The sequence below is a fragment of the Rosa rugosa genome, chromosome 2, assembly GCF_958449725.1.
Source record: "Rosa rugosa chromosome 2, drRosRugo1.1, whole genome shotgun sequence".
Classification (NCBI taxonomy): domain Eukaryota; kingdom Viridiplantae; phylum Streptophyta; class Magnoliopsida; order Rosales; family Rosaceae; genus Rosa; species Rosa rugosa.
The window spans coordinates 30985576-31129754 of NC_084821.1; the positions used below are offsets into that span (position 1 = coordinate 30985576).

The 144179-nt window shown below is 37.8% G+C and overlaps 1 protein-coding gene, 1 long non-coding RNA gene and 1 pseudogene across 2 annotated transcripts in view; all 3 read right to left on the minus strand.

The window, feature by feature from the left end:
- Window positions 1-21755: 21755 nt before the first annotated feature.
- Window positions 21756-23655, minus strand: LOC133734823 (uncharacterized). The gene is made up of 2 exons (XR_009858600.1): window positions 23187-23655; window positions 21756-22373 (listed from the first exon to the last, which is right to left on the minus strand). It is a non-coding gene; the product is annotated as an uncharacterized LOC133734823 (long non-coding RNA).
- A 1280-nt stretch (window positions 23656-24935) lies between these two features.
- LOC133730629 (uncharacterized) lies at window positions 24936-118567 on the minus strand (annotated as a pseudogene).
- Window positions 118568-129771: 11204 nt separating this feature from the next.
- The window catches only part of LOC133730631 (uncharacterized), a 120253-nt gene continuing 105845 nt past the window's right edge, over window positions 129772-144179 (minus strand). Inside the window, exons 5-7 of the mRNA XM_062158183.1 lie at window positions 132456-133135; window positions 129884-130144; window positions 129772-129779 (exon numbers count right to left, since the gene is read on the minus strand). Of these exons, the coding sequence (XP_062014167.1) occupies window positions 129772-129779; window positions 129884-130144; window positions 132456-133135 (949 nt within the window). The remainder of the gene's footprint in view (window positions 129780-129883; window positions 130145-132455; window positions 133136-144179) is intronic.

Consider the following 144179-nt stretch of genomic DNA (forward strand, 5'->3'; position numbering starts at 1 on the left):
ATATATAGGAGCACGGCTAGGGTTCACAAAGCAATCAGAAATTTCCACATAGCTTCCACCAATGAGAATTCGCCAAGTAAGCTTTGTGATGTAGTCCAACCAATCATAGAATGCCAAGTAATCCGTGTGATGTGTTCCAATCAATCAAAATTCTCTAAAATACCTCCCTAATATTTAATTGCCGAATTTCCTTGGAATTATTCTGATTTTCTTCATGAATTTCGGCTAATATTCCTTTAGGGAATTTAGGGATGCACCTAGACACGTTTTCAGCTTTTCTTGGTCTCCACCTTTTTCTCTTTCCTTTTATTTCTCCCTTGAATCTCTCTTGGCGTCATCTCCTTGATTATTTCTGATTTTCACGTTGGCAATCACACCAAATTATTCCTCCAACAATATTTCCTTCCCATAAAAGTCTCCCAAGAAAATCTCTCCTTGAAATCCTCAATCAATCATCTTTAATTCCCATGTTGTCACCTTGTTTTTCTCCTTAAGTATTACACGGCAAATTTAATCCCCAAGGAAAATATATTTTCCTTTTTAAAAACTCTTCCTTGATTTCCTCTTGCTTTGGACGGCAAAACTCTTAAGTCTCCACATTTTTCTCTTGACGTCACAAAACCCTAGTTTACATGGACTTTATCCATTTTTGCCGAAAGTCCATCTTGCTTGATAATTCTTGGGCCTTCTTGCGTCCTCTTCAAGCCTTGATGTCTCCAACGTCATGTCCATCATAATTTCGATCACACATCTCAATGGGCTTCAGAGTTTTGCTTCACACAGTTTCCTCTTTCGAACAGGATTTCCTGGTTGGACCAGGAAAGCTTCATTTCTTCATTTCTGCTCAATTGTGTGGTCCTTTGCATCTCATTTTTGCTCCCCTTGGTGTTCGCAAGCTCCTCTTTCCATTTGTGAGTTCATTTCCACTTTTTAGCTCCGAGGTCCTGAAAATAGAAACTATCAATAAAAATAGAAACTTTCCTAAAATGAAAAATGGCAACTTTCCTAAATTGAAAATGGGAAACTTTCTAAAAATGAAAGATAGAAACTACCGAAAATGGAAACTTACTAAAAATGATAAATAGAAACTACAAAAATAGAAACTTTCTACAAATAGGAACTTTCCCCTTCGAAGAGTGGAAACTTTCCTAAACAGAGTTTTAATAAGGAAATAACGCAAGAAATGTAGGGAAAAGCAAGTAAAACGTCGCATTAAAATGCTCCTATCAAGAGGTCGATAAGGCCAAGGTTGATATTGTGCGTTACTTACCCTCTCCCACTTCTGTGAGAGAGATTCGTTCTTTCCTTGGCCATGCAGGTTTTTATAGGAGGTTTATCAAGGACTTCTCCAAGATTTCGAGACCTCTATGTCAACTACTCCAGAAGGATGTGCCCTTTCACTTTGACAAGGAATGTCAAGATGCTTTTGACAAGCTTAAGGAGTTGTTGACGTCAGCCCCCATCATGCTACCTCCAGATTGGTCCTTGCCCTTTGAGTTGATGTGTGATGCCTCTGACTATGCAGTTGGAGCTGTTTTGGGCCAAAGGAAGGACAAACGACCCTATGCCATCTACTACGCCTCAAGGACTCTGAATGATGCACAAATGAATTATTCCACCACAGAGAAAGAGCTCCTTGCAGTAGTCTTTGCCCTTGAAAAGTTTCGTTCCTACTTACTTGGTACCAAGGTAATTATTTATACTGACCATGCAGCTTTGAAGTACTTGATGACCAAGAAGGAGGCGAAACCTAGGCTTATCAGATGGGTCCTACTCTTACAAGAGTTTGACGTTGACATCAAGGACAAGAAGGGTAGTGAAAACGTGGTAGCTGACCACTTGAGTCGTTTGGTACATGCAGAAGACCCTCTCCCTCTGGTGGAGACGTTTCCAGATGAGCAGCTTTTTGGACTTCAGGTAAGTGAACCATGGTATGCTGATATTGTGAACTATATTGTTTCTAGGAAGATTCTTGATACCATGTCACGTGCTCATAGAGATAGGCTTAAGAAAACTGTTAAGCAATATGTTTGGGATGAACCTTATTTGTGGAAATATTGCTCTGATCAATTGATTAGGAGATGTGTGCCTGAACATGAACATAATGCTATACTTTCTTTTTGCCATTCTAAAGCATGTGGGGGTCACTTTGGGTCTAAAAAGACTGCTTTTAAGGTGTTAGAGTCTGGGTTCTTTTGGCCTACGTTATTTAAGGATGCACATGCATATTGTTTAACTTGTGATAGATGCCAAAGAACCGGAAATCTAAGTTCTAGAGATCAAATGCCATTGTCTAATATCATAACTGTTGAAATTTTTGATGTCTGGGGCATAGATTTCATGGGACCTTTCCCTTCATCTTTTGGGTTTCTATATATCTTACTTGCAGTGGACTATGTTTCCAAATGGGTGGAAGCAAAGGCCACTCGAACTAATGACTCTAAGGTTGTTGCAGATTTTATCAAGTCTAACATCTTTAGCAGGTTTGGAATGCCTAGAGTTCTCATTAGTGATGGTGGATCCCACTTTTGCAATCGGACGATTGAGGCCTTGTTGAAGAAATATGATGTTACACATAAGGTTTCTACACCTTATCACCCCCAAACTAGTGGGCAGGCTGAGGTCTCAAATCGTCAGATCAAGGGGATATTGGAAAAGACTGTGAACCCCAACAGGAAGGATTGGTCCCTACGCTTGGAGGATGCTTTGTGGGCCTACAAAACTGCATACAAGACTCCCATAGGTATGTCCCCATATCGAATTGTTTATGGCAAACCTTGCCATTTACCTGTGGAGTTAGAGCACAAAGCTTGGTGGGCTGTGAAGCAGTTCAATATGGATCTGGATGAAGCTGGGCTTCATAGGAAGCTGCAGTTGCAAGAGTTAGAGGAGATTAGGAATGATGCTTTCGAAAGTGCCAACATTTATAAAGAAAAGACTAAGGCATTCCATGATAAAATGATTCGAAGGAAGACTTTTGTTGTGGGTCAAAAAGTTCTTCTCTTCCATTCTCGTCTCAAACTCTTCCCAGGTAAACTTCGTTCTCGTTGGATTGGACCTTTTGTTATCACTAATGTGTTTTCTCATGGAGCTGTGCAGATAAAGAGTGAACAAACAGGTAACGAGTTCAAAGTGAATGGCCATCGCTTGAAGCCTTACTATGAGGCGTTTGTGGAACACGAAGTGGAGGAAGTACCCCTCCAAAACGTTCCACCTCTTGAGGATTAAATGGAGGTACAAGTCTAGGCTGAAAGACTATAAACATTAAGCGCTGCTTGGGAGGCAACCCAATTCAGAAGTAGCTGTGGAGGAGCCTTCAACGCAGATTTGCTCTTTTTCCTCCCTACTTCTTTATTTTATGCTTTTTGTTTTGTTTTTCTTTGAACCTTATTTTCATAAATTTCATCCTTATATGCTTAAGTGTTTCATTGCATGCTTATGATTGATTACATTGAGGACAATGCAATATTTAAGTGTGGGGGAAGGGATTTATATTGTGAGTCTTTTATTTTTGAGTCATATATTGGAAAATACAAAAAAATCGAAAAATGTCAGAAAATAAAAAAAAAATTTCGTTGTTTTTGTTTTGAGTCTTAGGATGCCCTTTCAACTGTCTAGGATGATTCTATATCTCTGAAATCATGACTAAAAGAGGATCACGAAATTGAGATGACTTAAAATGGTATTCTTTGGTTAATTGAGATATATGAAAAATATGTGTCTTGTAGTGGATATGGATTTCGAAACTTTGGTACAGAATATGAGCATGTTAAGATGAGTTGTGATTCATTAAGCCCATGTGAGATAATTGAGCCATGTCCCTTTTTCTTGGAGTGAATGAAAAATATATTCTTAATTTCTTGGCGATGTTTTGATGATCTCATTATTCTTTCATCTTGATTGACTACTTGCCGTAGATTAAGTTTGATGGACTAGAGAATGCTAGAATTCGCTCTTGTGCTTGTTGAGACGTGATATCAATATATGGCCCTGATTCTAGAAAGGATAGAGGCATCCTAGGAATTACCACCATTGCCAAATGAACCTGTGTCCCTAATTGTGCCCGTCGTGGGACTCCCCTAGATAAACCCCTTTGAGCCTACGTTAAGCCTTTTCTTTCATCACCCTTAAAATCTTTAACCTAAGCCTTAGTATAGCTATAACCCTACCCTTTGTCCTAAGGACTTAGTGGAGCTAAATTGAGACTTTACTTGAAGATTTTTGACGTCAATTTTGAAGAATAAGAAGAGGTGAAGGTTCAAGTGTGGGGGTAAACTTGTCCATGAATGAAAAATGTATGAAAAAGCCGAGAAAAAGAAAAAGGAAAAAATGAAAATATGTAAACGGCTAAGAAAAAGAAAAGAGAATATGTTTATGGACTTTAGTACCCCATACTTAGTGATCTTGGAGTTTGCTTTGAATTGAAGGCCCACTACAGAAAAATTTGGCCTTTGTCCATTTCACTAGAGTCAAGGGAAGTTTACATTGAAGATTGGGCCCAACATGAAGACATTTGGCCCTTTTATGTGACCTATATGGGGAAGTGACGTTTTTGAAATGCCTTGGTGGATTTTTCGAGGACTCTCTACATTTACATAAGCTCTACTAGGTTTTTAGGACACTTTGTTAAATTCCTTACCCTTCGTTTCTTTAAACCTTGAGCCATGGCCCCATTACAACCTTTGAGGGGACCTTCTTGATCCTTAAGATGGGACAGCCTTTGATGTGGAGATGAGTTACAAGAGTTGAACCTATGGCTTGGGTCCATCTGTGCAAGTAGTTGATATCCTTCATGAGATCTTTAAAGAAAATTATACTTGTGCTTTCGTTTCTTGCATTATGTGATATACTTGCTATCTTTCACATATACTTGAGTGTATAAGCTTTTAAGCATTGCCATGATCTGAGAGAAGAAAGAGTGGATATACCTTGTGAGGAATTGAATCAAACTTGTTTGAAGCATGCTTAACAGAAACCATCACCACTGTTCCAACCAAGTCCTACTTGTGTATATGTGCATTATGTGTTTTAATTAACTCTCGAATGCCTAAACATTGATTCTTGGTGAAGTGCTAATCTTGGTGTTGTGAAAGTAAGAGATTGCTGAGACAAAAAGTTAAAGGGCAATAGAGTCTTTGTTTGTTTGAGTCTTTAATTTTCGTTGAGTCTTAGTGTGTGTCTTTGTTTGATTTTGCTAAGGGACTAGCAAAAGCTAAGTGTGGGGGAATTTGATAGGAGCATTTTAATGCGACGTTTTAACTGCATTTCCTTACATTTCTTGCGTCATTTCCTTAGTAAAACTCTGTTTAGGAAAGTTTCCATTCTTTGATTGGGAAAGTTCCTATTTGTAGAAAGTTTCTATTTTTGTAGTTTCTATTTATCATTTTTAGTAAGTTTCCATTTTCAGTAGTTTCTATTTTTCATTTTTAGAAAGTTTCCCATTTTCAGTTTAGGAAAGTTGCCATTTTTCATTTTAGAAAGTTTCTATTTTTCTTACTAGTTTCTATTTTCAGGACCTCCGAGCTAGAAAGTGGAAATGAACTCACAAATGGAAAGAGGAGCTTGCGATCACCAAGGGGAGCAAAGATGAAGAACAATGAGCCACAGAAATGAGCAGAAATGAAGGAAAGAAGTTTTCCTAGTGCAACCAGGAAACCCTGCGAAATGGAGGAGAGCTTACCAATGAAGTTTCCAACGCAACTATGAAAAGAAATGGAAAAAAATAAAGTGTTGTGACGTTGGAAGATGACATGGCATAGAAGTGACGCATGGAGGCCCAAAAACTCTCAAGACTTGTTGGATTTTCGGCTAATTGGATAAAAGCCCACCAAAGCCCATGGAACTAGGGTTTGTGACGCAAACCCTAGCCCTAAAGATGTTTTGCCGTGAATTTGCAAGAGAGAAACAAGGAAGAGGCGTCCAAAAATCAGAAATTAAAAAGAGATTTTCTAGGGAGATTATCTAGGGCTATTTTTATGGAAAGAAAATACTTGGAGATAAACCCTAGAAGCTTTGCCGTGAAAAAGGAAGAGATAAACAAGGGAGGACGTGAAAATCCTAGGGTTTTGGACGGCAAAGATATTCCCTAGAGAGTTTTAAGGAAAGAGAAAAAGGTGGAGACCAAGAAAAGCTCAAATGAAGACTAGATACATTCCTACATTCCCTAAAGAGTTTTGGCCGAATTTAAAGACAGAAAATCAGAAATTATCTCAAGAATTTCGGCAAGAAAATCAAGGGAAATATTCTAGGAAATTATGTGATTGGTTGAGACACCTCATAGGGCTTATGTGGCAAGAAGTCATTGGAGGAAATTATGTGGAAGTGCAAGCAATAGCCGTGAGCTTTTCTAGGGTTTTGGACGGCATGGAGACCTAGGGGCCGTCCCCTATATATTCCTCTCTTCTCTCAACGTCAAGGGTTCCCACTTTTGCGTTTTACAACTTTAGAAAAAATCAGAAAACTCTCTCTAGCATAGCCGTGTTCTTCTCCATCCTCTAGGGCAACCACGAAGTTCAAGCAAGGCCAAGGAAGAAGAGGACAAGCCGTGCACATCATCCATCACCATCCTTGAAGATTGCTTTCGAAATTCAAGAGACCATTCATCCCATCTTCATCACGGTGTAATCCGATTCTCCTTGTAACCTTTGCTTTGTAATTTTCGTTGGTTATGCCCTAGTTGACACATGTGTTTGAACAATTTTCGAATTCTGAAATTTTATGGTTAATTACTAATTTTCAGATTCATGTTTTGCGATTTATGGTTGCTTATGTGTGAGTGTTTGATTAAATTTGCATGATAGAAATCTTTTGTATGTTAATCTTAAAGGGTTCGAAACTTTTAGGGTTTTTATATAATTGGTGCTACGAATTTAAGAACATGAATCAACTTTTTGGTTTTGTGTTCTTGAATCAATAAGTAGTAAAGGTTTTGTACAAAAACCGAATTTAATCAAAGAAGATTGCAATTAGGTGGACTTTTTCATACTAAGTTGCACATTTGAATTGATAGCCTTTCTAGGTGCTTATTGCGTTAAACATGTATGATTGACTAGCATTCTAGGGCTTGAATGCATGTTTGATAGGATTAGTCTTTGTGCTTTCACTTAGATTAATTAGCGTTGAAAGTAAAATATGGGAAAATGTTTGCTTTGAACGTTTCACATGATCAATTCCTCTTGCATGACTATGATGAACAATGATGAACTTGGATTAATTTTAATCATATGTTTCGATTTTGATCTTTGTTCTTGCATTCCATTTATATTTTTATGTTTTAGCATTTTAATTATTTTGTTAACTTAGTTTAATTTTCAGAAAAAACCAAAATCAAAAACCCCCTTTTAATTCGTAAATAATGTGCATATGTGTAAATAATATACTTTGTTTTAATTTTAATTGTTTAATTGTTTGACAATGACAGGTGTACCCTCAATCCCCGGAATAGAACGATCCCTATTTACTTTATACTACTAATGACATTTCAGGGTTAAATTATGCGCTTGCTTTGAGCGTATCAATGCACCTAGATCTAGCATGGCATTCTTAAATTTAGAGTTACCAATAGTACATGGAATAGTAAAGCTTCCAGGATCCTTACACTTTGGAGGAATCTTCCTCTGAATCAAGGCAGAAACGTTCTCACTTACCTTTACCACCTCCTTTTAACGGTTTACTCTCCTAGTAGTGCAAAGCTCCTTAAGGAACTTGGCGTACTTAGGGACTTGTTTGATGGCCTCCAGGAGGGGTAAGTTTACTTGCACCTTCTTGAAAGTTTCCAAGATAGCTTGGTCACTTTCATCCTTCTTTGATTTGGCAAACCTGCGTGGAAAGGGCATGCAAGAAGAAGAAGGGTTAGCAATAACCGAATTTGATAAGTTAGAATTAGTACCTTGAATTTCCGGTTTTGCCTTTAGTGGTGAGGACGCCTTGATTTCTTCCTTGGACGTTGCAGGGTCCTTTTCAATACCCAACTTTGTGGGTTCATGGTCTTCCTCAATCTCTATGCTCACTTGGGCCTTCCTGGGTGGCTTGGGTTGATCCACAAATGGCCTTCCACTCCTTGTAGTCACAACTGATGCATTCTCCACATTACCCTTAGGATTAGGTATTGTGACACTAGGGAGCTTCCCATTCTCATGAATCTTGCTCATGAAGTCCACAACTTGGCCCATCTGCTTCTTGAGTTCTGCAATGTCCTTAGTATGGGTCTGTTGTCCTTGGATCAAAGCCTGAGTGGAGTTTGTCAAGGCTTGTGTAGAGCTAGTCAAGGCTTCCAATGCCTTATCATAATGAGAATTGGAATTCCCAGAGTTCTGTGGAGGAGGAGGCATGTAAGGCCTTTGAAAAGATGATCCTTGAAATGAAGGCCCTTGAGGACGTTGGAAGTTCCCACCAAGAGGATTCTGAGTGTTTTCATTGTTGGTCCACTTGAAGTTGGGATGGTCCCTCCATCTAGGGTTGTAGGTATTGGAATAAGGATCATACTTAGGACGTTGAGGTCCTCCCTGATATCCACCTTGAAATCCTCCAATAGCATTTGCGGATTCCCATCCTCCATTCTCATTGAGTTGAGGGCACTGATCTGTGACATGCCCTTGCATAGAGCATACCCCACAAGCTATTGGTGCACCAATTCCCTTAGAAGTGACGACTTGGTTCATTAGGAGAGTGAGCTTGTTCAGTTGATCCTCAATGGCAGTATTCCTGCCCACTTCATGCACCTTTCGAATGGAGTGCCCTATACCCTCATATTGTTGATTGTTGAGGGCACGATTCTCAATAAGTTCCTTTCCAGCTGCAGGTGACTTGTCCACAAAAGCTCCTCCAGCTGCAGCATCAAGCATTTGCCTCTCTAAGGGTAAGAGTCCCTCATAAAAGCATGTAAGTAGGGTCTCATCCTTCATCTGATGTTGAGGACATTGGGCAAGTAAGGAATTGAACCTCTCATAGTAGGCAGCATAAGACTCATCTGGGGCTTGTTCAATTCCACTGAGCTTCTTCCTGAGTGCGATGACCTTTGAAGCTGGGAAGTATTTTTCCAAGAAGGCCTTCCTCATTCTGTCCCAAGAGGTGATACGTCCAGCAGGAATCTCATATAGCCAATCTTTGGCTCTGTCAGCTAAGGAGAATGGGAATGCCTTCATCTTCAGAATATTTTCATCTGCTCCTTGTGGTTGCATGTTAGAACACACAACCTGGAATGCTCTAAGATGCTTGTGGGCGTCCTCCATAGGAAGCCCATGGAACATAGGGAGTTGATGCAATAGTCCACTCTTCAGTTCAAACTCTGCTTGTCTTCCTGCTGCAGGGGCAGGGTACACAATGCCTATAGGGGGTCCTCCCTCGACTGTTGCTGTGGATAGTTCCCTAATGGATGCCATTCTCTCTTCTTGAACTTCTTCAGGTGGTGGTGAAGGTGGTGGTGTAGAGTTAGACAAAACCACAGGTGAAGGTGAACGTGAAGGAGGAGATGGAGTAGGTGTAGGTGATGTAGATTCCTCAGAAGAATAGATTCTCTTCCCTTGCTCGTTAAACTTGTACTCTTTGAATTGCAAGGAGGAAGGTTTTCTGTACTCAAGTGTAGGAGGATTTTTCAAACGAGCGAGCCTTTCTTCAATCTCTTGTTTGGTAGGGATTTTAGAGGGCTCGGACATTCATGGAATTCCTGAACAACATTAAGATGTACAAAAGTGAGTAACTTACGAAAATAAACAAAATACAAGTTAATATTTTCATCCATAAACGTCACTATTCACAATGCAACAAAAGAGACTTACAAAGTTTGTACAAGTAAGAGAAGTATAAAACTAACCAATTTACACGTGAAGGTTATGTACAAGTATTTTATTTTTGTCATGGAAATGTCATAAACAAAGTTAATAACTCAATTGATTCCAAGTTGTAAGTCGAGCCCAATAGAAACCACTACTATTGGTGAGCTACGATATAGGGATAGTCGCTTAGACATAAGTCACTTTCCTTTGTTTCAGAAGGCCAGATAGCCAGATTAAGAGGTAAGTGAGAGGGAGGACTCATTTGGTGATACTACGGAGGCTACTCCCTCATTGAGGTTTACGCCCCTATCGGCTACTTCCACATTGTGGTTTACGCACAGTCTGTAGTATCTCTGAGATCCAATTTGAACCCATCACCCAGGGTCTCAACCTAAGACACCATCTGTAATGCCCCTTACTCAGCTTGGAAATTACTCATGTGTTAAACTGTTCTCCAAATGTTAATAAAGGCCGCCCTCAACCTCATAAGACCTTAGAAAGGTACGAATGAAGGGTTAAGGCCAATATTAACAAAAGGGCCCTTGTCTACTCATACGATTTTACACACTCACAACAATTAAGTATTTAACGAAATTCATAACTCCATTTTTATTTTCTTTTTCTTTACAAGTATAATTAGACAAAAATATGTACAAAACTATCACACAAAGTACAAAACGTCACTATTCACATCTAATATTTCCGTTTTTTTTTTTTTTTTTTTTCCGTTTTCTTTTCTCTTGTTCTCTTTTATTTTACAATTATTTTCAACATTTAGGTACGGGAACAGGGAATCTCGGAGTGCAATGGGCTGGAACAGCTACCTTTCCAAGATTATGTTTAATCCAATATACCTTAATGTATCACAACATATTCTTACATTTTCGTTTGTGATAAATATTATTGATATCAAATTTAATTCCAAGCGGTAAATCAAGTGGACGTGCGGCCCAAGTATAATCGTCTAGACACTAAGTCCCTCCTACATCCTTTGGGCAACCTTACTGAAATGGCCAGGTAGGGGAGGGCGAACACAAGAGGTAGGATCCATTTTGGCATAGGCTACTCCCACATAGTGGTTTACGCCCATTTGTAAGCACTTCTGAATCCAAAACCCGTTATGAACGTTGTCCCCTTCCTAGACACCATCTCACATAGGCTATACTTACTTGGATATAAAAGGTCCTAAGTGTGAAGACAGTTCAATGAATGTTAATAAAGGCCGCCCTCAACCTTAAGGGACCTGAACTAGGTACCAATAAGGGGTTTAGGCCAATATTAATAAACACGACTTCACCTATTCCTTCTTTAATTTACAACTAACAATTAAACTCGTGTTCAACAATATAAATAACAACCTAAGTAATTAATTAACTAATTTTCGACAATTACAAAATAATTAACAAGTAATTTTTTTTTTTTTTTTTTTTTTTTTTTTCGGTCACAATATATTCACAAAGTGACAAATGATTTTTCAATCCCCGGCAACGGCGCCAAAAATTGATACGCTAAAAGCAAGCGCATAATTTAACCCTGAAATGTCATTAGTAGTATAAAGTAAATAGGGATCGTTCTATTCCGGGGATTGAGGGTACACCTGTCATTGTCAAACAATTAAACAATTAAAATCAAAACAAAGTATAATATTCACACATATTCACATTATTTACGAATTCAAAGGGGGTTTTTGGTTTTGGTTTTCTTTTTCCGAAAATAAATACTAAGTTAAGAAAACAAATAAAACTAAAGTAACTAAATAATTAAAAGGCAAAAACATAAAAACATCAATGGGATGTGAGAACAAGGATCAAAGTCGAAACTCATGATTAAAATTAATTTAAGTTCATCATTGTTCATCATAGTCATGCAAGAGGAGTTGATCATGTGAAACGTTAAAAGCAAACAATTCCCCATATTTTACTTTCAGCGCTAATTAATCTAAGTGAAAGCACATAGACTAATCCTATCAAACATGCATTCAAGCCCTAGAAAGCTAGTCAATCATACATGTTTAACGCAATAAGTACCTAGAAAGGCTATCAACTCAAATGTGCAACTTAGTATGAAAAAGTTGATACGCTTTTTGCAAGCGCATAATTTAACCCTGAAATGTCATTAGTAGCATAGAATAAATAGGGATCGTTCTATTCCGGGGATTGAGGGTACACCTGTCATTGTCAAACAATTAAACAATTAAAATTAAAACAAAGTATAATATTTACACATATGCACATTATTTACGAATAAAAAGGGGGTTTTTGATTTTGGTTTTTCTGAAAATTAAACTAAGTTAACAAAATAATTAAAATGCTAAAACATAAAAATATAAATGGAATGCAAGAACAAAGATCAAAATCGAAACATATGATTAAAATTAATTCAAGTTCATCATTGTTCATCATAGTCATGCAAGAGGAATTGATCATGTGAAACGTTCAAAGCAAACAATTTCCCATATTTTACTTTCAACGCTAATTAATCTAAGTGAAAGCACATAGACTAATCCTATCAAACATGCATTCAAGCCCTAGAAAGCTAGTCAATCATACATGTTTAACGCAATAAGCATCTAGAAAGGCTATCAATTCAAATGTGCAACTTAGTATGAAAAAGTCCACCTAATTGCAATCTTCTTTGATTAAATTCGGTTTTTGTACAAAACCTTTACTACTTATTGATTCAAGAACACAAAACCAAAAAGTTGATTCATGTTCTTAAATTTGTAGCACCAATTATATAAAAACCCTAAAAGTTTCGAACCCTTTAAGATTAACATACAAAAGATTTCTTTCATGCAAATTTAATCAAACACTCACACATAAGCAACCATAATTCGCAAAGTATGAATCTGAAAATTAACTATTAATCATAAAATTTCAGAAAACAATACTTGTTCAAACATATGTGTCAACTAAGGCATAACCAACGAAAATACAAACAAAGTTACAAGGAAGAATCGAATTACACCAAGAGATGGAGATGGTGATGAACGAAAAGGTGATGTGGTCTCTTGAATTTCGAAAGCAATCTTCAAGGTGGAGGATGGATGGTGTTCACGGCTTGTCTTCTTCTTCCTTGGCCTTGCTTGCACTTCGTGGTTGCCTTAGAGGATGGAGAAGAGCACGGCTAGGCTAGAGAGCTTTTCTGAATTTTTCTAAAGTTGTAAAAAACAAAGGAAGGGGAACCTTTGACGTTGAGAAGAGGAGAGATTATATAGGGGACGGCAACTTGGTCTCCAAGGCCGTGTAAAACCCTAGAGAAACTCACGGCAATTCTTGTTAACTCCACATAATTCCTCCCAATAGAATCTTGCCAAGTAAGCCCTATGACGTGTCTCAACCAATCACATAATTTCCTAGAATATTTCCCTTGATTTTCTTGCCGAAATTCTTGAGATAATTTCTGATTTTCTGTTTTTAAATTCGGCCAAAACTCTTTAGGGAATGTAGGAATGTATCTAGACTCCTTTTTGGCCGTTTCTTGGTCTCCACACTTTGGCTTTCCTTAAAACTCTCCCCTAGAATCTCTCTTTGCCGAATTCTCTAGGGTTTCTTCATGTATATCACGGCAATTCCTTCTTTTCCTCTTGGCTTGGACGGCAAAAGATATTCTAGGGTTTATCTCTTGATGTATTTCCATAAAAATAACCCTAGAAAATCTCCCTAGAAAATCTCCTTTTAATTTCTGATTTTTGGACGCCACTTCCTTGTTTCTCTCTTCATCTTGGACGGCAAAACTCCCTAGGGTTTATTCCATGCGTCACAAACCCTAATCCCTTGGGCCTTGGTGGGCCTTGGTCCATTTTGCCGAAAATTCAAAGTGTTCGTGGGCCTCGTTGCTTCATCTTCAAGCCTTCTTCTTTTCCAACGCAAAACACTTCATTTTCTTCATTTCTTTTCATAGTTGCGTTGGAAACTTCATTGGTAAGCTCTCCTCCATTTCGCAGGGTTTCCTGGTTGCACTAGGAAAGCTTGTTTCTTCATTTCTGCTCAAATGTGTGGTTCAATGTTCTTCATTTTTGTTCCCCTTGACGTTCGCAAGCTCCTCTTTCCATTCGTGTGTTCATTTCCACTTTTTAGCTCGGAGGTTCTGAAAATAGAAACTAGTATGAGAAATAGAAACTTTCCTAATTTGAAAAATAGAAACTTACCAAAAATGAAAAATAGAAAGTTACTAAAAATGAAAAATAGAAACTTGCCAGAAATGAGAAATGAAAACTACAAGAATAGAAACTTTCTAGAAATGGAAAATAGAAACTAAGAAAAATGGAAACTTTCTACAAATAGGAACTTTCCCAATCAAAGAATGGAAACTTTCCTAAGCAGAGTTTTACTAAGGAAATGACGCAAGAAATGTAAGGAAGTGCAGTTAAAACGTCGCATTAAAATGCTCCTATCAAATTCCCCCACACTTAGCTTTTGCTAGTCCCTTAGCAAAATCAAACAAAGACACACACTAAGACTCAACGAAAATTAAAGACTCAAACAAACAAAGACTCTATTGCCCTTCAACTATTTGTCTCAGCAATCTCTTACTTTCACAACACCAAGATTAGCACTTCACCAAGAATCAATGTTTAGGCATTCGAGAGTTAATTAAAACATATAATCCACACATACACAAGTAGGACTTGGTTGTAACAATGGTGATGGGTTTAAGCTTAGCATGCTTCAGACAAGTATGATTCAAAACTCACAAGTATATCCCTCTTTCTTCTCTCAGATCATGGCAATGCTTAAAAGCTTATTCACTCAAGTATATGTGAAAGATAAACAAGTGTATCACATATAAAGAAACGAAAGCACATAAATATTCTTTTAAAGATCTCATGAAGGATATCAACTACTTGCACGAATGGACTGCCATAGGTTCAACTCTTGTAACTCATCTCCACATCAAGGGCTGTCCCATCTTAAGGATCAAGAAGGTCCTTTCTCTCAAGGGTTGTAATGGGGCTCAGGCTCAAGGTTTAAAGAAACGAAAGGTAAGGATTTATCAAAGTGTCCTAAAAACCTAGTAGAGCTCATATGAATGTAGAGATCTCGAAATTCCACCAAGGCATTGCAAAAACGTCACTTCCCCATATAGGTCACATAAAAGGGCCAAATGTCTTCATGTTGGGCCCAATCTTCAATGTAAACTTCCCTTGACTCTAGTGAAATGGACAAAGGCCAAATTTTTCTGTAGTGGGCCTTCAATTTAAAGCAGAACTCCAAAATCACTAAGTATAGGGGACTTAATCCATAAACATTTCTTTCTTTTTATTTCTTTTTAGCCGTATATATTTTTTTCTTTCTTTTCATTTTTCACGGCTTTCTCATATTTTTTTCTTTTCATGGACAAGTCTACCCCCACACTTGAACTTTCACCTCTTCTCAATCTTCATCTTTAACACCAAACCCATGTAATATGTCTCAAAAGTTAGCTCTACTAAGTTCTTAGAACAAAGGGTAGAGTTGTAACTATACTAAGCTTCATGGTTAAGGATTTTAAAGTGATGAACGAAAAGGCTTAATGTAGGCTCAAAGGGGCTTATCTAGGGGGGTCCCACGACGGGCACAAATAGGGACACAAGTTTATATGGCAATGGTGGTAATTCCTAGAGAACCTCTATCCCTTCCAGAATCAGGGCCATGTATTGATATTACGTCTCAACAAGCACAAGAGCGAATTCTAGCATCTCTAGTCCATTAAACTTAATCTATGGCAAGCAGTCAATCAAGATGAAAGAATAATGAGATCATCAAAACATCGCCAAGAAATTAAGAATATATTTTCATTTTCACTCCAAGAAAAAGGAACATGGCTCAAATATCTCACATGGGTTTTATGAATCAAAACTCATCCTAACATGCTCATATTCTGTACCAAGGTCACGAGATCCATATCCACTACACATGCATACATTTTTCATATATCTCAATTAACCAAAGAATACCATGTTAAAAATCATCTCAATGTTGTGATCCTCTTTTAGTCATGATTTCAGAGATATAGAATCATCCTAGACAGTTGAAGGGGCATCCTATGACTCAAAACAAAAACAAAAGCAACGAAATGTTTTTTTTTTTTATTTTTCTGACATTTTTCGATTTTTTTGTATTTTTCAATATATATGACTCAAAATAAAAGACAAAAATGTAAATCCCTTCCCCCACACTTAAATATTGCATTGTCCTCAATGTAATCAATTATAAGCATGCAATGAAACACTTAAGCATATAGAGATGGAATTTACGAAAATAAATTTCAAAGACAAACAAAAAGCATAAAATAAAGAAGTAGGGAGGAAAAAGAGCAAATCTGCGTTGAAGGCTCCTCCACAGCTACTTCTGAATTGGGTTGCCTCCCAAGCAGCGCTTAATGTTTATAGTCTTTCAGCCTAGACTTGTACCTCCATTTAATCCTCAAGAGGTGGAACGTTTTGGAGGGGTACTTCCTCCACTTCGTGTTCCACAAACGCCTCATAGTAAGGCTTCAAGCGATGGCCATTCACTTTGAACTCGTTACCTGTTTGTTCACTCTTTATCTGCACAGCTCCATGAGAAAACACATTAGTGATAACAAAAGGTCCAATCCAACGAGAACGAAGTTTACCTGGGAAGAGTTTGAGACGAGAATGGAAGAGAAGAACTTTTTGACCCACAACAAAAGTCTTCCTTCGAATCATTTTATCATGGAATGCCTTAGTCTTTTCTTTATAAATGTTGGCACTTTCGAAAGCATCATTCCTAATCTCCTCTAACTCTTGCAACTGCAGCTTCCTATGAAGCCCAGCTTCATCCAGATCCATATTGAACTGCTTCACAGCCCACCAAGCTTTGTGCTCTAACTCCACAGGTAAATGGCAAGGTTTGCCATAAACAATTCGATATGGGGACATACCTATGGGAGTCTTGTATGCAGTTCTGTAGGCCCACAAAGCATCCTCCAAGCGTAGGGACCAATCCTTCCTGTTGGGGTTCACAGTCTTTTCCAATATCCCCTTGATCTGACGATTTGAGACCTCAGCCTGCCCACTAGTTTGGGGGTGATAAGGTGTAGAAACCTTATGTGTAACATCATATTTCTTCAACAAGGCCTCAATCGTCCGATTGCAAAAATGGGTGATACGCTCAAAGCAAGCGCATAATTTAACCCTGAAAAGATCGTTAGTAGTATAAGCAAATAGGGATCGTTCTATTCCGGGGATTGAGGGTACACCTGTCATTGTCAAACAATTAAACAATTAAAATTAAAATTAAGTATAATATTCACAAATGTATTCACAAAATATAAACATTTTACACGAAAAGGGGGGATTTTGTTTTTGGTTTTTTCGAAAATGAAACTAAGTTAACAAAAACAATTAAAATGCAAAAACATAAAAATACGAATGGAATGAAGGAACAAAGATCAAAACCGAAACTTATGATTAAAATTGATTCAAACCCTAATATTGTTCATCTAAGTCATGAGAAAGGAGTTGATCATGTGAAACATTCGAAAGCAAATGAATTCCCATTTTTTACTTTTCAATGCTAATTAACCTAAGCGAAAGCACCTAGATTAATCCTATCAAACATGCAATCAAACCCTAGAAAGCTAGTCAATCATGTCATGTTTAACGCATTACACATAGAGAAAGGCTATCAACTCAAGTGTACAACTTAGTATGGAAAAGTCCACCTAATTGCAATTCTCTTTAATTAAATTCGATCTTTGTACAAAACCTTTACTACTTTGATTCAAGTTTACACAAAACGAAAAGTCGATTTCATGTTCTTAAACCTAGCACCATTCATATCGAAACCCTAAGTGTTTGCAACCACATAAGATTAAAATACAAAAGTTATCTATAACGCAAATTTAATTAAACAAACCCACATAAGCAACTCTCGAATCACAATATATGAATCTGAAAATTCTCAATTAATCATAAAAATTCCAGAAATAATACTTTGTTCAAACATATATGTCAACTAGTTCATAACCAACGAAATTCAAAGCAAAGGTTACAAAGGAGAATAGGATTACACCGTGGATGAAGATGAGATGGATGATTCACGTTGTGGATTCTTGAAACTCGAAAGCAAGCTTCAAGGATGGCTATGGATGGAAGTGCTCACGGCTTCTCTTCTTCTTCTTTGGCCTTGCTTGAACTCGTGGAGATGACTAAACTTGAAACTAGAGGATGGAAAGGAAAATGGAAAGGAAATGGAGAGACAAAGAAGATGGAATGGATGAAGGAATGTCCTTTCTTCTTTGTTGTAGCCTCTATTTATAGGCTACCAAGCAAAACTATTTGGATTTAAACAAATGATGATATGTTAGGTTTGAGCATTTAAACATTAATGGAATTTATTAGGTTTGAATATTTAAACACTAATGGAATTTGTTAGGTTTGAATATTTAAACACTAATGGAATTTGTTAGGTTTGAGTCACTTTCTACTCATTTTTCCTTCAATTAATTCTCCACCAAGACTTCAGATTTTGCCCGTGACTTCTTCATATGAAATGATCCATCATGAGTGTAGATCATTCTGTAAAATTTTCAGAATTTATCTCCATGTGTTTGGGCCGGAATTTCTGCTGGACTCCTTACAGGTCCAGTTTTCCAGTTTTGCTTCTGCAGAAAATTGGGCTGACTGTTTGAAGGCCTTCCACTTTTTTTTGGCTCTTGCACTCTTCATAAGAAATGTTTCTTAGGATGTCTAGAATGGATCTGGAAGGTTTCAGCTCATTTGAAGTTCATTTGGTCAGGTGGTCGCTCCTTCTTCCTTGCTTGGCTTGGTTTCTCCTAGCCGGAGTAGGAAAATGTGTAAAGTTGACCTTTTTAGTGCATTTCCATTTTTCTCCATCATTTTATGGACCTAACACTTATTTCATCATCATCTACTCCAATGTACCTAAAAATAAAAATTGAATTAAAAATCGATTCGTTAAGGAATTAACTAAGCAAAATGTGAGGAATTAACTATTAAAATACCACATTAAAATGCTCCTATCAAATTCCCCCACACTTAGCTTTTGCTAGTCCCTTAGCAAAATCAAAAACTAACAAACCAAAAAGACTATGACACAAAACAAAGAAACCAACGAAAAAATTGACTAAGTATGGAAACAAAAACACAAAGACTCAAAGAAACCAAAAACGTAAAACACAAAGCAAAACACAAAGAAAAGAAAAAAGAAAAAAGAAAAAAAAAAAAAAAAAAAAAAAAAAAAAAAAAAAAACGTCACACATAAAAGAGTAAATTCAAAGACAAAGACCATGATGTTGACATCACAAAGACCTCTATTGCCCTTTAACATATTGTCTCAGAAATCTCATACTTTCAAGACACCAAGATTAGCACTTAACCAAGAATCACATCATCAAGATATTCAAGAGGTAATTACAAAATATAATCCACATATAAGCATGTAAGACTTGGGAGTAAACAATGGTGGTGAGTGGAGCTCAACATATTTCAAACAAGTCATGATTCAAACCTCACATGGATATATCACTCTTTCTTCTCTAAGATTCAAGGCTCATGCTTAAAAGCTTATAATCACTCAATTATATGTGAGAGAAAATATTTTGAGGCAATCAAATAGCTCACATATATAAGAAACAAAAAGCACTTTGTGAATATAATTTTTTTTTTTTTTTTAAAAGATCTCATGAAAGATATCAACTACTTGCACGAATGGACCCAAGCCATATGTTCAACTCTTGTAACTCATCTCCACATCAAAGGCTGTCCCATCTTAAGGATCAAGAAGGTCTTCTCAAAGGTTGTAATGGGGCTAAGGCTCAAGGTTTTAAGAAATGAAAGGGTAAGGAATTTTAACAAAGTATCCTAAAAACCTAGCAGAGCTCATGTTGATGTAGAGAGACTTCTAGAAATCCACCAAGGCATAACGTCATACTCATGAGGCTTTATAAAAGGGCTTAATGTCTTCATCTTCATTCTAAACTCCCTTTGATTCTAGTGAATTGGACAAAGACCAAATTTTTCGATAGTGGGCCTTCAATTCAAAACAATCTCCAAACTCACCAAGTATGGGGGACTAAAATCCATAAACATTCTTTTTTTTTTATATTTTTTTATTTTTATTTTTTTTTAATTTTTTTATGGACAAGTCTACCCCCACACTTGAATTTTCACCTCTTCTTAATCCTTGTCACCATCATGTAGTAAGTCTCAAAAGATAGCTCCACTAAGTTTTTAGAACAAAGGGTAGGATTATAACTATACTAAGGTTCAGGGGTTAAGGATTTTTAGGGTGATGAAAGAAAAGGCTTAATGTAGGCTCAAAGGGGTTTATCTAAGGGGGTCCCACGACGGGCACAAATAGGGACACAGGCTTATTTGGCAATGGTGGTAGTTCCTAGGTGCCTCTATCCTTTCCAGAATCAGGGCCATGTATTGACAAAACGTCTTAACAAGCACAAGAGCGAATTCTAGCATTCTCTAGTCCATTAAACTTAATCTATGGCATGTAATCAATCAAGATGAAAGAATAATGAGATCAACAGAATCATCGCCAAGAAAATAAGAGTATAATTCATTTTTTTTTCCATTAATCACTCAACAAAGAAAGGGCACATGGCTCAAATTCTCACAAGGGTTATTATGAATCATAACTTATCATCCACATGTTCATATTCTGTACCAAAGTTACGCATGCACCATATCTACTACACATTCATATGCTTTTCATAAATCATAATTAACCAAAGAATATCATCAAATATTATCCCAATCTTGTGATCCTCTTTTAGCCTTAATTTCAGAGATATAAGCTCATCCTAGACAGTTAAAAGGGCATCCTATGACTCAAAAATAAAAACAAAGGACTAAGACTCAATAAATAAAATCAACGAAATTTTTTTAATTTTTGACATTTTTCGATTTTTTTGTATTTTCCAATATATCTGACTCAAAATAAAAGACTCAAATATAAATCCCTTCCCCCACACTTAAATATTGCATTGTCCTCAATGTAATCAATCATAAGCATGCAATGAAACAAATAAGCATAGATAGAAGACATTTATGAAAATAAATCCTAAAATAAAAACAAAAGAGAAAAAAATAAAAAATAAAAAGAGATAGGGAAAGAGAAAGCAAATCTGTGTAGGTAGACTCCTTCACAGCTACTTCTGAATTGGGTTGCCTCCCAAGCAGCGCTTGAGTTTAACGTCTTTCAGCCAGACAGAATAGAAATTAGAAAGTTAGTAACTATAATTAACTAAGAAATACAAAATATACAATTTGGGAGATATTTTTTTTTTTTATTTTTTTTATTATTTATTTATTTTTGTTTTTTTTTTTTGTAAAAAGCTGAATTTAATAAGACTGAATGAATGCATTTTATTTTATTATTTTTTTATTTTTTATTTTTTATTTTTTTTATTTTTTATTTTTTATTATTATTATTATTATTATTTTTTTTTTAAAATATAGGACTCAAAATGAAAGACAAAAATATTTATAGGATTCAAAATGAAAGACAAAAATATAAATCCCTTCCCCCACACTTAAATATTGCATTATCCTCAATGTAATCAATTAAAAGCATGCAATGAAATAAGTAAGCATATAGGGATGGAATTTACGAAAATAACTACTAAAACAAAAAGAAAATGGAGGAGTAAAAGGGGAAGAGAAAGCAAATCTGATTATATTCTGAATTGGGTTGCCTCCCAAGCAGCGCTTGTATTTTACGTCTTGCAGCCAGACGGTACCTACATTAAATAAAGTTAGTAACTTAATATTAACAAAGAAATACAAAAAAAAAAAAATAATAATAAACAAGTAACTATGAATTACAAACTACAAGTATAATTAACAAGTATTTTGTACATAAGACACAAGTTAAGTACACAAGTGAGTATAAAACGTAAAAAGTATTTTTACAAGTATAAAGTGTGAAACAACAAAATAATTTACACGTAAAGAGTATGCACAAGTATTTCTTTTGTTATAAACATTATTGATATCAAATCTAATTCCAAGCGGTAAATCAAGTGGACGTGCGGCCCAAGTATAGTCGTCTAGACACAAAGTCCCTCCTACATCCGTTGGGCAACCTTACTGAAATGGCCAGGTAGGGGAGGGTGAACACGAGAGGAAAAATCCATTTTGGCATGAGCTAAGCCCATTTATAAGCACTTCTGGATTCAAAAACCCGTCATGAACGTTGTCCCCTTCCTAGACACCATCTCACATAGGATATTCTTACTAGGATGTAAAAGGTCCTAAGTGTGTTAGACAGTTCAATGAATGTTAATAAAGGCCGCCCTCAACCTTAAGGGACCTGAACTAGGTACCAATAAGGGGTTTAGGCCAATATTAATAAACACGACTTCACCTATTCCTTCTTTAATTTACAACCTACAATTAAATTCGTATTCAACAATAAAAAAAAAACAACCTAGTTAATTTAAACTAAGTATCAAACAGTTTATATACAACAATTATAAACAAAAACAAGTGATTTTTCAATCCCCGGCAACGGCGCCAAAAATTGATACGCTCAAAGCAAGCGCATAATTTAACCCTGAAAAGATCGTTAGTAGTATAAGCAAATAGGGATCGTTCTATTCCGGGGATTGAGGGTACACCTGTCATTGTCAAACAATTAAACAATTAAAATTAAAATTAAGTATAATATTCACAAATGTATTCACAAAATATAAACATTTTACACGAAAAGGGGGGATTTTGTTTTTGGTTTTTTCGAAAATGAAACTAAGTTAACAAAAACAATTAAAATGCAAAAACATAAAAATACGAATGGAATGAAGGAACAAAGATCAAAACCGAAACTTATGATTAAAATTGATTCAAACCCTAATATTGTTCATCTAAGTCATGAGAAAGGAGTTGATCATGTGAAACATTCGAAAGCAAATGAATTCCCATTTTTTACTTTTCAATGCTAATTAACCTAAGCGAAAGCACCTAGATTAATCCTATCAAACATGCAATCAAACCCTAGAAAGCTAGTCAATCATGTCATGTTTAACGCATTACACATAGAGAAAGGCTATCAACTCAAGTGTACAACTTAGTATGGAAAAGTCCACCTAATTGCAATTCTCTTTAATTAAATTCGATCTTTGTACAAAACCTTTACTACTTTGATTCAAGTTTACACAAAACGAAAAGTCGATTTCATGTTCTTAAACCTAGCACCATTCATATCGAAACCCTAAGTGTTTGCAACCACATAAGATTAAAATACAAAAGTTATCTATAACGCAAATTTAATTAAACAAACCCACATAAGCAACTCTCGAATCACAATATATGAATCTGAAAATTCTCAATTAATCATAAAAATTCCAGAAATAATACTTTGTTCAAACATATATGTCAACTAGTTCATAACCAACGAAATTCAAAGCAAAGGTTACAAAGGAGAATAGGATTACACCGTGGATGAAGATGAGATGGATGATTCACGTTGTGGATTCTTGAAACTCGAAAGCAAGCTTCAAGGATGGCTATGGATGGAAGTGCTCACGGCTTCTCTTCTTCTTCTTTGGCCTTGCTTGAACTCGTGGAGATGACTAAACTTGAAACTAGAGGATGGAAAGGAAAATGGAAAGGAAATGGAGAGACAAAGAAGATGGAATGGATGAAGGAATGTCCTTTCTTCTTTGTTGTAGCCTCTATTTATAGGCTACCAAGCAAAACTATTTGGATTTAAACAAATGATGATATGTTAGGTTTGAGCATTTAAACATTAATGGAATTTATTAGGTTTGAATATTTAAACACTAATGGAATTTGTTAGGTTTGAATATTTAAACACTAATGGAATTTGTTAGGTTTGAGTCACTTTCTACTCATTTTTCCTTCAATTAATTCTCCACCAAGACTTCAGATTTTGCCCGTGACTTCTTCATATGAAATGATCCATCATGAGTGTAGATCATTCTGTAAAATTTTCAGAATTTATCTCCATGTGTTTGGGCCGGAATTTCTGCTGGACTCCTTACAGGTCCAGTTTTCCAGTTTTGCTTCTGCAGAAAATTGGGCTGACTGTTTGAAGGCCTTCCACTTTTTTTTGGCTCTTGCACTCTTCATAAGAAATGTTTCTTAGGATGTCTAGAATGGATCTGGAAGGTTTCAGCTCATTTGAAGTTCATTTGGTCAGGTGGTCGCTCCTTCTTCCTTGCTTGGCTTGGTTTCTCCTAGCCGGAGTAGGAAAATGTGTAAAGTTGACCTTTTTAGTGCATTTCCATTTTTCTCCATCATTTTATGGACCTAACACTTATTTCATCATCATCTACTCCAATGTACCTAAAAATAAAAATTGAATTAAAAATCGATTCGTTAAGGAATTAACTAAGCAAAATGTGAGGAATTAACTATTAAAATACCACATTAAAATGCTCCTATCAATGGGATCCACCATCACTAATGAGAACTCTAGGCATTCCAAACCTGCTAAAGATGTTAGACTTGATAAAATCTGCAACAACCTTAGAGTCATTAGTTCTAGTGGCCTTTGCTTCCACCCATTTGGAAACATAGTCCACTGCAAGTAAGATATATAGAAACCCAAAAGATGAAGGGAAAGGTCCCATGAAATCTATGCCCCAGACATCAAATATTTCAACAGTTATGATATTGGACAATGGCATTTGATCTCTAGAACTTAGATTTCCGGTTCGTTGGCATCTATCACAAGTTAAACAATATGTATGTGCATCCTTAAATAACGTTGGCCAAAAGAACCCAGACTCTAACACCTTAAAAGCAGTCTTTTTAGACCCAAAGTGACCCCCACATGCTTTAGAATGGCAAAACGAAAGTATGGCATTATGTTCATGTTCAGGCACACATCTCCTAATCAGTTGATCAGAGCAAGATTTCCACAAATAAGGTTCATCCCAAACATATTGCTTAACATTTTTCTTAAGCCTATCTCTATGAGCACGTGACATGGTATCAGGAATCTTCCTAGAAACAATATAGTTCACAATATCAGCATACCATGGTTCACTTACCTGAAGTCCAAAAAGCTGCTCATCTGGAAACGTCTCCACCAGAGGGAGAGGGTCTTCTGCATGTACCAAACGACTCAAGTGGTCAGCTACCACGTTTTCACTACCCTTCTTGTCCTTGATGTCAACGTCAAACTCTTGCAAGAGTAGGACCCATCTGATAAGCCTTGGTTTCGCCTCCTTCTTGGTCATCAAGTACTTCAAAGCTGCATGGTCAGTATAAATAATTACCTTGGTACCAAGTAAGTAGGAACGAAACTTTTCAAGGGCAAAAACAACTGCAAGGAGCTCTTTCTCTGTGGTGGAATAATTCATTTGTGCATCATTCAGAGTCCTTGAGGCGTAGTAGATGGCATAGGGTCGTTTGTCCTTCCTTTGCCCCAAAACAGCTCCAACTGCATAGTCAGAGGCATCACACATCAACTCAAAGGGCAAGGACCAATCTGGAGGGAGCATAATGGGGGCTGACGTCAACAACTCCTTAAGCTTGTCAAAAGCATCTTGACACTCTTTGTTAAAGTGGAAGGGCACATCCTTCTGGAGTAGTTGACATAGAGGTCTCGAAATCTTGGAGAAGTCCTTGATAAACCTCCTATAAAAACCTGCATGGCCAAGGAAAGAACGAATCTCTCTCACAGAAGTGGGAGAGGGTAAGTAACGCACAATATCAACCTTGGCCTTATCGACCTCTATTCCCCTAGCAGAGACAATATGTCCTAAAACTATGCCTTGTTTAACCATAAAATGGCATTTCTCCCAATTAAGTACAAGGTTAGTTTCCATGCAACGTTTTAGAATTATTTCCAGATTATTAAGACAATCATCAAAATTCTTTCCAAAAACTGAAAAGTCATCCATGAATACCTCTATGATTTTCTCAATATAATCTGAAAAAATACTTACCATACACCTCTGAAAGGTACCTGGAGCGTTGCAAAGGCCAAAGGGCATGCGTCTATAGCAAACGTCCCAAAGGGGCAAGTGAAGGTTGTCTTCTCTTGATCTTCATTGGCTATGGCAATCTGATTGTAGCCTGAATAGCCATCCAAAAAGCAGTAGTAGTCATGTCCAGCTAGGCGCTCAAGCATCTGATCAATGAATGGAAGAGGAAAGTGATCTTTCCTTGTTGTTGCGTTGAGCTTCCTGTAATCAATGCACACTCTATGACCTGTGACTGTCCTTTGGGGCACCAGTTCGTTCTCAGCATTCTTCACTACAGTTACCCCAGATTTCTTGGGCACAACCTGAACTGGAGAGACCCACTTGGAGTCTGAAATGGGGTAGATCACCCCACAATCTAGGAGTTTGATAACCTCCTTCTTCACAACTTCCATCATTGGAGGGTTGAGACGACGTTGAGCCTCTCTAGTGGGTTTAGACCCCTCCTCAAGAAGTATCCTATGGACGCAAGTTGTAGGGCTAATTCCCTTGATGTCCGCCAATGTCCATCCTATGGCGGTCTTGTGTTGCTTCAGCATCTCCACCAACTTCTCTTCTTGTGTTGCTTCAGCATCTCCACCAACTTCTCTTCTTGTGGGTATGCATTGGATCTGTCAGCTAACTGGATGATAACATTATCAGATTTAAGTTCCCCTAGACCTAGGGTTTCATAAACAGAGTAGGGCATAACATTAACAGATGCACCTAGATCTAGCATGGCATTCTTAAATCTGGAGTTACCAATAGTACATGGAATAGTAAAGCTTCCAGGATCCTTACATTTTGGAGGAATCTTCCTCTGAATCAAGGCAGAAACGTTCTCACTTACCTTTACCACCTCCTTTTCACGGATTACTCTCCTAGTAGTGCAAAGCTCTTTAAGGAACTTGGCATACTTAGGGACTTGCTTGATGGCCTCTAGGAGGGGTAAGTTTACTTGCACCTTCTTGAAAGTTTCCAAGATAGCTTGGTCACTTTCATCCTTCTTTGATTTAGCAAATCTGCGTGGAAAAGGCATGCAAGAAGAAGAAGGGTTAGTAAAAACCGAATTGGATGAGTTAGAATTAATACCTTGAATATCCGGTTTTGCCTTTGGTGGTGAGGACGCCTTGATTTCTTCCTTGGACGTTGCAGGGTCCTTTTCAATTCCCAACTTTGTGGGTTCATGGCCTTCCTCAATCTCTATGCTTACTTGGGCTTTCTTGGGTGGCTTGGGTTGATCCACAAATGGCCTTCCACTCCTTGTAGTCACAACTGATGCATTCTCCACATTACCCTTAGGATTAGGTATTGTGACACTAGGGAGCTTCCCATTCTCATGAATCTTGCTCATGAAATCCACAACTTGGCCCATCTGCTTCTTGAGCTCTGCAATGTCCTTAGTATGGGTCTGTTGTCCTTGGATCAAAGCCTGAGTAGAGTTTGTCAAGGCTTGTGTAGAAGCAGTCAAGGCTTCCAACGTCTTATCATAATGGGAATTGGAATTCCCAGAGTTCTGTTGAGGAGGAGGCATGTAAGGAGCTTGAGGACGTTGAAAAGTAGGCCCTTGAGGACGTTGAAAGTTCCCACCAAGAGGATTCTGAACATTGTCATTGTTGGTCCACTTGAAGTTGGGATGGTCCCTCCATCCTGGGTTATAAGTATTGGAATAAGGGTCATGTCTAGGACGTTGAGGTCCTCCCTGATATCCTCCTTGAAATCCTCCTTGGTATCCTCCAATAGCATTGGCAGATTCCCATCCTCCATTTTCATTGAGTTGAGGGCATTGATCAGTAACATGCCCTTGCATAGAGCATACCCCACAAGCTATTGATGCACTAGGTCCTTTGGAACTTATGACTTGGTTCATGAGCAAGGTGAGCTTATTCAGTTGATCCTCAATGGCATTGTTCCTACCCACTTCATGTACCTTTCGAATGGAGTGCCCTATACCCTCGTATTGTTGACTGTTGAGGGCACGATTCTCAATAAGTTCCTTTCCCTCTGCAGGTGACTTGTCCACAAAAGCTCCTCCAGCTGCAGCATCAAGCATTTGCCTCTCTAAGGGTAAGAGTCCCTCATAGAAGCATGTCAGTAGGGTCTCATCCTTCATCTGATGTTGAGGACATTGAGCAAGTAAGGAGTTGAACCTCTCATAATAGGCAGAATAGGACTCATCTGGAGCTTGTTCAATTCCACTAAGCTTCTTCCTGAGTGTGATGACCTTGGAAGCTGGGAAGTATCGTTCCAAGAAGGCCTTCCTCATAGTGTCCCAAGAGGTGATACGTCCAGCAGGAATCTCATATAGCCAATCTTTGGCTCTGTCGGCTAAGGAAAATGGAAATGCCTTCATCCTTAGAATGTTCTCATCTGCTCCTTGTGGTTGCATGTTAGAACACACAACCTGAAATGCCCTAAGATGCTTGTTGGCGTCCTCCATAGGGAGCCCATGAAACTTAGGGAGTTGGTGCAATAATCCACTCTTCAGCTCAAACTCTGCATTTCTTCCTGCAGCAGGGGCAGGGTACACAATACCTATAGGGGGTCCTCCCTCAACTGTTGCTGTGGATAGTTCCCTAATGGATGCCATTCTCTCTTCTTGAACTTCTTCAGGTGGTGGTGAAGGTGGTGGTGTAGAGTTAGACGAAATCACAGGTGAAGGTGAACGTGAAGGAGGAGATGGGGTAGGTGTAGGTGATGTAGATTCCTCAGAAGGATAGATTCTCTTCCCTTGCTCGTTAAACTTGTACTCTTTGAATTGCAAGGAAGAAGGTCTTCTGTACTCAAGTGTAGGAGGATTTTTCAAACGAGCGAGCCTTTCTTCAATCTCTTGTATGGTAGGGAGTTTAGAAGACTCGGACATTCATGGAATTCCTGAACAACATTAAGATGTACAAAAGTGAGTAACTTACGAAAATAAACAAAATACAAGTTAATATTTTCATACAAAAACGTCACTATTCACAATGCAACAAAAGAGACTTACAAATTTTGTACAAGTAAGAGAAGTAAGAAAACAGACCAATTTACAAATGAAAGTTATGTACGAGTATTTTATTTTTGTCATGGAAATGTCATAAACAAAGTTAATAACTCAATTGATTCCAAGTTGTAAGTCGAGCCCAATAGAAACCACTACTATTGGTGAGCTACGATATAGGGATAGTCGCTTAGACATAAGTCACTTTCCTTTGTTTCAGAAGGCCAGATAGCCAGATTAAGAGGTAAGTGAGAGGGAGGACTCATTTTGGTGATACTACGGAGGCTACTCCCTCATTGAGGTTTACGCCCCTATTGGCTACTTCCACATTGTGGTTTACGCACAGTCTGTAGTATCTCTGAGATCCAATTTGAACCCATCACCCAGGGTCTCAACCTAAGACACCATCTGTAATGCCCCTTACTCAGCTTGGAAATTACTCATGTGTTAAACTGTTCTCCAAGTGCTAATAAAGGCCGCCCTCAACCTCATACGACCTTAGAAAGGTACGAATGAAGGGTTAAGGCCAATATTAACAAAAGGGCCCTTGTCTACTCATACGATTTTACACACTCACAACAATTAAGTAATTAACAAAATTTATAACTCCATTTTATTTTCTTTAATTCTATTTCTTTACAAGTATAATTAGACAAAACACAAAACTTTCACACAAAGTACAAAACGTCACTATTCACATCTAATTAACTTTTTTTTTTTCTTTTTTTTCTTTTTTTTTCTTACAATTATTTTCAACACTTAGGTACGGGAACAGGGAATCTCAGAGTGCAATGGGCTGTAACAGCTTCCTTTCCGAGATTATGTTTAATCCAATATACCTTAAGTGTCACAACAATTTCTTACATTTTTTTTTTTTTTTTTTTTTTTTTCATAAATATTATTGATATCAAATCTAATTCCAAGCGGTAAATCAAGTGGACGTGCGGCCCAAGTATAATCGTCTAGACACTAAGTCCCTCCTACATCCTTTGGGCAACCTTACTGAAATGGCCAGGTAGGGGAGGGCGAACACAAGAGGTAGGATCCATTTTGGCATAGGCTACTCCCTCATTGAGGTTTACGCCCATTTGTAAGCACTTCTGAATCCAGAACCCGTTATGAACGTTGTCCCCTTCCTAGACACCATCTCACATAGGCTATACTTACTTGGATATAAAAGGTCCTAAGTGTGAAGACAGTTCAATGAATGTTAATAAAGGCCGCCCTCAACCTTAAGGGACCTGGACTAGGTACCAATAAGGGGTTTAGGCCAATATTAATAAACACGACTTCACCTATTCCTTCTTTAATTTACAACTAACAATTAAACTCGTGTTCAACAATAAAAATAACAACCTAAGTAATTAATTAACTAATTTTCGACAATTACAAAATAATTAACAAGTAATTTTTTTTTTTTTTTTTTTTTTTTTTTTTTTTTTCGGTCACATTATAAACAAAACACATATATTAACAATATAACAAATGATTTTTCAATCCCCGGCAACGGCGCCAAAAATTGATACGCTTTTTGCAAGCGCATAATTTAACCCTGAAATGTCATTAGTAGCATAGAATAAATAGGGATCGTTCTATTCCGGGGATTGAGGGTACACCTGTCATTGTCAAACAATTAAACAATTAAAATTAAAACAAAGTATAATATTTACACATATGCACATTATTTACGAATAAAATGGGGGTTTTTTATTTTGGTTTTTCTGAAAATTAAACTGAGTTAACAAAATAATTAAAATGCTAAAACATAAAAATATAAATGGAATGCAAGAACAAAGATCAAAATCGAAACATATGATTAAAATTAATTTAAGTTCATCATTGTTCATCATAGTCATGCAAGAGGAATTGATCATGTGAAACGTTCAAAGCAAACAATTTCCCATATTTTACTTTCAACGCTAATTAATCTAAGTGAAAGCACATAGACTAATCCTATCAAACATGCATTCAAGCCCTAGAAAGCTAGTCAATCATACATGTTTAACGCAATAAGCATCTAGAAAGGCTATCAATTCAAATGTGCAACTTAGTATGAAAAAGTCCACCTAATTGCAATCTTCTTTGATTAAATTCGGTTTTTGTACAAAACCTTTACTACTTATTGATTCAAGAACACAAAACCAAAAAGTTGATTCATGTTCTTAAATTTGTAGCACCAATTATATAAAAACCCTAAAAGTTTCGAACCCTTTAAGATTAACATACAAAAGATTTCTTTCATGCAAATTTAATCAAACACTCACACATAAGCAACCATAATTCGCAAAGTATGAATCTGAAAATTAACTATTAATCATAAAATTTCAGAAAACAATACTTGTTCAAACATATGTGTCAACTAAGGCATAACCAACGAAAATACAAACAAAGTTACAAGGAAGAATCGAATTACACCAAGAGATGGAGATGGTGATGAACGAAAAGGTGATGTGGTCTCTTGAATTTCGAAAGCAATCTTCAAGGTGGAGGATGGATGGTGTTCACGGCTTGTCTTCTTCTTCCTTGGCCTTGCTTGCACTTCGTGGTTGCCTTAGAGGATGGAGAAGAGCACGGCTAGGCTAGAGAGCTTTTCTGAATTTTTCTAAAGTTGTAAAAAACAAAGGAAGGGGAACCTTTGACGTTGAGAAGAGGAGAGATTATATAGGGGACGGCAACTTGGTCTCCAAGGCCGTGTAAAACCCTAGAGAAACTCACGGCAATTCTTGTTAACTCCACATAATTCCTCCCAATAGAATCTTGCCAAGTAAGCCCTATGACGTGTCTCAACCAATCACATAATTTCCTAGAATATTTCCCTTGATTTTCTTGCCGAAATTCTTGAGATAATTTCTGATTTTCTGTTTTTAAATTCGGCCAAAACTCTTTAGGGAATGTAGGAATGTATCTAGACTCCTTTTTGGCCGTTTCTTGGTCTCCACACTTTGGCTTTCCTTAAAACTCTCCCCTAGAATCTCTCTTTGCCGAATTCTCTAGGGTTTCTTCATGTATATCACGGCAATTCCTTCTTTTCCTCTTGGCTTGGACGGCAAAAGATATTCTAGGGTTTATCTCTTGATGTATTTCCATAAAAATAACCCTAGAAAATCTCCCTAGAAAATCTCCTTTTAATTTCTGATTTTTGGACGCCACTTCCTTGTTTCTCTCTTCATCTTGGACGGCAAAACTCCCTAGGGTTTATTCCATGCGTCACAAACCCTAATCCCTTGGGCCTTGGTGGGCCTTGGTCCATTTTGCCGAAAATTCAAAGTGTTCGTGGGCCTCGTTGCTTCATCTTCAAGCCTTCTTCTTTTCCAACGCAAAACACTTCATTTTCTTCATTTCTTTTCATAGTTGCGTTGGAAACTTCATTGGTAAGCTCTCCTCCATTTCGCAGGGTTTCCTGGTTGCACTAGGAAAGCTTGTTTCTTCATTTCTGCTCAAATGTGTGGTTCAATGTTCTTCATTTTTGTTCCCCTTGACGTTCGCAAGCTCCTCTTTCCATTCGTGTGTTCATTTCCACTTTTTAGCTCGGAGGTTCTGAAAATAGAAACTAGTATGAGAAATAGAAACTTTCCTAATTTGAAAAATAGAAACTTACCAAAAATGAAAAATAGAAAGTTACTAAAAATGAAAAATAGAAACTTGCCAGAAATGAGAAATGAAAACTACAAGAATAGAAACTTTCTAGAAATGGAAAATAGAAACTAAGAAAAATGGAAACTTTCTACAAATAGGAACTTTCCCAATCAAAGAATGGAAACTTTCCTAAACAGAGTTTTACTAAGGAAATGACGCAAGAAATGTAAGGAAGTGCAGTTAAAACGTCGCATTAAAATGCTCCTATCAAAAGTCCACCTAATTGCAATCTTCTTTGATTAAATTCGGTTTTTGTACAAAACCTTTACTACTTATTGATTTAAGAACACAAAACCAAAAAGTTGATTCATGTTCTTAAATTCGTAGCAACATTCACATAAAAACCCTAAATGTTTCAAACCATTCAAGATTATCATACAAAAGATTTCTATCATGCAAATTTAATCAAACACTCACACAAAAGCAACCATAAATCGCAATATATGAATCTGAAAATTAACAATTAATCATAAAATTTCAGAAATCAACACTTGTTCAAACATATGTGTCAACTAAGGCAAAACCAACGAAAATACAAAGCAAAGTTACAAGGAGAATCGGATTACACCGTGATGAAGGTGAGATGAATGAAGTGATGATGTGGTCTCTTGAATTTCGAAAGCAATCTTCAAGGTGGAGGATGGATGGTATTCACGGCTTATCTTCTTCTTCCTTGGCCTTGCTTGCACTTCGTGGTTGCCCTAGAGGATGGAGAAGAGCACGGCTAGGCTAGAGAGTTTTCTGAATTTTTTTCTCAAGTGTCTAACGTAAAGAATGGGAACCTTTGACGTTGAGAATAAGAGAGACTATATAGGGGACGGCAAACTTGGTCTCCAAGCCGTGCAATTCTCTAGGGTTTCTCACGGCAATGACTTGTTTAATCCACATATCTTCCTCCAATGTAAGCTTGCCACATAAGCCCTATGACATGGTTCAACCAATTACATAATTTTCTAGAATATCTCCCTAAATAAACTTGCCGAAATTCCTTGAGATATTTTCTGATTTTGCACTTCCAATTCGGCCAAACTTCCTTTAGGGTTTCAAGGAATGTATCTAGACTTCTTTTGAGAGATTTTCGAGTTCAACATATATTCTCCTTCCTTTTATCTCTCCCTCAAAAATCTCTACCGAATTTCTCTTTAATATTCTGATTTTCCACGCCTCTTCCTTGTTTCTCTCATTGCTTTGGACGGCAAACCCTTCTAGGGTTTCTTCCATGCGTCACAAACCCTAATGTCATGGGCTTTGGTGGGCCTTGATCCAATTTGCCGAAAATTCAAAGTGTTCTTGGGCTTCGTTGCTTCATCTTCAAGCCTTCTTATTTTCCAACGCAAAACACTTCATTTCTTTCATTTCTTTTCATAGTTGCGTTGGAAACTTCATTGGTAAGCTCTCCTCCATTTCGCAGGGTTTCCTGGTTGCACTAGGAAAGCTTGTTTCTTCATTTCTGCTCAAATGTGTGGACCGTTTTCTCTCATATTTGTTCGTCTTGATGTTCGCAGGCTCCTCTTTCCATTTGTGGTTTCATTTCCACTTTTTAGCTCGGAGGTCCTGAAAATAGAAACTAGTAAGAAAAATAGAAACTTACTAAAAAATGAAAAATAGAAAGTTACTAAAAATGAAAAATAGAAACTTTCCTAAACTGAAAATGGAAACTTGCCAGAAATGAGAAATGAAAACTACAAAAATAGAAACTTTCTAAAAATGGAAACTAGAAACTAAGAAAAATGGAAACTTTCTACAAATAGGAACTTTCCCAATCAAAGAATGGAAACTTTCCTAAACAGAGTTTTACTAAGGAAATGACGCAAGAAATGTAAGGAAATGCAGTTAAAACGTCGCATTAAAATGCTCCTATCAAGAGACCCATTTGGAGTCTGAAATAGGGTAGATCACCCCACAATCAAGGAGTTTGATGACCTCCTTCTTCACAACTTCCATCATAGGAGGGTTGAGACGACGGTGAGCCTCTCTAGTGGGTTTTGTCCCCTCCTCAAGAAGTATTCTATGGACGCAAGTAGTAGGGCTTATTCCCTTGATATCCGCCAATGTCCATCCTATGGCGGTCTTGTGTTGCTTCAACATCTCCACCAATCTCTCCTCTTGAGACGAAGTAAGAGAGGAGGACACAATCACTGGTAACGTCTCCTTGTCCCCTAAATAGACATACTTCAAGTGGTTTTGTAGAGGTTTAAGTTCAAGTTCTGGTGCCTGAACCACTGAAGGTAAAGTCTTATTAGCAGATAACTGAATGGACAAGGGTGAAGTAGACTTACCTACATAGGGTGAAGCCTCAAGGAATGAGACGTTTTCAATGATCTTTCCTTCACAAGTGTCCTTCAATTCCTCCTCTGAGACAATGGCACCACCTTTTGTGTACCCTGCTCCTTGTTCGAGTGTTGTGGCTAGGGTATCCTCATTCATGGCATCAAACATTTTCTGGGCAAGATCATCCAAAATGTCAATAGAATAACAATCATTTATATCAAGAGGATACCTCATGGCTTCAAAAATGTTGAAGCCAATAACGTCACCATCAAACTCCATGGTGAGAGAGCCTGCATACACATCTATCTTCGTCCTAGCTGTCCTTAAGAAAGGACGTCCCAAAAGCAAAGGAGTGGAACTCACAGGGGAGTCCTCCATTTCCAACACATAAAAATCAGCTGGGAAGATAAGATGGTTAACCTGCACAAGCACATCCTCCAACAAACCTCTAGGGTATGCATTGGATCTGTCAGCTAACTGAATGATAACATTATCAGATTTAAGTTCCCCTAGACCTAGGGTTTCATAAACAGAATAGGGCATAACATTAACAGATGCACCTAGATCTAGCATGGCATTCTTAAATCTAGAGTTACCAATAGCACATGGAATAGTAAAGCTTCCAGGATCCTTACACTTTGGAGGAATCTTCCTCTGAATCAAGGCAGAAACGTTCTCACTTACCTTTACCACCTCCTTTTCACGGTTTACTCTCCTAGTAGTGCAAAGCTCCTTAAGGAACTTGGCGTACTTAGGGACTTGTTTGATGGCCTCCAGGAGGGGTAAGTTTACTTGCACCTTCTTGAAAGTTTCCAAGATAGCTTGGTCACTTTCATCCTTCTATGATTTGGCAAACCTGCGTGGAAAGGGCATGCAAGAAGAAGAAGGGTTAGCAATAACCGAATTTGATAAGTTAGAATTAGTACCTTGAATTTCCGGTTTTGCCTTTAGTGGTGAGGACGCCTTGATTTCTTCCTTGGACGTTGCAGGGTCCTTTTCAATACCCAACTTTGTGGGTTCATGGTCTTCCTCAATCTCTATGCTCACTTGGGCCTTCCTGGGTGGCTTGGGTTGATCCACAAATGGCCTTCCACTCCTTGTAGTCACAACTGATGCATTCTCCACATTACCCTTAGGATTAGGTATTGTGACACTAGGGAGCTTCCCATTCTCATGAATCTTGCTCATGAAGTCCACAACTTGGCCCATCTGCTTCTTGAGTTCTGCAATGTCCTTAGTATGGGTCTGTTGTCCTTGGATCAAAGCCTGAGTGGAGTTTGTCAAGGCTTGTGTAGAGCTAGTCAAGGCTTCCAATGCCTTATCATAATGAGAATTGGAATTCCCAGAGTTCTGTGGAGGAGGAGGCATGTAAGGCCTTTGAAAAGATGATCCTTGAAATGAAGGCCCTTGAGGTCGTTGGAAGTTCCCACCAAGAGGATTCTGAGTGTTTTCAATGTTGGTCCACTTGAAGTTGGGATGGTCCCTCCATCCAGGGTTGTAGGTATTGGAATAAGGATCATACTTAGGACGTTGAGGTCCTCCCTGATATCCACCTTGAAATCCTCCAATAGCATTTGCGGATTCCCATCCTCCATTCTCATTGAGTTGAGGGCACTGATCTATAACATGCCCTTGCATAGAGCATACCCCACAAGCTATTGGTGCACCAATTCCCTTAGAAGTGACGACTTGGTTCATTAGGAGAGTGAGCTTGTTCAGTTGATCCTCAATGGCAGTATTCCTGCCCACTTCATGCACCTTTCGAATGGAGTGCCCTATACCCTCATATTGTTGATTGTTGAGGGCACGATTCTCAATAAGTTCCTTTCCAGCTGCAGGTGACTTGTCCACAAAAGCTCCTCCAGCTGCAGCATCAAGCATTTGCCTCTCTAAGGGTAAGAGTCCCTCATAAAAGCATGTAAGTAGGGTCTCATCCTTCATCTGATGTTGAGGACATTGGGCAAGTAAGGAATTGAACCTCTCATAGTAGGCAGCATAAGACTCATCTGGGGCTTGTTCAATTCCACTGAGCTTCTTCCTGAGTGCGATGACCTTTGAAGCTGGGAAGTATTTTTCCAAGAAGGCCTTCCTCATTCTGTCCCAAGAGGTGATACGTCCACCAGGAATCTCATATAGCCAATCTTTGGCTCTGTCAGCTAAGGAGAATGGGAATGCCTTCATCTTCAGAATATTTTCATCTGCTCCTTGTGGTTGCATGTTAGAACACACAACCTGGAATGCTCTAAGATGCTTGTGGGCGTCCTCCATAGGAAGCCCATGGAACATAGGGAGTTGATGCAATAGTCCACTCTTCAGTTCAAACTCTGCTTGTCTTCCTGCTGCAGGGGCAGGGTACACAATGCCTATAGGGGGTCCTCCCTCGACTGTTGCTGTGGATAGTTCCCTAATGGATGCCATTCTCTCTTCTTGAACTTCTTCAGGTGGTGGTGAAGGTGGTGGTGTAGAGTTAGACGAAACCACAGGTGAAGGTGAACGTGAAGGAGGAGATGGAGTAGGTGTAGGTGATGTAGATTCCTCAGAAGAATAGATTCTCTTCCCTTGCTCGTTAAACTTGTACTCTTTGAATTGCAAGGAGGAAGGTTTTCTGTACTCAAGTGTAGGAGGATTTTTCAAACGAGCGAGCCTTTCTTCAATCTCTTGTTTGGTAGGGATTTTAGAGGGCTCGGACATACATGGAATTCCTGAACAACATTAAGATGTACAAAAGTGAGTAACTTACGAAAATAAACAAAATACAAGTTAATATTTTCATACATAAACGTCACTATTCACAATGCAACAAAAGAGACTTACAAAGTTTGTACAAGTAAGAGAAGTATAAAACTAACCAATTTACACGTGAAGGTTATGTACAAGTATTTTATTTTTGTCATGGAAATGTCATAAACAAAGTTAATAACTCAATTGATTCCAAGTTGTAAGTCGAGCCCAATAGAAACCACTACTATTGGTGAGCTACGATATAGGGATAGTCGCTTAGACATAAGTCACTTTCCTTTGTTTCAGAAGGCCAGATAGCCAGATTAAGAGGTAAGTGAGAGGGAGGACTCATTTGGTGATACTACGGAGGCTACTCCCTCATTGAGGTTTACGCCCCTATCGGCTACTGATACGCTAAAAGCAAGCGCATAATTTAACCCTGAAATGTCATTAGTAGCATAGAATAAATAGGGATCGTTCTATTCCGGGGATTGAGGGTACACCTGTCATTGTCAAACAATTAAACAATTAAAATTAAAACAAAGTATAATATTTACACATATGCACATTATTTACGAATTAAAAGGGGGTTTTTGATTTTGGTTTTTCTGAAAATTAAACTGAGTTAACAAAATAATTAAAATGCTAAAACATAAAAATATAAATGGAATGCAAGAACAAAGATCAAAATCGAAACATATGATTAAAATTAATCCAAGTTCATCATTGTTCATCATAGTCATGCAAGAGGAATTGATCATGTGAAACGTTCAAAGCAAACAATTTCCCATATTTTACTTTCAACGCTAATTAATCTAAGTGAAAGCACATAGACTAATCCTATCAAACATGCATTCAAGCCCTAGAAAGCTAGTCAATCATACATGTCTAACGCATTAAGCATCTAGAAAGGCTATCAATTCAAATGTGCAACTTAGTATGAAAAAGTTCACCTAATTGCAATCTTCTTTGATTAAATTCGGTTTTTGTACAAAACCTTTACTACTTATTGATTTAAGAACACAAAACCAAAAAGTTGATTCATGTTCTTAAATTCGTAGCACCAATTATATAAAAACCCTAAAAGTTTCGAACCCTTTAAGATTAACATACAAAAGATTTCTATCATGCAAATTTAATCAAACACTCACACATAAGCAACCATAAATCGCAAAACATGAATCTGAAAATTAACTATTAATCATAAAATTTCAGAAAACAATACTTGTTCAAACATATGTGTCAACTAAGGCATAACCAACGAAAATACAAACAAAGTTACAAGGAAGAATCGAATTACACCAAGAGATGGAGATGGTGATGAACGAAAAGGTGATGTGGTCTCTTGAATTTCGAAAGCAATCTTCAAGGATGGTGATGGATGATGTGCACGGCTTGTCCTCTTCTTCCTTGGCCTTGCTTGCACTTCGTGGTTGCCTTAGAGGATGGAGAAGAGCACGGCTAGGCTAGAGAACTTTTCTGAATTTTTCTAAAGTTGTAAAACACAAAGGAAGGGAACCCTTGACGTTGAGAATGTGTGAGAATATATAGTGGACGCCTCCTTGCTCTCCAAGCCGTGTAAACCTCTTAATATCCCAAGGAATTAATCTGAAAATGCCACATAATTTCCTCCAATAATAGCTTGCCAAATAAGCCCTATGACATGGTTCAACCAATCACAAAACTCCATTTTAATTCCCTAATATTTTGGCCGAAATATATATAGATATATTCTGATTTTGTAGTTCAATTTCGGCCAAACTTCCTTAGAGAAAATAGGGAACGAACCTAGACTCCTTTTTGGCCATTTCTTGGTCTCCACACTTTGGCTTTCCTTAAAACTCTCCCCTAGAATCTCTCTTTGCCGAATTCTCTAGGGTTTCTTCATGAATATCACGGCAATTCCTCCTTTTCCTCTTGGCTTGGACGGAAAAAGATATTCTAGGGTTTATCTCTTGATGTATTTCCATAAAAATAACCCTAGAAAATCTCCCTAGAATATCTCCTTTTAATTTCTGATTTTTGGACGCCAACTCCTTGTTTCTCTCTTCATTTTGGACGGCAAAACTCTCCTAGGGTTTCTTCATGCGACACAAACCCTAATCTCTTGGGCCATGATGGGCCATGATCCATTTTGCCGAAAATTCAAAGTGCTCTTGGGCTTCGTTGCTTCATCTTCAAGCCTTCTTCTTTTCCAACGCAAAACACTTCATTTTCTTCATTTCTTTTCATAGTTGCGTTGGAAACTTCATTGGTAAGCTCTCCTCCATTTCGCAGGGTTTCCTGGTTGCTCTAGGAAAGCTTGTTTCTTCATTTCTGCTCAAATGTGTGGACCGTTTTCTCTCATATTTGTTTGTCTTGATGTTCGCAGGCTCCTCCTTCCATTCGTGCGTTCATTTCCACTTTTTAGCTCGGAGGTCCTGACAATAGAAACTAGTATGAGAAATAGAAACTTTCCTAATTTGAAAAATAGAAACTTACTAAAAATGAAAAATAGAAAGTTACTAAAAATGAAAAATAGAAACTTGCCAGAAATGAGAAATGAAAACTACAAGAATAGAAACTTTCTAAAAATGGAAAATAGAAACTAAGAAAAATGGAAACTTTCTACAAATAGGAACTTTCCCAATCAAAGAATGGAAACTTTCCTAAACAGAGTTTTACTAAGGAAATGACGCAAGAAATGTAAGGAAATGCAGTTAAAACGTCGCATTAAAATGCTCCTATCAAATTCCCCCACACTTAGCTTTTGCTAGTCCCTTAGCAAAATCAAACAAAGACACTCACTAAGACTCAACGAAAATTAAAGACTCAAACAAACAAAGACTCTATTGCCCTTCAACTTTTTGTCTCAGCAATCTCTTACTTTCACCACACCAAGATTAGCACTTCACCAAGAATCAATGTTTAGGCATTCGAGAGTTAATTAAAACATATAATCCACACATACACAAGTAGGACTTGGTTGTAACAATGGTGATGGGTTTAAGCTTAGCATGCTTCCGACAAGTATGATTCAAATCTCACAAGTATATCCCTCTTTCTTCTCTCAGATCATGGCAATGCTTAAAAGCTTATTCACTCAAGTATATGTGAAAGATAAACAAGTGTATCACATATAAAGAAACGAAAGCACATAAATATTCTTTTAAAGATCTCATGAAGGATATCAACTACTTGCACGAATGGACTGCCATAGGTTCAACTCTTGTAACTCATCTCCACATCAAGGGCTGTCCCATCTTAAGGATCAAGAAGGTCCTCTCTCTCAAGGGTTGTAATGGGGCTCAGGCTCAAGGTTTAAAGAAACGAAAGGTAAGGATTTATCAAAGTGTCCTAAAAACCTAGTAGAGCTCATATGAATGTAAAGATCTCGAAATTCCACCAAGGCATTGCAAAAACGTCACTTCCCCATATAGGTCACATAAAAGGGCCAAATGTCTTCATGTTGGGCCCAATCTTCAATGTAAACTTCCATTGACTCTAGTGAAATGGACAAAGGCCAAATTTTTCTGTAGTGGGCCTTCAATTTAAAGCAGAACTCCAAAATCACTAAGTATAGGGGACTTAATCCATAAACATTTCTTTCTTTTTATTTCTTTTTAGCCGTATATATTTTTTTCTTTCTTTTCATTTTTCACGGCTTTCTCATATTTTTTTCGTTTCATGGACAAGTCTACCCCCACACTTGAACTTTCACCTCTTCTCAATCTTCATCTTTAACACCAAACCCATGTAATATGTCTCAAAAGTTAGCTCTACTAAGTTCTTAAAACAAAGGGTAGAGTTGTAACTATACTAAGCTTCATGGTTAAGGATTTTAAAGTGATGAACGAAAAGGCTTAATGTAGGCTCAAAGGGGCTTATTGATGCGGCTAAAATAGCCTCACAATTTAACCCTGCAAAATGTAGTTGTCAGTATAGGATAAGCAGGGATCGTTCAGTCCGGGGATTGTAGGGTACACCTAAACAAAAAGGTCAATTTTAATTAGTAATTAATAAAACAAGTATTAACAAGTATTTATCTACAAATTTACACAATAAAAAGGGGGGATTCAACTTTTGGTTTCTAAGTTCCTACGAAATAAAAGAAAAAGATAAATATATACATGTGATCGACTTCTTCACACTCAAACCAGAATTTCCAAACCATATCAACATGCAATGAATTATTTCAATCTAAACAACCTAAAATCGTGCCAACACTAAATATCAGAAATGAATTCGAAGTACAAGTCTGAAGAGATCGAGTACCACTTTAATTCTTCTTTTGAATCTCCTAAGTTAGGAAAAGTCCGTAACTTAAAATATTTCATATAAAACATCACGTTAATACTGAAGAGCATCCGTCAACATTAAATATGAATCATTAAGTGCAATTAGAATTCTGAATTCAAACATGTATGCATTCATAAGAAGTTACAAACGCACAAACATGTAGCATATAATCTCGACCATTGTACATAGCCTTTACCACTTCAATTTATGCCCTAAAACGATTATGTGAATTAAAACACAAATTTGGCTTTATTAACCTGCAGATTAACATCATTATTCAACCAAAATCATATGCTTAAAGATATAAAAGATGGCACGAAATCAGATTGGAGAGATATCATAAACAACTCAAGAACATAAAGAAATGAATCTGAAAATTACTAACATAAACTCGTTCTCAACAAAAATCCAACTCCAATGACAAAGTTCATAAACGAAATCTGAAATTCAATACTAAAGAGTACGAAAACAGAAATAAGGGCCATGGATTACACTTTTTGATCTTCAAGGAAGCTTGGAGAGCGTCAAGAGAACACAGGGCTTGGCCTTCAAGAACACGAACAGCCTTGGAGAAGTCCTAAAGCTCTTCACGCTGAGAGGCTTTTTCTGAATATTTGGAGAGGGTTTTGGAGAGAAGAGAGCTAGGCTAATGAACTGAATTTTGTGTGTAGAAGTGATGATTTTGGAGTAGAGAATGGCTGCTATTTATAGTGGAATTCTCATCTCTTGTGATGCAATCATGGCTAATCATCTTGAGGTGATTTCTCCTCCAAATTTGCTTGATTTTTCTCCTGATAGAGTCTTGATTTTTCTGATATCTTTTCCCCTTAATGACTCATTGTATATTCCTTGAATAGTGACCAGATACATCCCTTATTCCTCTCCTTTGAATTGCACTGATTTCTTCTTCCAATTTTGCACATAATGAACTCCTACAATCAAGAAAAATCAGAATTTAATTAGAGTTTATAATCAATAAGAAATCAGATAATTAGGAATAAATATTGATTAAAAACAATCCATTTTATCTCCTCGAATTCTTCCTCATTAATCCTTCAATTTTTCTTGATTTAATCACTCAAGAGTTTCTAATGGGATGGACTCTCATTAAAATATAAAAATCAGAAATAGAAAAGTTCAAATGAAGAAAGTTTCCTAAAACAAAATAGGAAATATTTCCTAAAATGAAAGAGGAAAGTTTCTAAAATGACTTGTCCTTAATTTACTCTCATTTATGCTCTTTTTTGCTTGTTTTCTCCATTTCAGTCCTTGAAGTACCTAAAAACATAAACTATGTTATAATTATTAATTTTAAGAGAATAACTTAGCCAAATGAGGGAAAATACATATTTAAAATGTCACACTTTGTGCTCTTATCAAATTCCCCCACACTTAGGTTTTGCTAGTCCCTTAGCAAAATCAAAACGAAAGACTACCAAAATAAACAATTCACAACCAAACTCTACACAAATGACACACAAAGACTATATTGCCCTTAAAATTTGTCTCATAAATCCTTACTCTCATGGCATCAAAATTAGCACTAAATCAAGAATCAATATTTAGATATTAGAGAGTTAATTGAAGCATATAATCCACATATAAATAAGTAGGACTTGGTTGTAACAATGGTGATGGGTGGAGCTCAGCATGTTTCAGACAAGTATGATTCATATCCTCACAAGGTATATCCACTCTTTCTTCACTCAGATCAAGGCAATGCTTAAAAGCTTATAATCACTCAATTATATGTGAGAGAAAATATTTTGAGGCAATCAAATAGCTCACATATATACAAAACAAAAAGCACTTTGTGGATATAATTTTTCAAGATCTCATGAAAGATATTAACTACTTGCACGAATGGACCCAAGCCATAGGTTCAACTCTTATAACTCATCTCCACAGATCAAAGGCTGTCCCATCTTAAGGATCAAAAAGGTCTTATTAAGGGTTGTAATGGGGCTAAAGTTCAAGGTTTTAAGAAACAAAGGTTAAGGAATGTCAAAGTATCCTAAAAACCTAGTAGAGCTCATGTTGATGTAGAAACTTCTAGAAATCCACCAAGGCAAACGTCATGCCCATAGAGGCAAAATAAAAGGCCTAATGTCTTCATGTTGGGCACAAACTTCCTTTGAACTCTAGTGAACTGGACAAAGACCAAATTTTTCTGTAGCGGGGCCTTCAATTCAAAACAATCTCCAAGCTCACCAAGTATGGGGGACTAAAATCCATATGCATATTTTTTCCTAGCCGTGCACATTTTTTCTTTCTTTTTCATTTTCTTTTTCATGGCTTTCACATTTTTTTTTCTTATGGACAAGTCTACCCCCACACTTGAACTTTTACCTCTTCTAAATCTTCATCCTTAATGCCAACTCCATGTAGTAAGTCTCAACAAATAGCTCCACTAAGTTTTTAGAACAAAGGGTAGGATTGTAACTATACTAAGGCTTTGGGGTTAAGGATTTTAAGGGTGATAAAAGAAAAGGCTTAATGTAAGCTCAAAGGGGTTTAACTAGGGGGGTCCCACGACGGGCACAAATATGGACACAAGTTAATTTGGCTATGGTGGTGATTCCTATGGTGCCTCTATCCTTTCCAGAATCAGGGACATGTATTGATAAAAGTTTCAACAAGCACAAGAGTGAATTCTAGCATTCTCTAGTCCATCAAACTTAATCTATGGCAGGCAATCAATCAAATGAAGAATAATGAGATCATCAAAACATCGCCAAGAAAATAAGAATATTTTTTTCATTTATCACTCCAAGAAAAAGGGACATAGGCTCAAATATCTCACATGGGCTTTTATGAATCAAAAACTCATCTTAACATGCTCATATTCTGTACCAAGGTCACGAAATCCATATCCACTACTCATGCATATGCTTTTCATATATCTCAATTAACCAAAGAATATCATTTAACATCATCTCAATATTGTGATCCTCTTTTAGCCATAATTTCAGAGATATTGAATCATCCTAGACAGTTAAGGGCATCCTAAGACTTAAAGTTAAAACAAAAGACTCAGACTAACCAAAAAGGTTTTGGACTAGGGTTATTTCCTTTCTCCTTTCGGTAACTCCTTTGGAACATGACCAGGTGAAGAGGGGACCGATTTTGGCGGAGCTCAGCTCACTTGATTGACAGGGGACGAGACCCTTTGTCAGCACTTCTCGGATCCGAACTAGACCTTAGACATCACATCCCATCAGATGCGCCTACGATGAAGAAAGTATTTCACCCAAAAATCATTTTGACTCAATAAAAGCAACGAATTTTTTTTAATTTTTGACATTTTTCAATTTTTTGTATTTTCAATATATATATGACTCAAGACAAAAGTATAAATCCCTTCCCCCACACTTAAATATTGCATTGTCCTCAATGTAATCAATCATAAGCATGCAATGGAACAATTAAGCATATTGGGATGGAATTTATGAAAATAAATACGAAAACAAAGGAGCAAAAACAAAAATAAAAGACACAAGTACAAGTCAACCTAAACAAGTGAAGGGATAGAAATGTCAAACTCGCGTTGATGGCTCCTCCACAGCTTCGGTTGAAATGGGTTGCCTCCCATGCAGCGCTTAATATTTATAGTCCTTCAGCCTGGACTCTTCTCCTTGCTCACACGTCACACTAGGGTTGAAGGAAAGACCCATCCTTAACTTTCTAAATTACTGTTACATTTACAATTACATACTTAGGTACTGGAACAGAGGACCTCGTTGTGCAATGGGACTATAGAACAGCTACCCTTGACAAGGTCATGTTTAATCCAATATACCTTAAGTATCACACAACAATTTTTTTTTTTTTTTTTGAGTTAATTTTTGTTTATTTTTTATTTTTACACACTTACAACAATTAAGTATTTAATGAAACTCATAACTACCTAAGTATATTAATCCAAGTGAAACACATACAATTTACAACATGCTAAAAAAAAAAACTTCTACAAATTGCACAACAATTATAAAAGACATGCTTAATTTGGTAACACTCATAAAACTTAAACTAAATCACAATTATAGCTTGGCCTAGCAGAAATCGCAATTTGTCACCATTCCACAAATGTAGTACAAATATTTAGCATGCATTCTATATAAACAACAAAATTAATGACACTTTAAGCGTTAGGGATTTTTAACAATCCCCGGCAACGGCGCCAAAAATTGGCTGCGGCCGAAATAGCCTCACAATTTAACCCTGCAAAATGTAGTTGTCAGTATAGGATAAGCAGGGATCGTTCAGTCCGGGGATTGTAGGGTACACCTAAACAAAAAGGTCAATTTTAATTAGTAATTAATAAAACAAGTATTAACAAGTATTTATCTACAAATTTACACAATAAAAAGGGGGGATTCAACTTTTGGTTTCTAAGTTCCTACGAAATAAAAGAAAAAGATAAATATATACATGTGATCGACTTCTTCACACTCAAACCAGAATTTCCAAACCATATCAACATGCAATGAATTATTTCAATCTAAACAACCTAAAATCGTGCCAACACTAAATATCAGAAATGAATTCGAAGTACAAGTCTGAAGAGATCGAGTACCACTTTAATTCTTCTTTTGAATCTCCTAAGTTAGGAAAAGTCCATAACTTAAAATATTTCATATAAAACATCACGTTAATACTGAAGAGCATCCGTCAACATTAAATATGAATCATTAAGTGCAATTAGAATTCTGAATCCAAACATGTATGCATCCATAAGAAGTTACAAACGCACAAACATGTAGCATATAATCTCGACCATTGTACATAGCCTTTACCACTTCAATTTATGCCCTAAAACGATTAGGTGAATCAGAACACAAATTTGGCTTTATTAACCTGCAGATTAACATCATTGTTCAACCAAAATCATATGCTTAAAGATATAACAGGATGGCACAAAATCAGATTATAGAGATATCATAAACAACTCATGAACATAAAGAAATGAATCTGAAAATTACTAACATAAACTCATTCTTAACAAAAATCCAACTCCAATAACAAAGTTCATAATCGAAATCTGAAATTCAATACTAAAGAGTACGAAAACAGAAATAAGGGCCATGGATTACACTTTTTGATCTTCAAGGAAGCTTGGAGAGCGTCAAGAGAACACAGGGCTTGGCCTTCAAGAACACGAACAGCCTTGGAGAAGTCCTAAAGCTCTTCACGCCAAGAGGCTTTTTCTGAATATTTGGAGAGGGTTTTGGAGAGAAGAGAGCTAAGCTAATGAACTGAATTTTGCATGAAGAAGTGATGATTTTGGAGTAGAGAATGGCTGCTATTTATAGTGGAATTCTCATCTCTTGTGATGCAATCATGGCTAATCATCTTGAGGTGATTTCTCCTCCAAATTTGCTTGATTTTTCTCCTGATAGAGTCTTGATTTTTCTGATATCTTTTCCCCTTAATGACTCATTGTATATTCCTTGAATAGTGACCAGATACATCCCTTATTCCTCTCCTTTGAATTGCACTGATTTCTTCTTCCAATTTTGCACATAATGAACTCCTACAATCAAGAAAAATCAGAATTTAATTAGAGTTTATAATCAATAAGAAATCAGATAATTAGGAATAAATATTGATTAAAAACAATCCATTTTATCTCCTCGAATTCTTCCTCATTAATCCTTCAATTTTTCTTGATTTAATCACTCAAGAGTTTCTAATGGGATGGACTCTCATTAAAATATAAAAATCAGAAATAGAAAAGTTCAAATGAAGAAAGTTTCCTAAAACAAAATAGGAAATATTTCCTAAAATGAAAGAGGAAAGTTTCTAAAATGACTTGTCCTTAATTTACTCTCATTTATGCTCTTTTTTGCTTGTTTTCTCCATTTCAGTCCTTGAAGTACCTAAAAACATAAACTATGTTATAATTATTAATTTTAAGAGAATAACTTAGCCAAATGAGGGAAAATACATATTTAAAATGTCACACTTTGTGCTCTTATCACTTATCTAGGGGGGTCCCATGACGGGCACAAATAGGGACACAAGTTTATATGGCAATGGTGGTAATTCCTAGAGAACCTCTATCCCTTCCAGAATCAGGGCCATGTATTGATATTACGTCTCAACAAGCACAAGAGCGAATTCTAGCATCTCTAGTCCATTAAACTTAATCTATGGCAAGCAGTCAATCAAGATGAAAGAATAATGAGATCATCAAAACATCGCCAAGAAATTAAGAATATATTTTCATTTTCACTCCAAGAAAAAGGAACATGGCTCAAATATCTCACATGGGTTTTATGAATCAAAACTCATCCTAACATGCTCATATTCTGTACCAAGGTCACGAGATCCATATCCACTACACATGCATACATTTTTCATATATCTCAATTAACCAAAGAATACCATGTTAAAAATCATCTCAATGTTGTGATCCTCTTTTAGTCATGATTTCAGAGATATAGAATCATCCTAGACAGTTGAAGGGGCATCCTATGACTCAAAACAAAAACAAAAGCAACGAAAATTTTTTTATTTTTCTGACATTTTTCGATTTTTTTGTATTTTCCAATATATATGACTCAAAATAAAAGACAAAAATGTAAATCCCTTCCCCCACACTTAAATATTGCATTGTCCTCAATGTAAGCAATTATAAGCATGCAATGAAACACTTAAGCATATAGAGATGGAATTTACGAAAATAAAGTTCAAAGACAAACAAAAAGCATAAAATAAAGAAGTAGGGAGGAAAAAGAGCAAATCTGCGTTGAAGGCTCCTCCACAGCTACTTCTGAATTGGGTTGCCTCCCAAGCAGCGCTTAATGTTTATAGTCTTTCAGCCTAGACTTGTACCTCCATTTAATCCTCAAGAGGTGGAACATTTTGGAGGGGTACTTCCTCCACTTCGTGTTCCACAAAGGCCTCATAGTAAGGCTTCAAGCGATGGCCATTCACTTTGAACTCGTTACCTGTTTGTTCACTCTTTATCTGCACAGCTCCATGAGAAAACACATTAGTGATAACAAAAGGTCCAATCCAACGAGAACGAAGTTTACCTGGGAAGAGTTTTAGACGAGAATGGAAGAGAAGAACTTTTTGACCCACAACAAAAGTCTTCCTTCGAATCATTTTATCATGGAATGCCTTAGTCTTTTCTTTATAGATGTTGGCACTTTCGAAAGCATCATTCCTAATCTCCTCTAACTCTTGCAACTGCAGCTTCCTATGAAGCCCAGCTTCATCAATATCCATGTTAAACTGCTTCACAGCCCACCAAGCTTTGTGCTCTAACTCCACAGGTAAATGGCAAGGTTTGCCATAGACAATGCGATATGGGGACATACCTATGGGAGTCTTGTATGCAGTTCTGTAGGCCCACAAAGCATCCTCCAAGCGTAGGGACCAATCCTTCCTATTGGGGTTCACAGTCTTTTCCAATATCCCCTTGATCTGACGATTTGAGACCTCAGCCTGCCCACTAGTTTGGGGGTAATAAGGTGTAGAAACCTTATGTGTAACATCATATTTCTTCAACAAGGCCTCAATCGTCCGATTGCAAAAATGGGATCCACCATCACTAATGAGAACTCTAGGCATTCCAAACCTGCTAAAGATGTTAGACTTGATAAAATCTGCAACAACCTTAGAGTCATTAGTTCTAGTGGCCTTTGCTTCCACCCATTTGGAAACATAGTCCACTGCAAGTAAGATATATAGAAACCCAAAAGATGAAGGGAAAGGTCCCATGAAATCTATGCCCCAGACATCAAATATTTCAACAGTTATGATATTGGACAATGGCATTTGATCTCTAGAACTTAGATTTCCGGTTCGTTGGCATCTATCACAAGTTAAACAATATGCATGTGCATCCTTAAATAACGTTGGCCAAAAGAACCCAGATTCTAACACCTTAAAAGCAGTCTTTTTAGACCCAAAGTGACCCCCACATGCTTTAGAATGGCAAAACGAAAGTATGGCATTATGTTCATGTTCAGGCACACATCTCCTAATCAGTTGATCAGAGCAATATTTCCACAAATAAGGTTCATCCCAAACATATTGCTTAACAGTTTTCTTAAGCCTATCTCTATGAGCACGTGACATGGTATCAGGAATCTTCCTAGAAACAATATAGTTCACAATATCAGCATACCATGGTTCACTTACCTGAAGTCCAAAAAGCTGCTCATCTGGAAACGTCTCCACAAGAGGGAGAGGGTCTTCTGCATGTACCAAACGACTCAAGTGGTCAGCTACCACGTTTTCACTACCCTTCTTGTCCTTGATGTCAACGTCAAACTCTTGCAAGAGTAGGACCCATCTGATAAGCCTTGGTTTCGCCTCCTTCTTGGTCATCAAGTACTTCAAAGCTGCATGGTCAGTATAAATAATTACCTTGGTACCAAGTAAGTAGGAACGAAACTTTTCAAGGGCAAAAACAACTGCAAGGAGCTCTTTCTCTGTGGTGGAATAATTCATTTGTGCATCATTCAGAGTCCTTGAGGCGTAGTAGATGGCATAGGGTCGTTTGTCCTTCCTTTGCCCCAAAACAGCTCCAACTGCATAGTCAGAGGCATCACACATCAACTCAAAGGGCAAGGACCAATCTGGAGGTAGCATGATGGGGGCTGACGTCAACAACTCCTTAAGCTTGTCAAAAGCATCTTGACACTCTTTGTCAAAGTGGAAGGGCACATCCTTCTGGAGTAGTTGACATAGAGGTCTCGAAATCTTGGAGAAGTCCTTGATAAACCTCCTATAAAAACCTGCATGCCAAGGAACGAACGAATCTCTCTCACAGAAGTGGGAGAGGGTAAGTAACGCACAATATCAACCTTGGCCTTATCGACCTCTATTCCCCTAGCAGAGACAATATGTCCTAAAACTATGCCTTGTTTAACCATAAAATGGCATTTCTCCCAATTAAGTACAAGGTTAGTTTCCATGCAACGTTTTAGAATTATTTCCAGATTATTAAGACAATCATCAAAATTCTTTCCAAAAACTGAAAAGTCATCCATGAATACCTCTATGATTTTCTCAATATAATCTGAAAAAATACTTACCATACACCTCTGAAAGGTACCTGGAGCGTTGCAAAGGCCAAAGGGCATGCGTCTATAGGCAAACGTCCCAAAGGGGCAAGTGAAGGTTGTCTTCTCTTGATCTTCATTGGCTATGGCAATCTGATTGTAGCCTGAGTAGCCATCCAAGAAGCAGTAGTAGTCATGTCCAGCTAGGCGCTCAAGCATCTGATCAATGAATGGAAGAGGAAAGTGATCTTTCCTCGTTGTTGCGTTGAGCTTCCTGTAATCAATGCACACTCTGTGACCTGTGACTGTCCTTTGGGGCACCAGTTCGTTCTCAGCATTCTTCACCACAGTTACCCCAGATTTCTTGGGCACAACCTGAACTGGAGAGACCCACTTGGAGTCTGAAATGGGGTAGATCACCCCACAATCTAGGAGTTTGATAACCTCCTTCTTCACAACTTCCATCATTGGAGGGTTGAGACGACGTTGAGCCTCTCTAGTGGGTTTAGACCCCTCCTCTAGAAGTATCCTATGGACGCAAGTTGTAGGGCTAATTCCCTTGATGTCCGCCAATGTCCATCCTATGGCGGTCTTGTGTTGCTTCAGCATCTCCACCAACTTCTCTTCTTGTGTTGTCGTAAGTGCAGAGGACACTATCACTGGTAAGGTCTCCTTGTCTCCTAAGTAGACATACTTCAAATGGTCTGGAAGAGGTTTAAGCTCAAGTTCTGGGGCCTGGACCACTGAAGGTAAAGTCTTGTTAGTAGATAACTGAATGGACAAAGGAGAATTAGACTTACCTATATAAGGGGATGCTTCAAGGAAGGAGACGTTTTCAATTATCTTTCCTTCACAAGTGTCCTTCAATTCCTCCTCTGAGATAATGGCTCCACCTTTTGTATACCCTACTCCTCGTTCGAGTGTTGTGGCTAGGGTATCCTCATTCATGGCCTCAAACATTTTCTGAGCAAGGTCATCCAAAATATCAATAGAATAACAATCATTTATATCAAGAGGATACCTCATGGCTTCAAAAATATTGAAGCCAATAACGTCACCATCAAACTCCATGGTGAGAGAGCCTGCATACACATCTATCTTCGTCCTAGCTGTCCTTAAGAAAGGACGTCCCAAAAGCAAAGGAGTGGAACTCACAGGGGAGTCCTCCATTTCTAACACATAAAAATCAGCTGGGAAGATAAGATGGTTAACCTGCACAAGCACATCCTCCAACAAACCTCTAGGGTATGCATTGGATCTGTCAGCTAACTGAATGATAACATTATCAGATTTAAGTTCCCCTAGACCTAGGGTTTCATAAACAGAGTAGGGCATAACATTAACAGATGCACCTAGATCTAGCATGGCATTCTTAAATCTGGAGTTACCAATAGTACATGGAATAGTAAAGCTTCCAGGATCCTTACACTTTGGAGGAATCTTCCTCTGAATCAAGGCAGAAACGTTCTCACTTACCTTTACCACCTCCTTTTCACGGTTCACTCTCCTAGTAGTGCAAAGCTCTTTAAGGAACTTGGCATACTTAGGGACTTGCTTGATGGCCTCTAGGAGGGGTAAGTTTACTTGCACCTTCTTGAAAGTTTCCAAGATAGCTTGGTCACTTTCATCCTTCTTTGATTTAGCAAATCTGCGTGGAAAGGGCATGCAAGAAGAAGAAGGGTTAGTAATAACCGAATTGGATAAAGTAGAATTAATACCTTGAATATCCGGTTTTGCCTTTGGTGGTGAGGACGCCTTGAGTTCTTCCTTGGACGTTGCAGGGTCCTTTTCAATACCCAACTTTGTGGGTTCATGGCCTTCCTCAATCTCTATGCTTACTTGGGCCTTTTTGGGTTGCTTGGGTTGATCCAGAAATGGCCTTCCACTCCTTGTAGTCACAACTGATGCATTCTCCACATTACCCTTAGGATTAGGTATTGTGACACTAGGGAGCTTCCCATTCTCATGAATCTTGCTCATGAAATCCACAACTTGGCCCATCTGCTTCTTGAGTTCTGCAATGTCCTTAGTATGGGTCTGTTGTCCTTGGATCAAAGCCTGAGTAGAGTTTGTCAAGGCTTGTGTAGAAGCAGTCAAGGCTTCCAACGTCTTATCATAATGGGAATTGGAGTTCCCAGAGTTTTGTTGAGGAGGAGGCATGTAAGGAGCTTGAGGACGTTGAAAAGTAGGCCCTTGAGGACGTTGAAAGTTCCCACCAAGAGGATTCTGAACATTGTCATTGTTGGTCCACTTGAAGTTGGGATGGTCCCTCCATCCTGGATTATAAGTATTGGAATAAGGGTCATGTCTAGGACGTTGAGGTCCTCCCTGATATCCTCCTTGAAATCCTCCTTGGTATCCTCCAATAGCATTAGCAGATTCCCATCCTCCATTTTCATTGAGTTGAGGGCATTGATCAGTAACATGCCCTTGCATAGAGCATACCCCACAAGCTATGGATGCACTAGGTCCCTTGGAACTTATGACTTGGTTCATGAGCAAGGTGAGCTTATTCAGTTGATCCTCAATGGCATTGTTCCTACCCACTTCATGTACCTTTCGAATGGAGTGCCCTATACCCTCATATTGTTGACTGTTGAGGGCACGATTCTCAATAAGTTCCTTTCCCTCTGCAGGTGACTTGTCCACAAAAGCTCCTCCAGCTGCAGCATCAAGCATTTGCCTCTCTAAGGGTAAGAGTCCCTCATAGAAGCATGTCAGTAGGGTCTCATCCTTCATCTGATGTTGAGGACACTGAGCAAGTAAGGAGTTGAACCTCTCATAATAGGCAGAATAGGACTCATCTGGAGCTTGTTCAATTCCACTAAGCTTCTTCCTGAGTGTGATGACCTTGGAAGCTGGAAAGTATCTTTCCAAGAAGGCCTTCCTCATAGTGTCCCAAGAGGTAATACGTCCAGCAGGAATCTCATATAGCCAATCTTTGGCTCTGTCGGCTAAGGAAAATGGAAATGCTTTCATCCTTAGAATGTTCTCATCTGCTCCTTGTGGTTGCATGTTAGAACACACAACCTGAAATGCCCTAAGATGCTTGTTGGCGTCCTCCATAGGGAGCCCATGAAACTTAGGGAGTTGGTGCAATAATCCACTCTTCAGCTCAAACTCTGCATTTCTTCCTGCAGCAGGGGCAGGGTACACAATACCTATAGGGGGTCCTCCCTCAACTGTTGCTGTGGATAGTTCCCTAATGGATGCCATTCTCTCTTCTTGAACTTCTTCAGGTGGTGGTGAAGGTGGTGGTGTAGAGTTAGACGAAATCACAGGTGAAGGTGAACGTGAAGGAGGAGATGGGGTAGGTGTAGGTGATGTAGATTCCTCAGAAGGATAGATTCTCTTCCCTTGCTCGTTAAACTTGTACTCTTTGAATTGCAAGGCAGAAGGTCTTCTGTACTCAAGTGTAGGAGGATTTTTCAAACGAGCGAGCCTTTCTTCAATCTCTTGTATGGAAGGGATTTTAGAGGACTCGGACATTCATGGAATTCCTGAACAACATTAAGATGTACAAAAGTGAGTAACTTACGAAAATAAACAAAATACAAGTTAATATTTTCATACAAAAACGTCACTATTCACAATGCAACAAAAGAGACTTCCAAATTTTGTACAAGTAAGAGAAGTAAGAAAACAGACCAATTTACAATTGAAAGTTATGTACAAGTATTTAATTTTTGTCATGGAAATGTCATAAACAAGGTTAATAACTCAATTGATTCCAAGTTGTAAGTCGAGCCCAATAGAAACCACTACTATTGGTGAGCTACGATATAGGGATAGTCGCTTAGACATAAGTCACTTTCCTTTGTTTCAGAAGGCCAGATAGCCAGATTAAGAGGTAAGTGAGAGGGAGGACTCATTTGGTGATACTACGGAGGCTACTCCCTCATTGAGGTTTACGCACAGTCTGCAGTATCTCTGAGATCCAATTTAAACCCATCACCCAGGGTCTCAACCTAAGACACCATCTGCAATGCCCCTTACTCAGCTTGGAAATTACTCATGTGTTAAACTGTTCTCCAAATGTTAATAAAGGCCGCCCTCAACCTCATACGACCTTAGAAAGGTACGAATGAAGGGTTAAGGCCAATGTTAACAAAAGGGCCCTTGTCTACTCATACGATTTTACACACTTACAACAATTAAGTATTTAACAAAATTCATAACTCCATTTTTATTTTCTTTAAGTACAATTCTTTACAAGTATAATTAGACACAAAACACACAAAACTTTCACACAAAGTACAAAACGTCACTATTCACATCTAATTAACTTTTTTTTTTTTTTTTTTTTTTTTTTTTTTTTTGGTTTCTTTTCTCTTTTTTTTTTTTTTTCTTTTTTTTTTTTTTTTTTCTTTTATTTTTAAAATTATTTTCAACACTTAGGTACGGGAACAGGGAATCTCAGAGTGCAATGGGCTGTAACAGCTTCCTTTCCGAGATTATGTTTAATCCAATATACCTTAAGTGTCACAACAATTTCTTACATTTTCTTTTGTCATAAATATTATTGATATCAAATTTAATTCCAAGCGGTAAATCAAGTGGACGTGCGGCCCAAGTATAATCGTCTAGACACTAAGTCCCTCCTACATCCTTTGGGCAACCTTACTGAAATGGCCAGGTAGGGGAGGGCGAACACAAGAGGTAGGATCCATTTTGGCATAGGCTACTCCCTCATTGAGGTTTACGCCCATTTGTAAGCACTTCTGAATCCAAAACCCGTTATGAACGTTGTCCCCTTCCTAGACACCATCTCACATAGGCTATACTTACTTGGATATAAAAGGTCCTAAGTGTGAAGACAGTTCAATGAATGTTAATAAAGGCCGCCCTCTACCTTAAGGGACCTGAACTAGGTACCAATAAGGGGTTTAGGCCAATATTAATAAACACGACTTCACCTATTCCTTCTTTAATTTACAACTAACAATTAAACTCGTGTTCAACAATAAAAATAACAACCTAAGTAATTAATTAACTAATTTTCGACAATTACAAAATAATTAACAAGTAATTTTTTTTTTTTTTTTTCGGTCACAAAATAAACAAAACAAAATATTCACAATATGGCAAATGATTTTTCAATCCCCGGCAACGGCGCCAAAAATTGATACGCTAAAAGCAAGCGCATAATTTAACCCTGAAATGTCATTAGTAGCATAGAATAAATAGGGATCGTTCTATTCCGGGGATTGAGGGTACACCTGTCATTGTCAAACAATTAAACAATTAAAATTAAAACAAAGTATAATATTTACACATATGCACATTATTTACGAATTAAAAGGGGGTTTTTGATTTTGGTTTTTCTGAAAATTAAACTGAGTTAACAAAATAATTAAAATGCTAAAACATAAAAATATAAATGGAATGCAAGAACAAAGATCAAAATCGAAACATATGATTAAAATTAATCCAAGTTCATCATTGTTCATCATAGTCATGCAAGAGGAATTGATCATGTGAAACGTTCAAAGCAAACAATTTCCCATATTTTACTTTCAACGCTAATTAATCTAAGTGAAAGCACATAGACTAATCCTATCAAACATGCATTCAAGCCCTAGAAAGCTAGTCAATCATACATGTCTAACGCATTAAGCATCTAGAAAGGCTATCAATTCAAATGTGCAACTTAGTATGAAAAAGTTCACCTAATTGCAATCTTCTTTGATTAAATTCGGTTTTTGTACAAAACCTTTACTACTTATTGATTTAAGAACACAAAACCAAAAAGTTGATTCATGTTCTTAAATTCGTAGCACCAATTATATAAAAACCCTAAAAGTTTCGAACCCTTTAAGATTAACATACAAAAGATTTCTATCATGCAAATTTAATCAAACACTCACACATAAGCAACCATAAATCGCAAAACATGAATCTGAAAATTAACTATTAATCATAAAATTTCAGAAAACAATACTTGTTCAAACATATGTGTCAACTAAGGCATAACCAACGAAAATACAAACAAAGTTACAAGGAAGAATCGAATTACACCAAGAGATGGAGATGGTGATGAACGAAAAGGTGATGTGGTCTCTTGAATTTCGAAAGCAATCTTCAAGGATGGTGATGGATGATGTGCACGGCTTGTCCTCTTCTTCCTTGGCCTTGCTTGCACTTCGTGGTTGCCTTAGAGGATGGAGAAGAGCACGGCTAGGCTAGAGAGCTTTTCTGAATTTTTCTAAAGTTGTAAAACACAAAGGAAGGGAACCCTTGACGTTGAGAATGTGTGAGAATATATAGTGGACGCCTCCTTGCTCTCCAAGCCGTGTAAACCTCTTAATATCCCAAGGAATTAATCTGAAAATGCCACATAATTTCCTCCAATAATAGCTTGCCAAATAAGCCCTATGACATGGTTCAACCAATCACAAAACTCCATTTTAATTCCCTAATATTTTGGCCGAAATATATATAGATATATTCTGATTTTGTAGTTCAATTTCGGCCAAACTTCCTTAGAGAAAATAGGGAACGAACCTAGACTCCTTTTTGGCCGTTTCTTGGTCTCCACACTTTGGCTTTCCTTAAAACTCTCCCCTAGAATCTCTCTTTGCCGAATTCTCTAGGGTTTCTTCATGAATATCACGGCAATTCCTCCTTTTCCTCTTGGCTTGGACGGAAAAAGATATTCTAGGGTTTATCTCTTGATGTATTTCCATAAAAATAACCCTAGAAAATCTCCCTAGAATATCTCCTTTTAATTTCTGATTTTTGGACGCCAACTCCTTGTTTCTCTCTTCATTTTGGACGGCAAAACTCTCCTAGGGTTTCTTCATGCGTCACAAACCCTAATCTCTTGGGCCATGATGGGCCATGATCCATTTTGCCGAAAATTCAAAGTGCTCTTGGGCTTCGTTGCTTCATCTTCAAGCCTTCTTCTTTTCCAACGCAAAACACTTCATTTTCTTCATTTCTTTTCATAGTTGCGTTGGAAACTTCATTGGTAAGCTCTCCTCCATTTCGCAGGGTTTCCTGGTTGCTTTAGGAAAGCTTGTTTCTTCATTTCTGCTCAAATGTGTGGACCGTTTTCTCTCATATTTGTTTGTCTTGATGTTCGCAGGCTCCTCCTTCCATTCGTGCGTTCATTTCCACTTTTTAGCTCGGAGGTCCTGACAATAGAAACTAGTATGAGAAATAGAAACTTTCCTAATTTGAAAAATAGAAACTTACTAAAAATGAAAAATAGAAAGTTACTAAAAATGAAAAATAGAAACTTGCCAGAAATGAGAAATGAAAACTACAAGAATAGAAACTTTCTAAAAATGGAAAATAGAAACTAAGAAAAATGGAAACTTTCTACAAATAGGAACTTTCCCAATCAAAGAATGGAAACTTTCCTAAACAGAGTTTTACTAAGGAAATGACGCAAGAAATGTAAGGAAATGCAGTTAAAACGTCGCATTAAAATGCTCCTATCAGCTACTTCCACATTGTGGTTTACGCACAGTCTGTAGTATCTCTGAGATCCAATTTGAACCCATCACCCAGGGTCTCAACCTAAGACACCATCTGTAATGCCCCTTACTCAGCTTGGAAATTACTCATGTGTTAAACTGTTCTCCAAATGTTAATAAAGGCCGCCCTCAACCTCATAAGACCTTAGAAAGGTACGAATGAAGGGTTAAGGCCAATATTAACAAAAGGGCCCTTGTCTACTCATACGATTTTACACACTCACAACAATTAAGTATTTAACGAAATTCATAACTCCATTTTTATTTTCTTTTTCTTTACAAGTATAATTAGACAAAAATATGTACAAAACTATCACACAAAGTACAAAACGTCACTATTCACATCTAATATTTCCGTTTTTTTTTTTTTTTTTTTTCTGTTTTCTTTTCTCTTGTTCTCTTTTATTTTACAATTATTTTCAACATTTAGGTACGGGAACAGGGAATCTCGGAGTGCAATGGGCTGGAACAGTTACCTTTCCAAGATTATGTTTAATCCAATATACCTTAATGTATCACAACATATTCTTACATTTTCGTTTGTGATAAATATTATTGATATCAAATTTAATTCCAAGCGGTAAATCAAGTGGACGTGCGGCCCAAGTATAATCGTCTAGACACTAAGTCCCTCCTACATCCTTTGGGCAACCTTACTGAAATGGCCAGGTAGGGGAGGGCGAACACAAGAGGTAGGATCCATTTTGGCATAGGCTACTCCCACATAGTGGTTTACGCCCATTTGTAAGCACTTCTGAATCCAAAACCCGTTATGAACGTTGTCCCCTTCCTAGACACCATCTCACATAGGCTATACTTACTTGGATATAAAAGGTCCTAAGTGTGAAGACAGTTCAATGAATTAACATAAAGGCCGCCCTCAACCTTAAGGGACCTGAACTAGGTACCAATAAGGGGTTTAGGCCAATATTAATAAACACGACTTCACCTATTCCTTCTTTAATTTACAACTAACAATTAAACTCGTGTTCAACAATATAAATAACAACCTAAGTAATTAATTAACTAATTTTCGACAATTACAAAATAATTAACAAGTAATTTTTTTTTTTTTTTTTTTTTTTCGGTCACAATATAAACAACACAATATATTCACAAAGTGACAAATGATTTTTCAATCCCCGGCAACGGCGCCAAAAATTGATATGCTAAAAGCAAGCGCATAATTTAACCCTGAAATGTCATTAGTAGTATAAAGTAAATAGGGATCGTTCTATTCCGGGGATTGAGGGTACACCTGTCATTGTCAAACAATTAAACAATTAAAATCAAAACAAAGTATAATATTCACACATATACACATTATTTACGAATTCAAAGGGGGGTTTTTGGTTTTGGTTTTCTTTTTCCGAAAATAAATACTAAGTTAAGAAAACAAATAAAACTAAAGTAACTAAATAATTAAAAGGCAAAAACATAAAAACATCAATGGGATGTGAGAACAAGGATCAAAGTCGAAACTCATGATTAAAATTAATTTAAGTTCATCATTGTTCATCATAGTCATGCAAGAGGAGTTGATCATGTGAAACGTTAAAAGCAAACAATTCCCCATATTTTACTTTCAGCGCTAATTAATCTAAGTGAAAGCACATAGACTAATCCTATCAAACATGCATTCAAGCCCTAGAAAGCTAGTCAATCATACATGTTTAACGCAATAAGTACCTAGAAAGGCTATCAACTCAAATGTGCAACTTAGTATGAAAACGTCCACCTAATTGCAATCTTCTTTGATTAAATTCGGTTTTTGTACAAAACCTTTACTACTTATTGATTTAAGAACACAAAACCAAAAAGTTGATTCATGTTCTTAAATTCGTAGCAACATTCACATAAAAACCCTAAATGTTTCGAACCATTCAAGATTATCATACAAAAGATTTCTATCATGCAAATTTAATCAAACACTCACACAAAAGCAACCATAAATCGCAATATATGAATCTGAAAATTAACAATTAACCATAAATCCCTCCTTACCTATTTTTATGAAGGACTCACCGCTAATGAGCGTGGTCTGTTAGATGCTGCTGCTGGAGGGTCCTTTATGGATAAGACACCTGCTGATGCCAAGGAGCTACTTACTAATCGTGCACTAAACTATCAACAATATGAGGGGGTGCTTTCCTCTCAACGGAGGGTACATGAGGTGTCCACTAACTCTGCTCTTGAAGACAAGGTCAACAAGATGTCTACTCTGCTGGCTCAAGTCTTAAACGGTAATGGAGGAGGAGCAATGGCTCAAGTGTGTGGGATGTGCTCGACTCAAGGGCACCCCACTGATAAATGTCCCCAGCTTGCCTCTCCAGAAGGATGGGAATCTGTTAACGCCCTAGGGTATCATGTAGGTCAAGGCGGCCCGAGGTACAACCCTTACTCCAATACGTACAATCCTGGGCTCAGAGATCACCCCAACTTTCGTTGGGCCAACAATGATAACACCTTAAGACCACCTCAAGGCCCAGGTCAGAATTCTCAGCGCCCACCAGGTTTGTTTTTGAGGCCTCAGGTACCTCAAACTTTTGGTATTCCCAATTCTGTCCCTCCACCTCCTGTTTCTAATACTTTGAGTGCCCCTAATTATGATGAACTGTTGAAGTCCCTTGCTGCGGGGCAACAACAACTTAACACGGCTACTCAAGCTTTGGATGTAGGACAGGTGACCCATTCAAAGGATATTGCAGAGCTCAAGAATCAAATGGGCCAAGTGGTGGATTTCATGGGTCGGATTGCTGAAACAGGGAAGCTACCAAGCAACACAGTGCCTAACCCAAGGAATGAGCACGCCCAAGCCATCATCACTAGGAGTGGACGTGTACTAGTTGACCCTCCCAGAGCCCACAAGAAGGCCCAAGCGGCCCATAATGAAGAAGAAGACGTTGTGGAGGTGTCTAAGGAGGATGTTAAGAAGGACCCAGCTACATCAAGGGTGGAAGTTAACGTGCCCCAAGCTGAGGCACCCAAAGGTACAATTCCTAACTCTAGTGGTTTAGTTAAGACTAACCCAGTTGTTTCTATACCTTTCCCAAGCAGGTTTGCCAAGACGAAGGAAGATAAATCTGATCAAGAGATCTTGGAAATCTTCAAGAAGGTTCAAGTGAATATGCCCCTGATCGAGTGCATCAAACAAGTGCCTAAATACGCCAAGTTCTTGAAGGAGCTTTGCACCACAAGGAGGCAGACAAGAGAGAAGGAGGTGGTGAAAATGAGCGAGACGGTATCAGCCGTTATCCAGAGGAAACTACCCCCAAAGTTGAAGGACCCAGGGAGTTTTTCTGTTCCCTGTATCATTGGTGACACCAGGTTTGAAAATGTGATGTTAGACTTAGGGGCATCCATAAATGTTATGCCTTATAATTTGTATGTGTCCCTAGGTCTAGGCCCTCTTTAAAGGGATAATGTTGTCATTCAACTTGCTGATAGGTCTAACAAATACCCTCAAGGGTATGTTGAGGATGTTCTTGTGCAGGTAAACCATCTGATATTCCCTGCGGATTTCTACGTATTGGACATGGAGGAATCATCCCTAAATACCACTTCATTACTTTTAGGGCGTCCCTTTATGAGGACTGCTAGAACGAAGATCGATGTGTACAAAGGGACTCTCACCATGGAGTTTGATGGTGATGTTATACGCTTCAACATTCTTGAAGCCATGAGGTACCCTGTTTCTGACTTGAAACCTTGCTTTGCTATTGATGTAGTTGATTCACTCGCGCAGGTTTTCTCTGAAGCAATGGTTGAGGATGAATTGGCTCTGACCCTAGAGGAGGGGGTCGGATATGATGCAAATGGGGAACCTATCCCCAAGGTTGAGTGGGACGTTGAGGAGCCTAGAGTGATCAAGACTGTGGCCTCACTGGAGGCTCAGCCTATAAAGAAGTCAATTTCCTATTTGTCAATTCCAGTTTCTACTAATAAAATGCTACGCTCTATTGTTTAGGCACCCAAGTTGGAATTGAAGGTACTCCCTGAGCATTTGAAGTACGCGTACCTAGGAGAAAAGGAGACCCTCCCAGTGATCATATCGTCAACGCTGGAGGTAGAGCAAGAAAGGAAGTTGGTGGACGTGTTGAAGAAGCACAAGACTGCCATTGGTTGGACTCTAGCAGATATCAAGGGGATCAGCCCAACCACGTGTGTCCATCGGATCCTGTTAGAAGATGGCGCCAAGCCCACAAGAGAAGCCCAAAGGCGTCTACATCCGCCCATGATGAAGGTGGTCCAAGACGAGGTGATCAAGTTGTTAGATTGTGGGGTGATCTACCCCATATCTGATAGTAAGTGGGTCTCTCCAGTGCAAGTGGTGCCCAAGAAGTCTGGGGTGACAGTGGTGAAGAACGAGGATAATGAGCTAGTGCCCCAGAGATTAGTGACTGGTCATAGGGTATGTATCGACTACCGGAAGCTGAATGCCACAACGAGGAAGGATCATATGCCCTTGCCTTTTATTGACCAGATGTTGGAGCGCTTAGCGGGCCATTCCTACTATTGCTTCTTGGACGGATATAGTGGGTACAACCAGATCTGCATAGCCCACGAGGATCAGGAGAAGACGACCTTCACGTGCCCCTTTGGGACTTTTGCTTATAGGCGCATGCCCTTCGGCTTATGCAACGCACCAAGTACTTTCCAAAGATGTATGCTTTCCATTTTCTCAGAATACATTGAAAATATTATTGAAGTCTTTATGGACGACTTTAGTGTCTTCGGTAAAGATTTTGATACTTGTTTAGAGAATCTAGGATTGATACTTGAGAGGTGTGTAGAAACTAACCTTGTGCTGAATTGGGAGAAGTGTCACTTCATGGTGACACAAGGGATAGTGTTAGGACACATAATATCTGCTAGGGGCATTGAGGTAGATAAGGCTAAGGTTGATCTTGTACGTCACTTACCCTCCCCCACAACTGTGAGGGAGGCACGCTCTTTTCTTGGCCATGCAGGATTTTACAGGCGGTTCATCAAAGACTTCTCCAAGGTGGCGAGACCTATATGTGCCCTATTGCAAAAGGACGTGCCCTTTGTGTTCAATGAGGATTGCAAGAAGGCTTTTGAAAAGCTCAAGGAGTTGTTGACCACGGCCCCCATTATCTGTCCTCCGGATTGGAGTCTACCCTTCGAGCTTATGTGTGATGCATCAGACTATGCTGTTGGAGCTGTGTTGGGCCAGAGGAAGGATAAGAAGCCCTATGCTATTTACTATGCTTCTCGGACCCTCAACGACGCCCAGCTCAACTACTCCACCACTGAAAAAGAACTCTTGGCTGTAGTCTTTGCTTTAGATAAGTTTCGTTCTTATTTATTGCACTCTAAAGTAATTGTTTACTCTGACCATGCAGCCTTGAGATATCTGATGATCAAGAAGGAGGCCAAGCCCAGATTGATTAGATGGATCTTGCTGCTGCAGGAGTTTGACCTAGAGATCAAGGACAAGAAGGGAAGCGAGAATGTGGTGGCGGACCATTTGAGCAGGATAGTACACGAGGAGGACGTCCAGCCCCTACAGGAAACTTTCCCAGATGAGCAGCTCTTTGGGATAGAGGTTAGTGTGCCCTGGTATGCGGATATAGTTAACTATTTAGTCACTAGGACATTTCCTGACACACTTTCCAAAGCTAGTAAGGATAAATTGAAGAAAATGGCTAGGCACTTTATTTGGGATGAACCCTATTTATGGAAACATTGTAGTGACCAAGTCATTAGGAGATGTGTCCCAGAGTCTGAGCATAGGTCAATTTTGTCATTTTGCCATAGTGAGGCTTGTGGAGGCCACTTTGGGCCTCGTAGAACGGCCTTGAAGGTCTTAGACTGTGGATTTTATTGGCCCACTATCTTCAAGGATGCAAACTTGTTTTGTATTTCTTGTGATAGATGCCAACAGACTGGTAATCTCGGCCCAAAAGATCAAATGCCCATGAGCCCAATAATAACTGTAGAAATTTTCGATGTTTGGGGCATTGACTTTATGGGCCCATTTCCTTCGTCTAATGGCTGTTTATATATACTATTGGCTGTGGACTATGTATCAAAGTGGGTGGAAGCAAAAGCCACCAGGACTAACGATTCAAAAGTGGTTGCAGGTTTCTTGAAAACTAACATATTTTCCAGGTTTGGTGTGCCACGTGTGCTGATCAGTGATGGAGGTTCTCATTTTTGCAACCGGACAATCGAGGCTTTGCTGAAGAAGTATGGGGTAACCCATAAGGTGTCCACGCCCTACCACCCTCAGACCAGTGGCCAAGCAGAGGTGTCCAACAGGGAGATCAAGAGGATACTTGAAAAGACAGTGGGCCCAACAAGGAAGGATTGGAGCCAGAGATTAGATGATGCATTGTGGGCCTACAGAACAGCCTACAAGACGCCTATTGGGATGTCTCCCTTTAGGTTGGCCTACGGAAAGGCATGCCACCTTCCAGTGGAGCTAGAGCACAAGGCTTGGTGGGCTGTCCAAAAGTTCAACATGGATTATGATGAAGCGGGCCTACATAGGAAGCTACAGCTAAATGAGCTTAAGGAGATAAGGAATGAGGCCTACGATGCTTCATGGATCTACAAGGAGAAGACAAAGGCCTACCATGACAAAATGATCCGCGGAAAAAGCTTCCAAGTGGGCCAGAAAGTTCTGTTATTCCATTCCAGACTTAAGCTATTCCCTGGTAAACTTCGTTCTCGTTGGGTTGGCCCATTTATAGTTACAAATGCTCATGGTGCTGTAGAGATCAAGAGTGAGAAGACGGGGAAGGAGTTCAAGGTAAATGGGCATCGTCTCAAGCCCTACTATGAGTCCTTCGTGGGGCACACATTGGAAGAGATACCCCTCCAGGAGGCACCCCATGACGTGTGAACAAGGAGAAGAGTCCCGGCTGAAGGACTATAAATATTAAGCGCTGCATGGGAGGCAACCCATTTCAACAGAAGCTGTGGAGGAGCCATCAACGAGAGTTTGACATTTCTATCCCTTCACTTGCTTAGGTTGAATTGTACTTGTGTCTTTGTTTGTTTGTTTGTTTATTTTACCCTTCCCATATTTAGGGTCTATATACCATTTTTTTTTTTTTTTTTTTTGCCTACATTGAGGACAATGTAGATTCTAAGTATGGGGTGGGTTTACACCTTTATTTTCAGAATTTTTTCAGTTTAAAAAAAAAAAAAAAAATTATTTTGTTGGTTTTATAGTCTTTTTGTTTGTTTGAGTCTTAGGATGCTCCTAACGTCTAGGATGAACATGTCTCTGAATTCATGGCTGAAGGTTTTCACAATCGAAAAAGGACTTAATTGAATTCTGTGGTTAATCGACGTTGTGATACTTGTATGAAGATTTGAGATAGGATTGTAACTTGGTTCATTAAGCATGCTAGGATTAAGTCTGATTCATTTGACCCTAAGTGAGCTTTTGAGCTAAAATACTTTCTTTTCGAGTGCTTAATTGATAATTCTAGAATTTCGTGGCTGTATTTGCAAAACCTCATCATTCTTTGAAAATCCAATGATCATGTGCCATAGATTTTAATGGACTAGAGAGTACTAGAACTCGGCTGTTGTGACTGTCAAAAGTTGTATGCCATAATATGCACTGATCCTGGATAGGATAGAAGGCATTAGGGTAACCACCATAGCCAAACAAGCATGTGTCCCCAATTGTGCCCGTCGTGGGACTCCTTAAAATGAACCCCTTTGAGCCTACGTTGAAAACCTATGTTTCATCACCCTCACTACCCTACCATGAGCTTAGTACAGGATATCTCTACCCTTGTCTTAGGGACTTAGTAGAGCATGACATAGTGTGTAGGGGTGACGATGAAAGACAAGTGTGGGGTGGGGAAAATCCAAGAAAAAAAACAAAGAGAAAAAAAAATTTGCCATAAAAAAAAAATTGAAAGAAAATGAAAATGAAAAAAAAAGAGAAGAAAAATTGAAAAGAAAACTCTTGGGAAATTGTTGAAGTGTGGTTTTGGACTTTCAAATTTGTAGAAGGCTCAAAGTTGAAAATTATGCCTTTGTCCATTCCCATGTTGGTTAGAGTGAAGGTTTGGCCCAAAACAATGATATTTGGTCTACAAAAATGATGACATAAAGTGGTCCATATATGCTCTGCTAGGTCCTTAGGATTTTTGTATCCTTAATCTTCATTTCGAAAACCCTAGCTTAGCCCCATTACAACCTATTTTAAGTGCTGACTTGATCCTTGAGATGGGCAGTCTTTGGTTAGTGGAGTCAGGTACGCAGTCGAGCTTATGGTTTAGGTCCATTTGTGCACTTAGTCATTTCTTGAGGTCTTTAATAATTCTTCACAAAATGCGTTTATTGATGAAATATGCAAGCTGTTTGTTGCCTTACAATTTGTTCTCTTGCATATACTTGAGTGTGAAGCTTTTAAGCATAGCCATTTCTGAGAGAAAAATCGAGAGTATGCCTTGTGAGTTTGGATTGGACTTGTTCGAAACATGCTATCATTCACTGTATAACTTAAGTTCTCCACATCTTACTTAGTCATATGAGCGTTACATGTTTATTAACCATGGAATTATCTATGCGATTTTGATTAAGTGTTTAACGTGAAAGCCATTAGTTTGGAGTCTCTGAGACAACAGTTAGGGGTAGTAGAGTCATTTACTTGCTTTTTGTCGAGTCTTTGTTTTGTTTTGTATTTCTGTTTTGCTAAGGGACTAGTAAAAGCTAAGTGTGGGGTATTTGATAGGAGCATAAAGTGCGACGATATTATTGAGTATATGCCCCATTTTAGACTTGTTTCTCCCTTAAGTTTCGTGTTTTGAGTCATCGAGTCAGTTTAAGAGTCTTGTACAGTGTTTGGCGTAAAATAGGCGCAAAATGCGAAATTTATGAAAAAAATCCTAACGGGATCAGGATTCCTTACCGTCGACGTTTTTGCGGTCTTTACATTAATTCCCTTTATTTTCTCTTAAAAAAATCTTATATTCTCCACCTTTTTGTAGGAAATTTAAGACGTTTGACCAAGCAATGAAGAAGGGAAATAAAGGAGAAAGACGTTTCAGCTGTTAAAAGACCCCATTATGAGAGGAGTTAAGGCCATAAAGGAGACGTTTTCAGTTGGAAAATTAAAGGAATTATGATGCAATCCCATCCGTCCAATGATGAAGGGTATGATCGACAAAAGCCAACCAATGCTCCCCTATAAATAGGCAACGTCCAGAACAGAATTTCTATCACTTCCCGGCCTATCACTTCCTAGCCAAAAACTATTCCAAGACTCTGCCCAATTCACTCCTTAAACTTCCATCACTCACAAGACCGTGACCACCATCCATCCATCATTCTACGAAGTTCTTAGGCGCTGAGTCAAGGACGCTCCACCACCATAGCAGAGACGAGTTCATCACCTTGTTGCCAAGCCGCTGAGGAAAGCTTCAAAGTGTAACTATGACTCTACTTACAATTTTTATTTCGGTTTTGTGTGTTTGGATTTGCGATTTGTGTAATTGGAGACATGAAATTTTCAGAATATTTTTATTAATATTTTTGAGATTTTCAGTTTATTATTCAGTTAATTTCGAGAATTCTTTGATGATACATGTCACAATCTTGTGCCCTTTTATGTGTTTAGGTAATTTTCAGAGTTAGGTTCATAAGTTTGCATGCAAGAATAATGGTGAGAGTTCTTGTGTGTTTGCTTAATTTGCCAAGGGTAATTGTTATTTGTTAAGGCGCTAAGTTAAACAAGTAGCAATTAGTTCTAAAAAGTGGTAAAAATCATGCTTTAATGATTAAACGATTCTGGAAATTACGTGTTAAATTCTATGTGTAATGGTTAATTTGCACGTGTGAGTTGATTCGAGGGTTAGATAATACTACTACTTAAGAGAACTACGCTGAGTGTTTTCGAAAATTAGTAGTATTAGGCTAGGTAAGGACTTTTCCGATCCAAGCCTACATTAGAACGAATCAGATAAATGGATTGATCCGCTGAGGCTTTTCATTTGGGCTCTTATCTATGCATTCAAGATGGGCACAGTTTTGTAGCATGTTGAAATGAATTTCTGAGTGGTATTGGTCTAGGTTAGGGAAGTCGATCATTGTATATAGTTTTATTTGTTTTGTTTTTATTTTAAGTAGATTAGGAACCAAATCTCAAAACCCCCATTTTATTCTTTTATTTGTTAATTGACCTTTTTGTGTAGGTGTACCCTACAATCCCCGGACTGAACGATCCCTGCTTATCCTATACTGACAACTACATTTTGCAGGGTTAAATTGTGAGGCTATTTTAGCCCCATCACGTGGGACCCCCTTAGATAAGCCCCTTTGAGCCTACATTAAGCCTTTTCGTTCATCACCCTTAAAATCCTTAACCATGAAGCTTAGTATAGTTACAACCCTACCCTTTGTTCTAAGAACTTAGTGGAGCTATCTTTTGAGACATACTACATGGGTTTGGCGTTAAGGATGAAAATTGAGAAGAGGTGAAAGTTCAAGTGTGGGGGTAGACTTGTCCATAAAGAAAAAAATATGTGAAAGCCGTGAAAAATGAAAAGAAAAGAAAAAATGTGTACGGCTTAAAAGAAAGAAAAATGTATGTTTATGGATTTTAGTCCCCCATACTTAGTGATCTTGGAGTTTGTTTTGAATTGAAGGCCCACTACAGAAAAATTTGGCCTTTGTCCATTTCACTAGAGTTCAAGGGAAGTTTACATTGAAAATTTGGCCCAACATGATTACACTTGGCCCTTTTATGAGCCTTTGGGGATACTTGACGTTTTGCCTTGGTGGATTTCGAAAATTGTCTCTCTACATCTACATAAGCTCTGCTAGGTTTTTAGGACACTTTGATAAATCATTACCTTTCATTTCTTTAAACCTTGAGCCTTAGCCCCATTACAACCTTTGAGAAGACCTTCTTGATCCTTAAGATGGGACAGTCCTTGATGTGGAGATGAGTTACAAGAGTTGAACCTATGGCAGTCCATTCGTGCAAGTAGTTGGTATCCTTCATGAGATCTTTTTAAAAAAAAAAATTATATTCACAAAGTGCTTTTTGTTTCTTATATATGTGAGTTATTTGATTGCCTCAAAATACTTTCTCTCACATATAACTGAGTGAGTATAAGCTTTTAAGCATTGCCATGATCAGAGAGAAGAAAGAGTGAATATACCTTGTGAGGATTTGAATCATACTTGTCTGAAACATGCTAAGCTTAACCCCATCACCATTGTTACAACCAAGTCCTACTTGTGTATGTGTGGATTATATGTTTTAATTAACTCTCGAATGCTTAAACATTGATTCTTGGTTGAGTGCTAATCTTAGTGTTGTGAAAGTCTGACACGCTAAAAGCAAGCACATAATTTAACCCTGAAATATCGTTAGTAGTATAAGCAAATAGGGATCGTTCTATTCCGGGGATTGAGGGTACACCTGTCATTGTCAAACAATTAAACAATTAAAATTAAAACAAAGTATAATATTCACTATTTACGAAAAAGGGGGAATATTTTTGATTTTGGTTTTCTGAAAATAAAACTAAGTTAACAAAACAATTTAAATGCAAAAACATAAAAATACGAATGGAATGAGAAAACAAAGATCAAAACCAAAACTATGATTAAAATCGATTCAAGTTCTATATTGTTCATCAAAGTCATGCAAGAGGAGTTGATCATGTAAATTGTTAGAAAGCAAACAATTCCCATATTTTACTTTTCAATGCTAAATTAATCTAAGTGAAAGCACAAAGAATAATCCTATTAAACATGCATTCAAGCCCTAGAAAGCTAGTCAATAATCACATGTTCAACGCAATAAACACCTAGAAAGGCTATCAACTCAAGTGTGCAACTTAGTATGAAAAAGTCCACCTAATTGCAATTCTCTTTGATTAAATCCGATTTTTGCACAAAACCTTTACTACTTTTTGATTCAAGAACACAAAACCAAAAAGTTGATTCATGTTCTTAAATTCGTAGCACCAATCATATAAAAACCCTAAAAGTTTCGAACCAATAAGAATTAACATACAAAAGATATCTATCATGCAAATTTAATCAAACACTCACATAAAAGCAACAATGAATCGCAATATAAGAATCTGAAAATTTCCTTTAATCATAAAAATTTCAGAAATAATAACTTTGTTTAAACATATATGTCAACTAGTTCATAACCAACGAAATTCAAAGCAAAGGTTACAAAGGAGAATCGGATTACACCGTAGATGAAGATGAGATGGATGATCAACGTTGTGGTCTCTTGAAACTCGAAAGCAAGCTTCAAGGTTGGTGATGGATGATGGATACTCACGGCTTCTGTTCTTCTTCTTTGGCCTTGCTTGAACTCGTGGAGATGACTAGAGGATGGAGAAAGGACTTCAAAAGCTCACGGCAAAGAGAAGTATTTTCTGATTTTTTCTAAAGTAAAACGCAAAGGAGGGGGAACCTTTGACGTCTAGAGGAGGTGAGTATATATAGGGAACGGCCAAACTTGGTCTCCAAGCCGTGTAAACCTCATGGAATTAATCTGAAAATTCCACATAATTTCCTCCAATAATATCTTGCCAAATAAGCCCTATGAGGTGGTCCAACCAATCACAAAATTCCATTTAATTCCCTAATAATCTTGGCCGAAATACCATGGATATATTCTGATTTTATACTTTAAATTCGGCCAAAACTCCTTTAGGGAATATAGGAATGTATCTAGACTTCTTTTGAGCTTTTCTTGGTCTCCACCTTTTTCTCTTTCCTTAAAACTCTCTAGAGGATATCACTTTGCCAAAATCTCTAGGGTTTCTTCTTGATATTGCACGGCAATCCCTTCTTTTCCTCTTGGCTTGGACGGCAAGGAGTCTCTGAGGGTTTATCTTTCCATAAAAATTACCCTAGAAAATCTCTTGCCAAAATCTTCTAGGTTCTTCTTGATTCTCACGCCACTTTCTCTCTCCTTCTTTGTATTTTCACGGAAAAAGGCTTCTAGGGTTTAATCCATTGCGTCACAACCCTAATTCCATGGGTTTTCATGGGCCTTGATCCATTTTGCCGAAAATCCACTTCATTCTTGAGAGTTCTTGGGCCTTGTTGCTTCAATTTTAAGCCTTGTAATCTTCCAAAGCCATAACACTTTATTTTTCCATTTCTTTTTCATAGTAACGTTGGAAACTTCATTGGTAAGCTTTCCTCCTTTTCGCAGGGTTTCCTGGTTGAAGCAAGAAAACTTCTTTTCTTCATTTCTGCTCATTTCTGTGGCTCATTGTTCCTCATTTTTGCTCCCCTTGACTTTCGCAAGCTCCTCTTTCCATTTGTGAGTTCATTTCCACTTTTTAGCTCGGAGGTCCTGAAAATAGAAACTAATAAGGAAAATAGAAACTTTCCTAAAATGAAAATTGGCAACTTTCCTAAACTGAAAATGGGAAACTTTCTAAAAATGAAAAATAGAAACTACCGAAAATGGAAACTTACTAAAAATGATAAATAGAAACTACAAAAATAGAAACTTTCTACAAATAGGAACTTTCCCAATCAAAGAATGGAAACTTTCCTAAACAGGGTTTTAATAAGGAAATAACGCAAGAAATGTAGGGAAAAGCAAGTAAAACGTCGCATTAAAATGCTCCTATCAGATTCCCCCACACTTAGCTTTTGCTAGTCCCTTAGCAAAATCACACTAAGATACTAAGACTCAACAAAAATTAAAGACTCTACATAAATAATGACTCTATTGCCCTTCAACTTTTTGACTCAGCAATCTCTTACTTTCACAACACCAAGATTAGCACTCAACCAAGAATTAATGTTTAAGCATTCGAGAGTTAATTAAAACATGTAATCCACACATACACAAGTAGGACTTGGTTGTAACAATGGTGATGGGTTTAAGCTTAGCATGCTTCAGACAAGTATGATTCAAATCTCACAAGTATATCCCTCTTTCTTCTCTCAGATCATGGCAATGCTTAAAAGCTTATTCACTCAAGTATATGTGAAAGATAAACAAGGTATCACATATGTATAGAAACGAAAGCACATAATTTTTCTTTTAAAAGATCTCATGAAGGATACCAACTACTTGCACGAATGGACTGCCATAGGTTCAACTCTTGTAACTCATCTCCACATCAAAGGCTGTCCCATCTTATCAAGAAGGTCTTCTCAAGGGTTATAATGGGGCCAAGGCTCAAGGTTTAAAGAAACGAAAGGTAAGGATTCATCAAAGTGTCCTAAAAACCTAGTAGAGCTCATATGAATGTAGAGATTTCAAAATCTTCCACCAAGGCATTGCAAAAAGGTCACTTCCCCATAGAGGTAACATAAAAGGGCCAAATGTCTTCATGTTGGGCCCAATCTTCAATGTAAACTTCCCTTGAACTCTAGTGAAATGGACAAATGCCAAATTTTTCTGTAGTAGGCCTTCAATTCAAAACAAACTCCAAAATCACTAAGTATGGGGGACTAAAATCCATAAACATATATTTTTCTTTCTTTTCTTTCTTTTTAGCCGTACACATTTTTCTTTTCTTTTCATTTTTTATTTTTCACGGCTTTCACATATTTTTTTCTTTATGGATAAGTCTACCCCCACACTTGAACTTTCACCTCTTCTCAATCTTCATCCTTAGCACCAAACCCATGTAGTATGTCTCAAAAGATAGCTCCACTAAGTTCTTAGAACAAAGGGTAGGGTTGTAACTATACTAAGCTTCATGGTCAAGGATTTTAAGGGTGATGAACGAAAAGGCTTAATGTAGGCTCAAAGGGACTTATCTAAGGGGGTCCCACGACGGGCACAAATAGGGACACAAGTTTATATGGCAATGGTGGTAATTCCTAGGGTGCCTCTATCCCTTCCAGAATCAGGGCCATGTATTGATATAACGTCTCAACAAGCACAAGAGCGAATTCTAGCATTCTCTAGTCCATTAAACTTAATCTATGGCAAGCAATCAATCAAGATGAAAGAATAATGAGATCATCAAAATGATAGGAGCATTTTAATGCGACGTTTTAACTGTTATTTCCCTATATTTTCTGTGTTATTTCCTTAATAAAACTCTGTTTAGGAAAGTTTCCATTCTTGGATTGGGAAAGTTCCTTATTGTAGAAAGTTTCCATTTTTGTAGTTTCTATTTTCCATTTCTAGCAAGTTTCCATTTTATTGAGGAAAGTTTCCATTTCTTGTTTTCAGAAAGTTTTTACTTGTATTAATAGTTCCTATTTTCAGGTTCTTGAAAATAAATGAGCTGAAATAAGCTCATAAATGGAAAGAAGGAGATGGCGTGAAAAATTAAAGAGGAAATCAAGCAAGAGGAAATCAAGGAAGAGTTTTTAAAAAGGAAACTATATTTGCCGTGTAATACTTAAGGAAAAACAAGGTGACAACATGGGAATTAAAGATGACTGATTGAAGATTTCAAGGAGAGATTTTTTCTTGGGAAACTTTTATGGAAAGAAATATTGTTGGAGGAATAATTTGGTGTGATTGCCAATGTGAAAATCAGAAATAATCAAGGAGATTATGCCAAGAGAGATTCAAGGGAGATATTTATGGAAGGAAAATATGTGTGCACCAAGGAAAAGCTAAAAAGGCGTCTAGATTCATCCCTAAATTCCCTAAAGGAATGTTGACCGAAATTCATGAAGGAAATCAGAATAATTTCAAGGAAATTCAGCAATTAAATATTAGGGAGGTATTTTAGAGGATTTTGATTGGTTAGAACACATCACAAGGCTTACTTGGCATTCTATGATTGGTTGGACTACATCACAAAGCTTACTTGGCGAATTCTCATTGGTGGAAGCTATGTGGAAATTTCTGATTGCTTTGTGAACCCTAGCCGTGCTCCTATATATACCCACCTCTTTGACGTTGAAAAGAGTTCCACATCCCTTAGAAAAATTCAGAAAAATTATATTGTTGCCGTGAGCTTCTCTCATTTTCTCTCCATCCTCTAAAGCAAGCCACGGAGTTCAAGCAAGGCCGAAGGGAGAAGAAGGAGCCGTGACTATTCCTCCACCATCCACCATTGAAGACTTGCTTTCAAGCTTCAAGGATCACAACGAAAATCATCCATCCTCATCTTCCATCCACGGTGTAATTCGACCTCTACTTTGTAACCTTTGTTTGAATTTCGTTGGTTTGCTTTAGTTGACATTCATGATTGAACAAAGTTATTAATTTCTGGAATTTTTATGATTAAATGAGAATTTTCAGATTCTATTATTGTAATTCGAGAGTTGCTTATGTGGGTTTGTTTAATTAAATTTGTGTTATAGATAACTTTTGTATTTTAATCTTATGTGGTTGCAAACACTTAGGGTTTCGATATAATTGGTGCTAGGTTTAAGAACATGAAATCGACTTTGCGTTTTGTGTAAACTTGAATCAAAGTAGTAAAGGTTTTGAGCAAAGATCGAATTTAATTAACGAGGATTGCAATTAGGTGGACTTTTCCATACTAAGTTGTACACTTGAGTTGATAGCCTTTCTTTATGTGTAATGCATTAAACATGACATGATTGACTAGCTTTCTAGGGTTTGATTGCATGTTTGATAGGATTAATCTAGGTGCTTTCGCTTAGATTAATTAGCATTGAAAAGTAAAAAATGGGAATTCATTTGCTTTCGAATGTTTCACATGATCAACTCCTTTCTCATGACTTAGATGAACAATATTAGGGTTTGAATCAATTTTAATCATAAATTTCGGTTTTGATCTTTGTTCTCACGTTCCATTTGTATTTTAATCAATTTTAATCATGATTGCATGTTTTGTTAACTTAGTTTTATTTTCGAAAAACCAAAACCAAAAATCCCCCCCTAATTTCGTAAATAATGTTTATACTTGTGAATATCTTTGTGAATATTATACTTTGTTTTAATTTTAATTGTTTAATTGTTTGACAATGACAGGTGTACCCTCAATCCCCGGTTAGAACGATCCCTACTTATTCTATACTAACAACTACATGCAGAGTTAAATTGCGCGCTTGCTTTTAGCGTATCACAAAACATCGCCAAGAAATTAAGAATATATTTTTCATTTTCACTCCAAGAAAAAGGGACATGGCTCAATTATCTCACATGGCTTTATGAATCAAAACTCATCTTAACATGCTCATATTCTGTACCACGGTCACTGATACGTGCAAAGCATCGCCAATTTAAACCCTGAAAAATATCATCATTAGTATAGAGCAAATAGGGTATCGAACAAACCGGGGATTGAGGGTGCTAACATGTGAGAAACAAATTAAAGAATAGAATATACAATTTACGAAGTCAAAGAACAAACATATAAGTTTTTACGAAAATATTACAAGTTTACAAGAACAAGCATGCACAAATTTCGAACAACAAAAGAAAAGAGATAGAAAGCATACATACATTCACACGAATTAGAGAGAAAAGAATGAGAGAACAACAAAAATCACAACTATATATATAGGCATGAACGAAATTAGAGAGAAAACTAAGTTAGAAAAGGTTTTGGAATCCCACTCCTATTTATACACAATTTACAAGTCCATATCAAATAGGGAATCCATATACAACAAGGATTACTAATTATTATCTACTTAGAATTACTTAATCTACAAGAAAACAACATCCCTAAAAAACACCAAGAGAATCCCTAAATTTTAGCAATCCCTAAAAAACACAAAACAAATCCCTAAAAACCACTAAATTAATTCCTAGAAAACACTAACACATATTTACTATTCACGGAGACACTATTCACGAATTTAAAAACATTTTTTATTTATTTAATTATCTAAGTTAACATGCTACCTAAAAACTCTAAGTTAATTTTAATTATTTACAAATATACAAAAACACATAACATAAAGATGGGGGGTTTTAAAGATTTAAACTATAAATTTCGAAAACAAATAAAAGATTAAAAACATTTTATTTACATAGGTGGGAAAAGAAGAATTTTTGGAAAACAATTTATCAAGAACCTTTCAAGAACAACATATTCATGCATCCCTTAATCTTGTTAATTACCATGGAAAGATATCAACCAAGAAACAAAGTTACAAGCGCCCAATGTCCCTTATATGACTTCCCTTTACGCAATTGATCGACGAAGCGCCAAACCAACATATTTCAAATGCAAGTATCACACAATCGAAGCGACTCATAATCTCATGCATTCAAATCATTAAGAGCAAGTGAAAGTTTAGTCAATAAACATGCAAATTCAAGTACTCGAAGCGAATCTTTTCATTACATGCATAATCTGATCTCGACCTTTGTACAAAGCCTTTACAACTATATCGAATTAGGGTCCCGAAGCGTTTTACCTAATTACTAGCTCCAATTACATGCAATCACTCTATGTTTCGAACCAAAGAACAAGAACATGCAAAAGTTATCTATAAAACAAAACCAGATTATCATTCCATATTTCGGCAATTAATCAAGATCAAGAACACATAAACACATCAAACATAGAAAAGCATATCAAAATTGCATCCAAAAATCAGAAAGTTAACTCATGGTTTCGGTTTTACACATAAAGAAATCAAAACAGAAAAATACAAATACAAGAACACTAAACCGTAAAGAAAACATAGGGAAGATGGTATGAACAACCCTTGACTACGTCCCAAGGTCCAAAGCAGATCCAAGGCAGCAACACAAGGTAGAATTCACGGCTAGGAACTTGTAGATGCAAAAACCTGAAACTCAAGAGCAAACCGGTGAGAAACGAAATTGTGGAGAATAATATGTGTCAACCTTGAGACGTCTAATACACAAGGTATATATAGGAGAACGTCCCAAGGCACTCCCAATTCGTTTCTACTTGGTTTCTCCAAAGTTGTGTTGATTTAGGACTTGTTTGGCACAAAGTAGATTTCCGGCAGTCTTGACCTCAGTGTACTAAAACAGCCATAACTTCCTCTAGAAAATAGCTATTGACAAGCTGTAAAAAGCTCTGGAAACTAGACATCTGTAGCTTTCCAACCATATAAAGATCATAATTTTCTGAGCTCTGAGCGATTTTCTATGCTCCGTTGAAGTTGACTGATCTGCACAGACAGTAATCCGAATCTGTAATGGATTTGACTTTTAAAGCACAACTTAAGTCCAACTCGATTTTCCTTCACATCACATGCCTCTCACATGTCTTCCACGCCTTATTGAAGAATGAAACGTCAAGAACTCCCTAGAACCTTCAAGAATCTCACGGCAATTCCAATCCATACTCAACTAGAAATCCAAACTCCATAATGCTTTGAAATCCGAATTCCTTGTTGCTTTCTCTTCCATGTGCACGGCATATGATCTTCTTGAGACTTCTAGATTCTTCATGAACGTTCCAAGGCTCTCCTAGTATGAGTAGAGCTCCATATGCAAGTAGGTTTCCTAGTTGAATACTGCTTTCTTTTCCGAGATGCTTCTACACTCTTCCGGAACCTTCTTGAGTAATCCTTATCCAACAGGGACTCCTTGTCATACTAGTATTCCTTATCTGAGTAGAATTGGGTTTCCTTGTCCAAGTAGAACTCCTAGTCCAAGTCAGCTTCAGACTCCTACTTCAACTGGGATTCCTTTTCCTAGTCAAACTGGGAAACTTCCATTTCTTCATTTTTCTTCATTTCTGCGCCACTTGTGCCTTCCTTAGCCATTTTTGGACTTTGAGACTCCATTTAACCTGTAAAAACACTAACTAAGTTAAATTGATCAAGATAAAGGAAATAACTTAGCAAAATATAGGGTTTAAACATTATAAACGTCGCATTTTATGCTCCTATCAAATTCCCCCACACTTAGCTTTTGCTAGTCCCTTAGCAAAATCAACATAACAAACCAAAAGACTAAGAAACAAAACAAAGAAACTAACGAAAATACTAAGTATAGAAAACGAAAACACAAAGACACAAAAACGTAAAACAAAAGACACTTAAACGAAAATCAAAACCCAAAACAAAGACACAAAAACGTCACAAACACAATGACTTACCCTTTAACATATTGTCTCAGCAATCTCATACTTTCAAGTCACCAAGATTAGCACTTAACCAAGCATCACATCTTCAAGATATTCGAGAGCTAATTACAAAATGTAATCCACATATAAGCATGTAAGACTTGGGAGTAAACAATGGTGATGGTTTAGCTCAACACATTTCAAACAAGTCATGATTCAACCTCACATAGATATATCACTCTTTCTTCTCTCAGATTCAAGGCTCATGCTTAAAAGCTTCATCACTCAAGTATATGTGAAAGATTACGAAGTAGATCACATACATAAGAAACGAAAGCACATATATTTTTTTCTTTTTAAAAATCTCATGAAAGATATCAACTACATGCACGAATGAACCCAAGCCATAAGTTCAACAGTTATAACTCTTCTCCACATCAAAGGTTGTCCCATCTTAAGGATCAAAGAGGTCTTACAATTAAGGGTTGTAATGGGGCCAAGGCTTAAGGTTTAAAGAAACGAAGGGATAGGAAAATCACAAAGTATCCTAAAAACCTAGCAGAGCACTTGCTGATGTAGAGAGACTACTTCGAAATCCACCAAGCTTGCAAAACGTCATGTCCTCCTTAGGGCTTTATTAAAGGGCCAAGGGTCATCATGTTGGGCCCAAACTTCATTCTAACCTTCTTTTGAACAAGTGTGAATTGGACAAAGACCAAATTCTTCAACAATGGGCCTTCAATTTAAAACAAACTCCAAATCCACAAAGTATAGGGGACTAAAATCCATAAACACTTAAACAATATCACACAATTTTTTCAATTAATTGCCGAAAACATATTCTTGTTTTTTTTTTTTTCCGATTTCTTTTCTTTCTTTTTTTTCAGCAATTACATACATTTTTCACTTATGGACAAGTCTACCCCCACACTTTGAACTTCTTCATGTCTTCAAAATTCTTTCTTGACGCCAAAACTCCAAGCAAAGTCTCGAAAATATGCTCCACTAAGTCTTTAGAACAAAGGGTAAGGATAGAACTATACTAGGGTTAAGGGTTAAGGAATTTCGAGGGTGGTGAAAGAAAAGGCTTAATGTAGGCTCAAAGGGGTTAAACTAGGGGGGTCCCACGACGGGCACAATTGGGGACACAGGCTTTATTTGGCAATGGTGGTGAAAATCCTAAGTAAGTACCTTTATCCTTTCCAGAATCAGGGCCATATATTGATTATAAACGTCTCAACAAGCATAACAGTGAATTCTAGCATTCTCTAGTCCATTAAAATTAATCTATGGCATGTAATCAATCAAGATGAAAGAATAATGAGATCAACAAAATCATCGCCAAGAAAATAAGAGTATAATCATTTTTTTCATTAATCACTCACAAAGAAAGGGCACATGGCTCAAATTCTCACTTAGGGTTATTTTGAAACATAACTTATCTTCCACATGTTCATATTCTGTACCAAAGTTACGCATGCACCATATCTACTACACATTCATATGCTTTTTATAAATCATAATTAACCAAAGAATATCATCAAACATTATCTCAATCTTGTGATCCTCTTTTAGCTTTAAATTCAGAGATATAAGCACATCCTAGACAGTTAAAAGGGCATTTTTAAGACTCAATCACAAAAGAAAAACAAAATTGTTTTTTTTTTTTTTTAAATTTTTTATTATTTTATTTTTGAACAGTGACGAATTATTATTAAAGTGACGAAAATAAATTTTTTTTTTTTTTTTTTTTTTTTTTAAGACCACAAAACTAGCTATCTAAAAACAAAGTGAAACGTGAAACCCTTCCCCCATACTTAAATCATGCATTGTCCTCAATGTATAAACAATGATAAAGCATGCAAAGCATCAATCAAGCATAGAAGAATAGTTAACGCAACAAATCCTAAAAGAAAAGCAAAGTTGACGAAAATAAAAGAGAAGGGAAGAGTTCAAGAAAGCAAATCTGCGTTGATGGCTCCTCCACAGCTACGGTTGAAATGGGTTGCCTCCCATGCAGCGCTTAATGTTTAAAGTCTTTCAGCCTAGACTTGGCTCATTCACTCCTTAGTTGGTGGCGCCCCCAAAGCCTCCCTTAGGATTTGGAATTGTGTTGCTAGGGAGCTTCCCTTGCTCATGAAACTTACCCATGAACTCTACAACTTGACTCATTTGCTTCTTCATCTCTGCTACATCCGTGGATAAGGCATTGATTTGATTCTCATGATGAGTTTGACCTGCAATCAAAGCTTGAGTAGATTGAGTTAGAGTTCTGATCAATTCATCATTAGAAGCAGAAGAAGAATTTGAATTAAAGTTTGAATTGAAAGGAGTAGAGTTAGGAGCTTGAGGCTTTTGATAAAAGCCTTGAGGACGTTGTTGGAAGCCTTGATGTGCATTTTGAACGTTTTCATTGTTCCTCCAACGAAAGTTAGGGTGATCCCTCCATCCAGGGTTGTAAGTATTTGAGAATGGATCGTTTCTTGGAGGTTGACCACCTTGTTGGAACCCTATGGCGCCAAAAATTGATACGTGCAAAGCATCGCCAATTTAAACCCTGAAAAATATCATCATTAGTATAGAGCAAATAGGGTATCGAACAAACCGGGGATTGAGGGTGCTAACATGTGAGAAACAAATTAAAGAATAGAATATACAATTTACGAAGTCAAAGAACAAACATATAAGTTTTTACGAAAATATTACAAGTTTACAAGAACAAGCATGCACAAATTTCGAACAACAAAAGAAAAGAGATAGAAAGCATACATACATTCACACGAATTAGAGAGAAAAGAATGAGAGAACAACAAAAATCACAACTATATATATAGGCATGAACGAAATTAGAGAGAAAACTAAGTTAGAAAAGGTTTTGGAATCCCACTCCTATTTATACACAATTTACAAGTCCATATCAAATAGGGAATCCATATACAACAAGGATTACTAATTATTATCTACTTAGAATTACTTAATCTACAAGAAAACAACATCCCTAAAAAACACCAAGAGAATCCCTAAATTTTAGCAATCCCTAAAAAACACAAAACAAATCCCTAAAAACCACTAAATTAATTCCTAGAAAACACTAACACATATTTACTATTCACGGAGACACTATTCACGAATTTAAAAACATTTTTTATTTATTTAATTATCTAAGTTAACATGCTACCTAAAAACTCTAAGTTAATTTTAATTATTTACAAATATACAAAAACACATAACATAAAGATGGGGGGTTTTAAAGATTTAAACTATAAATTTCGAAAACAAATAAAAGATTAAAAACATTTTATTTACATAGGTGGGAAAAGAAGAATTTTTGGAAAACAATTTATCAAGAACCTTTCAAGAACAACATATTCATGCATCCCTTAATCTTGTTAATTACCATGGAAAGATATCAACCAAGAAACAAAGTTACAAGCGCCCAATGTCCCTTATATGACTTCCCTTTACGCAATTGATCGACGAAGCGCCAAACCAACATATTTCAAATGCAAGTATCACACAATCGAAGCGACTCATAATCTCATGCATTCAAATCATTAAGAGCAAGTGAAAGTTTAGTCAATAAACATGCAAATTCAAGTACTTGAAGCGAATCTTTTCATTACATGCATAATCTGATCTCGACCTTTGTACAAAGCCTTTACTACTATATCGAATTAGGGTCCCGAAGCGTTTTACCTAATTACTAGCTCCAATTACATGCAATCACTCTAAGTTTGCAACCAAAGAACAAGAACATGCAAAAGTTATCTATAAAACAAAACCAGATTATCATTCCATATTTCGGCAATTAATCAAGATCAAAAACACACAAACACATCAATCATAGAAAAGAACATCCAAATCGCATCTAAAAATCAGAAAGTTATATCATGGTTTCGGTTTTACACAAAGAAAAACAAAAACAGAATTTCTATCTAACAAGTCACAAAACCGAGAAGAAAACATGATGAAGATGGTAAGAACAACCCTTGACTACGTCCCAAGGTCCAAAGCAGATCCAAGGCAGCAACACAAGATGAAGATCACGGCAAAGGATGGAGGATGGCACGGCAAGAACTTGCAAGATGCGAAAATCTGAAACTCAAGAGCAAACCGGTGAGAAACGAAATTGTGGAGAATATGTGTCAACCCTGAGACGTCTAATACACAAGGTATATATAGGAGAACGTCCCAAGGCACTCCCAATTCGTTTCTACTTGGTTTCTCCAAAGTTGTGTTGATTTAGGACTTGTTTGGCACAAAGCAGATTTCCGGCAGTCTTGACCTCAGTGTACTAAAACAGCCATAACTTCCTCTAGAAAATAGCTATTGACAAGCTGTAAAAAGCTCTGGAAACTAGACATCTGTAGCTTTCCAACCATATAAAGATCATAATTTTCTGAGCTCTGAGCGATTTTCTATGCTCCGTTGAAGTTGACTGATCTGCACAGGCAGTAATCCGAATCTGTAATGGATTTGACTTTTAAAGCATAAGTTGAGTCCAATTCGGTTTTCCTTCACATCACATGCCTCTCACATGTCTTCCACGCCTTGTTGAAGAATGAAACGTCAAGAACTCCCTAGAACCTTCAAGAATCTCACGGAAATTCCAATCCATACTCGACTAGAAATCCAAACTCCACATTGCTTTGAAATCCGAATTCCTTGTTGCTTTCTCTTCCATGTGCACGGCATATGATCTTCTTGAGACTTCTAGATTCTTCATGAACGTTCCAAGGCTCTCCTAGTATGAGTAGACCTCCATATGCAAGTAGGTTTCCTAGTTGAATACTGCTTCCTTTTCCGAGATGCTTCTACACTCTTCCGGAACCTTCTTGAGTAATCCTTATCCAACAGGGACTCCTTGTCATACTAGTATTCCTTATCTGAGTAGAATTGGGTTTCCTTGTCCAAGTAGAACTCCTAGTCCAAGTCAGCTTCAGACTCCTACTTCAACTGGGATTCCTTTTCCTAGTCAAACTGGGAAAACTTCCATTTCTTCATTTCTTTCCATTTCTGCGCCACTTGTGCCTTCCTTAGCCATTTTTGGACTTTGAGACTCCATTTACACCTGTAAAACACTAACTAAGTTAAATTGATCAAGATAAAGGAAATAACTTAGCAAAATATAGGGCTTAAACATTATAAACGTCGCATTTTATGCTCCTATCATATGGGAAGTGATCTTGGTTAGGAAGTGATGGAAATTCTGTTCTGGACGTTGCCTATTTATAGGAGAGCATTGGTTGGCTTTTGTTGATCATACCCTTCATCATTGGACGGATGGGATTGCATCATAATTCCTTTAATTTTCCAACTGAAAACGTTTCCTTTATGGCCTTAACTTCTCTCATAATGGGGTCTTTTAACAGCTGAAACGTCTTTCTCCTTTATTTATTTTCCAGTTGAAACATCTTTTTTTCTTTATTCCCCAACTGAAAAACGTCTTTCTCCTTTATTTCCCTTCTTCATTGCTCGGTCAAATGTCTTAAATGCTTTATTTTATGACTCCATCGTTGTTGTTTCCAAGAGTTCCACCAGCCAAGGTTTCCTACAATAAGCAGGAGAATATCAGAATTTTCTAGACAAAATAAAGGGAATTAAAATGTAAAGACCACAAAAACGAGGAATCCTGATCCAGCTAGGATTTTTCATGAATTTATCTTTTTCCGCTTATTTCACGCCAAACACTCTACAAGACTCTTAAAATGACTCGATGACTCAAAACACGAAAGTTAAGGGAGAAACAAGGCTAAAATGGGGCATATACTCAATAATATCGTCGCACTTTATGCTCCTATCACGAGGAATGCAAGCAAGCTTTCGAAAAACTCAAAGAGTTGTTGACTACTACTCCTATCATGCAACCACCAGATTGGTCCCTTCCATTTGTGCTTATGTGTGACGCCTCTGACTATGCAGTTGGAGCTGTCCTTGGTCAAAGAAAGGACAAGAGACCTCACGCCATATACTATGCTTCTAGAACTTTGAATGATGCTCAATTGAATTATTCCACTACAGAAAAAGAACTTTTAGCTGTTGTGTTTGCTTTAGAGAAATTTAGATCTTATTTACTTAGAACTAAAGTGACTGTTTTCTCTGATCATGCAGCTTTGAAGTATCTACTTTCGAAGAAGGAGGCAAAGCCAAGGCTTATACGTTGGATCCTTCTTCTACAAGAGTTTGATGTGGAGATCAAGGACAAGAAGGGAAGCGAAAATGTGGTGGCAGATCACTTAAGCCGCATCATACATGATGAGGACGCCCTACCCTTGGTGGAAACGTTTCCGGATGAACAACTCTTCGGAATAGAGGTAAGTAACCCTTGGTATGCGGACATTGTTAATTTCTTAGTTACCAATAAAATCCCTAGTCATTTGTCAAGTCATTTGCAAGCTAAACTTAGAAAAACTGTTAGGCAATTTGTATGGGATGATCCTTACTTGTGGAAAATTGGTAATGATGGCATAATTAGACGTTGTGTTGATAAATCTGAATTTAATGATATATTGTCTTTTTGCCATGCTAAAAATTGTGGGGGTCATTTTGGTTCTCAGAAAACTGCATTAAAGGTGTTAGAATCCGGTTTTAATTGGCCCTCCTTGTTTAAAGATGCACATGCTTATTGTATGACTTGTGATAGGTGTCAAAGAACTGGAAACTTAGGACCTAGGAATCAAATGCCTCTAACTAATATACTCATTGTCAAAATTTTTGATGTATGGGGAATTGATTTCATGGGACCTTTTCCTTCTTCTTATGGTTTTCTATATATCTTGCTTGCTGTTGATTATGTGTCGAAATGGGTGGAAGCAAAAGCCACCAGGACTAATGATTCTCAAGTTGTTTTAGATTTTATAAAGACTAACATCTTTGCAAGGTTTGGAATGCCAAGAGCGATTATTAGTGATGGAGGGACACATTTTTGCAACAAGACCATAACTGCTTTGTTCAAGAAGTATAACGTCACACATAGGGTTTCAACGCCCTATCATCCTCAAACAAGTGGACAAGCAGAAGTTATAGCCGTCAGATCAAGCAGATTTTGGAGAAAACCGTGAGCACTAATAGGAAGGATTGGAGCAAACGCCTTGATGATGCATTGTGGGCTTACAGAACAGCATTCAAAACGCCAATTGGGATGTCACCTTTCAGGATTGTGTATGGTAAGGCATGTCATCTGCCTATGGAGCTTGAACATAGAGCATGGTGGGCCTTGAAGACATTGAACATGTCCATGGACGATGCTGGAGTGTTGAGGAAGCTCCAAATGAATGAGTTGGAAGAGTTGAGGAATGATGCTTATGAGAGTTCAAGGATTTACAAGGAAAAAACTAAGGCTTATCATGATAAGATGCTTCGTGGCAAGACCTTTGTTGTGGGACAAAAAGTCCTATTATTTCACTCTCGACTTAAACTCTTCCCTGGTAAACATAAATCTCGTTGGATTGGACCTTTTATTGTTACTCACGTTTTTCCTCATGGTGCTATACAGATTAGAAATGAGACAACAGGCAACGAGTTTAAGGTGAATGGCCATCGTTTGAAGCCATACTATGAGGCGTTTAGGGAGACAACTGTGGAGGAAGAGGACCTCCACATTGCGCCACCTCCTATGGATTAAGAAGAAACCTTCGTCTGGCTGAAAGACGTTAAACTCAAGCGCTGCTTGGGAGGCAACCCAATTCAGAAAAGTAGCTGTGGAGGAGATCATCAACGCAGATTTGCTCTCCTTAGCTCTATCTCCTCTATGTCTATCTTTCTGATTGTATATGTTATTTGCGTTTTTGGTTTTTGTTTTTAGGATCTCTTGTGTTCATCATTCCATTCACATGATAATTTTTCATTGCATGATTTAACTTGTTTTACATTGAGGACAATGTATAATTGAAGTGTGGGGGGAAGGATTAATGCTTTTAGTTAGTTTTTGTGGTCATAAAAAGAAAACAAAATAAAAATCGGAAAAAATCAGAAAAAGAAAAAAATTTGCGTTAACTTTGTTTTAGGGTTTTCGTTTTAGGTTTTTATTTTTCGTGTCATATGTGTTTATGTTTGAGTCAAAATTGTTTTTGGGTTAATATCTTCTTCATCGTAGGCGCATCCAATGGGATGTGATTGATAGGAGCATTTTAATGCGACGTTTTAACTGCATTTCCCTATGTTTTCTGCGCCATTTCCTTGGAAAAATCCCTGTTTTGGAAAGTTTCCATTCTTTGATTGGGAAAGTTCCTATTTGCATAAAGTTTCTATTTTCGTAGTTTTCATTTCTCATTTCTGGCAAGTTTCCAATTTCAGTTTAGGAAAGTTTCTATTTTTCATTTTTAGTAACTTTCTATTTTTCATTTTTAGTAAGTTTCTATTTTTCAAATTAGGTAAGTTTCTATTTTTCATACTAGTTTCTATTTTCAGGACCTCCGAGCTCAAAAGTGGAAATGAACGCACGAATGGAAAGAGGAGCTTGCGAACGTCAAGGCGAACAAATATGAGAGAAAACGGCCCACACATTTGAGCAGAAATGAAGAAACAAGCTTTCCTAGTGCAACCAGGAAACCCTGCGAAATGGAGGAGAGCTTACCAATGAAGTTTCCAACGCAACTATGAAAAGAAATGAAAGAAATGAAGTGTTTTGCGTTGGAAAATAAGAAGGCTTGAAGATGAAGCAACGAGGCCCAAGAACACTTTGAATTTTCGGCAAATTGGATCAAGGCCCACCAAAGCCCATGACATTAGGGTTTGTGACGCAAAACCCTAACCTTAAAGATGTTTGCCGTCCAAAGCAATGAGAGAAACAAGGAAGAGGCGTGGAAAATCAGAATATTAAAGAGAAATTCGGTAGAGATTTTTGAGGGAGAAATAAAAGGAAGGAGAATATATGTTGAACTCGAAAATCTCTCAAAAGAAGTCTAGATACATTCCTTGAAACCCTAAAGGAAGTTTGGCCGAATTGGAAGTGCAAAATCAGAAAATATCTCAAGGAATTTCGGCAAGTTTATTTAGGGAGATATTCTAGAAAATTATGTGATTGGTTGAACCATGTCATAGGGCTTATGTGGCAAGCTTACATTGGAGGAAGATGTGTGGATTAAACAAGTCATTGCCGTGAGAAACCCTAGAGAATTACACGGCTTGGAGACCAAGTTTGCCGTCCCCTATATAGTCTCTCTTCTTCTCAACGTCAAGGGTTCCTCTCTCCATACAATTGACAACTTAGAAAAAAAAATCAGAAAATCTTCTTAGCCTAGCCGTGCTCCTCTCCATCCTCTAGGGCAACCACGAAGTGCAAGCAAGGCCAAGGAAGAAGAAGACAAGCCGTGAACACCATCCATCCTCCACCTTGAAGATTGCTTTCGAAATTCAAGAGTCCACATCATCACTTCATTCATCTCACCTTCATCACGGTGTAATCCGATTCTCCTTGTAACTTTGCTTTGTATTTTCGTTGGTTTTGCCTTAGTTGACACACATGTTTGAACAAGTGTTGATTTCTGAAATTTTATGATTAATTGTTAATTTTCAGATTCATATATTGCGATTTATGGTTGCTTTTGTGTGAGTGTTTGATTAAATTTGCATGATAGAAATCTTTTGTATGATAATCTTGAATGGTTCGAAACATTTAGGGTTTTTATGTGAATGTTGCTACGAATTTAAGAACATGAATCAACTTTTTGGTTTTGTGTTCTTGAATCGAATAAGTAGTAAAGGTTTTGTACAAAAACCGAATTTAATCAAAGAAGATTGCAATTAGGTGGACTTTTTCATACTAAGTTGCACATTTGAGTTGATAGCCTTTCTAGGTGCTTATTGCGTTAAACATGTATGATTGACTAGCTTTCTAGGGCTTGAATGCATGTTTGATAGGATTAGTCTATGTGCTTTCACCTAGATTAATTAGCATTGAAAGTAAAATATGGGGAATTGTTTGCTTTTAACGTTTCACATGATCAACTCCTCTTGCATGACTATGATGAACAATAATGAACTTGAATCAATTTTAATCATGAGTTTCGACTTTGATCTTTGTTCTTGCATTCCATTTGTATTTTTATGTTTTTGGCATTTTAATCATTTAGTTAACTTAGTATTTATTTTCGGAAAAAGAAAACCAAAAACAAAATCCCCCCTTAGTTTCGTAAATATGTATATACTTGTGAATATCTTTGTGAATATTATACTTTGTTTTAATTTTAATTATTTAATTGTTTAACAATGACAGGTATACCCTCAATCCCCGGAATAGAACGATCCCTATTTACTTTATACTACTAATGACATTTCAGGGTTAAATTATGCGCTTGCTCAAAGCGTATCAATTTTTGGCGCCGTTGCCGGGGATTGAAAAATCATTTGTTATATTGTGAATATTTGTTTTATTTTTATTGTGACCGAAAAAAAAAAAAAAAATATTACTTGTTAATTATTTGTAATTTTCGAAACTTAGTTTAATTACTTAGGTTGTTATTTATATTATTGAACACGAGTTTAATTGTTAGTTGTAAATTAAAGAAGGAATAGGTGAAGTCGTGTTTATTAATATTGGCCTAAACCCCTTATTGGTACCTAGTTCAGGTCCCTTAATGTTGAGGGCGGCCTTTATTAACATTCATTGAACTGTCTTCACACTTAAGACCTTTTATATCCAAGTAAGTATAGCCTATGTGAGGTGGTGTCTAGGAAGGGGACAACGTTCATAACGGGTTCTGGATTCAGAAGTGCTTACAAATGGGCGTAAACCTCAATGAGGGAGTAGCCTATGCCAAAATGGATCCTACCTCTTGTGTTCGCCCTCCCCTACCTGGCCATTTCAGTAAGGTTGCCCAAAGGATGTAGGAGGGACTTAGTGTCTAGACGATTATACTTGGGCCGCACGTCCGCTTGATTTACCGCTTGGAATTAAATTTGATATCAATAATATTTATGACAAAAGAAAATGTAAGAAATTGTTGTGACACTTAAGGTATATTGGATTAAACATAATCTCGGAAAGGAAGCTGTTACAGCCCATTGCACTCTGAGATTCCCTGTTCCCGTACCTAAGTGTTGAAAATAATTTTAAAAATAAAAGAAGAAAAAGAGAAAAGAAAACGAAGAAAAAAAAAAAAAAAAAAAGTTGTTGTAAATAGTGACGTTTTGTACTTTGTGTGATAGTTTTGTACATATTTTTGTCTAATTATACTTGTAAAGAAATAGAATTAAAGATAATAAAATGGAGTTATAAATTTTGTTAATTACTTAATTGTTGTGAGTGTGTAAAATCGTATGAGTAGACAAGGGCCCTTTTGTTAATATTGGCCTTAACCTTTCATTCGTACCTTTCTAAGGTCGTATGAGGTTGAGGGCGGCCTTTATTAGCACTTGGAGAACAGTTTAACACATGAGTAATTTCCAAGCTGAGTAAGGGGCATTACAGATGGTGTCTTAGGTTGAGACCCTGGGTGATGGGTTCAAATTGGATCTCAGAGATACTACAGACTGTGCGTAAACCACAATGTGGAAGTAGCCGATAGGGGCGTAAACCTCAATGAGGGAGTAGCCTCCGTAGTATCACCAAAATGAGTCCTCCCTCTCACTTACCTCTTAATCTGGCTATCTGGCCTTCTGAAACAAAGGAAAGTGACTTATGTTTAAGCGACTATCCCTATATCGTAGCTCACCAATAGTAGTGGTTTCTATTGGGCTCGACTTACAACTTGGAATCAATTGAGTTATTAACTTTGTTTATGACATTTCCATGACAAAAATAAAATACTTGTACATAACCTTCACGTGTAAATTGGTTTGTTTTATACTTCTCTTACTTGTACAAACTTTGTCAGTCTCTTTTGTTGCATTGTGAATAGTGACGTTTTTGTATGAAAATATTAACTTGTATTTTGTTTATTTTCGTAAGTTACTCACTTTTGTACATTTTAATGTTGTTCAGGAATTCCATGAATGTCCGAGTCCTCTAAAATCCCTACCAAACAAGAGATTGAAGAAAGGCTCGCTCGTTTGAAAAATCCTCCTACACTTGAGTACAGAAGACCTTCCTCCTTGCAATTCAAAGAGTACAAGTTTAACGAGCAAGGGAAAAGAATCTATTCTTCTGAGGAATCTACATCACCTACACCTACTCCATCTCCTCCTTCACGTTCACCTTCACCTGTGGTTTCGTCTAACTCTACACCACCACCTTCACCACCACCTGAAGAAGTTCAAGAAGAGAGAATGGCATCCATTAGGGAACTATCCACAGCAACAGTCGAGGGAGGACCCCCTATAGGCATTGTGTACCCTGCCCCTGCAGCAGGAAGACAAGCAGAGTTTGAACTGAAGAGTGGGCTATTGCATCAACTCCCTATGTTCCATGGGCTTCCTATGGAGGACGCCCACAAGCATCTTAGAGCATTCCAGGTTGTGTGTTCTAACATGCAACCACAAGGAGCAGATGCAAATATTCTGAAGATGAAGGCATTCCCATTCTCCTTAGCTGACAGAGCCAAAGATTGGCTATATGAGATTCCTGCTGGACGTATCACCTCTTGGGACACAATGAGGAAGGCCTTCTTGGAAAAATACTTCCCAGCTTCAAAGGTCATCGCACTCAGGAAGAAGCTCAGTGGAATTGAACAAGCCCCAGATGAGTCTTATGCTGCCTACTATGAGAGGTTCAATTCCTTACTTGCCCAATGTCCTCAACATCAGATGAAGGATGAGACCCTACTTACATGCTTTTATGAGGGACTCTTACCCTTAGAGAGGCAAATGCTTGATGCTGCAGCTGGAGGAGGTTTTGTGGACAAGTCACCTGCAGCTGGAGAGGAACTTATTGAGAATCGTGCCCTCAACAATCAACAATATGAGGGTATAGGGCACTCCATTCGAAAGGTGCATGAAGTGGGCAGGAATAATGCCATTGAGGATCAACTGAACAAGCTCACTCTCCTAATGAACCAAGTCGTCACTTCTAAGGGAATTGGTGCACCAATAGCTTGTGGGGTATGCTCTATGCAAGGGCATGTCACAGATCAGTGCCCTCAACTCAATGAGAATGGAGGATGGGAATCCGCAAATGCTATTGGAGGATTTCAAGGTGGATATCAGGGAGGACCTCAACGTCCTAAGTATGATCCTTATTCCAATACCTACAACCCTGGATGGAGGGACCATCCCAACTTCAAGTGGACCAACAATGAAAACACTCAGAATCCTCTTGGTGGGAACTTCCAACGTCCTCAAGGGCCTTCATTTCAAGGATCATCTTTTCAAAGGCCTTACATGCCTCCTCCTCCACAGAACTCTGGGAATTCCAATTCTCATTATGATAAGGCATTGGAAGCCTTGACTAGCTCTACACAAGCCTTGACAAACTCCACTCAGGCTTTGATCCAAGGACAACAGACCCATACTAAGGACATTGCAGAACTCAAGAAGCAGATGGGCCAAGTTGTGGACTTCATGAGCAAGATTCATGAGAATGGGAAGCTCCCTAGTGTCACAATACCTAATCCTAAGGGTAATGTGGAGAATGCATCAGTTGTGACTACAAGGAGTGGAAGGCCATTTGTGGATCAACCCAAGCCACCCAAGAAGGGCCAAGTGAGCATAGAGATTGAGGAAGACCATGAACCCACAAAGTTGGGTATTGAAAAGGACCCTGCAACGTCCAAGGAAGAAATCAAGGCGTCCTCACCACTAAAGGCAAAACCGGAAATTCAAGGTACTAATTCTAACTTATCAAATTCGGTTATTGCTAACCCTTCTTCTTCTTGCATGCCCTTTCCACGCAGGTTTGCCAAATCAAAGAAGGATGAAAGTGACCAAGCTATCTTGGAAACTTTCAAGAAGGTGCAAGTAAACTTACCCCTCCTGGAGGCCATCAAACAAGTCCCTAAGTACGCCAAGTTCCTTAAAGAGCTTTGCACTACTAGGAGAGTAAACCGTGAAAAGGAGGTGGTAAAAGTAAGTGAGAACGTTTCTGCCTTGATTCAGAGGAAGATTCCTCCAAAGTGTAAGGATCCTGGAAGCTTTACTATTCCATGTACTATTGGTAACTCCAGATTTAAGAATGCCATGCTAGATCTAGGTGCATCTGTTAATGTTATGCCCTATTCTGTTTATGCAACCCTAGGTCTAGGGGAACTTAAATCTGATAATGTTATCATTCAGTTAGCTGACAGATCCAATGCCTACCCTAGAGGTTTGTTGGAGGATGTGCTTATGCAGGTTAACCATCTTATCTTCCCAGCTGATTTTTATGTGTTGGAAATGGAGGACTCCCCTGTGAGTTCCACTCCTTTGCTTTTGGGACGTCCTTTCTTAAGGACAGCTAGGACAAAGATAGATGTGTATGCAGGCTCTCTCACCATGGAGTTTGATGGTGACGTTATTGGCTTCAACATTTTTGAAGCCATGCGGTATCCTCTTGATATAAATGATTGTTATTCTATTGACATTTTGGATGATCTTGCCCAGAAAATGTTTGATGCCATGAATGAGGATACCCTAGCCACAACACTCGAACAAGGAGTAGGGTACACAAAAGGTGGTGCCATTGTCTCAGAGGAGGAATTGAAGGACACTTGTGAAGGAAAGATCATTGAAAACGTCTCATTCCTTGAAGCTTCACCCTATGTAGGTAAGTCGACTTCACCCTTGTCCATTCAGTTATCTGCTAATAAGACTTTACCTTCAGTGGTTCAGGCACCAGAACTTGAACTTAAACCTCTACCAAACCACTTGAAGTATGTCTACTTAGGAGACAAGGAGACTTTACCAGTGATTGTGTCCTCCTCTCTTACTTCGTCTCAAGAGGAGAGATTGGTGGAGATGTTGAAGCAACACAAGACCGCCATAGGATGGACGTTGGCGGATATCAAGGGAATAAGCCCTACTACTTGCGTCCATAGAATACTTCTTGAGGAGGGGACAAAACCCACTAGAGAGGCTCAACGTCGTCTCAACCCTCCTATGATGGAAGTTGTGAAGAAGGAGGTCATCAAGCTCCTTGATTGTGGGGTGATCTACCCTATTTCAGACTCCAAGTGGGTCTCTCCAGTTCAAGTTGTGCCCAAGAAATCTGGGGTAACTGTGGTGAAAAATGCTGAGAACGAACTGGTGCCCCAAAGGACAGTCACAGGCCACAGAGTTTGCATTGATTATAGGAAGCTCAACGCAACAACAAGGAAAGATCACTTTCCTCTTCCATTCATTGATCAGATGCTTGAGCGTTTGGCTGGCCATGATTACTACTGTTTCTTGGATGGCTACTCAGGCTACAATCAGATTGCCATAGCCAATGAAGACCAAGAGAAGACAACCTTCACTTGCCCCTTTGGGACGTTTGCCTATCGACGTATGCCCTTTGGACTTTGCAACGCCCCAGGTACCTTTCAGAGGTGTATGGTAAGTATTTTTTCAGACTATATTGAGAAAATCATAGAGGTATTCATGGATGACTTTTCAGTTTTTGGAAAGAATTTTGATGATTGTCTTAATAATCTGGAAATAATTCTAAAACGTTGCATGGAAACTAACCTTGTGCTTAATTGGGAGAAATGCCATTTTATGGTTAAACAAGGAATAGTTCTAGGACATATTGTCTCTGCTAGGGGAATAGAGGTTGATAAGGCCAAGGTGGATATTGTGCGTTACTTACCCTCTCCCACTTCTGTGAGAGAGATTCGTTCTTTCCTTGGCCATGCAGGTTTTTATAGGAGGTTTATCAAGGACTTCTCCAAGATTTCGAGACCTCTATGCCAACTACTCCAGAAGGATGTCCCGTTTCACTTTGACAAGGAATGTCAAGATGCTTTTGACAAGCTTAAGGAGTTGTTGACGTCAGCCCCCATCATGCTACCTCCAGATTGGTCCTTGCCCTTTGAGTTGATGTGTGATGCCTCTGACTATGCAGTTGGAGCTGTTTTGGGCCAAAGGAAGGACAAACGACCCTATGCCATCTACTACGCCTCAAGGACTCTGAATGATGCACAAATGAATTACTCCACCACAGAGAAAGAGCTCCTTGCAGTTGTCTTTGCCCTTGAAAAGTTTCGTTCCTACTTACTTGGTACCAAGGTGATTATTTATACTGACCATGCAGCTTTGAAATACTTGATGACCAAGAAGGAGGCGAAACCAAGGCTTATCAGATGGGTCCTACTCTTACAAGAGTTTGACGTTGAAATCAAGGACAAGAAGGGTAGTGAAAACGTGGTAGCTGACCACTTGAGTCGTTTGGTGCATGCAGAAGACCCTCTCCCTCTGGTGGAGACGTTTCCAGATGAGCAGCTCTTTGGACTTCAGGTAAGTGAACCATGGTATGCTGATATTGTGAACTATATTGTTTCTAGGAAGATTCCTGATACCATGTCACGTGCTCATAGAGATAGGCTTAGGAAAACTGTTAAGCAATATGTTTGGGATGAACCTTATTTGTGGAAATATTGCTCTGATCAACTGATTAGGAGATGTGTGCCTGAACATGAACATAATGCCATACTTTCTTTTTGCCATTCTAAAGCATGTGGGGGTCACTTTGGGTCTAAAAAGACTACGTTTAAGGTGTTAGAGTCTGGGTTCTTTTGGCCAACGTTATTTAAGGATGCACATGCTTATTGTTTGACTTGTGATAGCTGCCAAAGAACAGGAAATTTAAGCTCTAGAGATCAAATGTCATTGTCTAATATCATAACTGTTGAAATATTTGATGTCTGGGGTATAGATTTCATGGGACCTTTCCCTTCATCTTTTGGGTGTTTATATATCTTACTTGCAGTGGACTATGTTTCCAAATGGGTGGAAGCAAAGGCCACTCGAACTAATGACTCTAAGGTTGTTGCAAATTTTATCAAGTCTAACATCTTTAGCAGGTTTGGAATGCCTAGAGTTCTCATTAGTGATGGTGGATCCCACTTTTGCAATCGGACGATTGAGGCCTTGTTGAAGAAATATGATGTTACACATAAGGTTTCTACACCTTATCACCCCCAAACTAGTGGGCAAGCTGAAGTCTCAAATCGTCAGATCAAGGGGATATTGGAAAAGACTGTGAACCCTAACAGGAAGGATTGGTCCCTACGCTTGGAGGATGCTTTGTGGGCTTACAGAACTGCATATAAGACTCCCATAGGTATGTCCCCATATCGAATTGTCTATGGCAAACCTTGCCATTTACCTGTGGAGTTAGAGCACAAAGCTTGGTGGGCTGTGAAGCAGTTCAACATGGATCTTGATGAAGCTGGGCTTCATAGGAAGCTGCAGTTGCAAGAGTTAGAGGAGATTAGGAATGATGCCTTCGAAAGTGCCAACATTTATAAAGAAAAGACTAAGGCATTCCATGATAAAATGATTTGAAGGAAGACTTTTGTTGTGGGTCAAAAAGTTCTTCTCTTCCATTCTCGTCTCAAACTCTTCCCAGGTAAACTTCGTTCTCGTTGGATTGGACCTTTTGTTATCACTAATGTGTTTTCTCATGGAGCTGTGCAGATAAAGAGTGAACAAACAGGTAACGAGTTCAAAGTGAATGGCCATCGCTTGAAGCCTTACTATGAGGCGTTTGTGGAACACGAAGTGGAGGAAGTACCCCTCCAAAACGTTCCACCTCTTAAGGATTAAATGGAGGTACAAGTCTAGGCTGAAAGACTATAAACATTAAGCGCTGCTTGGGAGGCAACCCAATTCAGAAGTAGCTGTGGAGGAGCCTTCAACGCAGATTTGCTCTTTTTCCTCCCTACTTCTTTATTTTATGCCTTTTGTTTTTCTTTGAACTTTATTTTCGTAAATTTCATCCCTATATGCTTAAGTGTTTCATTGCATGCTTATGATTGATTACATTGAGGACAATGCAATATTTAAGTGTGGGGGAAGGGATTTATATTTTGAATCTTTTATTTTTGAGTCATATATTGAAAAATACAAAAAAAAAATCGAAAAATGTCATAAAAATAAAAATTTCGTTGCTTTTGTTTTTGTTTTGAGTCTTAGGATGCCCTTTCAACTGTCTAGGATGATTCTATATCTCTGAAATCATGACTAAAAGAGGATCACGAAATTGAGATGACTTAAAATGGTATTCTTTGGTTAATTGAGATATATGAAAAATATATGCCTTGTAGTGGATATGGATCTCGTAACTTTGGTACAGAATATGAGCATGTTAAGATGAGTTTTGATTCAGATAAACCCATGTGAGATAATTGTGCCCATGTCCCTTTTTCTTGGAGTGAATGAAAAATATATATTCTTAATTTCTTGGCGATGTTTTGATGATCTCATTATTCTTTCATCTTGATTGACTACTTGCCATAGATTAAGTTTGATGGACTAGAGAATGCTAGAATTCGCTCTTGTGCTTGTTGAGACGTTATATCAATACATGGCCCTGATTCTGGAAAGGATAGAGGCACCCTAGGAATTACCACCATTGCCAAATGAACCTGTGTCCCTAATTGTGCCCGTCGTGGGACTCCCCTAGATAAACCCCTTTGAGCCTACGTTAAGCCTTTTCTTTCATCACCCTTAAAATCTTTAACCTAAGCCTTAGTATAGCTATAACCCTACCCTTTGTCCTAAGGACTTAGTGGAGCTAAATTGAGACTTTACTTGAAGATTTTTGGCGTCAATATTGAAGAATAAGAAGAGGTGAAGGTTCAAGTGTGGGGGTAAACTTGTCCATGAATGAAAATGTATGAAAAAGCCGAGAAAAAGAAAAAGAAAAAGAAAAAATGAAAATATGAAACGGCTAAGAAAAAGAAAAGAGAATATGTTTATGGACTTTAGTACCCCATACTTAGTGATCTTGGAGTTTGCTTTGAATTGAAGGTCCACTACAGAAAAATTTGGCCTTTGTCCATTTCACTAGAGTTCAAGGGAAGTTTACATTGAAGATTGGGCCCAACATGAAGACATTAGGCCCCTTTATAACACCCCCATGGGATTGTGACGTTTTTGCATACTTGGTGGATTTCTAGAAGTCTCTCTACATTTACATGAGCTCTACTAGGTTTTTAGGACACTTTGTTAATTTCCTTACCCTTCGTTTCCTTAAACCTTGAGCCATGGCCCCATTACAACCCTTGAGAAGACCTTCTTGATCCTTAAGATGGGACAGCCCTTGATGTGGAGATGAGTTACAAGAGTTGAACCTATGGCTTGGGTCCATCTGTGCAAGTAGTTGATATCCTTCATGAGATCTTTAAAGAAAATTATACTTGTGCTTTCGTTTCTTGCATTATGTGATATACTTGCTATCTTTCACATATACTTGAGTGTATAAGCTTTTAAGCATTGCCATGATCTGAGAGAAGAAAGAGTGGATATACCTTGTGGGGAATTGAATCAAACTTGTTGAAGCATGCTTAACAGAAACCATCACCATTGTTCCAACCAAGTCCTACTTGTGTATATGTGAATTATGTGTTTTAATTAACTCTCGAATGCCTAAAATATATTCTTGGTTGAGTGCTAATCTTGGTGTTGTGAAAGTAAGAGATTGCTGAGACAAATAGTTGAAGGGCAATAGAGTTTTTGTTTGTTTGAGTCTTTAATTTTCGTTGAGTCTTAGTGTATGTCTTAGTGTGATTTTGCTAAGGGACTAGCAAAAGCTAAGTGTGGGGGAATTTGATAGGAGCATTTTAATGCGACGTTTTAACTGCATTTCCCTATGTTTTCTGCGCCATTTCCTTGGAAAAATCCCTGTTTTGGAAAGTTTCCATTCTTTGATTGGGAAAGTTCCTATTTGCATAAAGTTTCTATTTTCGTAGTTTTCATTTCTCATTTCTGGCAAGTTTCCAATTTCAGTTTAGGAAAGTTTCTATTTTTCATTTTTAGTAACTTTCTATTTTTCATTTTTAGTAAGTTTCTATTTTTCAAATTAGGTAAGTTTCTATTTTTCATACTAGTTTCTATTTTCAGGACCTCCGAGCTCAAAAGTGGAAATGAACGCACGAATGGAAAGAGGAGCTTGCGAACGTCAAGGCGAACAAATATGAGAGAAAACGGCCCACACATTTGAGCAGAAATGAAGAAACAAGCTTTCCTAGTGCAACCAGGAAACCCTGCGAAATGGAGGAGAGCTTACCAATGAAGTTTCCAACGCAACTATGAAAAGAAATGAAATAAATGAAGTGTTTTGCGTTGGAAAATAAGAAGGCTTGAAGATGAAGCAACGAGGCCCAAGAACACTTTGAATTTTCGGCAAATTGGATCAAGGCCCACCAAAGCCCATGACATTAGGGTTTGTGACGCAAAACCCTAACCTTAAAGATGTTTGCCGTCCAAAGCAATGAGAGAAACAAGGAAGAGGCGTGGAAAATCAGAATATTAAAGAGAAATTCGGTAGAGATTTTTGAGGGAGAAATAAAAGGAAGGAGAATATATGTTGAACTCGAAAATCTCTCAAAAGAAGTCTAGATACATTCCTTGAAACCCTAAAGGAAGTTTGGCCGAATTGGAAGTGCAAAATAAGAAAATATCTCAAGGAATTTCGGCAAGTTTATTTAGGGAGATATTCTAAAAAATTATGTGATTGGTTGAACCATGTCATAGGGCTTATGTGGCAAGCTTACATTGGAGGAAGATGTGTGGATTAAACAAGTCATTGCCGTGAGAAACCCTAGAGAATTACACGGCTTGGAGACCAAGTTTGCCGTCCCCTATATAGTCTCTCTTCTTCTCAACGTCAAGGGTTCCTCTCTCCATACAATTGACAACTTAGAAAAAAAAATCAGAAAATCTTCTTAGCCTAGCCGTGCTCCTCTCCATCCTCTAGGGCAACCACGAAGTGCAAGCAAGGCCAAGGAAGAAGAAGACAAGCCGTGAACACCATCCATCCTCCACCTTGAAGATTGCTTTCGAAATTCAAGAGTCCACATCATCACTTCATTCATCTCACCTTCATCACGGTGTAATCCGATTCTCCTTGTAACTTTGCTTTGTATTTTCGTTGGTTTTGCCTTAGTTGACACACATGTTTGAACAAGTGTTGATTTCTGAAATTTTATGATTAATTGTTAATTTTCAGATTCATATATTGCGATTTATGGTTGCTTTTGTGTGAGTGTTTGATTAAATTTGCATGATAGAAATCTTTTGTATGATAATCTTGAATGGTTCGAAACATTTAGGGTTTTTATGTGAATGTTGCTACGAATTTAAGAACATGAATCAACTTTTTGGTTTTGTGTTCTTGAATCGAATAAGTAGTAAAGGTTTTGTACAAAAACCGAATTTAATCAAAGAAGATTGCAATTAGGTGGACTTTTTCATACTAAGTTGCACATTTGAGTTGATAGCCTTTCTAGGTGCTTATTGCGTTAAACATGTATGATTGACTAGCTTTCTAGGGCTTGAATGCATGTTTGATAGGATTAGTCTATGTGCTTTCACCTAGATTAATTAGCATTGAAAGTAAAATATGGGGAATTGTTTGCTTTTAACGTTTCACATGATCAACTCCTCTTGCATGACTATGATGAACAATGATGAACTTGAATCAATTTTAATCATGAGTTTCGACTTTGATCTTTGTTCTTGCATTCCATTTGTATTTTTATGTTTTTGGCATTTTAATCATTTAGTTAACTTAGTATTTATTTTCGGAAAAAGAAAACCAAAAACAAAATCCCCCCTTATTTTCGTAAATATGTATATACTTGTGAATATCTTTGTGAATATTATACTTTGTTTTAATTTTAATTATTTAATTGTTTAACAATGACAGGTGTACCCTCAATCCCCGGAATAGAACGATCCCTATTTACTTTATACTACTAATGACATTTCAGGGTTAAATTATGCGCTTGCTCAAAGCGTATCAGTGATGTCTAAGGTCTAGCTTGGATACGAGAAGTGCTGACAAAGGGTCTCGTCCCTTGTCAAACAAGTGAGCTGAGCTCCGCCAAAATCCAACGAAAACACACTTTCATTCAGAAAATCCTCAATAACATCATAAGCTCTCCCTCCCTCTCCACTCTCTAGTTGCAAGTTCCGCGTTTTCAAGCAAGGAGAGGAAGAAGAAGAAGGAGCAGTGAAGATCATATCCTCCATCGTCCACCTTGAAGGCTTGCTTCCAAGATTCAAGATCCAACCATCAAGCTCTCCATCTCCACTCACGGTGTAATTCATTCTTTTTCCTTGTAATCATTTGATTTCCTTGTTTGATTTCTTAGGAATTTGTTTCTAGTTAACAATAACATTTAGGGAAAAGTTTAAGCCCAATTTCTATGTTTAAATAAAGTTTTCGCATTCTATAATTGTGATTCTAAGTTGCTTATGTTAGTTCGTTCGATTGAATTTTCTTGATAGAAAACTTTTATATGTTTATCTTATTTGGGTCGACACTTATAGGATTTGCATGTAATTGGTGCTAGATTTAGGTAAACGATTCACCTAATAGTTTTGTGAACCTAAATCACAAGTAGTAAAGGCTTTGGACAGATAACGCTATAAGCAAGCGCGCAATTTAACCCTGAAAATATCGTTAGTAGTATAAGCAAATTGGGATCGTTCTATTCCGGGGATTGAGGGTACACCTGTCATTGTCAAACAATTAAACAATTAAAATTAAAACAAAGTATAATATTCACAAAGATATTCACAAGTATAAACATTATTTACGAAAAGGGGGGATTTTGTTTTGGTTTTGGAAAATTAAACTAAGTAAAGAAAACAAATAAAACACATAAACATAAAAACACAAATGGAATGAGAGAACAAAGATCAAAACCGAAACTATGATTAAAATCGATTCAATTCTAATATTGTTCATCTAAGTCATGAGAAAGGAGTTGATCATGTGAAATATTCGAAAGCAAATAATTTCCCATTTTTTACTTTTCAATGCTAATTAACCTAAGCGAAAGCACCTAGATCAATCCTATCAAACATGTAATCAAGCCCTAGAAAGCTAGTCAATCATGACATGTTTAACGCATGAAACACATAGAAAGGCTATCAACTCAAGTGTACAACTTAGTATGGAAAAGTCCACCTAATTGCAATCCTCTTTAATTAAATTCGATCTTTGTCCAAAACCTTTACTACTTTGATTCAAGTTTACACAAAACAAAAAGTTGATTCATGTTCTTAAACCTAGCACCAATTACATGCAAATCCTATAAGTGTCGACCCAAATAAGATAAACATAAAAAAGTTTTCTGTAAAGCAAATTTAATTAAACAAACTCACATAAGCAACTCTTGAATTACAATAATAGAATCTGAAAATTTCATTCAATCATAAAAAAAATTCCAGAAATTAATATTTGTTCAAACACATATGTCAACTAGTTCATAACCAACAAAATTCAAAGCAAAGGTTACAAAGGAGAATCGGATTACACCGTGGATGGAGGATGAAGATGGATGATGGATGTTGTGATCCCTTGAAACTCGAAAGCAAGCTTCAAGGATGGTGATGGATGATGATGCTCACGGCAATTCTTCTTCTCCCTTGGCCTTGCTTGAACTCGTGGAGATGACTAGAGGATGGAGAAGCTCACGGCTATGCTAGAGGTTTTCATATTTTTTTTTCTAAAGTGTAAACGTAAAAGAGAGGGACCCTTGACGTTGAGAAAGAGGGAGTATATATAGGGAACGCATGCCTTGGTCTCCAAGCCGTGTATTTCTTCTTTATTTTCCATGGAATTAATCTGAAAATGCCACATAGTTTTCTCCAATGATAGCTTGCCAAATAAGCCCTATGAGATGGTCCAACCAATCACAAAACTCCATTTTAATTCCCTAAAAATCTTGGCCGAAATACCTTGAGATAATTTCCAATTTTTTAGTTCAAATTTGGCCAAACTTCCTTTAGGAATTCTAGGGATGAATCTAGACTCATTTGAGAGCTTTTTGTGTTCAACACATATTCTCTTTCCTTAAAAGTCTCCCAAGAAAATCTCCATCGAAATCTTCTTCATATTTTCTGATTTTTTTTCACGCCATCCCTTGTTTCTCTCTTGGTAGTTCACGGCAAACTCTCTCTAGGGTTTACTCCTTGCGTCACAAACCCTAATTCCATGGGCTTTTATGGGCCTTTGATCCATTTTGCCGAAAATCCAATAAGTCTTGAGAGTTCTTGGGCCTTGTTGCTTCAACTTCAAGCCTTGTCACCTTCCAACGTCATGACACTTCATTTTTCCATTTCTTTTTCATGGTTGCATTGGAAACTTGCTTGGTAAGCTCTCCTCCCATTCGCAGGGTTTCCTGGTTGAAGCAGGAAAACTTCTTTTCTTCATTTCTGCTCATTTCTGTGGCCCATTGTGTCTCATCTTTGCTCCCCTTAACGTTTGCAAGCTCCTCTTTCCATTTGTGAGTTCATTTCCACTTTTTAGCTCCGAGGTCCTGAAAATAGAAACTTTCCTAAAATGAAAAAAATGGCAACTTTCCTAAACTGAAAATGGAAACTTTCCAAAAATGAAAAATAGAAACTACAAAATAGAAACTTTCTACAAATAGGAACTTTCCCAATCAAAGAATGGAAACTTTCCTAAACAGAGTTTTATTAAGGAAATAATGCAGAAAATGTAGGGAAATGCAGTTAAATCGTCGCACTAAAATGCTCCTATCATGGACAAAGGTCAAATTCAATTGAAGAGGATTGCAAATAGGTGAACTTATTCATAACTAGGTTGTGCACTTAAGTTGATAACCTTTCTCTATGCTTCTTGCGTTGAACATGTTTTGATTAGCTAGCTTTCTAGACTCTGATTGCATGTTTAATAGGATTGATCTAGGTGCTTTCACTTTGGTTAATTAGTAAAGGAAAGTAAAATATGGGAAATCATTTGCGTCGAATGTTTCACATGATCAACTTCTTTCTCATGACTTAGATGATCAATTATAGGGTTTGAATAGAATTTGATTGCATGGAATTGATTTTGATCTTTGTTTCTTACGTTTCATTCTTGTACATGTGTTTTTATATTTTCTTTCTTTTATTTATTTTAATTTTCAAAACTCTAATTCTTAAACCCCCCTTGTATTTTGTTATTTGTATATGTTCTTTTTGTAAATAATACTTTTTACTTTTATTAATTTATTTTTGCAATTACAAGTGTACCCTCAATCCCCGGCTAGAATGATCCCTACTTATTCTATACTGACAACTACATTTTGCAGGGTTAAATTGCGCGCTTGCTTTTGAGTGTATCAGCTGTGTACCACAAGGAGGGTAAACCGTGAGAAGGAGGTGGTAAAGGTAAGTGAGAACGTCTCTGCCCTCATTCAGAGGAAGCTCCCTCCCAAATGCAAGGATCCTGGAAGCTTCACCATTCCCTGCAGCATTGGTAACTCTAGATTTAAGAATGCCATGTTAGACCTAGAAGCATCTGTTAATGTTATGCCCTACTCTGTTTATGAAACCCTAGGTCTAGGAGAGCTTAAATCTGATAATGTTATCATTCAGTTAGCTGACAGGTCCAATGCATACCCTAGAGGTTTGTTGGAAGATGTGCTTGTGCTGGTTAACCATCTTATCTTTCCAGCTGACTTCTACGTATTGGAAATGGAGGACTCTCCTGTGAGTTAGACGCCATTACTTTTGGGACGCCCTTTCTTAAGGACGGCTAGGACGAAGATAGACGTGTACGTTGGATCTCTCACCATGGAATTTGATGGTGACGTTATTGGCTTCAACATCTTTGAAGCCATGAGGTATCCTCTTGATGTTCATGATTGTTTTTCCATTGATATTTTGGATAATCTGATAGGAGCATAAAATGCGACGTTTATAATGTTTAAACCCTATATTTTGCTAAGTTATTTCCTTTATCTTGATCAATTTAACTTAGTTAGTGTTTTACAGGTGTAAATGGAGTCTCAAAGTCCAAAAATGGCTAAGGAAGGCACAAGTGGCGCAGAATTGGAAAGAAATGAAGAAATGGAAGTTCTCCCTGTTTGACTAGGAAAAGGAATCCCAGTTGGAGTAGGAGTCAGAAGCTGACTTGGACTAGGAGTTCTACTTGGACAAGGAAACCCAATTCTACTCAGATAAGGAAACCTAGTGTGATAAGGAGTCCCTGTGGGATAAGGATTACTCAAGAAGGTTCCGGAATAGTGTAGAAGCATCTCGGAAAAGGAAGCAGTATTCAACTAGGAAACCTACTTGCATATGGAGTTTTACTCATACTAGGAGAGCCTTGGAATGTTCATGAAGTATCTAGAAGTCTCAAGAATGGTCATATGCCGTGCACATGGAAGAGCAATACACTTTGGATTCGGTTTTGAGAGAAATGTGGAGTTTGGATTTCTAGTTGAGTATGGATTGGAATTGCCGTGAGATTCTTGAAGGTTCTAGGGAGTTCTTGACGTTTCATTCTTCAACAAGGCGTGGAAGACACGTGAAAGGCATGTGATGTGAAGGAAAACCGAAGTGGACTTAAGTTGTGCTTTAAAAGTCAAATCCATTACAGATTCGGATTACTGTCTGTGCAGATCAGTCAACTTCAACGGAGTGCCATAAATCGCTCAGAGCTCAGAAAATTATGATCTTTATATGGTTGGAAAGCTACAGATGTCTAGTTTCCAGAACTTTTTACAGCTCCGCGATATCTAGAGGAAGTTATGGCCGTTTTAGTGCACTGAGGTCAAGACTGCCGGAAATCTGCTTTGTGCCAAACAAGTTCTAAATCAACACAAACTTGGAGAAGTCAAGTATAAACGAATTGGGAGTACCTTGAGACGTTCTCCTATATATACCTAGTGTATTTGACGTCTCAAAGTTCAGAATTTTCTCCACAATTTCGTATTCTCACTTGTTCTCTCTAGTTTTTCAGGTTTCGCAATCTTCAAGGAGAAAGGCCGTGACCATCCACCTTCCTAGCCGTGATCTTCACTTGTGCACCATCTTGGATCTGCTTTGGACCTTGGGACGTGATCAAGGGTTGTCCACACCATAATCTCATCATGTATTTTCACGGTTTTTGCTTTCTTGTAGTTAGAATTTCTGCTTTGGAAAATCTGTTGTGTAAACCGAAACTACGATGTGACAAAACTGTTTTCGAAGTATAATTTTGATGTTCTTCTCATGATTGATGTGTTTGTGTGTCCTTTGTCTTGATTAATTGCCGAATATATGGATTGTTGATCTGGTTTTATGCTTCAGTACATGTTAACGATTCTCTAAGTCTGACAAACAATTCCGAATTGCATGTAACTTGCTAGTAATTAGGTTATGCTTTGTAACTCTAATTCGAATAAGTAGTAAAGGCTTGCTTTGAGTCGAAAGCAGATTATGCATGTGATGATGAGTTTTGACTTGCTTTGAGTGCTTGGATTTGCATGTCTATTGATTCTTTCTTGGACTTAATGATTTGAAAACGGGATTTTTCATTATTGATATCGAACTTTTCAAAATAAAATTGATTTGGTGCTTTGCTAATTCGATTTAACTTAAGAAAGAAAGTTAAAAGGGACATTGGTTTCTTTGATCTTTTATGTCTTGGTTGATAGCTTTCCAGGGTAATTAAAAGAAAGATAAAGGGATGCATGAATATGTTGTTCTTGATTGGTTCTTGATAAGTTGTTCTTCGAAAATTCTTCTTTTCCAACCTTTGTATAGAAACGATTTTAATCTTTTATTTGTTTTCGAAAATTTCTGTTTTCAATCTTCAAAAACCCCCCTATCTTTTATGTTATGTGTTTTTGTACATTTGTAAATAATTAAAATTAACTTAGAGTTTTTAGGTAGCATGTTCATATGAATAATAAAATAAATAAAAAAATGTTTTTTTAAAATTCGTGAATAGTAAATCCGTGAATAGTAAATATGTGTTAGTGTTTTCTAGGAATTAATTTAGTGGTTTTTAGGATTTTGTTTTGTGTTTTTTAGGTGTTCCTAAATTTTAGGGATTCTTTGGTGTTTTTTAGGAAAAGTAGTTAGAGTTAGTTTTGACTTAGGATTTCTTGTTTGACTTGGTCAATAATTTGTTTCCTTGTTGTATATGGATTCCCTATGTGATATGGATTTGTAATTGTGTATAAATGGGAGTAGGATTTCCAAAACCCATTCTAACTTGGTTTTCTTTGTTTGTTTCGATTTGTGTGAGTATATATATGTGATTTCGTTGTTTTCTTTGTTCATTGTCTTCTAATTTCGTATGTTAAATGTAAGTGCTCTCTCTCTTTTCTTTGTTGTTCTAATTCTAAGCATGCTTGTAACTTGTAAATTCTAATTTTTGTAAAACTTGTAAAGTGTTCTTTCAATTTCGTAAATGTGTATATTCTTTCTCTTTAATTTGTTCTCACATGTTAGCACCCTCAATCCCCGGTTTTGAACGATACCCTATTTGCTCTATACTAACGATGATATTTTTCAGGGTTTAAATTGACGATGCTTTTGCACGTATCATAATCTTGCGCATAAAATGTTTGATATCATGAATGAGGACACCTTAGTCACTACAATCGAGCAAGGAGTAGGGTACACCAAGAATCGCGTCACAATTCAAGAGGATGAGTTGAGGGACACTTTAGAGGACAAGATCATTGAAAACGTGTCCTTCCTTGAGGTATCACCCTTCGTAGGTAAGTCTACTCCACCCTTGTCCATTCAGTTATCTGCTAACAAGACTTTACCTTTAGTAGTCCAGGCCCCAGAACTTGAACTTAAACTTCTTCCAGACCATTTGAAGTATGTCTATTTAGGGGACAAGGAGACCTTACCAGTGATTGTGTCCTCTGCACTTACGTCTTCCCAAGAGGATAGATTGGTGGAGATGCTTAAGGAACACAAGACCGCCATAGGATGGACATTGGCGGATATCAAGGGAATCAGCCCTACAACCTGCGTCCATAGGATACTTCTTGAGGAGGGATCCAAACCCACTAGAGAGGCTCAACGTCATCTCAACCCTCCCATAATGGAAGTTGTGAAGAAGGAGGTCATCAAACTCCTAGATTGTGGCGTGATCTACCCCATTTCAGATTCTAAATGGGTATCCCCAATTCAAGTTGTGCCAAAAAAGTCTGGAGTGACTGTTGATAGGAGCATTTTAATGCGACGTTTTACTTGCTTTTCCCTACATTTCTTGCGTTATTTCCTTATTAAAACCCTGTTTAGGAAAGTTTCCATTCTTTGATTGGGAAAGTTCCTATTTGTAGAAAGTTTCTATTTTGTAGTTTCTATTTTTCATTTTTGGAAAGTTTCCATTTTCAGTTTAGGAAAGTTGCCATTTTTCATTTTAGGAAAGTTTCTATTTTTCTTAATAGTTTCCATTTTCAGGACCTCGAAGCTAAAAAGTGGAAATGAACTCACAAATGGAAAGAGGAGCTTGCAAACGTTGAGGGGAGCAAAAATGAGGAACAATGGACCACAGAAATGAGCAGAAATGAAGAAAAGAAGCTTTCCTGTTCCAACCAGGAAACCCTGCGCAAAAGAGGAAAGTGTACCAAGCAAGATTCCAAGGCTAACCAAGAAACTTGACCGAAATAATGAAGATATGGCGTTGGAATGTATAAAGGCTTGAAGTTGAAGCAACACGGCCCAAGAACTCTCAAGACTTATTTGATTTTCGGCAAAATGGATCAAAGGCCCACAAAAGCCCATGGATTTAGGGTTTGTGACGCAATGAAGAAACCCTAGAGAGAGTTTGCCGTGAAAATACAAAGAAGGAGAGAAAAAATGCGTGAAAATCAAGCAAGAACCTAGAAGATTTCGGCAAGATATTTTCTAGGGCAATTTTAATGGAAAGATAAACCCTAGGAGACCTTTTGCCGTCCAAGCCAAGAGGAAAAGAAGGAATTGCTGTGATAATCATGAAAAAACCCTAGAGATTTCGGCAAAGAGATATTCTAGGGAGAGTTTTAAGGAAAGCCAAAGTGTGGAGACCAAGAAACGGCTACAAAGGAGTCTAGATTCATCCCTAGAATTCCTAAAGGAAGTGACACACTCTGAGCAAGCGCATAATTTAACCCTGAAAAGATCGTTAGCAGTATAAGCAAATAGGGATCGTTCTATTCCGGGGATTGAGGGTACACCTGTCATTATCAAACAATTAAACAATTAAAATTAATACAAAGTATAATATTCACACATATATACACTATTTATGAAAAAGGGGGGTTATTTTTGATTTTGATTTTCGAAAAATAAACTAAGTTAAGAAAATAATTAAAATGCAAAAACATAAAAATACGAATGGAATGAGAGAACAAAGTTTAAAACCAAAACTATGATTAAAATCGATTCAAGTTCTAACATTGTTCATCAAAGTCATGCAAAAGGAGTTGATCATGTAAATCGTTAGAAAGCAAACAATTCCCATATTTTACTTTTCAATGCTAATTAATTTAAGTGAAAGCACAAAGACTAATCCTATCAAACATGCATTCAAGCCCTAGAAAACTAGTCAATCATCACATGTTCAACGCAATAAGCACCTAGAAAGGCTATCAACTCAAGTGTGCAACTTAGTATGAAAAAGTCCACCTAATTGCAATTCTCTTTGATTAAATCCGATTTTTGCACAAAACCTTTACTACTTTTCGATTTAAGTACACAAAACCAAAAAGTTGATTCATGTTCTTAAATTCGTAGCATCACTCATACATAAACCCTAAAAGTTTCGAACCATTTAGAATTAACATACAAGAGTTATCAATTAAACAAATTTAATCAAACAATCACACATAAGCAACTTTGAATCACAATAAAAGAATCTGAAAATTCCTCAATTAATCATAAAATTTCAGAATTAATAATTTGTTCAAACATATATGTCAACTAGTTCATAACCAACGAAATTCAAAGCAAAGGTTACAAAGGAGAATCGGATTACACCGTGGATGAAGATGAGATGGATGATAAACGTTGTGGTCTCTTGAAACTCGAAAGCAAGCTTCAAGGTTGGAGATGGATGATGGATGCTCACGGCTATGCTTCTTCTCCCTTGGCCTTGCTTGAACTCGTGGAGATGACTAGAGGATGGAGAAGCTTGCGGCTATGCTAAGAAGATTTTCTGATTTTTCTAAGTTGTAGAACGTAAAGAAGGGGGCGAACTTGACGTCTAGAGGAGGTGAGTATATATAGGGAACGGCATGCTTGGTCACCAAGCCGTGTGAACCTCATGGAATTAATCTGAAAATTCCACATAATTTCCTCCAATAATATCTTGCCAAATAAGCCCTATGAGGTGGTCCAACCAATCACAAAATTCCATTTAATTCCCTAATAATCTTGGCCGAAATACCATGGATATATTCTGATTTTATACTTTAAATTCGGCCAAAACTCTTTAGGGAATATAGGAATGTATCTAGACTTCTTTTGAGCTTTTCTTAGTCTCCACCTTTTTCTCTTTCCTTTTATTTCTCCCTTGAATCTCTCTTGGCGTCATCTTTGCTAGGGTTTTCACGTTATTCCTCCTTTATCTCATAGCTTTGGACGGCAAATCCCCAAGATAATCTCCAAGTGTATTTTCCTTCCATAACAATTACCCTAGAAAATCTCAACCGAAATTCTCTTTGATAATTTCTGATTTTCACGCCACTTCCTTGTTTCTCTCTTAGGATTTCACGGCAACAACATCTCTAGGGTTTACTCTTGCGTCACAACCCTAATTCCATGGGCTCTTGTGGGCCTTTGATCCATTTGCCGAAAATCCACTTCATTCTTGAGAGTTCTTGGGCCTTGTTGCTTCAACTTCAAGCCTTGTCATCTTCCCAACGCCATAACATTTTATTTTTCCATTTCTTTTTCATAGTAACGTTGGAAACTTCATTGGTAAGCTTTCCTCTTTTTCGCAGGGTTTTCTGGTTGAAGTAGGAGAACTTCTTTTCTTCATTTCTGCTCATTTCTGTGGTCCATTGTTCCTTATTTTTGCTTCCCTTGATGTTCGCAAGCTCCTCTTTCCATTCGTGAGTTCATTTCCACTTTTTAGCTCGGAGGTCCTGAAAATAGAAACTAATAAGAAAAATAGAAACTTTCCAAAAATGAAAATTGGCAACTTTCCTAAACTGAAAATGGTAAACTTTCTAAAAAATGAAAAATAGAAACTACCGAAAATGGAAACTTACTAAAAAAAGATAAATAGAAACTACAAAAATAGAAACTTTCTACAAATAGGAACTTTCCCAATCAAAGAATGGAAACTTTCCTAAACAGGGTTTTAATAAGGAAATAACGCAAGAAATGTAGGGAAAAGCAAGTAAAACGTCGCATTAAAATGCTCCTATCAGATTCCCCCACACTTAGCTTTTGCTAGTCCCTTAGCAAAATCACACTAAGACACAACGAAAATTTAAAGACTCTACAAAAATAATGACTCTATTGCCCTTCAACTTTTTGTCTCAGCAATCTCTTACTTTCACAACACCAAGATTAGCACTCAACCAAGAATTAATGTTTAGGCATTCGAGAGTTAATTAAAACATGTAATCCACACATACACAAGTAGGACTTGGTTGTAACAATGGTGATGGGTTTAAGCTTAGCATGCTTCAGACAAGTATGATTCAAATCTCACAAGTATATCCACTCTTTCTTCTCTCAGATCATGGCAATGCTTAAAAGCTTATTCACTCAAGTATATGTGAAAGATAAACAAAGTATCACATATGTATAGAAACGAAAGCACATAATTTTTCTTTTAAGGATCTCATGAAGGGTATTAACTACTTGCACGAATGGACTGCCATAGGTTCAACTCTTGTAACTCATCTCCACATCAAGGGCTGTCCCATCTTAAGGATCAAGAAGGTCTTCTCAAGGGTTGTAATGGGGCCAAGGCTCAAGGTTTAAAGAAATGAAAGGTAAGGATTTATCAAAGTGTCCTAAAAACCTAGCAGAGCTTATGTAAATGTAGAGACCTCGAAATATTCCATCAAAGCATTGCAAAAACGTCACTTCCCCTAGAGGTAACATAAAAGGGGCCTAATGTCTTCATGTTGGGCCCAATTGATACGCTCAAAGCAAGCGCATAATTTAACCCTGAAATGTCATTAGTAGCATAGAATAAATAGGGATCGTTCTATTCCGGGGATTGAGGGTACACCTGTCATTGTCAAACAATTAAACAATTAAAATTAAAACAAAGTATAATATTTACACATATGCACATTATTTACGAATTAAAAGGGGGTTTTTGATTTTGGTTTTTCTGAAAATTAAACTAAGTTAACAAAATAATTAAAATGCTAAAACATAAAAATACAAATGGAATGCAAGAACAAAGATCAAATCGAAACCCATGATTAAAGTTGATTCAAGTTCATCATTGTTCATCATAGTCATGCAAGAGGAATTGATCATGTGAAACGTTCAAAGCAAACAATTTCCCATATTTTACTTTCAATGCTAATTAATCTAAGTGAAAGCACATAGACTAATCCTATCAAACATGCATTCAAGCCCTAGAAAGCTAGTCAATCATACATGTTTAACGCATTAAGCATCTAGAAAGGCTATCAATTCAAATGTGCAACTTAGTATGAAAAAGTCCACCTAATTGCAATCTTCTTTGATTAAATTCGGTTTTTGTACAAAACCTTTACTACTTATTGATTCAAGAACACAAAACCAAAAAGTTGATTCATGTTCTTAAATTCGTAGCACCAATTATATAAAAACCCTAAAAGTTTCGAACCCTTTAAGATTAACATACAAAAGATTTCTATCATGCAAATTTAATCAAACACTCACACATAAGCAACCATAATTCGCAAGGTATGAATCTGAAAATTAACTATTAATCATAAAATTTCAGAAAACAATACTTGTTCAAACATATGTGTCAACTAAGGCATAACCAACGAAAATACAAACAAAGTTACAAGGAAGAATCGAATTACACCAAGAGATGGAGATGGTGATGAACGAAAAGGTGATGTGATCTCTTGAATTTCGAAAGCAATCTTCAAGGTGGAGGATGGATGGTGTTCACGGCTTGTCTTCTTCTTCCTTGTCCTTGCTTGCACTTCGTGGTTGCCTTAGAGGATGGAGAAGAGCACGGCTAGGCTAGAGAGCTTTTCTGAATTTTTTCTAAAGTTGTAAAACACAAAGCAAAGGAACCCTTGACGTTGAGAATGTGTGAGAATATATATTGGACGCCTCCTTGCTCTCCAAGCCGTGTAAACCTCTTAATATCCCAAGGAATTAATCTGAAAATGCCACATAATTTCCTCCAATAATAGCTTGCCAAATAAGCCCTATGACATGGTTCAACCAATCACAAAACTCCATTTTAATTCCCTAATATTTTGGCCGAAATATATAAAGATATATTCTGATTTTGTAGTTCAATTTCGGCCAAACTTCCTTAGAGAAAATAGGGAACGAACCTAGACTCCTTTTTGGCCGTTTCTTGGTCTCCACACTTTGGCTTTCCTTAAAACTCTCCCCTAGAATCTCTCTTTGCCGAATTCTCTAGGGTTTCTTCATGAATATCACGGCAATTCCTCCTTTTCCTCTTGGCTTGGACGGCAAAAGATATTCTAGGGTTGATCTCTTGATGTATTTCCATAAAAATAACCCTAGAAAATCTCCCTAGAATATCTCCTTTTAATTTCTGATTTTTGGACGCCAACTCCTTGTTTCTCTCTTCATTTTGGACGGCAAAACTCTCCTAGGGTTTCTTCATGCGTCACAAACCCTAATCTCTTGGGCCATGATGGGCCATGATCCATTTTGCCGAAAATTCAAAGTGCTCTTGGGCTTCGTTGCTTCATCTTCAAGCCTTCTTCTTTTCCAACGCAAAACACTTCATTTTCTTCATTTCTTTTCATAGTTGCGTTGGAAACTTCATTGGTAAGCTCTCCTCCATTTCGCAGGGTTTCCTGGTTGCACTAGGAAAGCTTGTTTCTTCATTTCTGCTCAAATGTGTGGACCGTTTTCTCTCATATTTGTTTGTCTTGATGTTCGCAGGCTCCTCCTTCCATTCGTGCGTTCATTTCCACTTTTTAGCTCGGAGGTCCTGAAAATAGAAACTAGTATGAGAAATAGAAACTTTCCTAATTTGAAAAATAGAAACTTACTAAAAATGAAAAATAGAAAGTTACTAAAAATGAAAAAAAATAGAAACTTGCCAGAAATGAGAAATGAAAACTACAAGAATAGAAACTTTCTAAAAATGGAAAATAGAAACTAAGAAAAATGGAAACTTTCTACAAATAGGAACTTTCCCAATCAAAGAATGGAAACTTTCCTAAACAGAGTTTTACTAAGGAAATGACGCAAGAAATGTAAGGAAATGCAGTTAAAACGTCGCATTAAAATGCTCCTATCAAATTCCCCCACACTTAGCTTTTGCTAGTCCCTTAGCAAAATCAAACAAAGACACACACTAAGACTCAACGAAAATTAAAGACTCAAATAAATACAAAGACTCTATTGCCCTTCAACTATTTGTCTCAGCAATCTCTTACTTTCACAACACCAAGATTAGCATTTCTCCAAGAATCAATGTTTAGGCATTCGAGAATTAATTAAAACATATAATCCACACATACACGAGTAGGACTTGGTTGTAACAATGGTGATGGGTTTAAGCTTAGCATGCTTCAGACAAGTATGATTCAAATCTCACAAGTATATCCCTCTTTCTTTTCTCAGATCATGGCAATGCTTAAAAGCTTATTCACTCAAGTATATGTGAAAGATAAACAAGTGTATCACATATAAAGAAACGAAAGCACATAAATATTCTTTTAAAGATCTCATGAAGGATATCAACTACTTGCACGAATGGACTGCCATAGGTTCAACTCTTGTAACTCATCTCCACATCAAGGGCTGTCCCATCTTAAGGATCAAGAAGGTCCTCTCTCTCAAGGGTTGTAATGGGGCTCAGGCTCAAGGTTTAAAGAAACGAAAGGTAAGGATTTATCAAAGTGTCCTAAAAACCTAGTAGAGCTCATATGAATGTAGAGATCTCGAAATTCCACCAAGGCATTGCAAAAACGTCACTTCCCCATATAGGTCACATAAAAGGGCCAAATGTCTTCATGTTGGGCCCAATCTTCAATGTAAACTTCCCTTGACCCTAGTGAAATGGACAAAGGCCAAATTTTTCTGTAGTGGGCCTTCAATTTAAAGCAGAACTCCAAAATCACTAAGTATAGGGGACTTAATCCATAAACATTTCTTTCTTTTTATTTCTTTTTAGCCGTATATATTTTTTCTTTCTTTTCATTTTTTTCACGGCTTTCTCATATTTTTTTCTTTTCATGGACAAGTCTACCCCTACACTTGAACTTTCACCTCTTCTCAATCTTCATCTTTAACACCAAACCCATGTAATATGTCTCAAAAGTTAGCTCTACTAAGTTCTTAGAACAAAGGGTAGAGTTGTAACTATACTAAGCTTCATGGTTAAGGATTTTAAAGTGATGAACGAAAAGGCTTAATGTAGGCTCAAAGGGGCTTATCTAGGGGGGTCCCACGACGGGCACAAATAGGGACACAAGTTTATATGGCAATGGTGGTAATTCCTAGAGAACCTCTATCCCTTCCAGAATCAGGGCCATGTATTGATATTACGTCTCAACAAGCACAAGAGCGAATTCTAGCATCTCTAGTCCATTAAACTTAATCTATGGCAAGCAGTCAATCAAGATGAAAGAATAATGAGATCATCAAAACATCGCCAAGAAATTAAGAATATATTTTCATTTTCACTCCAAGAAAAAGGAACATGGCTCAAATATCTCACATGGGTTTTATGAATCAAAACTCATCCTAACATGCTCATATTCTGTACCAAGGTCACGAGATCCATATCCACTACACATGCATACATTTTTCATATATCTCAATTAACCAAAGAATACCATGTTAAAAATCATCTCAATGTTGTGATCCTCTTTTAGTCATGATTTCAGAGATATAGAATCATCCTAGACAGTTGAAGGGGCATCCTATGACTCAAAACAAAAACAAAAGCAACGAAATTTTTTTTTATTTTTCTGACATTTTTCTTTTCTGACATTTTTCGATTTTTTTGTATTTTCCAATATATATGACTCAAAATAAAAGACAAAAATGTAAATCCCTTCCCCCACACTTAAATATTGCATTGTCCTCAATGTAAGCAATTATAAGCATGCAATGAAACACTTAAGCATATAGAGATGGAATTTACGAAAATAAAGTTCAAAGACAAACAAAAAGCATAAAATAAAGAAGTAGGGAGGAAAAAGAGCAAATCTGCGTTGAAGGCTCCTCCACAGCTACTTCTGAATTGGGTTGCCTCCCAAGCAGCGCTTAATGTTTATAGTCTTTCAGCCTAGACTTGTACCTCCATTTAATCCTCAAGAGGTGGAACGTTTTGGAGGGGTACTTCCTCCACTTCGTGTTCCACAAAGGCCTCATAGTAAGGCTTCAAGCGATGGCCATTCACTTTGAACTCGTTACCTGTTTGTTCACTCTTTATCTGCACAGCTCCATGAGAAAACACATTAGTGATAACAAAAGGTCCAATCCAACGAGAACGAAGTTTACCTGGGAAGAGTTTTAGACGAGAATGGAAGAGAAGAACTTTTTGACCCACAACAAAAGTCTTCCTTCGAATCATTTTATCATGGAATGCCTTAGTCTTTTCTTTATAGATGTTGGCACTTTCGAAAGCATCATTCCTAATCTCCTCTAACTCTTGCAACTGCAGCTTCCTATGAAGCCCAGCTTCATCAATATCCATGTTAAACTGCTTCACAGCCCACCAAGCTTTGTGCTCTAACTCCACAGGTAAATGGCAAGGTTTGCCATAGACAATACGATATGGGGACATACCTATGGGAGTCTTGTATGCAGTTCTGTAGGCCCACAAAGCATCCTCCAAGCGGAGGGACCAATCCTTCCTATTGGGGTTCACAGTCTTTTCCAATATCCCCTTGATCTGACGATTTGAGACCTCAGCCTGCCCACTAGTTTGGGGGTGATAAGGTGTAGAAACCTTATGTGTAACATCATATTTCTTCAACAAGGCCTCAATCGTCCGATTGCAAAAATGGGATCCACCATCACTAATGAGAACTCTAGGCATTCCAAACCTGCTAAAGATGTTAGACTTGATAAAATCTGCAACAACCTTAGAGTCATTAGTTCTAGTGGCCTTTGCTTCCACCCATTTGGAAACATAGTCCACTGCAAGTAAGATATATAGAAACCCAAAAGATGAAGGGAAAGGTCCCATGAAATCTATGCCCCAGACATCAAATATTTCAACAGTTATGATATTGGACAATGGCATTTGATCTCTAGAACTTAGATTTCCGGTTCGTTGGCATCTATCACAAGTTAAACAATATGCATGTGCATCCTTAAATAACGTTGGCCAAAAGAACCCAGACTCTAACACCTTAAAAGCAGTCTTTTTAGACCCAAAGTGACCCCCACATGCTTTAGAATGGCAAAACGAAAGTATGGCATTATGTTCATGTTCAGGCACACATCTCCTAATCAGTTGATCAGAGCAATATTTCCACAAATAAGGTTCATCCCAAACATATTGCTTAACAGTTTTCTTAAGCCTATCTCTATGAGCACGTGACATGGTATCAGGAATCTTCCTAGAAACAATATAGTTCACAATATCAGCATACCATGGTTCACTTACCTGAAGTCCAAAAAGCTGCTCATCTGGAAACGTCTCCACCAGAGGGAGAGGGTCTTCTGCATGTACCAAACGACTCAAGTGGTCAGCTACCACGTTTTCACTACCCTTCTTGTCCTTGATGTCAACGTCAAACTCTTGCAAGAGTAGGACCCATCTGATAAGCCTTGGTTTCGCCTCCTTCTTGGTCATCAAGTACTTCAAAGCTGCATGGTCAGTATAAATAATTACCTTGGTACCAAGTAAGTAGGAACGAAACTTTTCAAGGGCAAAAACAACTGCAAGGAGCTCTTTCTCTGTGGTGGAATAATTCATTTGTGCATCATTCAGAGTCCTTGAGGCGTAGTAGATGGCATAGGGTCGTTTGTCCTTCCTTTGCCCCAAAACAGCTCCAACTGCATAGTCAGAGGCATCACACATCAACTCAAAGGGCAAGGACCAATCTGGAGGTAGCATGATGGGGGCTGACGTCAACAACTCCTTAAGCTTGTCAAAAGCAGCTTGACATTCCTTGTCAAAGTGAAAGGGCACATCCTTCTGGAGCAGTTGACATAGAGGTCTCGAAATCTTGGAGAAGTCCTTAATAAACCTCCTATAAAAACCTGCATGGCCAAGGAAAGAACGAATCTCTCTCACAGAAGTGGGAGAGGGTAAGTAACGCACAATGTCAACCTTGGCCTTATCGACCTCTATTCCCCTAGCAGAGACAATATGTCCTAAAACTATTCCTTGCTTAACCATAAAATGGCATTTCTCCCAATTAAGTACAAGGTTAGTTTCCATGCAACGTTTGAGAATTATTTCCAGATTATTAAGACAATCATCAAAATTCTTTCCAAAGACTGAAAAGTCATCCATAAATACCTCTATGATTTTCTCAATATAATCTGAAAAGATACTTACCATACACCTCTGAAAGGTACCTGGAGCGTTGCAAAGGCCAAAGGGCATACGTCTATAGGCAAACGTCCCAAAGGGGCAAGTGAAGGTTGTCTTCTCTTGATCTTCATTGGCTATGGCAATCTGATTGTAGCCTGAGTAGCCATCCAAGAAGCAGTAGTAGTCATGTCCAGCTAGGCGCTCAAGCATCTGATCAATGAATGGAAGAGGAAAGTGATCTTTCCTTGTTGTTGCGTTGAGCTTCCTATAATCAATGCACACTCGGTGACCTGTGACTGTCCTTTGGGGCACCAGTTCGTTCTCAGCATTCTTCACCACAGTTACCCCAGATTTCTTGGGCACAACCTGAACTGGAGAGACCCACTTGGAGTCTGAAATGGGGTAGATCACCCCACAATCTAGGAGTTTGATAACCTCCTTCTTCACAACTTCCATCATTGGAGGGTTGAGACGACGTTGAGCCTCTCTTGTGGGTTTAGACCCCTCCTCTAGAAGTATCCTATGGACGCAAGTTGTAGGACTAATTCCCTTGATGTCCGCCAATGTCCATCCTATGGCGGTCTTGTGTTGCTTCAGCATCTCCACCAACTTCTCTTCTTGTGGAGTCGTAAGCGCAGAGGACACTATCACTGGTAAGGTCTCCTTGTCTCCTAAGTAGACATACTTCAAATGGTCTGGAAGAGGTTTAAGCTCAAGTTCTGGGGCCTGGACCACTGAAGGTAAAGTCTTGTTAGTAGATAACTGAATGGACAAAGGAGAATTAGACTTACCTATATAAGGGGATGCTTCAAGGAAGGAGACGTTTTCAATTATCTTTCCTTCACAAGTGTCCTTCAATTCCTCCTTTGAGATAATGGCACCACCTTTTGTGTACCCTACTCCTTGTTCGAGGGTTGTGGCTAGGGTATCCTCATTCATGGCCTCAAACATTTTCTGGGCAAGGTCATCCAAAATATCAATAGAATAACAGTCATTTATATCAAGAGGATACCTCATGGCTTCAAAAATGTTGAAGCCAATAACGTCACCATCAAACTCCATGGTGAGAGAACCTGCATACACATCTATCTTTGTCCTAGCTGTCCTTAAGAAAGGACGTCCCAAAAGCAAAGGAGTGGAACTCACAGGGGAATCCTCCATTTCTAACACATAAAAATCAGCTGGGAAGATAAGATGGTTAACCTGCACAAGCACATCCTCCAACAAACCTCTAGGGTATGCATTGGATCTGTCAGCTAACTGAATGATAACATTATCAGATTTAAGTTCCCCTAGACCTAGGGTTTCATAAACAGAGTAGGGCATAACATTAACAGATGCACCTAGATCTAGCATGGCATTCTTAAATCTGGAGTTACCAATAGTACATGGAATAGTAAAGCTTCCAGGATCCTTACACTTTGGAGGAATCTTCCTCTGAATCAAGGCAGAAACGTTCTCACTTACCTTTACCACCTCCTTTTCACGGTTCACTCTCCTAGTAGTGCAAAGCTCTTTAAGGAACTTGGCATACTTCGGGACTTGCTTGATGGCCTCTAGGAGGGGTAAGTTTACTTGCACCTTCTTGAAAGTTTCCAAGATAGCTTGGTCACTCTCATCCTTCTTAGATTTGGCAAACCTGCGTGGGAAGGGTATGCAAGAAGAAGAAGGGTTAGTGATAACCGAATTGGATAAGTTAGAATTAATACCTTGAATATCCGGGTTTGCCTTTGGTGGTGAGGACGCCTTGAGTTCTTCCTTGGACGTTGCAGGGTCCTTTTCAATACCCAACTTTGTGGGTTCATGGCCTTCCTCAATCTCTATGCTTACTTGGGCCTTTTTGGGTTGCTTGGGTTGATCCAGAAATGGCCTTCCACTCCTTGTAGTCACAACTGATGCATTCTCCACATTACCCTTAGGATTAGGTATTGTGACACTAGGGAGCTTCCCATTCTCATGAATCTTGCTCATGAAATCCACAACTTGGCCCATCTGCTTCTTGAGTTCTGCAATGTCCTTAGTATGGGTCTGTTGCCCTTGGATCAAAGCCTGAGTAGAGTTTGTCAAGGCTTGTGTAGAAGCAGTCAAGGCTTCCAACGTCTTATCATAATGGGAATTGGAATTCCCAGAGTTCTGTTGAGGAGGAGGCATGTAAGGAGCTTGAGGACGTTGAAAAGTAGGCCCTTGAGGACGTTGAAAGTTCCCACCAAGAGGATTCTGAACATTGTCATTGTTGGTCCACTTGAAGTTGGGATGGTCCCTCCATCCTGGGTTATAAGTATTGGAATACGGGTCATGTCTAGGACGTTGAGGTCCTCCCTGATATCCTCCTTGATATCCTCCAATAGCATTAGCAGATTCCCATCCTCCATGTTCATTGAGTTGAGGGCATTGATCAGTAACATGCCCTTGCATAGAGCATACCCCACAAGCTATGGATGCACTAGGTCCCTTGGAACTTATGACTTGGTTCATGAGCAAGGTGAGCTTATTCAGTTGATCCTCAATGGCATTGTTCCTACCCACTTCATGTACCTTTCGAATGGAGTGCCCTACACCCTCGTATTGTTGACTGTTGAGGGCACGATTCTCAATAAGTTCCTTTCCCTCTGCAGGTGACTTGTCCACAAAAGCTCCTCCAGCTGCAGCATCAAGCATTTGCCTCTCTAAGGGTAAGAGTCCCTCATAGAAGCATGTCAGTAGGGTCTCATCCTTCATCTGATGTTGAGGACATTGAGCAAGTAAGGAGTTGAACCTCTCATAATAGGCAGAATAGGACTCATCTGGAGCTTGTTCAATTCCACTAAGCTTCTTCCTGAGTGTGATGACCTTGGAAGCTGGGAAGTATCGTTCCAAGAAGGCCTTCCTCATAGTGTCCCAAGAGGTGATACGTCCAGCAGGAATCTCATATAGCCAATCTTTGGCTCTGTCAGCTAAGGAAAATGGAAATGCTTTCATCCTTAGAATGTTCTCATCTGCTCCTTGTGGTTGCATATTAGAACACACAACCTGAAATGCCCTAAGATGCTTGTTGGCGTCCTCCATAGGAAGCCCATGAAACTTAGGGAGTTGGTGCAATAATCCACTCTTCAGCTCAAACTCTGCATTCCTTCCTGCAGCAGGGGCAGGGTACACAATACCTATAGGGGGTCCTCCCTCAACTGTTGCTGTGGATAGTTCCCTAATGGATGCCATTCTCTCTTCTTGAACTTCTTCAGGTGGTGGTGTAAGTGGTGGTGAAGGTGAAAGAGGGGAAGTAATTTGTGGTGATGGTAAGTTAGGTGAAATCAAAGGTGATGGTGAAAGTGGTGGAGATGGAGTTGGTGTAGGTGATGTGGATTCCTCTGAAGGATCTAAGATTCTTTTCCCTTGCTCGTTGAATGTATATGGCTTGAATTGCAAGGGAGAAGGTCTTCTGTACTCAAGTTGTGGAGGATTCTTCAAACGAGCAAGTCTTTCTTCAATCTCTCGTATGGTAGGGAGTTTAGAGGACTCGGACATTCATGGAATTCCTGAACAACATTAAGATGTACAAAAGTGAGTAACTTACGAAAACAAACAAAATACAAGTTAATATTTTCATACAAAAACGTCACTATTCACAATGCAACAAAAGAGACTTACATTTTGTACAAGTAAGAGAAGTAAAAACAAGGCACTTTACATGTGAAGGGTATGTACAAGTATTTTATTACTATTTTTTTTAGAACTTATAAACATCGTTAATAACTCAATTGATTCCAAGTTGTAAGTCGAGCCCAATAGAAACCACTACTATTGGTGAGCTACGATATAGGGATAGTCGCCTAGACATAAGTCTCTTTCCGTGGTTTCAGAAGGCCAGATAGCCAGATTAAGAGGTAAGTGAGAGGGAGGACTCATTTTGGTGATACTACGGAGGCTACTCCCTCATTGAGGTTTACGCCCCTATTGGCTACTTCCACATTGTGGTTTACGCACAGTCTATAGTATCTCTGAGATCCAATTTGAACCTATCACCCAGGGTCTCAACCTAAGACACCATCTGTAATGCCCCTTACTCAGTTTGGAAAGTACTCATGTGTTAGACTGTTCTCCTAATGCTAATAAAGGCCGCCCTCAACCTCATAAGACCTTAGAAAGGTACCAATGAAGGGTTAAGGCCAATATTAACAAAAGGGCCCTTGTCTACTCATACGATTTTACACACCCACAACAATTAAATAATTAACAATATTCATAATTCAATTTTTATTAAATTTCTTTTCTTTTTTTCTTTACAAGTAAAATTAGACAAAACTTTCACACCAAACAAGTACAAAACGTCACTATTCACAATTTATTTTTTTTTTTTTTTTTTTTTTTTTTTTTTTTTTTTGAATCTTTTATTTACAATTATTTTCAACACTTAGGTACGGGAACAGGGAATCTCGTTGTGCAATGGGGCTGAAACAGCTACCCTTCCAAGATTATGTTTAATCCAATATACCTTAAGTGCCACAACAATTTCTTACATTTTCTTTTTGTTATAAATACTATTGATATCAAATTTAATTCCAAGCGGTAAATCAAGTGGACGTGCGGCCCAAGTATAATCGTCTAGACACAAAGTCCCTCCTACATCCGTTGGGCAACCTTACTGAAATGGCCAGGTAGGGGAGGGCGAACACAAGAGGTAGGATCCATTTTGGCATAGGCTACTCCCTCATTGAGGTTTACGCCCATTTGTAAGCACTTCTGAATCCAGAACCCGTCATGAACGTTGTCCCCTTCCTAGACACCATCTCACATAGGATATTCTTACTAGGATGTAAAAGGTCCTAAGTGTGTTAGACAGTTCAATGAATGTTAATAAAGGCCGCCCTCAACCTTAAGGGACCTGAACTAGGTACCAATAAGGGGTTTAGGCCAATATTAATAAACACGACTTCACCTATTCCTTCTTTAATTTACAACTCACAATTAAACTAGTATTCAACAATATAAATAACAACCTAAGTAATTAATTATCTAATTTTCGACAATTACAAAATTAACAAGCAAAATTTTTTTTTTTTTTTTTTTTTTTTTTTTTTTTTTTTTTTTTCCGATAACAATATAAACAAAACAATTATTCACAATATGGCAAATGATTTTTCAATCCCCGGCAACGGCGCCAAAAATTGATACGCTCAAAGCAAGCGCATAATTTAACCCTGAAATGTCATTAGTAGCATAGAATAAATAGGGATCGTTCTATTCCGGGGATTGAGGGTACACCTGTCATTGTCAAACAATTAAACAATTAAAATTAAAACAAAGTATAATATTTACACATATGCACATTATTTACGAATTAAAAGGGGGTTTTTGATTTTGGTTTTTCTGAAAATTAAACTAAGTTAACAAAATAATTAAAATGCTAAAACATAAAAATACAAATGGAATGCAAGAACAAAGATCAAATCGAAACCCATGATTAAAGTTGATTCAAGTTCATCATTGTTCATCATAGTCATGCAAGAGGAATTGATCATGTGAAACGTTCAAAGCAAACAATTTCCCATATTTTACTTTCAATGCTAATTAATCTAAGTGAAAGCACATAGACTAATCCTATCAAACATGCATTCAAGCCCTAGAAAGCTAGTCAATCATACATGTTTAACGCATTAAGCATCTAGAAAGGCTATCAATTCAAATGTGCAACTTAGTATGAAAAAGTCCACCTAATTGCAATCTTCTTTGATTAAATTCGGTTTTTGTACAAAACCTTTACTACTTATTGATTCAAGAACACAAAACCAAAAAGTTGATTCATGTTCTTAAATTCGTAGCACCAATTATATAAAAACCCTAAAAGTTTCGAACCCTTTAAGATTAACATACAAAAGATTTCTATCATGCAAATTTAATCAAACACTCACACATAAGCAACCATAATTCGCAAGGTATGAATCTGAAAATTAACTATTAATCATAAAATTTCAGAAAACAATACTTGTTCAAACATATGTGTCAACTAAGGCATAACCAACGAAAATACAAACAAAGTTACAAGGAAGAATCGAATTACACCAAGAGATGGAGATGGTGATGAACGAAAAGGTGATGTGATCTCTTGAATTTCGAAAGCAATCTTCAAGGTGGAGGATGGATGGTGTTCACGGCTTGTCTTCTTCTTCCTTGGCCTTGCTTGCACTTCGTGGTTGCCTTAGAGGATGGAGAAGAGCACGGCTAGGCTAGAGAGCTTTTCTGAATTTTTTCTAAAGTTGTAAAACACAAAGCAAAGGAACCCTTGACGTTGAGAATGTGTGAGAATATATATTGGACGCCTCCTTGCTCTCCAAGCCGTGTAAACCTCTTAATATCCCAAGGAATTAATCTGAAAATGCCACATAATTTCCTCCAATAATAGCTTGCCAAATAAGCCCTATGACATGGTTCAACCAATCACAAAACTCCATTTTAATTCCCTAATATTTTGGCCGAAATATATAAAGATATATTCTGATTTTGTAGTTCAATTTCGGCCAAACTTCCTTAGAGAAAATAGGGAACGAACCTAGACTCCTTTTTGGCCGTTTCTTGGTCTCCACACTTTGGCTTTCCTTAAAACTCTCCCCTAGAATCTCTCTTTGCCGAATTCTCTAGGGTTTCTTCATGAATATCACGGCAATTCCTCCTTTTCCTCTTGGCTTGGACGGCAAAAGATATTCTAGGGTTGATCTCTTGATGTATTTCCATAAAAATAACCCTAGAAAATCTCCCTAGAATATCTCCTTTTAATTTCTGATTTTTGGACGCCAACTCCTTGTTTCTCTCTTCATTTTGGACGGCAAAACTCTCCTAGGGTTTCTTCATGCGTCACAAACCCTAATCTCTTGGGCCATGATGGGCCATGATCCATTTTGCCGAAAATTCAAAGTGCTCTTGGGCTTCGTTGCTTCATCTTCAAGCCTTCTTCTTTTCCAACGCAAAACACTTCATTTTCTTCATTTCTTTTCATAGTTGCGTTGGAAACTTCATTGGTAAGCTCTCCTCCATTTCGCAGGGTTTCCTGGTTGCACTAGGAAAGCTTGTTTCTTCATTTCTGCTCAAATGTGTGGACCGTTTTCTCTCATATTTGTTTGTCTTGATGTTCGCAGGCTCCTCCTTCCATTCGTGCGTTCATTTCCACTTTTTAGCTCGGAGGTCCTGAAAATAGAAACTAGTATGAGAAATAGAAACTTTCCTAATTTGAAAAATAGAAACTTACTAAAAATGAAAAATAGAAAGTTACTAAAAATGAAAAAAAATAGAAACTTGCCAGAAATGAGAAATGAAAACTACAAGAATAGAAACTTTCTAAAAATGGAAAATAGAAACTAAGAAAAATGGAAACTTTCTACAAATAGGAACTTTCCCAATCAAAGAATGGAAACTTTCCTAAACAGAGTTTTACTAAGGAAATGACGCAAGAAATGTAAGGAAATGCAGTTAAAACGTCGCATTAAAATGCTCCTATCACCAATCTTCAATGTAAACTTCCCTCGAACTCTAGTGAAATGGACAAAGGCCAAATTTTTCTGTAGTGGGCCTTCAATTCAAAGCAAACTCCAAAATCACTAAATATGGGGTATTCAAGTCCATAACCATATATATTTTTTCTTTCTTTCTTTTTTTTTTTTTTTAGCCGTACATATTTTTTTTTTTTTCTTCCATTTTTCACGACTTCAACATATCTTTTCTTTTCATGGACAAGTCTACCCCCACACTTGAACTTTCACCTCTTCTAAGTCCTCATCCTTGCGCCAAATCCATGTAGTATGTCTCAAAATATAGCTCCACTAAGTTCTTAGAACAAAGGGTAAGGTTGTAACTATACTAAGCTTCATGGTTAAGGATTTTAAGGGTGATGAACGAAAAGGCTTAATGTAGGCTCAAAGGGTTTTATCTCGGGGGGTCCCACGACGGGCACAAATGGGGACACAAGTTTATATGGCAATGGTGGTAATTCCTAGGGTGCCTCTATCCCTTCCAGAATCAGGGTCATGTATTGATATCACGTCTCAACAAGCACAAGAGCGAATTTTAGCATTCTCTAGTCCATTAAACTTAATCTATGGCAAGCAATCAATCAAGATGAAAGAATAATGAGATCATCAAAACATCGCCAAGAAATTAAGAGTATATATTTTCATTTGCACTCCAAGAAAAAGGAACATGGCTCAAATATCTCACATGGGCTTTATGAATCAAAAATTATCTTAACATGCTCATATTCTGTACCAAGGTCACGAGATCCATATCCACTACACATGCATACATTTTTCATATATCTCAATTAACCAAAGAATACCATGTTAAAATCATCTCAATATTGTGATCCTCTTTTAGTCATGATTTCAGAGATATAAAATCATCCTAGACAGTTGAAGGAGCATCCTATGACTCAAAATAAAAACAAAAACAACGAAATTTTTTTTATTTTTGACATTTTTCGATTTTTTTGTATTTTTCACTATATGACTCAAAATAAAAGACTCAAATATAAATCCCTTCCCCCACACTTAAATATTGCATTGTCCTCAATGTAATCAAGAATAAGCATGCAATGAAACACTTAAGCATATAGGGATGAAATTTACGAAAATAACTACTAAAACAAAGAGAAAAAGGAGAAGTAAAAGGGGAAGAGAAAGCAAATCTCCGTTGACGACTCCTCCACAACTACTTCTGAATTGGGTTGTGACACGCTCAAAGCAAGCGCATAATTTAACCCTGAAAAGATCGTTAGTAGTATAAGCAAATAGGGATCGTTCTATTCCGGGGATTGAGGGTACACCTGTCATTTTCAAACAATTAAACAATTAAAATTAAAACAAAGTAAAATATTCACACATATATACACTATTTACGAAAAAAGGGGGGAATATTTTTGATTTTGGTTTTCCGAAAATAAAACTAAGTTAACAAAACAATTAAAATGCAAAAACATAAAAATACAAATGGAATGAGAGAACAAAGATCAAAACCAAAACTATGATTAAAATCGATTCAATTTCTAACATTGTTCATCAAAGTCATGCAAGAGGAGTTGATCATGTGAAACGTTAAAAGCAAACAATTTCCCATATTTTACTTTTCAATGCTAATTAATCTAAGTGAAAGCACAAAGACTAATCCTATCAAACATGCATTCAAGCCCTAGAAAGCTAGTCAATCATAACATGTTCAACGCAATAAACACCTAGAAAGGCTATCAACTCAAGTGTGCAACTTAGTATGAAAAAGTTCACCTAATTGCAATTCTCTTTGATTAAACTCGATTTTTGTACAAAACCTTTACTACTTTTCGATTTAAGTACACAAAACCAAAAAGTTGATTCATGTTCTTAAATTCGTAGCACCACTCATACATAAACCCTAAAAGTTTCGAACCATTTAGAATTAACATACAAGAGTTATCAATTAAACAAATTCAATCAAACAATCACACATAAGCAACTTTGAATCGCAATAAAAGAATCTGAAAATTCCTCAATTAATCATAAAATTTCAGAATTAATAATTTGTTCAAACATATATGTCAACTAGTTCATAACCAACGAAATTCAAAGCAAAGGTTACAAAGGAGAATCGGATTACACCGTGGATGAAGATGAGATGGATGATAAACGTGGTGGTCTCTTGAAACTAGAAAGCAAGCTTCAAGGTTGGAGATGGATGATGGATGCTCACGGCTGTGCTTCTTCTCCCTTGGCCTTGCTTGAACTCGTGGAGATGACTAGAGGATGGAGAAAGGACTTCAAAAGCTCACGGCAAAGAGAAGTATTTTCTGATTTTTCTAAAGTCTAAACCTAAAAGAGGGGAACCCTTGACGTTGAGAAAAGTTGAGTATAGGGGACGGCATGGCTTGGTCTCCAAGCCGTGCACTCCTTTATTTTCCACGGAATTAACATGATAACTCCACATAATTTCCTCCAATGCTTTCTTGCCACATAAGCCCTATGAGGTGGTCCAACCAATCACATAATTCTCTAGAATATCTCCCTATTATTTAGTTGCCGAAATACCGTGATAATATTCTGATTTTCTACTTCAATTTCGGCCAAACTTCCTTTAGAACTTCTAGGAATGAATCTAGACGTCTTTTGAGAGCTTTTCTTGGTCTCCACACAATTTTCTTTCCTTAAAACTCTCTAGAGGATATCACTTTGCCGAAATCTCTAGGGTTTCTTCTTGATATTTCACGGCAATCCCTTCTTTTCCTCTTGGCTTGGACGGCAAGGAGTCTCCTAGGGTTTATCTTTCCATAAAAATTGCCCTAGAAAATCTCAATCGAAATCTTCTTTATATTTTCTGATTTTTCACGCCATCTCCTTGTTTCTCTCTTGGAATTTCACGGCAACAACATCTCTAGGGTTTACTCTTGCATCACAACCCTAGTTCCATGGGCTCTTGTGGGCTTTTATCCAATTTGCCGAAAATCCAACAAGTCTTGAGAGTTCTTGGGCCTCGTTGCTTCAACTTCAAGCCTTTATACCTTCCAACGCCATAACACTTTATTTTTCCATTTCTTTTTCATAGTAACGTTGGAAACTTCATTGGTAAGCTTTCCTCCTTTTCGCAGGGTTTCCTGGTTGAAGCAGGAAAACTTCTTTTCTTCATTTCTGCTCATTTCTGTGGCTCATTGTTCCTCATTTTTGCTCCCCTTAATGTTCACAAGCTCCTCTTTCCATTTGTGAGTTCATTTCCACTTTTTAGCTCGGAGGTCCTGAAAATAGAAACTAATAAGAAAAATAGAAACTTTCCTAAAATGAAAAATGGCAACTTTCCTAAACTGAAAATGGGAAACTTTCTAAAAATGAAAAATAGAAACTACCAAAAATGGAAACTTACTAAAAATGATAAATAGAAACTACAAAAATAGAAACTTTCTACAAATAGGAACTTTCCCAATCAAAGAATGGAAACTTTCCTAAACAGGGTTTTAATATGGAAATAACGCAAGAAATGTAGGGAAAAGCAAGTAAAACGTCGCATTAAAATGCTCCTATCAGGTTGCCTCCCAAGCAGCGCTTAATGTTTATAGTCTTTCAGCCTAGACTTGTACCTCCATTTAATCCTCTGGTTGTGGGGCGTTTTGGAGGGGTACATCCTCCACTTCATGCTCCACAAATGCCTCATAGTAAGGCTTTAGGTGATGGCCATTGACTTTGAACTCGTTACCTGTTTGTTCACTCTTTATCTGCACAGCTCCATGGGAGAACACATTAGTGATAACAAAAGGCCCAATCCAACGAGAACGAAGTTTACCTGGGAAGAGTTTGAGACGAGAATGGAAGAGAAGAACTTTTTGGCCCACAACAAAAGTCTTCCTTCGAATCATTTTATCATGGAATGCCTTAGTCTTGTCCTTGTAAATCTTAGCATTTTCGAAGGCATCATTCCTAATCTCTTCTAACTCTTGCAATTGCAACTTCCTATGAAGCCCAGCTGCATCAATATCCATGTTGAACTGCTTCACAGCCCACCAAGCTTTGTGCTCTAACTCCACAGGTAAATGGCAAGGTTTGCCATAGACAATTCGATATGGTGACATACCTATGGGAGTTTTGTATGCAGTTCTGTAAGCCCACAAAGCATCCTCCAAACGCAAAGACCAGTCTTTCCTGTTAGGGTGCACAGTCTTCTCCAATATCCCCTTAATCTGACGGTTAGAGACCTCAGCCTGCCCACTAGTTTGGGGGTGATAAGGTGTAGAAACCTTATGTGTCACATCATATTTCTTCAAGAGAGCCTCAATCGTCCGATTGCAAAAGTGGGATCCACCATCACTAATGAGAACTCTAGGCATTCCAAACCTGCTAAAGATGTTAGACTTGATAAAATCTGCAACAACCTTAGAGTCATTAGTTCTAGTGGCCTTTGCTTCCACCCATTTGGAAACATAGTCCACTGCAAGTAAGATATAGAGAAACCCATAAGATGAAGGGAATGGTCCCATGAAATCTATACCCCAGACATCAAATATTTCAACAGTTGTTATATTGGATAATGGCATTTGATCTCTAGGACCTAGATTTCCTGTTCTTTGGCATTTATCACAAGTTAAACAATAGGCATGTGCATCCCTAAATAATGTTGGCCAATAGAACCCAGACTCTAGCACCTTAAATGCGGTCTTCTTAGACCCAAAGTGACCCCCACATGCTTTAGAATGGCAAAAAGAAAGTATGGCATTATGTTCATGTTCAGGCACACATCTCCTAATCAGTTGATCAGAGCAATATTTCCATAGATAAGGTTCATCCCAAACATATTGCTTAACAGTTTTCTTAAGCCTATCTCTATGAGCACGTGACATGGTATCAGGAATCTTTCTAGAAACAATATAATTCACAATATCTGCATACCATGGTTCACTTACCTGAAGTCCAAAGAGCTACTCATCTGGAAACGTCTCCACCAGAGGGAGAGGATCTTCTGCATGCACCAAACGACTCAAGTGATCAGCTACCACGTTTTCACTACCCTTCTTGTCCTTGATTTCCACGTCAAATTCTTGCAAGAGTAGGATCCATCTGATGAGCCTTGGTTTCGCCTCCTTCTTGGTCATCAAGTATTTCAAAGCTGCATGGTCAGTATAGATAATAACCTTGGTACCAAGTAAGTAAGAACGAAACTTCTCAAGGGCAAAGACAACTGCAAGGAGCTCTTTCTCTGTAGTGGAATAGTTCATCTGTGCATCATTCAGAGTCCTCGAGGCGTAGTAGATGGCATAAGGTCGTTTGTTGACACGCTCAAAGCAAGCGCATAATTTAACCCTGAAAAGATCGTTAGTAGTATAAGCAAATAGGGATCGTTCTATTCCGGGGATTGAGGGTACACCTGTCATTTTCAAACAATTAAACAATTAAAATTAAAACAAAGTAAAATATTCACACATATATACACTATTTACGAAAAAAGGGGGGAATATTTTTGATTTTGGTTTTCCGAAAATAAAACTAAGTTAACAAAACAATTAAAATGCAAAAACATAAAAATACAAATGGAATGAGAGAACAAAGATCAAAACCAAAACTATGATTAAAATCGATTCAATTTCTAACATTGTTCATCAAAGTCATGCAAGAGGAGTTGATCATGTGAAACGTTAAAAGCAAACAATTTCCCATATTTTACTTTTCAATGCTAATTAATCTAAGTGAAAGCACAAAGACTAATCCTATCAAACATGCATTCAAGCCCTAGAAAGCTAGTCAATCATAACATGTTCAACGCAATAAACACCTAAAAAGGCTATCAACTCAAGTGTGCAACTTAGTATGAAAAAGTTCACCTAATTGCAATTCTCTTTGATTAAACTCGATTTTTGTACAAAACCTTTACTAATTTTCGATTTAAGTACACAAAACCAAAAAGTTGATTCATGTTCTTAAATTTGTAGCACCACTCATACATAAACCCTAAAAGTTTCGAACCATTTAGAATTAACATACAAGAGTTATCAATTAAACAAATTAAATCAAACAATCACACATAAGCAACTTTGAATCGCAATAAAAGAATCTGAAAATTCCTCAATTAATCATAAAATTTCAGAATTAATAATTTGTTCAAACATATATGTCAACCAGTTCATAACCAATGAAATTCAAAGCAAAGGTTACAAAGGAGAATCGGATTACACCGTGGATGAAGATGAGATGGATGATAAACGTGGTGGTCTCTTGAAACTCGAAAGCAAGCTTCAAGGTTGGAGATGGATGATGGATGCTCACGGCTATGCTTCTTCTCCCTTGGCCTTGCTTGAACTCGTGGAGATGACTAGAGGATGGAGAAAGGACTTCAAAAGCTCACGGCAAAGAGAAGTATTTTCTGATTTTTCTAAAGTCTAAACCTAAAAGAGGGGAACCTTAGACGTCTTCATTGAGGGAGTATATATAAGGAACGAATTCTTGCTCACCAAGCCGTGCACTTCTCCAAGCATTCTCACGGCAATTCTTTGATAACTCCACATAATTTCCTCCAATGCTAGCTTGCCACATAAGCCCTATGACATGGTTCAACCAATCACAAAATTCCAATTTAATTCCCTAAATAATCTTGCCGAAATATATAGAGATATTTTCTGATTTTCGTCACCAATTTCGGCAACAATATATTTAGAGAATATAGGGGACGAATCTAGACTCCTTTTAGATTCACACATATTCTCTTTCCTTTTATTTCTCCCTTGAATATCTCTTTGCCGAATTCTCTAGGGTTTTCCTTTGATTCACACGGCAAATCCCTTCTTTTCCTCTTGGCTTGGACGGCAAGGAGTCTCCTAGGGTTTATCATTCCATAAAAATTACCCTAGAAAATCTCAACCGAAATTCTCTTTGATAATTTCTGATTTTCACGCCACTTCCTTGTTTCTCTCTTAGGATTTCACGGCAACAACATCTCTAGGGTTTCATCCTTGCGTCACAACCCTAATTCCATGGGCTCTTGTGGGCCTTGATTCATTTTGCCGAAAATCCACTTCATTCTTGAGAGTTCTTGGGCCTTGTTGCTTCTTATTCAAGCCTTGTCACCTTCCAACGTCATAACACTTCATTTTTCTATTTCTTTTTCATGGTAACATTGGAAACTTCATTGGTAAGTTTTCCTCCTTTTCGCAGGGTTTCCTGGTTGAGGTAGGAGAACTTCTTTTCTTCATTTCTGCTCATTTCTGTGGCTCATTGTTCCTCATTTTTGCTCCCCTTAATGTTCGCAAGCTCCTCTTTCCATTTGTGAGTTCATTTCCACTTTTTAGCTCAGAGGTCCTGAAAATAGAAACTAATAAGAAAAATAGAAACTTTCCTAAAATGAAAAATGGCAACTTTCCTAAACTGAAAATGGGAAACTTTCTAAAAATGAAAAATAGAAACTACCGAAAATGGAAACTTACTAAAAATGATAAATAGAAACTACAAAAATAGAAACTTTCTACAAATAGGAACTTTCCCAATCAAAGAATGGAAACTTTCCTAAACAGGGTTTTAATAAGGAAATAACGCAAGAAATGTAGGGAAAAGCAAGTAAAACGTCGCATTAAAATGCTCCTATAATTTGTCCTTCCTTTGCCCCAAAACAGCTCCAACTGCGTAGTCAGAGGCATCACACATCAACTCAAAGGGCAAGGACCAATCTGGAGGTAACATGATTGGGGCAGACGTCAACATCTCCTTAAGCTTGTCAAAAGCTTCTTGACACTCCTCGTCAAAGTGAAACGCCACATCCTTTTGGAGTAGTTGGCATAGAGGTCTCGAAATCTTGGAGAAGTCCTTGATAAACCTCCTGTAAAAACCTGCATGGCCAAGGAAAGAACGAATCTCTCTCACAGAAGTGGGAGAGGGTAAGTAACGCACAATATCCACCTTGGCTTTATCAACCTCTATTCCCCTAGCAGAGACAATATGTCCTAGAACTATTCCTTGTTTAACCATAAAATGGCATTTTTCCCAGTTTAATACAAGGTTAGTTTCCATGCAACGTTTCAAAATTATCTCCAGATTATTAAGACAATCATCAAAATTCTTTCCAAAAACTGAAAAGTCATCCATGAATACCTCTATGATTTTCTCAATATAATCTGAAAAGATACTTACCATACACCTCTGAAAGGTACCTGGAGCGTTGCAAAGTCCAAAGGGCATACGTCGATAGGCAAACGTCCCAAAGGGGCAAGTGAAGGTTGTCTTCTCTTGATCTTCATTGGCTATGGCAATCTGATTGTAGCCTGAGTAGCCATCCAAGAAGCAGTAATAATCATGTCCAGCTAGGCGCTCAAGCATCTGATCAATGAATGGAAGAGGAAAGTGATCTTTCCTTGTTGTTGCGTTGAGCTTCCTATAGTCAATGCATACTCTGTGGCCTGTGACTGTCCTTTGGGGCACCAGTTAGTTCTCAGCATTCTTCACCACAGTTACCCCAGATTTCTTGGGCACAACCTGAACTGGGGAGACCCACTTGGAGTCTGAAATGGGGTAGATCACCCCACAATCAAGGAGTTTGATAACCTCCTTCTTCACAACTTCCATCATTGGAGGGTTGAGACGACGTTGAGCCTCTCTAGTGGGTTTAGACCCCTCCTCTAGAAGTATCCTATGGACGCAAGTTGTAGGGCTAATTCCCTTGATGTCCGCCAATGTCCATCCTATGGCGGTCTTGTGTTGCTTCAGCATTTCCACCAACTTCTCTTCTTGTGGAGTCGTAAGTGCAGAGGACACAATCACTGGTAAGGTCTCCTTGTCCCCTAAGTAGACATACTTCAAGTGGTCTGGAAGAGGTTTAAACTCAAGTTCTGGGGCCTGGACCACTGAAGGTAAAGTCTTGTTAGCAGATAACTGAATGGACAAAGGAGAAGTAGACTTACCTATATAGGGGGATGCCTCAAGGAAGGAGACATTTTCAATGATCTTTCCTTCACAAGTGTCCTTCAATTCCTCCTCTGAGATAGTGACGCCACCTTTTGTGTACCCTACTCCTTGTGCAAGTGTCGTGGCTAGGGTATCCTCATTCATGACATCAAACATTTTCTGTGCAAGATCATCTAAAATGTCAATAGAATAACAATCACTTACATCAAGAGGATACCTCATGGCTTCAAAAATGTTGAAGCCTATAACGTCACCATCAAACGCCATTGTGAGAGAGCCTACATACACATCAATCTTCGTCCTAGTTGTCCTTAAGAAAGGACGTCCCAAAAGCAATGGAGTGGAACTCACAGGGGAGTCCTCCATTTCCAACACATAAAAATCAGCTGGGAAGATAAGATGGTTAACCTGCACAAGCACATCTTCCAACAAACCTCTAGGGTATGCATTGGATCTGTCAGCTAACTGAATTATAACATTATCAGATTTAAGCTCCCCTAGACCTAGGGTTTCATAAACAGAATAGGGCATAACATTAACAGATGCACCTAGTTCTAGCATGGCATTCTTAAATCTAGAGTTACCAATAGTACACGGAATAGTAAAGCTTCCAGGATCCTTACACTTTGGAGGAATTTTCCTCTGAATCAAGGCAGAGACATTCTCACTTACCTTTACCACCTCCTTTTCACGGTTTACTCTCCTAGTAGTGCAAAGCTCTTTGAGGAACTTGGCATACTTAGGGACTTGCTTGATGGCCTCTAGGAGGGGGTAAGTTCACTTGCACCTTCTTGAAAGTTTCCAAGATAGCTTGGTCACTCTCATCCTTCTTAGATTGGGCAAACCTGCGTGGAAAGGGCATGCAAGAAGAAGAAGGGTTAACAATAACCGAATTTGATAAGTTAGAATTAGTACCTTTAATTTCCGGTTTTGCCTTTAATGGTGAGGACGCCTTGGTTTCTTCTTTGGACGTTGCAGGGTCCTTCTCAATACCCAACTTGGTGGGTTCTTGGTCTTCCTCAATCTCTATGCTCACTTGGGCATCCTTGGCTCTTTTAGGTTGATCCATTGTAGTCACAACTGATGCATTCTCCACATTACCCTTAGGGTTAGGTATTGTGACACTAGGGAGCTTCCCAGTCTCATGAATCTTGCACATGAAGTCCACAACTTGGCCCATCTGCTTCTTGAGGTCCGCAATGTCCTTAGTATGGGTCTGTTGTCCTTGAATCAAAGCCTAAGTAGAGTTTGTCAAGGCTTGTGTAGAGCTAGTCAAGGCCTCCAACGTTTTGTCATAATGGGAGTTGGAATTCCCTGAGTGCTGTTGAGGAGGAGGCATGTAAGGCCTTTGAAAAGATGATCCTTGGAATGAAGGCCCTTGAGGACGTTGGAAGTTCCCACCAAGAGGATTCTGAACGTTTTCATTGTTGGTCCACTTGAAGTTGGGATGGTCCCTCCATCCTGGGTTGTAAGTATTGGAATAAGGGTCATGCCTAGGACGTTGAGGTCCTCCTTGATATCCTCCAATAGCATTTGCGGATTCCCATCCTCCATTTTCATTGAGTTGAGGGCATTGATCTGTAACATGCCCTTGCATAGAGCATACCCCACAAGCTATTGGTGCACTTGGTCCCTTGGAACTTATCACTTGGTTCATGAGGAGAGTAAGCTTATTCAGTTGGTCTTCAATGGCAGTATTCTTGCTCATCTCATGCACCCTACGAGTAGAGTGTCCTACCCCCTCATATTGTTGGGTATTTGATACGCTCAAAGCAAGCGCATAATTTAACCCTGAAATGTCATTAGTAGTATAAAGTAAATAGGGATCGTTCTATTCCGGGGATTGAGGGTACACCTGTCATTGACAAACAATTAAACAATTAAAATTAAAACAAAGTATAATATTCACACACATATACACTATTTACGAAACAAGGGGGGTATTTTTGATTTTGGTTTTCTTCGAAAATTAAACTAAGTTAACAAAACAATTAAAATGCTAAAACATAAAAATACAAATGGAATGCAAGAACAAAGATCAAAATCGAAACATATGATTAAAGTTGATTCAAGTTCATCATTGTTCATCATAGTCATGCAAGAGGAATTGATCATGTGAAACGTTCAAAGCAAACAATTTCCCATATTTTACTTTCAACGCTAATTAATCTAAGTGAAAGCACATAGACTAATCCTATCAAACATGCATTCAAGCCCTAGAAAGCTAGTCAATCATACATGTTTAACGCAATAAGCATCTAGAAAGGCTATCAATTCAAATGTGCAACTTAGTATGAAAAAGTCCACCTAATTGCAATCTTCTTTGATTAAATTCGGTTTTTGTACAAAACCTTTACTACTTATTGATTTAAGAACACAAAACCAAAAAGTTGATTCATATTCTTAAATTCGTAGCACCAATTATATAAAAACCCTAAAAGTTTCGAACCCTTTAAGATTAACATACAAAAGATTTCTATCATGCAAATTTAATCAAACACTCACACATAAGCAACCATAAATCGCAAAACATGAATCTGAAAATTAACAATTAATCATAGAATTTCAGAATTCGAAAATTGTTCAAACACATGTGTCAACTAGGGCATAACCAACGAAAATTACAAAGCAAAGGTTACAAGGAGAATCGGATTACACCGTGATGAAGATGGGATGAATGGTCTCTTGAATTTCGAAAGCAATCTTCAAGGATGGTGATGGATGATGTGCACGGCTTGTCCTCTTCTTCCTTGGCCTTGCTTGAACTTCGTGGTTGCCCTAGAGGATGGAGAAGAACACGGCTAGGCTAGAGAGAGTTTTCTGATTTTTTTCTAAAGTTGTAAAACGCAAAAGTGGGAACCCTTGACGTTGAGAGAAGAGAGGAATATATAGGGGACGGCTTCTTGGTCTCCAAGGCCGTGTAAAACCCTAGAGAAACTCACGGCAATTCTTGTTAACTCCACATAATTCCCTCCAATGAAATCTTGCCAAGTAAGCCCTATGATGTGTCTCAACCAATCACATAATTTCCTAGAATATTTCCCTTGATTTTCTTGCCGAAATACCATGACAATAATCTGATTTTATCTCTTGTATTTCGGCCAAAACTCCTTTAGAGATTCTAGGAATGAATCTAGTCACCTTTTGGGAGCTTTTTGTGTTCAACACATCTTCTCTTTCCTTTTATTTCTCCCTCAAAAATCTCCATCGAAATCTCTTTTTATTTTCTGATTTTTCCCACGGCAAAACCCTAGTTTCTCTCTTCATTTTGGACGGCAACTTCTCTAGGGTTTCTCTTGACTTGGACGGCAATCTTCTAGGGTTTGTCTCCAAGTAAATCTCTTTCCATAAAAATAGCCCTAGAAAATCTCAACCGAAATCTTCTAGGTTCTTCTTGATTCTCACGCCATCTCCTTGTTTCTCTCTTTGGTTTTCACGGCAAAACATCTCTAGGGTTAGGGTTTTGCGTCTCAAACCCTAATGTCATGGGCTTAGATGGGCCTTGGTCCATTTTGCCGAAAATCCACTTAATTCTTGAGAGTTCTTGGGCCACGTTGCTTCATCTTCAAGTCTTCATATTTTCCAACGCAAAACACTTCATTTCTTTCATTTCTTTTCATAGTTGCGTTGGAAACTTCATTGGTAAGCTCTCCTCCAGTTCGCATGGTTTCCTGGTTGCACTAGGAAAGCTTGTTTCTTCATTTCTGCTCAAATGTGTGGTCCAATGTTCTTCATTTTTGTTCCCCTTGGTGATCGCAAGCTCCTCCTTCCATTTGTGTGTTCATTTCCACTTTTGAACTCGGAGGTCCTGAAAATAGAAACTAGTATGAGAAATAGAAACTTTCCTAATTCGAAAAATAGAAACTTACCAAAACTGAAAATGGGAAACTTTCTAAAAATGAAAAATAGAAACTACTGAAAATGGAAACTTACTAAAAATGATAAATAGAAACTACAAAAATAGAAACTTTCTACAAATAGGAACTTTCCCAATCAAAGAATGGAAACTTTCCTAAACAGAGTTTTACTAAGGAAATGACGCAAGAAATGTAAGGAAATGCAGTTAAAACGTCGCATTAAAATGCTCCTATCAAATTCCCCCACACTTAGCTTTTGCTAGTCCCTTAGCAAAATCAAACAAAGACACACACTAAGACTCAACGAAAATTAAAGACTCAAACAAACAAAAACTCTATTGCCCTTCAACTATTTGTCTCAGCAATCTCTTACTTTCACAACACCAAGATTAGCACTTTACCAAGAATAAATGTTTAGGCATTCGAGAGTTAATTAAAACACATAATTCACATATACACAAGTAGGACTTGGTTGGAACAATGGTGATGGTTTCTGTTAAGCATGCTTCAAACAAGTTTGATTCAATTCCTCACAAGGTATATCCACTCTTTCTTCTCTCAGATCATGGTAATGCTTAAAAGCTTATACACTCAAGTATATGTGAAAGATAGCAAGTATATCACATAATGCAAGAAACGAAAGCACAAGTATAATTTTCTTTAAAGATCTCATGAAGGATATCAACTACTTGCACAGATGGACCCAAGCCATAGGTTCAACTCTTGCAACTCATCTCCACATCAAGGGCTGTCCCATCTTAAGGATCAAGAAGGTCTTCTCAAGGGTTGTAATGGGGCCATGGCTCAAGGTTTAAAGAAACGAAGGGTAAGGAATTTAACAAAGTGTCCTAAAAACCTAGTAGAGCTTATGTAAATGTAGAGAGTCCTCTAGAAATCCACCAAGTATGCAAAAACGTCACAATCCCATGGGGGTGTTATAAAGGGGCCTAATGTCTTCATGTTGGGCCCAATCTTCATTGTAAACTTCCCTTGAATCTAGTGAAATGGACAAAGGCCAAATTTTTCTGTAGTGGGCCTTCAATTCAAAGCAAACTCCGAGATCACTAAGTATGAGGTACTAAAGTCCATAAACATATTCTCTTTTCTTTTTCTTAGCCGTTTACATATTTTCATTTTTTCCTTTTTCTTTTTCTCGGCTTTTTCATACATTTTTCATTCATGGACAAGTTTACCCCCACACTTGAACCTTCACCTCTTCTTATTCTTCAAAATTGACGTCAAAATTCTTCAAGTAAAGTCTCAATTTAGCTCCACTAAGTCCTTAGGACAAAGGGTAGGGTTATAGCTATACTAAGGCTTAGGTTAAAGATTTTAAGGGTGATGAAAGAAAAGGCTTAACGTAGGCTCAAAGGGGTTTATCTAGGGGAGTCCCACGACGGGCACAATTAGGGACACAGGTTCATTTGGCAATGGTGGTAGTTCCTAGGGTGCCTCTATCCCTTCCAGAATCAGGGCCATATATTGATATCACGTCTCAACAAGCACAAGAGCGAATTCTAGCATTCTCTAGTCCATCAAACTTAATCTATGGCAAGTAGTCAATCAAGATGAAAGAATAATGAGATCATCAAAACATCGCCAAGAAATTAAGAATATATATTTCATTCACTCCAAGAAAAAGGGACATGGCACAATTATCTCACATGGGTTTATATGAATCAAACTCATCTTAACATGCTCATATTCTGTACCAAAGTTTCGAAATCCATATCCACTACAAGGCACATATTTTTCATATATCTCAATTAACCAAAGAATACCATTTTAAGTCATCTCAATTTTGTGATCCTCTTTTAGTCATGATTTCAGAGATATAGAATCATCCTAGACAGTTGAAAGGGCATCCTAAGACTCAAAACAAAAACAAAAGCAACGAAATTTTTATTTTTATGACATTTTTCGATTTTTTTTTTGTATTTTTCAATATATATGACTCAAAACAAAAATGTAAATCCCTTCCCCCACACTTAAATATTGCATTGTCCTCAATGTAATCAATTATAAGCATGCAATGAAACACTTAAGCATATAGAGATGGAATTTACGAAAATAAAGTTCAAAGACAAACAAAAAGCATAAAATAAAGAAGTAGGGAGGAAAAAGAGCAAATCTGCGTTGAAGGCTCCTCCACAGCTACTTCTGAATTGGGTTGCCTCCCAAGCAGCGCTTAATGTTTATAGTCTTTCAGCCTAGACTTGGTTTCCTCTCGTCCTCAGTTGGGTGGGCCTTCAGAGCCTCCTTTTGGGTTTGGAATTGTGTTGCTCGGAAGCCTACCAGTTTCATGAAACTTGGTCATGAAGTCCACCACTTGTCCCATCTGCGTTTTGAGTTCAGCAATGTCCTTGGTGTGGGTCTGTTGTCCTTGCATCAAAGTCTGTGTGGCACTAGTCAATGCCTGAGTAGAATTAGTCAATGCCTCAATAGTCTTATCATAGTAGGAGTTTGAATTCCCTGAGTTGTGTTGAGGAGGCATGTAAGGCCTTTGAAAAGAAGGTCCTTGAAATGAAGGTCCTTGAGGACGTTGGAAACTCCCACCAAGAGGATTCTGAACATTCTCATTGTTGGTCCACTTGAAGTTGGGGTGATCCCTCCATCCAGGGTTATAGGTATTCGAATATGGATCATACCTTGGACGTTGGGGACCCCCTTGGTTCCCTTGATAGCCTCCTATGGCATTCACAGACTCCCAACCACCACTCTCACTTAGTTGAGGACATTGATCCGTAGGATGTCCTTGGGTAAAGCATACCCCACAAGCAGAAGGTCCTCCTTGGCCTTGAATAGTCGCTACCTTGTTCACAAGAAGGGTGAGTTTGCTCAATTGATCCGCAATGGCAGGACTAGTGCTCACCTCATTGACCCTACGAGTGGTCTGTCTCACACCCTCATACTGTTGAGTGTTTAGGGCACGATTTTCAATAAGTTCCTTTCCAGCTGCAGGTGACTTGTCCACAAAAGCTCCTCCAGCTGCAGCATCAAGCATTTGCCTCTCTAAGGGTAAGAGTCCCTCATAAAAGCATGTCAGTAGGGTCTCATCCTTCATCTGATGTTGAGGACATTGGGCAAGTAGGGAATTGAACCTCTCAAAATAGGCGGAATAGGACTCATCTGGAGCTTGTTCAATTCCACTGAGCTTCTTCCTGAGTGTGATGACCTTTGAAGCTGGAAAGTATTTTTCCAAGAAGGCCTTCCTCATTGTTTCCCAAGAGGTGATACGTCCAGCAGGAATCTCATATAGCCAATCTTTGGCTCTGTCAGCTAAGGAGAATGGAAATGCCTTCATCTTCAGAATGTTCTCATCTGCTCCCTGTGGTTGCATGTTAGAACACACAACCTGAAATGCTCTAAGATGCTTGTTGGCGTCCTCCATAGGAAGCCCATGGAACATAGGGAGTTGGTGCAATAGTCCACTCTTCAGCTCAAACTCTGCATTTCTTCCTGCAGCAGGGGCAGGGTACAGAATGCCTGTAGGGGGTCCTCCCTCAACTGTTGCTGTGGATAGTTCCCTAATGGATGCCATTCTCTCTTCGTGAACTTCTTCAGGTGGTGGTGAAGGTGGTGGTGTAGAGTTAGATGAAATCACAGGTGAAGGTGAACGTGAAGGAGGAGATGGAGTAGGTGTAGGTGATGTGGACTCCTCAGAAGAATAGATCCTCTTCCCTTGCTCGTTAAATTTGTAATTTTTGAATGACAAAGAGGAAGGTCTTCTGTACTCAAGTTGTGGAGGATTCTTCAAACGAGCAAGTCTTTCTTCAATCTCTCGTACACTAGGGATTTTAGAAGACTCGGTCATTCATGGATATCCTGAACAACATTAAGAAGTACACAAGTTAGTAAATTACAAAATACAAGAAATACAAATTAATATTTTATACAAAAACGTCACTATTCACAATGCAACAAAAGAGACTTCCAAATTTTGTACAAGTAAGAGAAGTAAGAAAATAGACCAATTTACAATTGAAAGTTATGTACAAGTATTTTATTTTTGTCATGGAAATGTCATAAACAAAGTTAATAACTTAATTGATTCCAAGTTGTAAGTCGAGCCCAATAGAAACCACTACTATTGGTGAGCTACGATATAGGGATAGTCGCTTAGACATAAGTCACTTTCCTTTGTTTCAGAAGGCCAGATAGCCAGATTAAGAGGTAAGTGAGAGGGAGGACTCATTTTGGTGATACTACGGAGGCTACTCCCTCATTGAGGTTTACGCCCCTATTGGCTACTTCCACATTGTGGTTTACGCACAGTCTGTAGTATCTCTGAGATCCAATTTGAACCCATCACCCAGGGTCTCAACCTAAGACACCATCTGTAATGCCCCTTACTCAGCTTGGAAATTACTCATGTGTTAAACTGTTCTCCAAGTGTTAATAAAGGCCGCCCTCAACCTCATAAGACCTTAGAAAGGTACGAATGAAGGGTTAAGGCCAATATTAACAAAAGGGCCCTTGTCTACTCATACGATTTTACACACTCACAACAATTAAATAATTAACAAAATTTATAACTCCATTTTTATTATCTTTAATTTTATTTCTTTGCAAGTAAAATTAGACACAAAACACACAAAACTTTCACACAAAGTACAAAACGTCACTATTCACATCTAATTAACTTTTTTTTTTTTTTTTTTTTTTTTCTTCGTTTTCTTTTCTTCTTTTTCTTCTTTTAATTTACAATTATTTTCAACACTTAGGTACGGGAACAGGGAATCTCAGAGTGCAATGGGCTGTAACAGCTTCCTTTCCGAGATTATGTTTAATCCAATATACCTTAAGTGTCACAACAATTTCTTACATTTTCGTTTGTCATAAATATTATTGATATCAAATTTAATTCCAAGCGGTAAATCAAGTGGACGTGCGGCCCAAGTATAATCGTCTAGACACTAAGTCCCTCCTACATCCTTTGGGCAACCTTACTGAAATGGCCAGGTAGGGGAGGGCGAACACAAGAGGTAGGATCCATTTTGGCATAGGCTACTCCCTCATTGAGGTTTACGCCCATTTGTAAGCACTTCTGAATCCAGAACCCGTTATGAACGTTGTCCCCTTCCTAGACACCATCTCACATAGGCTATACTTACTTGGATATAAAAGGTCCTAAGTGTGAAGACAGTTCAATGAATGTTAATAAAGGCCGCCCTCAACCATAAGGGACCTGAACTAGGTACCAATGAGGGGTTTAGGCCAATATTAATAAACACGACTTCACCTATTCCTTCTTTAATTTACAACTCACAATTAAACTCGTGTTCAACAATAAAAATAACAACCTAAGTAATTAATCTACTAATTTTCGACAATTACAAAATAATTAACAAGTAATTTTTTTTTTTTTTTTTCGGTCACAATATAAACAAAACATATTATTCACACAGTGACAAATGATTTTTCAATCCCCGGCAGCGGCGCCAAAAATTGATACGCTTAAAGCAAGCGCATAATTTAACCCTGAAAAGATCGTTAGTAGTATAAGCAAATAGGGATCGTTCTATTCCGGGGATTGAGGGTACACCTGTCATTTTCAAACAATTAAACAATTAAAATTAAAACAAAGTATAATATTCACACATATATACACTATTTACAAAAAAGGGGGGTTATTTTTTATTTTGATTTTCAAAAAATAAACTAAGTTAAGAAAATAATTAAAATGCAAAAACATAAAAATACGAATGGAATGAGAGAACAAAGATTAAAACCAAAACTATGATTAAAATCGATTCAAGTTCTAACATTGTTCATCAAAGTCATGCAAAAGGAGTTGATCATGTAAATCGTTAGAAAGCAAACAATTCCCATATTTTACTTTTCAATGCTAATTAATCTAAGTGAAAGCACAAAGACTAATCCTATCAAACATGCATTCAAGCCCTAGAAAACTAGTCAATCATCACATGTTCAACGCAATACGCACCTAGAAAGGCTATCAACTCAAGTGTGCAACTTAGTATGAAAAAGTCCACCTAATTGCAATTTTCTTTGATTAAATCCGATTTTTGCACAAAACCTTTACTACTTTTCGATTTAAGTACACAAAACCAAAAAGTTGATTCATGATGCGTCTAAAATAGCCTCACAATTTAACCCTGCAAAAATGTAGTTGTCAGTATAGGATAAACAGGGATCGTTCAGTCCGGGGATTGTAGGGTACACCTACACAAAAAGGTCAATTAACAAATAAAAGAATAAAATGGGGGTTTTGAGATTTGGTTCCTAATCTACTTAAAATAAAAAAAAACGAAAGAAATAAACCTATATACAATTATCGACTTCCCTAACCTAGACCAATACCACTCAGAAATTTATTTCAACATGGTACAAAACTGTGCCCATCTTAAATGCCTAGATAAGAGCCCAAATGAAAAGCCTCAGCGGATCAATCCATTTATCTAATTCGTTCTAATGTAGGCTTGGATCGGAAAAGTCCTTACCAAGCCTAACACTACTAGTTTTTGAAAACACTCAGCGTAATTCTCTTAACTAGTAGTATTATCTAACCCTCGAATCAACTCACACGTGCAAATTAAC